Raw genomic sequence first — 144,179 nt, forward strand, 5'->3', positions numbered from 1 at the left:
TAAAACAAATGACTCGGGACATGGACACGTCATTCCTCATCCATCACATGAAAAGCAATTGACAAAATTCTGACTGCGCAAAATTGCCGACAATAAATGCAAATCCCGTTGAAGGACCTCCTCTTAGTGCGCCTTTTGGAGACTTAACTCCCGCGTCAAAGCCTCATTCCCGTTTTGCCAATGCCTTTTTTTGTGTCTGAAAATAAAACTGCACATTCCCTGGAGAATCCCACCCCAAAAAATAAAAAAGTAAAACGCCACCTTAAAACATTAAAAGGCTACTTTATGTGGCTTTAATTCTTCATTCTTCAACTAAACGGTTTTGCGAAATCTGCCTTTAAAAAGAAAAAGAAGAAGAAGAAGAAGAAGAAGAAGAAGAAGAAGAAGAAGAAGAAGAAGAAGAAGAAGAAGAAGAAGAAAAGAGCCGCATTATTGACCTAATCCTCTTAACCGCACTCATTTTAAGACAGGGGCTTTTCTCTTGGAAGAGGCTAAGCGGGGTGAGGTGGCGTCCCAAATCCTTCCCGGGCTCGGCACCTCTTACTCCCGCCTTCAGTGGTGTCTGTCTCTGAGCCGGAGCCAGCGGAGCCGAAGAGCCGAAGAGCAAACACGAAAAGCCCAACCTGACACCAGCAGAAGAAGCGGGGGAGAACTTGGCTGTTTGGAGAGCAATGGCAAGTCCAGATCTGTCAGCCAAGACTAAAAAGAAAGAATAGATTTGTATGAAAAAGGCTAAATTATTACAGCCAAATGATTTAAATGAGAAACATAAGCCTATATATGTATTATTTAATGACCTTTTGAAATGATGTATCATGTATTGCTCAGAAAAAGTCGCCTTGTCACATTGAAGTTGAACAATTCATTATTTTTGAACATTTGTGCATGTACAGTTACAGTACATGGCCAGTAAAAATCTGATAATAACCAAATAACCCTGACTTTCTGACAGAAGTCTGATCATTAAAAACAAAAGGTGTTCTGTAATCAATGGATTTATAATGAATTTAAAATAAAAAAGTACTATTCATTTTAAATTACCTTTTCAATAAAAATAAATAAAAAGGAAACGAAAAGCAAATGTATTGAAACTATAACAAAAATACTACAGTCCATATGTTTTTTTTATTTCTTTTTCCTCTTCTTCCTCTTTGGTGACACATACTTTTACCCATTTTACGCGCTCAAACTACAACACATCTCAAATCATTATTCTCTTTTACACAATACCTTCTTGCTTATGTATGAAATATCCATCCATCCCTCGTTAACCCTGTCGCGCCCCGTGATGCTGATACTGATGATGATTGACAGCTCGCTCGGCCAATCAGACTGCCCCGCGCTTCGTTTATATCGCCTGCCCGCGCGCTCGCACCTCAGACGCACTCGGGAGAGGGGACTACTACGGACTGGGACGCGGTCAAAATAAAGAAATAGAACACCCGCGGACGTACGTGTCAGCAGACGCAACGATCCGGAGCAGCGGAAGGAGAGAGGACGGACTGTAGTCGGATCTTGGTCGGATCTTGGTCGGCGCGCGCACGGCAGTTTTTCAGAATAACGAACCAAAAGGTAAATATCCCGTAACTTTTTGGAACAGCCTGAATTTATATTTTCTTTAACGTACTGACAAAATAGATTAATATCATTCGTAGCGTGCAGTTTATGTTGTGATTTGAGTTATTTATTGAATACGTATTTATTTTTCATTTTTTAACAGAGTTGCCGAATTCGTTATTAAAAAATAATTCAAATTGAAAAATGAAACCGGCTAGCTAAACGTGCATTACTTATTTATTTATTTATTTAATCTGGCCCACACAAAAAACGTGATTTATTGGATTAATATATGATTAAATTTGCACCAAGGAGATCGTACGTAAAAGTTTAAATTCTGGGTGGAAAGGAATTAGTTTATAACAAAAATCAATGAAAAAAATCAATCATTAAAAATCTAATTTTTAAAGACATTAATAAAGTATATTGTTTATCAGATTGTTTAAGATATTAAGGAATGAATAAAATACGTTTTATTTTGCCTAAAAAGTGCGAAAAATTGTGTTTTATTGATTTGATATTACAAGTAATGATTAAAAATAGCATTTAATCTGTGTTTGCTTATATCTTTAGGAACACATTTATGAAGTATAGGCCTATTAGCACTTTAATGATAACACGGGGCACCAGAGACCTTTAAAGCTGCTGTTATAATTGTAAACGATTATAATCTGCTCTTGGCCATGCCCCACAGGTTAAATTTGGCAGTGTATTTTCTTCTTCTGCCCTGATCATATATTCTGCCCTTAACATGGTTCAATAATTGACATAATATTGGCCCGTGATGTGTAGGGCCCCGGGCTGAGCTGCTGTTTAACACGGGGGCCATCGCTGCAGGCTGTCCAAGGAGGGGCCACATTAACAATATATTCAAGAGGAGAAAGGGGCAGAGATTGCATGACACGCACATTTAAATATATCTCTGAAGGTGATACAAAGACTAGCTTGAAAATATTCAAAATTTGTTTAGAGTCACAGCATTTATAGGCAAGAGAAAGGTAAAGTGTGGGAAATGATTGTAAAGACAAATGGAAAATGGCATGAGTGTTTTTAAAGCCAATGTTTTTATTTTATTTGATGTTTTTACATACATTGATTAGGCTATACTCCAAGCAAACAAAGATAAACAATTTCAAACACATAATACAATTTACAAACTGATTTTGCGTTAAACTAAAGGATAATAATAATAACAATAATTAAGTAGATAAAAATAAAAAAGGGTGGATGAAGATTTAGCAACGTGGGAATTTAGAAACCTTGCTAAATGTGCCTTGTGAATTGCATCAGGCCGTTCTTTTTCCTCATTTGGGTAGCTTCAGTTTTAAAAAAAAGCTCTTTGCCTGAATCAATTCCACATCTTTGGCCTCATATCTGGGCACATCGCACTCTACTCAGAGCTTCACTAAGTGTGGGGCGGGTTCGGTTGGAGGGGAGACATTTGGAGAAATGTGCGGGCTTTAGGCGTGACAACAACGGAAAAAATCCTTTTGGAATCAAATAATAAAGAAATGTGCATGTTATGTTCTAGTATTGTTATGCAACAACAATGTGCAAACACAAATGGAATGGTTTCTGTCTTGCAATTCAGCAGAAACACTCATGCAAAGTTTGAAATTAGAATAAAACTATGCACACAAAAACCCCGCTGTGGTAGTTTCCCAGTGCAGAGTCCATTTGCTAGAAACGCACGTGGCCCATAAAATAGTTGTAAAATTAGCCCTTTATTTATGACAATTCCGTTTTAAACCTGCAGCTCATCGTCCGTCCTGTGAATCTCTTCATGCTCCTGTACAATTATGCACGGTCCCCACGCGCGCACACGCACGCACGCGCCCGTCCGTCCATCCGTGTCAGCGGTGATGATAAATGGAGGGCCTCGCAGTCGAAGCCTATTTGCACTTCTATTAGACGCGGAGCCAAATGGGGATCAGCAGCGCGCATATTTTAGCCGCAGAGGAGCCATACATCTCCGCCACAGCAGCAGTATGGCCCTGGGCGCTGGGATACGGGCCCCGCCGCGGCACAGGGCATTGGAAGGAGGGGTACGAGCGGGGGCAGCGGGGCTAAAGAGCGCGGAGGGGGGTCTATTCAACTCAAATACTTATGGGACTAAAGTAAATGTTTAGTGAAGCACCGTCTGTCCCCGAGAATGGAAACTGCTCCCACTGCGCCTGCGCTACTTTTCCAGCTGCTGCAATGGGACATGTCAGGAGACGCGAGGAACCACAACAACAACAAATAAAACAACAATAACAACAACAACAAATACATAAAAATAACAAGCAATAATATTAATAATTATAACCTATGGATATTTGTAATCTACAAAATTGATTTGGTGTTGGAATATTAATCAACTCTTATTTTAGTATAAAGAATAATTCTGTATTGACAATGACAGTATCTAATATAATATATACATATATCTAATATATACAATTACCTTATTATTTAGCCATGTGCATGACCGGAAGGATTTTCTCTTTTAAAAAACCTTTTCCTGTAAAGCACCGCAATTACATGTACGAATTGTAATTAAATAAAGTTGCTGCTGGCCTAATTTGACTGCTTGATCTTTAACTACTTCTAAAAAAAATAAGAGAAAAATTGCCGGAAGAAAAATGCCCAAAGTTTCCTCTAAGTTTCCTACTATGGCCAAAAGTAAAGTATCAGAATCCGTGTTATTTAATTCTATTATTATTATTATTATTATTATTATTATTATTACTTATATATTATTACTAGTACTACTAAACTAATAACTCTTTCTATTCTGCCTTGTGCGTGCGTCCTCCGCGTAGGGCACGAGCTCGGCGCACCTGTGTCTCAGGGGCCTCGTGCGTGCCAGCTCCAATCAGGCCTCGAGCTCCTCCCGCGCGCGCGCCGCATCTCTAATACACGTCCAGCACGTCTCTGATGCTAGTGCTAGCCCGCAGCGCTAATGTGCGACCATGTCATTCGTGAAATTATCCTCTTCATAACTCGCCACAAAATGCATTTAATTGTAGTTTGGCCTGTTTGGTCACCACGATAATGATAACGCTTTGACCTGAGAGGTATTTTACCCTTCAAGGCCAGTCACACCGTCAGCCCAGCATGATCCTATCTGCAAAGAACCAATAAATAATCCTCAATCTTGTGTGGTTTATTTTGGCTTCTGTTCAGGGAGAAGTCACACGGAGCAGGAGTAAAAAGCAGGCGTCACGGTGCATTATGGACACGCGGGATAATGAGGCCAATTAAAAGGCTTTTGTATAATTAATGACATGAGCAGGGCGGTAATTGGATGTTAATGGATAACACTTTGTCGGCGCAGTCAAATCTATTGGCCCCCGAGCGCACGAGGCCCACGTCATTTAGAGCGCGTGCGTGCGTTAGGCTCGTGCGCGTGTCATTTTTCTAAAGACGTGTTTTGGTCTGTTTCATTTTATAGCTATACACCGTGTTTTGTTGTGGTTCTTTTCTGGGCTACTAGATTAGCAGAAAGTATATAATTAGTGTACATTTCAAATAGGCCTATTACTCTGACCTTTGACCCAAATGGATGTAGGATGCACGAACATGTATAGATCCGCGAAGGAAATAACAAATAGGCCTGCTCAGTACAAAAGTTGTTGAATGAGCGATATAAAAATTCTTTCAAATGTTTATTCTTGTTTACTGTTTATTTAAACGGACATAAATGTTGTATTATGTTTAGTTGCTTGCATCACCATGGCGTGAGTAATGACTCACTTTGGAACTTTACTCAAACTTCAAGCGTGATCGGACTTGCACTATATTTGGTACTTATTTACTGTCAGATATTTGGATAAACACGTGTTCAAAACAGATGGTGCTTCACCGTTCATCGTGCTGATGATGAGTGATGAGTGTTTGTGGCCGGAGTACATTATAGTACATTATAGGCTTGCTAACTATCATAATAAAATGAAAAGTCTTCAGACCTATCCTAGTTGTTATACATATTTTTAATAACCTTCAGTATACTTTTACACATGTGAGTGGCTAGGCTATATCATTAGTATACATTTCAAATATTACTCCAAACTTTGACCCAACTTCAGCTCTCTGCGACTACTCAGTTAGTCAATTAGTCTTTTGTAACTCTTTTTTTTACACAGAACATGTTGGTTATTGGTCACAAAATCTAGCCTATTCAAGCAAAAGTCATGGAAATACAAAATAACATTTCACAAGCAAATTCTGTATTATAACATTTTGGCACGAAAGGAAATGACTTAATATATTCAGTCTGACTTTATCAGTTACATAATTTACTCACGGATATCTAGGAGTAAATGTTGGCGTCATCATAAAATAGGAGAGACATTCTGAGCCATAATATTCTAAAGTAAAAGAGACTAAAGTGTAACGTGTCTGCTCCACAGGTGAGCACCAGAGAGCATGCAGCACTACGGGGTGAACGGCTACTCGCTCCACGCCATGAACTCCCTGAGTGCCATGTACAACCTGCACCAGCAGGCAGCGCAAGCCCAGCACAACGCCGACTACAGGCCCAGTGTACACGCGCTCACACTGGCAGAGAGGCTCGCTGGTAAGAGACACAACCACACACAGGCAAACACCAAATACACACTGGTTAGTTTTCATCTAGAGGATCTCACAGGCACTAAAGACTCATGCACTATAGGCTTAGTTTAACTAGTTTAATATGGTTCTATTCTCACAGTACTCAAAAGTACCCAATGCATTTGACAGTGTAAACAGCTTTAAATGTTCCATCCCAATTCCAAAAGTCTTCATTTCTAGCACATATGACCTCTGCCCTGTCTGGTGGGAGTGAAGTAACCGTGGTTGTGTGTGTTAAACGGCTGTGCATTCGCAGACATCATCCTGGAGGCCCGGTACGGCTCGCAGCACCGGAAGCAGCGGCGTAGTCGGACGGCCTTCACGGCGCAGCAGCTGGAGGCTCTGGAGAAGACCTTCCAGAAGACACACTACCCTGACGTGGTGATGAGGGAGAGGCTGGCCATGTGCACCAACCTGCCCGAGGCGCGTGTCCAGGTCTGTCACAGGACACAAGCACTAGCAACCAAAATGTACCTCCAATGTCTGTTCAGAGGCACTCAACTCAATTCTATGATTCATTTATGTCTGTAACAGTTTGTTTCACCGCACAGAGGTCACTGACACATGTGTCTGCCTCACTCTTCAGGTGTGGTTCAAAAACCGGAGGGCAAAGTTCCGCAAGAAGCAGCGCAGCTTGCAGAAGGAGCAGCTGCAGAAGCAGAAGGAGGCGTGTGGAGAGGGGGGAGACAAAGAGGAGGCTCCAGAGTCCCAGGCCCCTGCCTCCTCCTCTGCGTCCCCTCTGGAGGAAAGTCCAGCTGGACCCATCCCTCTGGACCCAGAGCTCAATGTCACCTCAGAGGAGCAGTCCGGCAGTGAGTCTGCTGCAGAGGACAACGGCACAGATAAAGAGGAGGAGAGACAGCACCCAGAGGACACCAAGTCAGACAGAGGCACCAGCCCCGCCCACCTGTCCTCACTTGTGTCCCCAGTACTGCCCTCACAACTGTCCACAGACTTGTCCACAGTACTGTCCTCAGGCTGCAAGGCTCTCAGCCCCAAACCAGGTCAGCAAACGTCAGTCGCTTGTGTAGTTACAGAGGCTCTTTCTGTTCAACTGATAATAATATAGTACAATGGTGATGCAAAAAATGAAAAGACAGTAGAAAATAATCTAAGGATAAGTGTTGAAATCAGGGCCTTGAGGCTTTAACAAAGAGGCCTGTGTATTTAAAATGGCAATAGAAGTTAGAAAAATAAGCAATGATAATATTACAAATGCAAATCCTTACACTGCACGTGTTTGTGTCTTCTCCACAGACTCTTCTCCTGTGTCTCCATCACTGACCCCCTCATCATCCAGCAGTCTGCCTAGCAGCGGGCCTCTGTCCCAGGGTCACTCGTACTCGTCCTCCCCTCTGAGTCTGTTCCGCCTGCAGGAGCAGTTCAGGCAGCACATGGCAGCGACCAACAACCTGGTGCCGTACCCAGCCTTTGAGCTGGCCCCCTCCTCGCTGCCCTACCTGGGCATGAACATGCCCCCTGCTCCCCTGGGCTCTCTGCCCTGCCAGTCCTACTACCAGTCTCTGTCCCAGCATGCCCAGCAGGTGTGGAGCAGCCCCCTGCTACAGGCCAGCAGCCACAGCAAGAGCAGCAGCATCGAGAGCCTGAGGCTCAGGGCCAAGCAGCACGCCGCCTCGCTGGGGCTGGACACTCTGTCTAACTGAAACAAGCCTCTACACTGGCAGTGACAGTGGTGCATGTGTGAATGACATTGTAGACGGTCCCTTCTCGATCGGGCCTAAAACTAAAGGCAGAGTCAAGTGTCCATGAGAAACAAGTGCACCCAGAATATGACGTTTAATGACAGCTCTCCTCACACAAGCACAGTATTATCAACTGACCTGATCATGGCGTCTCCATCTGCTGAAGCACAAACTGAAGGAGCACATGGACAACAGAGAGGAGGACTCAGCCTCTTAATGCACTTTCAGACTCCAAGAACCTAAACAAGCACATGATGGACAGTTCACTTTTTTCTATGGTTGTAATTCAGTTTTAGCAAATAATACACTGCAGTTTCTTTAATGGAAGGTGTAAAACGGGGCCCTCCGTGAACATGAACACTTGGGACTGCTGAGACGGATGGACCGGCAGCACACTTGTGATGGCAAAAGAAAGAACAGAACTACATGTTTACTGGAGCAATGTGAATGAACTAAATTGAAGCGCACTTTTGATGGAGCCACGGAGACCTTTTCTCAAACATTTGAGCAAGCGAGCAAAGCGACCACAGCCTGTTGTCGTCGTCAGCACAATTAAACATGACTAATTTAGCCGTTTAATGGCTGCTAATATGGCACTTTGCACAGAGGCTGGCTCCGTAATGAGAAAATGATTTCAGTGACTACATACTCGAGCTTTTAATTACATTTTGCCCTGGGCTGAGGGAAACAGGGCACATGCAATTATGAACACGCAGCATTTTACTATTCAAATACAGCCAATTAATGTCGCCCCATGTAGTCACACCGCGCCACATGTTCAGTTGATCAAGTTACACAATGAAAATGATTATAATGTTGATGAATAGGATGATATTCTCCTGAGAAAAAGGTTTAATAAAATCTTGTTAGCACTTGATGAGGAGAGGGGAGGTACACAGGTCTCAGATGTCTTCATACGGGGGAAAAAAGCACATTATTTTAATATGTAATATACAAAAATGTCTATCTATTCCTGTTTACGGTAAGGTATTTGTAAAATCTATTATGTTGTGGATGTAAAGTCATTACTGTAAGATTGTATGATTGTATTTGAGCTCAACAGGGCAGCTTTTTCAACCTTTCCCTTGTATCCACTTGACATTTTTGGTTTGTAAACGAAATGAATAATCGCCAGTGCAAATCCTAACTAAAAAGTTAAACGATTTTGAGATGTATAAAAATAATCTCCCATCTCCATTTGAGAGAGAAACAACAGCACATTCTAGAATCTGAAAAAAACTAATACTGCGTTTATATTGAGAAATATTATTATTGAAAACCAAAACTTCAGCCTTGAATTTCCTTTGTCCCATTCTCCATTCCGTCCCTCCTTGTGTCCATGCAGTGATAATTTAAGTAGAACCTTGTTGTCCCCCCAAAAGTGTAGACTTGAAAAGTGTTGCTGTAATATAACCACCAATAAAACACTGCTTGAAAGAGCTTTAGAAGAAACAACTGTCTCTGTGTTGTGTTTTTACTTATGGATATTAGCTGTCTCTGTAAGTTTGTGCAAAATCCGGAGAAGCTGAGAAACGTTGACTTTTGATTAGATGTATATGTCCAGCTGTAATTCTGATTACTATTATTCAGAAACGTATTGTTATTACCACATAAAATACTGACTTAATCTGGTTGTAATGTGGATCTTGATTTCCTCAAAAGTCTGACAACATTGAGATGAAACTGTTCTCGGCCCAGTGCAATCTCTTATTCTAGTCCTCTTATGTTTCCTTGGCAACCAACTACTTACGCTCAGTGGAAGAAAGTAAAAAGCATAAACAGTAAGTATAGTACTATTTCTCAAGTTTGTGTCCAGTTGAAATTGAACTGTCTGAATGACAAAATAAAGTAAATAGCCAGATAGGAAGCACTTTAGAACTATAGATTTAATTAAAACCACTTAATTTTGCTTATAAAATGTTGTTATTTTTTAGTTCTTACAATTATGTAATGACCTAAATAATTGTGATTATCAATTAACTGAATAATCTCGACATCCATAATGGACACAGAAGGTAAACTGGGGGAGTGTTTTGCCCATGGACACACAGTTTGCACTAGAACCACTGCTGCCCCACTATGGTCTCCCATCCCAGTAACCTGACCAAACCCTCCAATTATCCAAAATCTGTCATTTTCTGGGTGATATATTATAGTTTAGTATTTAAACACTATTAGTAGATTTTAATCATGATACTTTGACTTCAACAGAGTACTTCCACCACCTCTTCTGAAGCTTGATGGTTATGGAGAAGAAGGGGGCTTTCAACCCTGCTGCCAACACACCCCTCTGCAGTGGTGTCATCTGAGAACTATACTCAGTACTGTCGTATTCTCTGCAAGCGCGTCTCAGTTCTGTGATGAGTCTAGGGTACAAGTCACAACCTTGAGGGATGCCACTACTGAAGATCATCATATCATATCTGCATAATTGTATAAGAAAAAACCCTGCAACATTTCCCAATCTTTTATCATATTTTTATGCATCCTAGACAAATAATGTCACAGGCATAAGCAATGTAAATGAAGTGTCTTGCCCAAGAACAGGTCTTGTCATAAAATAGATTTGAACCGACGACTGAATGATAGGCAAACTCTCAATACTATACAGTACATTTATTTTTACGATTAGCCACTCCTACATAAAACTGCTGGGAACACTGCTCAAAGTTAACTCTAAGAAACAGCAATAAAATCAATGTAAAATTAAACATAAGGTCAGTATAAGCGGCATAAACAAGATCTATGACTAAATAGAAGAAACAAATGGGACGTAAAAGCCCCGTGTATGTTTGAAAGAGGGCGCGTGTGGAGACATAAGCCACCCCCCGATGAATAAGCAGCCCATTATCCTGAAGAATAGCGGCCCGCGGCGGTGATTATGCTCCTATTATATCTTTAACAGCATGGTTTGTCAAAATACACTCCCCCTCCCTTGGCTATCCCACCCCTTACGCACCCCTAAGCCCCGTACAAAATGTGTCCTTGCTCTTCCCGCGGCTAACCTCAACCACTTTGCTACGTGTGCTGTTAAAGCTGTTAATTGTAGCGGCCTTGAAAATCGGTGAGAATAAATAATTTTGACACTTTATGGATGACTTCTTTGGCAAAAATCGGATAAAAGGGGGATAATGATATGAGCAGATTAGCGAGCTTCATCAGGGAATATTAGCCTGACCTTGTGTTGTAGAAATGCACTGAACACACTAAATAACGCCATAATGATAAGATATTTAGTCACTAAACGAGAAAGGTGCAGGAAGCTGGACTAAAAAGTTGAGCTGTACGTTCAGGCATCAAGCTAAAAACCCTATCGTTCACATTTAAGCTATTTCTTTACTATAATGTTTCCATAAAAACATTGTCCCAGGAGCCTTGACCAGAACTCAATGCCCATGGTCAGGAGAAGCAAACTGCAGGAATAGCGTTTGTTGCACTTTTTAGGTTGATGAGGGACATGAAAAGTACATGGAAGAAATCCACAAAGACAGGCCAATGTGGTAATCAAACCCATTGTTATGTTTTGGTATCATAAAGAGTGGTGGGGTAAGGGCACAGCATGGACAAGAATGCGAGGGGAACTATTTCATCCAGGAAAGTACCGTATTTTCCAGACTATAAGTTGCATCTTTTTTCATAGTTTTGGCCGGGGTGCGACTTATACTTATATTTATACTTATACTCCGGAGCGACTTATATGTGATATTATTTGTTATTTGTCACACTTGCAACCGGATTGCATACTCCAGTGCAACTTACACATGTTTTTTTCTTCTTCTCAATTATGATTTTTTTTGGCTGGTGCGACTTATAGTCCGGAAAATACGGTATGTCAGACAAATAAGGGAAACACAAACGATGGAATTTTGAGTGTGTTTGATAGATTTGTAAGCAAGCTTTTTCTTAGGCCTGGACACTGGCATTGAAGAGGAGGATATACTGATATACTGCGGTGGCTAATGGTTGTGCTGCTGCAGAGAAATGAGAACAAATAGAGATGAACCGATCTTTATCTTTCTCAGATCCAATACCGCCAACAACACTTGGGTCTTAGCTATCTGCTGATACCAGAGATAAACTAATACCAGGTATACTTTCACTAAAACTACTTCATCATGCCAGAACTTACTAAAAGATTAAGAAATGTTAACAATATGCTCATAATATTGTTTTTACACCAATTTGTGTAACTGTACAACAGCAAAACACAATCAAATAAACTAAAATGATGTATCGCATGTCAATATTTACGTGGTTGAAGACATATCTATGTGTTCTCAAAATGGCTAATTGGAGTATCGGAAGCTATAGGCAATCAAATACCTTCTTTCTAGTATCGGCAGCGATATCAACATTGAAATTGAAAAACGTTGCATCCCTGGCTATGATTTCAAACACTTAAGAGAGCTACTGTACATCCAAACTCATTCCTTGTTGAAAATACTGTTTCATTTGTAAGATGTGGCAGCGGAAATGTCCAACACACACACACACACACACACACACACACACGCTTGTAACTCGTCCTCAGCCAAGGGCACCACGCTGCGCCCGATCACTGTGTCCTTGTTATCCAGGCTGCAGATCTGTCCACGTACCGCGCTGGCAAGCAGGAGGCTCCCCCGGGACCCCTGCCTCAAAAAACAACACAATAGTCGTGTTCTGAAGGTCCGCTCGCTCCTCGGCCCTCCTCGCTCAGCCAAAGGGGGGTAGTAGGAAAGGTAAGGGGGGTTTGAAGAGATGGAGGGAAAGCTTGTCGAGAGCATGTCTGACACCCTGGGCGCTACATATTCACTGCGTGTTTATTGTAAGGCTGAAGGGAGCTCCATCTCCTCTGCTTTGAGCCAAGTTTGACACATGTGCATTTAGATTGGATCAAATCTTTGCTGAAATGCTGTGCCTCGGCTGGTTAATATGTGATGATCTACACAGCGACTGGCCCAAGCACCCGAGGCAGATATGAGGGGAGCAGGTCAGAGGTGTAGGGACTGTTGTTACGTCTTAAAAATAAAAAAAAATGCACCGTATCAATAAAAGCAAGTCATTTTCCAGGGCACATTTTTGACACACTGAAAACACACACTTATATGTATATGTGTATATGTATATGTATATGTATATGTATTATGTATTATGTATTATGTATATGTATATGTATATGTATGTATATGTATCATGTATATGTATTATGTATATATAATTATCTTCAGCCTTAACTTTCAAATAGTAAGACAGTTCTTACATGACATGGGCTTTTTTTAACCCCAAGAAAGTGATTCGTGCACTCAAAGGATATCAAATCATACTCATTTTTAAAGGACATATGTTATACAAAATTCCCTTTCCTGAACTTTTAACCATGTCCTATCATAACATCAAACACAAACCTGGAGGTGTATTTAGCTTCATTCATGCTGTTTTCGAGGTCATCTTCTCTGCTTCTTCTCTGAGCCTCACAAAAACACTTTGTTTTCACATTTCCAGGCTGATGCAGACTGGGCAGTGGACAGTGAAAATATCAGGACTGTGGATGCAGATGTTGGCGCTCCAAAACCCCGCCCCTGTTTCAAATGGTTAAATCAACTAAAATGGAAGAAAGAAAAAATGCACTGTATAATACTGGACCATAACGTAATGTATAAGGTCATCATTGTTCAAGAAGTACTAATGTATTTTAACTCATGTACATGTTTGATGGGTAAATGATTAGTTAATGGTGAACTCATAATGAGGTAATAGTACATTGATTCATGATTAATTTATCATAACTTATGTTACCATAATGGGTACATTTGTGAATTAGTTAACTCTGGGATTCATCATGAACATGATTAGTTAATGATGGAGTAATGAAGAGTTCATGTTGACTGTGTAACTCAGGTTATTCATTAATGAGTTGTAGGATAGTGTTAATTCAGTAGTGTTCATTTATGTATTATTAATTTGATAGAAACAGATAGAACAAACAGGTTAACAATAGTCTGATGCAGGGATCACAGTTTTTGTAGCCGTGGCTAATAAACAACATCAGTCCAAAGAAGGGCTTTTAACTCATAACCTCATGTGACGAAATGATCATTTTCCAAATATGTGCACAATCTTGTGTCAATTTTATCTCACGAGGTCTCGTGCCGTGAGATTTTGTCCCATCCATACCACACGATATAAAAAAAGAAAGAAATTCAGACAATATGAGCAGAATTTGAATTACCAACCACAAATGTTACTTATGTTAAGTGGGAGGCATAGAGGCAATTACTGAAATTCACAAAAGTAATTAACATGCTGAAAACAGGTGGACGCTGAACTAAAGCGGTTGCTCGCCTCACGATTGACTTGGTAAATACAACACAGGAAGAATTAGAAACACTTTTGACTCATTACCAGAAGGTTTCACGTTTATCTCCCACATCTGTGTTTTGTATGTCTCAGTAGCAGATGTCCAGGTTCTCTCATTTCCTGATTAACTTGAAACATTTTCTCTCTCTCATTCACTCTCTGACTCCAGCTTTCCTCTGTGTGGAGGATCTGACAGCTCAGTGCTTGTGGTTTAGCCTCACATCCAGAGGTTTAGACTGCTGCCAGATTAAGAAGACAAAGAGAGGGTTTTCTCCATAAGAAGATTACCCAGAGCGGCTCCGGCTGCGCAGAGCTTACGGTAAAGGACAGTTCAGGAGTTCCTAAAATGTGGATAACTCACAAGTAAAAGGTCCGTTTTATTAATCAATGATCATGGGTCTGGATGTTGTCTTTTTTTCTCTTTTTTTGACACTTTGCTCAATGCTCTGAACAAGTTTGTCCAGCAGTGGCAACGAAGTAGGAACTAAGCTTCAAACATTTCTCAAAATTGAACAACAAGCACCTAAATATGTTTTATTATTTCATGTAATCAACTTCCATCCATAGATTTATTTAGGATTTTGTAAGTCAAAGGCCGTTTCCTAAAAACGCATTTTCCACAAAAAGACATACAAATTACCCCTTAAAGTAGCATCTATACAATATTGTACAGCGCAAGTATGCCAGGCTCCAAGTGCAGCATGTGGGTTTGATTCCCAAATCTGACAGTTTACTGCATGTCCTCCCTTCTCTCGTCCCCCATTTCACACCATACTTTCCTGTCTTATAAAGCCTGCAGGCAAAAAATAATAATCTTGGAAACAAAAATGATTTTTAACACAGGCTTTTAACACAAGCTGAACAGAACATGTTTACCGCGTTATTTTAGCTTGTTTTGGCATGTCTTGTATGTTTTACTGCATTTTTTGTATGAATTTTCAATAAGATCTAGTTAAATCAAATGCAAAATAAAACATCAAAAATCCCATCTGTACATGATTTTCTATGTGATACTTTGATACCACTTTTTCAAAATGATGAAAAGAAATTTAAACGAGGCTCTATACATTTTTATTTTAGAATAATATGTCCCAGATATGTACAATTTTGGCCATATAAGATAAGATAAGATATTCCTTTATTGTCTCACATGGGGAAATTTTATTGATGCAACGCAGGTAGATACAGAGGTAGATACAGAAGAAAAGAACAGATCACTTATAGGAAGTTTGAAAAACACTCTCAGTAGAAGATCTCTTATAAACAAAAACTCCTATAGACAAAAACGATCTCCGGGTAAGACGACGGTTCTCCGCAGTTTCATGAGGTACGGCGCCGGCCGGGGGGCCGGGGGGGCCGGGGTGCTCGGAGCCAGGGCACATCACGACGACACGACGAAAACACTCAATAATCCAGCCGAACAAAGTCAAAACAAGTTGAATTAAAGCGATTCCAGTGCTGTCCTGATCGTTCATGAAGTAACTTATATGTACACATATATATTATATGTACACATATATATAAAGTATTTTTTATGTACACATAGAAATTACTTTATACATGAAAACATTACATGATGAAAAACATTACATGATGAAAAACGTGTCATACATTTTCCTGGAATTACATACAACTTTAATGAGCTTTTAACCGTGTTATAACAGTGTTTCCTCATCATTCGTTTACTGAAAGTTGTATTTTGACTGATTTCTTCATGTTTGAGTTAAGCCTGTAATGTCCTGCAACTGAAGCATGAGTGCACAGAAAATGCCTGCTTTCACCTACCCCCTATCCCCGCCCACACCCCTGTACTTACTTGTAATTATCTGAAAAATGAAGACTATAAGTGATACATTGAGGAATTTCAAGGTCTATTATTGAGCCGTTTTTGATCGATATTACGTTTTACAATGAACAAAATGTAAAATGATGACGTACTTATGTTGTAGTTCAATACTAAGGACCTGAAATGAGCATAATAGCTCTCCTTTGATGTTTTACAGAACTCACTCATGGTGGTACGATTCAAACTTACCTTGCTAAAATGCTTCATTAATAGTCTATTTTCAGTTTATTTGTTCCGATTTTCTCTTTTCCCCTCGATTAATTCTTCATCATTCTGACATTTATACATGAAACGAGCCTTCCCTCTGCTAAGAATTTAAATTTTGCCTGATACACATTTGAATATTAGACTTTTTATCATTTCCTTGTCTCAACCTGTTCAAATACGTGCAAATATATTGATATATGCAGATATATCGAGCAAAACATGGATTCCAAATGGCCCCTTGGCTGCGCAGACAAATCCATAACGTTCATCTTCATAAACTCAGGCTTACGAATGGACTCGCGGTACACTGGGCGCTCCATTGCCTAATTCAATAATATACATTTATACGGAAAAAAACACCAAAGATAACTGCTTGCCGCCTTTGGACTGTTAAAACATGCAAATTTATGTAGGCGCCCGTAGCCGAAACATATTTACAATACGTTTAGGTAATCACAAGGCCATCCGACGCTCCCCCAACACAAATAGTTTTTATGTATCATTAATTCCCATTGCATTTCGCGGCTACATCCCCGTCTGGCCCCGCTAATGCAAGAATCGCTCGCAATCTCGTTTGAAATGATCCGCGCTCGTCTGCCTCGCCCGCAAACCCCAAACGGGAAGATGCGGCTGCCATTTTGGAGCGGCTCTTTACGTTCGTAAGAGAGTTCGGGCGCGATGCGAGGGGCTTAATGGTGGAGGGGGATCGACAGACACCTTTTTCACGCTCCATTGGCGGGACGGGACGGCGGTCAGGGTCATCGCTCCGGAGCCGGGATGATATTGTGCGGCGAAGAGGAGACATTTTGGAAGCGAGTATGAGGAGAGGAGATTGGGACAGAGCAGAAGGCATTACCTGTGTGATTATTACCACGACGCAAAGTGGAAATGTAAAATATGCGAGGGTGCGCTGATGGATACGCACGTTTTCAAAGTTAAAGGTCTTTTTCAATGGACTGAATTGAGTCTCGACTGGTCTCATTCCGATGCATTTGTAGGTGTGTGTCGATGGAAAGTTGAAACATAATCAGCACATGTTATTTTCATCAGTCAACTTTAGCTTTTTTCTGCTAATCGTGCTCCTCTTTGAAATGAGTTTGGCTCAACTCTGCAATTTAAGGTTGGGGATATAATAAACGAATGGTAACACTCACTACACCTGGTTAGTCTTATTAAAGCATTGAAAAAGACTTACTGCATGTTGAAAAATTGTTTATTAAGATTGATTCAGGCATAGTAACTACGCAATTAACTCCCTAAATTCTAAATCTAACTTAAGTGGACTAGGTGTGGTCTAAATGTGGACAATAGGTGGTCCTCACAGCAGGAGCTCAGTCTGCAGCTGGACCTCATTCACTTTGACAGTAAATGTAGCATTTGAGGAGAAATGTCCAGAGTATGAAACCCTGGTCTAAATCACTGACCGTTTTGAATAAAGACTATAATGTTACAATAGTGACATTTAGTGGAACAGTCCGTGTACTGCATGTGTTTTGTACGTTACCTGTGATTTAAAGATTCAGTTTTACAACGTATACATGAGTAAGTAGTACTTATACACGAGTGCTCCTGTGGATTTGACACGCACAGGAGTGAATAAGGATTATAGAATTAGGAATTTGTTTAATGTATTTATACAAAGCCTAAGCTTTGGGGCATTTTGATCATTACTGGAAAGCCACTATTTCAAAACGTGTTTGTTTCACACTGCCACTAATTAGGCAAAATCCACAGAAAATCCAGCCCTCCATGCTCCACCGTCAAAAGACTGCTGAGTTCCATCCTGCAACAGTGTGAACTTTCTCCTTCCTTATACAGGGCAGATGATGGGGTTCTTCATTACAAGTAGTGCAACATAGAGGTAGGATGAACAGACCGGCAATACGGCTCCAATGTGAGCAAAATAAATGTTGATGTTCAAGAGTGCTTCTATTGTAAAACTCCCAAGTTTGTTGTATTAGAGTAGTTTTAAAGTGAAAATCACAAATTTGCTATTTTAGAGTGGCTTCCTCAAAGCATCCTCAAAGTGTTGTTTGAGGATGCTTTTATTGTGAAAATCCAAATTAGTTGCTTTAGAGAATATAACATTTATGAGAAGAGATGCAGTGTGAGAGAAGCAATCCAAAATCAGAAAACGTTTTATTGTCAGTGAACAAAATTCACAAAGATATATCAAATAAGGCATGCATTAAACAAATTAAATCTACAAATAAAATAGACATAATGTACAGTTACAGTTTCAGACGTGGTGCAGAAAGTGCACAGTGCAGTGCTGCCCGGTGGTCGAGTGGTTAAGGCACAGCACACATATGCCAGGCTCCAAGTGCAGCCGGCCGCAGTGTCGTGATTTTCAATCCTGATTCGGACAATTTACTGCATGTCCTACCTTCTCTCTCATCCCCCATTTCACCCTGTCCTCTCCTGTCTGTTAAAGCCTACGGGCCACAAAACACTTCTTGAGGGGAGTGGCTCAAATAGTCTGTATCCAGGGAGAAGAAGGGTCAGCTTTGAGCGGACCTGCTCGTCCCAGAGCCCTGGAGACGTACAGCTCCTGCAGAGATGGAAGTCTGCAGCCGATCACCTTCTCAGCAGAGCGCACAATACGCTGTAGTCTCTGTTTGTCCCTGGCTGTGGCTCCAGCGTACCACACGGTGATGGGGGAGGGGAGGATGGACTCGATGATGGCCGTGTAGAACTGCACCATCATCTCCACTGTCAGCTTGGCTTTCCTCAGCAGCTGCAGGAAGTACATCCTCTGCTGGTTCTTCTTCATGAGGGAGCTGATGGTGGGCTCCCACGTGAGGTTCTTGGTGATGGTGGTGCCGAGAAAGCGGATGGAGTCCACAGTGAAGGAGGGGAGTCTGTGATTGTGAGGGGGGGCTGTGGGGCTGAGGCCTTCCTGAAGTCCACGATCATCTCCACCGACAGCTGAAAATCTGAATTCGAGACCCATTTTGTGTGGGACCAGTTTGTCATCACTCGCTCTGTTTGTCTCAGATTTAGCTGCTTTTCCAAAAGAAGAGAATAAAATTACAACTAAACTAAAAAAAATAGACTTCGTCCCTCCACAGAAGGAAAATATAGGCCAATCTTTAAATAAAAATACAAAAAATCTTTTATCAAATGTTTTTGATATTGATATTTTCTAGAAACACAAATGCATCAATAATACACACAACTAAAACGTAAAGTTATTTTATTGGCAGCCACAGCACATAGAATGAGTTTGAACCATGGTGGATGTTGCAGTACTAAAACGTTGCTCTGGTGTTTCAAACTGTGTTTGGAAGCTTTGAAACATTTGGCTCAAATGCTTCACTTTTTCATGAGGCTTCACATTGTCCGTCAGTGAGAGTGAGATCAGAGCTCAAAAGAAAGATTATCCAAGCCTGACGTTTTGTCTTTGTGCTTTTATTTAATTAATAATAATGTATTGTATCAAGATATTGTTTGGGGGTAAATTGACAGAGTTTTAAGCTCTAATATTGAACTTTTAATTTTAAAAATCGAATTTATATCTAACTTTTATCTAACCCTAATCAAGTCAATGATCGCTTGAGAAATAAACCCGTTTTGTGTTCAGTTTGGATCAGATCATTCCTTGGTTTATTTGATATCATTATTTAATAATTTGGTATGACTTTGAGCTGAGATCGTCTGATTCTGCAGTGAACCATGTATTTAGCGCACTCTAGTGGTGATATACAGAAGTGCCAACTGCTGTTTAATCTCACATCATGACTGATGAGACCTGCTGCTGGATACAGAGTTACTTATTACACATGTGCACATACAATTAAACATTAGATAAAAGTAAGTTTAAAACAATGTTGTTGGGTCATGATGTAAACATTTTTATTGTACATCTCGTCTCAACACAGACAGGAAAAAAGGCTTTCAACAACTTTTCTCCTGCGGAACAAAACATACTTTTAAATGTAATCATTTTATGCCTTTTAATGATTGTAAAGCACTGGTTAAGGACTACCTGCAGTGCTGATGCACTCGTTTTATATAATTTGATCTCATACTGTATGTTTAAATGTGTTTTTATGTATTGGTTAATTTGATCAGCAAATTAAACATATCCAACATTTTAGAATAAACAAAGAAAGCAAACCCTTTTTATGTACCTTTCAAACAGCACCAAAATCCACACTTAAACCAACCAAACCAGGACCAAAACATGATTAAATTTAGACCAACTAAAGAGAACTATAGCTGGACTAATGATATAATATAATGAGAACACATTTTCACAAACCGTTTCTTCCTTTCCGAGATGAAAGAGCATAATTTACAGTTTAAACTTTTGTACACAATGACACACACTTGGGTCGCGTTCACAATAGAATCAGGGACCAAAGTTGCAACATAATTGTCTCGTTCACATTACACTTTTATTAATCAATCAAAGACCCATAGGCGATGCATATTGTATGCATCGCCTGTCGAGGCGATGCATACAATATCAGCCAAAGGAATGACTGGAGCTCTGCCTGATCCGCGTCACAAACACTTAGAGCAGCTGGCCCTCAGAGGCAACTGTTGTTGTGATTTTGGGCCTTACAAAAATAAATTGATTTGATTTGATTTTAGCGTTTTAGTGTTTGGACCCATTCTTTGGCTTTTGGCTTTTTTTTCCTTCCTTGATTCAAATGGACCCAGACCAACCTTTCCAACTGGAGCAGAGCAGCTTCTTTGGCTCAAATCAGGGTTCGATTACACGTTCAATATTACCCAAACGATCCAGGTAACGGATCCTGATTAGAATTAAAATTGTACTGAGAAGGAAACCTTAGTTTTCATCGTTCTGAACTTTCCTCCAGGTTTCTTCAAAGCCGTCCGCATGTCATTTCATAGTTCTTCCACTCGTCCCAAACAGTGTCCGGCTCAGTCCCTGATGGAGAATCCGGTCTCTGCAGGTGCAGCTGCAGGTGCAGGTGCAGGTGCAGTCGCAAGTGCAGGTGCAGGTCTACATGAGCCTCCTGAGCTTGCACATGTAAATAGGTCCAAAGTTAGCGGATAAATGCGGCAGCACCAGTTCACCCACAGACGGCTCCGGAGCAAAGTGAAATGCGTTTGTGAAGCTGCGTGTCAGGGGCTTCAGATCCACCACCTGCAGTACAAACACACACAAATACTACAGCTTTACAACAAGCAACACAGCGGAACTACAAGCACTGGAACCACTGCTGTGAGCGGGCTCCAAATCCAAAGAACAACAGAGAGTAAACACAACTTGTACTGTACAAGGGCAAAAAAGGTGTTCGGGAAAACTACTCCACAAATAAGTGAATGTCTGGACCTAACATCTGATTTATTATTAAGACAAACTTAGAACAATTAAATCATATCTGAAAGAGTGGTGCAAGAAACACACATGATCGGATAATTTAATACTGCCAATATAAAGTATTTGTCACTTGTAGATTTACTCAGAGGGAAGAGGAAGCGACACGTATACTCAAGTATGACTGTTGTTACTTCATAATCATAATAATACTAATAACAACAACAATATGAATAAAGTACAAGTAAAGTACGATATAAAAACCATGGCCATACCAACTTGTAAATACCCGATCCCGTCTTGTGTTGTTACCATCGTAGTGTCCTCCAGTGTCCATGTGTGCTTGTTTATGAATGAGTGTGTATTTTTCAGAGTGAATGTGGACTAATTAACTAAAGACTCCTCCTAATGGATGCGCTTGACATGACGAGTCTTCTGGCCTGTTGCTAGACTGTGCTTGAACTTACACAAAGTTTTGGAGTAGGTTCTGAGTTGACAAAAGCAACCGATGCAAACTGACTAACTTTAGATTCTTGTGTTGCTTGAAGCTGGATTTAAACCTGAAGGTTGGTTATGCTTCTCCATCAAATGTAGGCAGACCGGACCGAAGCACGGCAGCCAACCAGAAAGCAGGCTACACGAAGAGCTGCAAGCTTTGTGATTGGCTGCCGTGTGCGTGGGTCAGGTCTGTGTAGTTTTGATGGAGAAGCATAAACCAGCCACAAACACCGACAGTGTCCAGTCTCTCTTACCTGGATCTGGATACCGTGCCGCTCCAGGGCCAGCTGCACAGCCTGCTCCACCACGGCCTGGTTCTGCTGCTGGGACAGTGTGCACGTGGAGTACAGCACCTCCCCCCCGGGACGGGCCGCCTCCAGCCCCGCCCTAAACACCCAGATACACCAAATTCAACTCATATAGACAACTTGCATTTGGAAGGTCTGAAGAAGGACTGAAGAAGGACTGAAGAAGGACTAAAGCAGGACTAAAGCAGGACTAAAAGCAGGGCTAAAGCAGGTCTAAAGCAGGTCTAAAGCAGGTCTAAAGCAGGACTAAAGCAGGCCTAAAGCAGGACTAAAGCAGGACTAAAGCAGGCCTAAAGCAGGCCTAAAGCAGGTCTAAAGCAGGTCTAAAGCAGGACTAAAGCAGGACTAAAGCAGGTCTAAAAGCAGGACTAAAGCAGGACTAAAAGCAGGACTAAAAGCAGGGCTAAAGCAGGGCTAAAGCAGGTCTAAAGCAGGTCTAAAGCAGGACTAAAGCAGGACTAAAGCAGGACTAAAGCAGGACTAAAGCAGGGCTAAAGCAGGGCTAAAGCAGGTCTAAAGCAGGTCTAAAGCAGGACTAAAGCAGGACTAAAGCAGGACTAAAGCAGGGCTAAAGCAGGTCAAAAGCAGGTCTAAAGCAGGACTAAAGCAGGACTAAAGCAGGACTAAAGCAGGTCTAAAGCAGGACTAAAGCAGGACTAAAGCAGGACTAAAGCAGGTCTAAAGCAGGACTAAAGCGGGACTAAAGCAGGTCTAAAGCAGGACTAAAGCAGGACTAAAGCAGGACTAAAGCAGGACTAAAGCAGGACTAAAGCAGGACTAAAGCAGGTCTAAAGCAGGTCTAAAGCAGGACTAAAGCAGGACTAAAGCAGGTCTAAAGCAGGACTAAAGCAGGTCTAAAGAGCAGGACTAAAGCAGGACTAAAGCAGGTCTAAAGCAGGACTAAAGCAGGTCTAAAGCAGGACTAAAGCAGGACTAAAGCAGGACTAAAGCAGGACTAAAGAGCAGGACTAAAGCAGGTCTAAAGCAGGTCTAAAGCAGGACTAAAGCAGGACTAAAGAGCAGGACTAAAGCAGGACTAAAGCAGGTCTAAAGCAGGACTAAAGCAGGACTAAAGCAGGACTAAAGCAGGACTAAAGAGCAGGACTAAAGCAGGACTAAAGCAGGACTAAAGCAGGTCTAAAGCAGGTCTAAAGCAGGACTAAAGCAGGACTAAAGCAGGACTAAAGAGCAGGACTAAAGCAGGACTAAAGCAGGACTAAAGCAGGACTAAAGCAGGACTAAAGCAGGTCTAAAGCAGGACTAAAGCAGGACTAAAGCAGGTCTAAAGCAGGACTAAAGAGCAGGACTAAAGCAGGTCTAAAGCAGGACTAAAGCAGGTCTAAAGCAGGACTAAAGCAGGTCTAAAGCAGGACTAAAGCAGGACTAAAGCAGGTCTAAAGCAGGACTAAAGAGCAGGTCTAAAGCAGGACTAAAGCAGGACTAAAGAGCAGGACTAAAGCAGGACTAAAGAGCAGGTCTAAAGCAGGACTAAAGCAGGACTAAAGAGCAGGTCTAAAACAGGTCTAAAGCAGGACTAAAGCAGGACTAAAGAGCAGGTCTAAAACCTGGGACTAAACTCTGGTCTATAGTAGGTCTAAATAACACTAAGGGCTTGTTAGGTAAGGTCCTGGTCGAGTCCTGTCCTGATTTAGAATGAGTTTGGTCTTGTTCTAGTCATGGTTTAGTCCTGATGGGATTTGAGAACAAGTATGAACATAACCTAAACACACGACTAAACCATCAGGTCCAAACAAGGACTAATCAAGGTCTAAACTAGGACTAAACCAGGACACATCCAGTTGTAAAGCCAGCCCAGGTCTAGGTGAGGTCTAAATGTGGACTACAGGGGTCCTCACAGCAGGAGCTCAGTCTGCAGCTGTGGAAGCCCCCTCCTCTCGACGCTGCGACTCCTGTTGAAGATGTTGTTATCGTCCTCTGTGACCGAGTGTCTGTCTGTGGTACACGGGACGTCCACGAGCACCTGAAACACCACACACAAACTCAACATTTACAATCAGCTTTTACTTTTAAAGTATGAAACTCCTGTGGATTTGACACACGCTACAGTGAATAAGTGAGTGTCGAGCCTGCCCTGGTCAAACATTCCGTTAGCAGGTTTATTGGAGCAGATTGGGTCACAACGCCCCCTGCTGACCAGTGCTATGCCGGACCTCAGGATGTATTCTTTGATGTGTGCACTGTCCTGTCTGCAGTGTGTGGCTCCAGACTCATTATGCCTCATTATGATGTTACACAAACACCAGCAGGTGGCGCCCTTCCACAAGCACTTTCTACAGCTGTACACTGCACAGTCCAGATAAACAGACATGCAGCGCACAGACGCGCAGAGACGCAGATCGCAGACACGCAGTGCACAGACGCGCAGACACGCAGAGCACAGACACGCAGAGCACAGACACGCAGAGCAGACACGCAGCGCACAGACACGCAGAGCACAGACACGCAGAGCACAGACACGCAGAGCACAGACACACCCAGCGCACAGACACGCAGAGCACAGACACGCAGCGCACAGACACGCAGAGCACAGACACGCAGCGCACAGACACGCAGCGCACAGACACCCAGCGCACAGACACACCCAGCGCACAGACACACCCAGAGCACAGACACACCCAGAGCACAGACACACCCAGAGCACAGACACACCCAGAGCACAGACACACCCAGAGCACAGACACACCCAGAGCACAGACACCCAGAGCACAGACACGCAGAGCACAGACACGCAGCGCACAGACACGCAGCGCACAGACACGCAGCGCAGACACGCAGCGCACAGACACGCAGCGCACAGACACGCAGCGCACAGACACGCAGCGCAGACACACAGCGCACAGACACGCAGAGCACAGACACACAGCGCAGACACGCAGCGCACAGACACGCAGAGCACAGACACACAGCGCACAGACACGCAGCGCAGACACGCAGCGCACAGACACGCAGCGCACAGACACGCAGCGCACAGACACGCAGAGCACAGACACACAGCGCAGACACACAGCGCACAGACACGCAGAGCACAGACACACAGCGCAGACACGCAGCGCACAGACACGCAGAGCACAGACACGCAGCGCAGACACGCAGCGCACAGACACACAGCGCACAGACACACAGCGCACAGACACACAGCGCACAGACACACAGCGCACAGACACGCAGCGCAGACACGCAGCGCACAGACACGCAGCGCACAGACACGCAGCGCAGACACGCAGCGCACAGACACGCAGAGCACAGACACACAGCGCACAGACACACAGCGCACAGACACACAGCGCACAGACACACAGCGCACAGACACGCAGAGCACAGACACACAGCGCAGACACGCAGCGCACAGACACGCAGAGCACAGACACACAGCGCACAGACACACAGCGCACAGACACACAGCGCACAGACACACATTCCAGCTCTCTGTCAAGTTCTTACTAAAATTCTACACAAATCACACAGAATCCAAACACAGCTCACACCAGACTGAACCTGTCTGATGGAAATAGACAAGTAACATTTATGAGTTAAAATCACTATCTTGAGCTCATCCACAGAGAACAGACCACTTTCCCTCTCTACGCTGGAGTCCGAGTCTGGGTTTACCGTTTGACTGGAGCCACTGCACTTTTTCCTACACTCAAATAACACCCGTTCTCAGTTTGGGCTCACCTTTGTGCCTTTGGGTAAAATTAACAGATTTCTGCTTCAATTTACAACGTTAACATTTTCCGTCCAATAAACATAATTCAAGTTATTATAAAAAAAAACAGACATTTAGAATCACACCACACCGTTTAAAGTGTATGGATCATCTTGGTGAACACTTCTTCCAACAATACTCTTCTGTTTTAATTGTATTTTACTTTAATAACCAACTGTTTATCTCTCTTTTAAAGTGTCTTTTAAAATATTTGCTTGTTCTTTTTTATTGTGGGAATTTATTTGAACATTGATTTGGTCATTTAAACAGAATTAGTGCTGTTAGACCACATTGTACAAGTATAACAGAATTATTCTAAACTTCTAAACAGCAAACTCTTTTTTAGGGGATTATAAACTTTGACCTAGACGGACAAGCAGATGCACAATGGAAATTAATTCTTGTAAGGAAAATTGTATATATCAATCAATCAATCAATCCCTCTCCCATATCCCACCCAGAACCTGTGCATGTGCATATATTAAATACAAGCAAATTTAATCTACAAAATGTCATCATCATAAAGTAAGTCTAAATATACGAACATGTGGGTAAAAGCTGAGTTAAGCCTCATATGAAGCGTCGGTTTAAGACTCACTCTGTCAAAGGTGTCCCTCTCGATCTCCCCCCACATGGAGCCGTTGAAGGAGCTGATACGCAGTGTGTGGTCTGAGAGTAGCGCTTTGGGGATGTAGCTGTGCAGGACCCTCCGGAGGCGTATCGTCCGGGAAACCGAAGCGTCGTTCAAACAAAGGAAACCTAACCAAATCCATAAAACAATGCATGCGTATGAGGAAAAGGTGATTCAAGCTTTCATTCAGCTGTTTGTATCACATCCTACACTCTCTGCAGCCAAAATATGGAATTCTGTTTAAAAGAAACTTGTTATACTTTTTATTGGTATCATTTAATACCTCAACACTGATTGAAAACTATAAAAATGGGATGATTGAAGATGGTTCAAGACTTCAAATGACTGACAATGTTGAACCCTACGTGCAATGACTTTTTTTTACCCTCACACATACCTAGTCTGTATGTCTGCATGATGGCCAGTGCCTTCCCTCCAGGAGCCGCACACAGGTCCAGAACAGTGTGCCCCTCCCGGACGTCCAGAGCCAGGCAGGGCAGGACCGAGGCTGCGTCCATCAGATAGTATCCCAGCAGCCCGTCTGGGTCAGGCCTGGGCACAGACAAACAAACACTGCTATTACGGACCAAACCTGGGCTAAAAGTAGAAATGTCAACACACATCATTTAAACATTTGCAATAAAAGAACATTTAAAAGCCCAAATCATGTTCATGGGATTCTTTTAATAAATAAAAAAGGCACAGAATGTAACCTTCTAGTCCCCAAAAATATTTTTTTTCATCTTAGATTGTTTTATAGCACTAGAAATGTATAAAAACATGTGTGCTTACAGTAACTGATCTTGCATCTCCACAAACCTGACTCGTACTGGCCTGAAGGAGCCTCTTGTTGCTCATTTCCACAGAATTGTTGTTCCTTTAAATATAATATTCCACAGTATGCATAACAATTATCTATCTGCATGGAGAATATACTGAAGTATCATGCTGCCGACCTTCCACCTTTACAAAAGTTACACACTGTGCCTTTAAAATCAAGCAAAAACGCCTCAAAGATAGTGTTCCAAGCTGTGGGAGCAGCATAATCGAATGATTGAGTACTCTAATAAATCAAAATAATAAATCTCAGAATAGACAACCACTCATGTCTGACACACTGATTCAGCAAAAATCCACACCATTGCACGTGTACCGACATGCGTTTCGGCTGATTGGTTAATCCACCTGTCAATCACGCCCATTTAGAATTGTGGAGACAGAATATGGTTGCAGAACATCTTTGTATTAAAGTAAGTCAAGTAAAGCGTGTGCTATTAATGGTGGCATACCATCAGAAATCTGCAAAAACATGAAAATAAATGAACTGTAAAATGAACTAAGTACAGATATATCAGTTAGTATTCTTAAATATAGAAGATTACAATTTCAAGTTTTCTTTTCTTTTTCCTCAACTTTGCATGCAGCTTTTAGAAAGTTGTAGCTATAACAATCATGCATATCTTCAAAACAAGTATTTTCAACACCACATTAACAATATATCGCCCGTCTATGAAAGCCAAACTTTACAGTGAACACAGTGGAAAGACTCCAGACTGACCGGGCGGGTTTGAACCTGCTGATGTCTCCTCGAGGAAACACAAAGCACTTGATGTTGGAGTTGAGCCCAGGAGAAACATCTGAGGTGGTCTTCAGGTCACCTTGAGATCCAAACTCTCCTCGCACAGGCACACAAGGATTTTGCTCCAACTCTGACTCTGTTGGTATACATAAAATACAACCACATTGTTATAGATCCGTAATAAAGCGATCACTGGTATAGTAATTGTGCACTTTGCGCCCTCACACTCACTATCTGGAGTGAGTCTTGCAGTAGCCGTGTCCTGTACGGCCACCGCAGCCGACTGGCCGGTTTGGGACTCCTTAAATGTAGAAGCATTTTGTTGCGGGGCAAGACTAGCGCTCCATGTTCCTAGACCTAACCCAGCCCTAATCCTAATTGTGGAATAACATATTGACAAAAATAAACTTTGGCTGAGAAAAGGCAATAAAATAAGAACACTAAAGCACCTCCACCCCCGGAACCAAACGTAGAACTTTTAGGAAGTCCCTGACCACAAACCACCTCATAATAAATACATCTAATCACTGCTCAATGTCATGATCAGTTTAGCTAAATTAAAACAAAAATGCAAATACCTTAATTTACACCAGAATTACAAATCACAGAGCCCAAAACTAAATTAGGCTAAATTAGGGCTGATACTGTCTGACTTTTTAGATTTCAAATCACATTGTGGAAAAAGTAAAGAACCTTGGTATTGGGATAAATAGTTTTTTCGTAAGATACATAGACAATTCAATTCAATTTATTTTTGTAACACCCAAAATCACAACAACAGTTGGCTCCGAGGGCGACAGTGAAAAATGGATTAAACAATGTCCGTGGGGACGAGGGACAATGACACTGTCCCTTAAATGCTCCTGGAACTTGGTGTTAACAATCTGATCTCAGCCCTAGTTTCTTGCTATCAATGTGCAGCTCTACTTTATAATATAATCTAAGTGCAGCTCATCTTTCCCAAACTATCCCACGTCTTCAGACTCCACACTCAGACACGTCTGATTACCTCCGAGTGCCGTGTCAGTGATGAAGTCTGCACAGCCCTGACGCTGCAGCTCAGAGATGACGTCGTGGTGCGAGTGCGTGTTGACCAGAGCGCCGTACTTCCTCTCGCACAGCAGAGCCACCCTGACTGAGGGCCACAGGGAGCCCAGCTGGGAGCCGTACACCGCGTCCATGTGCTGGAGCGCCAGCCTGGTGGCGGGGTACTTCGGACGCGTCGCAGCCTGGCAAAAGGATCGAGAGTAAGGTTTGTGTTGTGCAGAGCGAGATATGAGAAGGGACTGCGTGGTTGTGCTGTGCAATTAGAAACATTTTAATTAAAAAGACCCTAATGTTTGAAATTGTCTTCTTGGGACTTTTTTTTTATGCAAAAGACGGACAAACAAGGCAAAAAGTGGTCAGTTAATATACATTTACAGTACAAAGTCATAAACATGGCACGTAAACATAACAGTTGGTAGGCTGAACAGACAGAAACAAATGAGGAATAGGTGTTACCTACAATTGTGCGTCACAAGTGTGTGTGTGTGTGTGTGTGTGTGTGTGTGTGTGTGTAAAAATAATCATTTTAAACTTTATTCTATTTTGTCTGTGTTCAGATAAAAGGACGTCAGAGAAGAGAAGACATATTAATTTAAAAGATAATTTAAAAAATGTTAACGCAAATAAATAAACATGATAATAGTGACAGCCCAATTCTTTGTTTTTTTTAAATTATTTTTATTTATTATTTTTTATGAAGCCCCTTTCCTCTGTCAGTAAAAGTATGTGGTTTGAAGTAGAGCAGCAAGATCATTGTAATAGCATCACAAAGGCTGAATTTATTTTTACAAAACAATAAAAAAATCTTACTTATTCAGCATAAAAAAACTGTACCCTGTAGTTTAGATCCATTAAACAGCATACTATGCTGAAAGATATAGGATTATTGTATTAGTTTGTCGGTTTAAATGCCGATTTCAGTCTTTTTGGATGCATTCTAATGACAACTTTCCACAGAATCGTGGTATCAGAACATGAATCCCAGATCTAATCACAATAGCAGATTATTTTCCCCAAATTGCGCAACCCAGAGTTGTTGACCGTTTTTTGTGTCAAATGGAGCTAGTTAAAAGTTTATGCAGGTGTTTGAATTATATTGAAAGCTTATTAACGATTTCACGTTTTAACACTGGTATCAATGTTAAATATGTTTTCAAAATATCCCCATCTCACACACTAAACACAGGCAAATGTGTCCTGTTCTAACTTTCCTAGGACAGAAGTAAGCTAATAATTATATCATCATATGCAATATCTAATATCTATAGATTTCCAATTATTAGCATATTAAGTGAGAGGTCTAGCCAGTCTTCAGCAAAAGCATATAGTTTGGAACAGTGTTTATGTTATCATTCATTTTTAGTTAACATCAAGTCAAATTGCCCAGCTCTAATGCTATACTTCAGTTTAGTTGTTTAGTTTAGTAACATTTACTCCAACATAGCTATATTTACACAAAGTACAGTAATTGCAAAGACATTTTCTTGAGACGTATTAGCATCTACAAGTCTGTTATTGATTTCAAATTGCATTAATCCTTCATCCATCAATCACAAACCTAAATTTAAATTTTCTGAGCACAATAAAACATCTAATAACATTTATACTATATTTCAAGTTCATTGCTGTAATGCTGCAGTGTTTTCATGCAAGAAAAAGTCTCAAACAATAAAAATCAATGATGACATGATAAACCTTCTTTGGCACGTACCCATTTCGCTTTAACTCTGTTCCTTTTGATCATAAAACATCTTAAATCTTTGACTTTTCTTAAAATCAACCTTGTTTCCACGAGCAGAGCCATGTTGCCACAGCCTTTTACGTCCGACTACTTTATCTGTCCTCCCAAACACAAGTTCCGGCTCCTGCAGTAAAGGAGGCGGGACGTTTAGTCTGTTCAACTTTGCCATTGGACAAACTAAACAAGGATCGTTCCGTACAACCAATTAAAATCGTTATCCGGTCTTTCCTTGACACACTTCCTGCCTGTGACCGACCTCACGTCCTCAACGCTTGTGCCGCTGCCAAGTGGTGGTTTTTTGACCATTTCAGCTGCTTTTACGCACATTTTAACTTGACAAGATGGTTTGGGAAAATAAGATGATCACATACGATGATCCCGATGATGAGGTAAACCTTATGCGCTTTTGATGATATGTTGGCACGTTTTTGACGAATGCATTGCCCACAATATTAGGTAACCCGAATCCACCTAGGATATATCTGCACATTATTTTTGTTTAATCGATTATTATTCGTAGATGCTTAGCCCATCATAAACTATAGCCTGTATTTGTTGTTTTTACAAACGTTTGATTGGACGTAATGAGAGATCCCGGTTTGTCCTTGAATTCTGAAGTATTGTTGCCCAATAATTGTTTCACTATAAAATGATGAAAAAATAAATTAATGTTTCTGAAGGAGGAAGAGACAGCTGAAGAAGAAGGGGAGGAAGAGGAAGAAGAGGAAGAAGAGGAGGATTTGGTGGTAAGTTGATTTAGTTGTTGTTGATGTGATGATTCCAGTTTTGAAATTTTGTGTGTTCAAAAGAGAGTCTTCCAAAGGGGTGTTCTCTGCTTTGATTGGCAACCCTATTTAATTGATTAAGATTAATGTAATGTGTATAATCATACATTGTATTCAAGCATAGTTGTGAACATTGTTACTCATAAAAGTAAGCCTAAAATAACAATGGTGTATGAGTAAGTTTGATGCCATAAAGATGAGTGTGCAGGATCACAGAAACGGTCACAACTTGATTGGCTCCAAAGAGATATTTTATATTTATTCTCTCCTCACCACAGTGATGTTTAGGGCGCTGCCCTTCATCAGACAGAAAAATAACTAACACCCTGAGATTTTGTAAGTTCTCCCACTTAAAAATTGTGGAGGAATCTGAAATTTTCATTGTTGATGCTTTTCCACTGTGGGAGACAGAATCTAAATGAAAAAATGGAAATCACATCTAATGATTAAATTAAATCAATTTTAATATTTGGTACAGATATCCTTGTTCACAATTACAGAGGTCAAACGTTTCCTGTTGTTCTTGACCAGGTTTGCACACACTGCAGCAGGGATTTTAGTCCACTCCTCACAGATCTTCTCTAGATCTGTCAGGTTTTTGAGATTTTTCATTGGATTTATGTCTGGAGACTGGCTAGGCCACTCCACCTGATATGCTTCTTACAGAGCCACACCTTGGTTCTCCTGGTTGTGTGCTTCGGGTCATTGTCATGTTGGAGGACCCAGCAACGACCCATCTTCAATGCTCTGACTGAGGGAGGTTGTTACCCAAAATCTCGCAATTTTTCTCCTTAATACAGTGAAGCCATCATGTGCAGAAACCACATCCAAAGCCTGATGTTTTCACCCCCATGCTTCACAGTAGGGATGGTGTTCTTGGGATGGTACTCGTACTACTTCTCCAACACGCCGAGTGGAGTTTATACCAAAAACACATTTTTTGGGACTCATCTGACCACATGACTTTCATGTGTATAATTGCAATAGTTCAGGTATTTCCAATAATTAACAAAGTTTAATATTGTTTACAACAAATACTAAATCAAGGACTGAGAGTCCACAGTTCTCTGTGTGATCAAAGCACAAATGTCCAGAGGCAGTAATCCAAGCATTGCCTTGTAAATAAATGTGTACCAATGTCTTTGCCCCCTAGTGGCCAAATAAGGCCAGCCCACTCATGAGTACAAATCCCAGTGATGTGTCATGTCTCTAATAAGTAATGAACCTGAGAGAAGCATGAGAAACCATGTCCACCATCTGAAGGCATGAAGAGGAAACATCCATGTGCTTCAGATCTACTGCTTGATTTCTTTCTTGACTGAGCATAAACGGAGGAGTTCAGGCCTCGTCTGTTTCACCAGTGTCACTCACAAGAGCAGCTTTGGAGGAGACTCGATATTAGACTATGGAGAGCACACGCCCACCTCCACCAAGACCCCACCTTTTAGGACATGAGGGACACACTCTTGTGTTTGGTGAGACACAATCAGAGAACTAAGGAGAGGAATTATGAGTGAACAGGCAAACGTTTATACATTATCAATGATCAAATGATGTCTAGCAATTTTAGTTTAACTTAATGTAAAGAATAAAGATGGCAATATTGATAACGATCCCAGTCCCTTCTCCCGGACGCAGGAGGGTAAAGGACTCATTGAGTGTCGTGAGTCAGACTAAAGTCCTTGTGCCTTCTTCACCTCTCTGGGCACAGATCTGCTCCAGGCTCTGCTCCAGGCTCAGCTCCAGGCTCAGCAGACTCAAGCCTAAGCTTACAGCGCTCGTCACAGTTCTGCTCAGGAGTGGTTTTCCTGGGCCTCAGTGGCATTTGTTGCTAACCTAAACAAATCCCACTTTCAATAGAGGCTGAATGAAACCTTAAAACCCTTTTATGCAGCTCCATGCTTATAAAAAACTCCCTGTTTCAGTCGGCCTCTGAGTGAGCAACAGGTTTGATTTAAACTGATTCCAAGAAAATTGCGTTAATGTTTTGGCAGATCCCACTTCAATTTTTGACAATATGCTAAATTTGAATATTTTGTATTTCGTTTATAGTTAAAAAGAAAAAAAATCCAAGAGTTGTGTTGGAAACTTTCAAATAAGAGTTTACATTTTTATTATTTTAACATTTGTGATTCAGTTTACAGACATTTCACATTTGTCTGAAATGCAAACCTCAACTAATACATTTAAAGACATTTCTGTTGGTTTCCATACTGTAACATTGTCTGAATATCATATAATTAGTAATAAAAGTGTGTGTGTGTGTGTGTGTGTGTGTGTGTGTAATATATACATTTTCTATAAAATTATGATGTGGAAACATTTGCTGCTGTGCTATTGACACTCGTTCATGTGGGCGTGGCGAGGTCCTAGTGAGTTGTGCTGTCCCTCCTCAGGACCCTCTGGAAATGATAAGAACCAAGTGTGAGGAGACGGAGCACTGCGTCCACTACAGAGAGAAGCTGGAGGCGTGCGAGGGGCGGGTGGGCTCCAGGGCCTCCACCGAGGAGGAGTGTACAGAGGAGCTGTTCGACTTCCTACACGCACGAGACCACTGTGTAAGTCACATGAAGGATAAATAAGACTGCTCTATTCTCTAAAACATACAAATGTAGCAATATTGAGTTTTATTATAGCGTTTCAAATGTTCAAGGACACATATTTATTATAATTTACTTCTCTTGAGCTTTTAATCATGTTCACTCTGAGCCTCAACACTCTGTTCCAAATGCCCCTGATTTGTGACTTCAGATGTCTTTAAATAATCTCCAGACTCGTTCTGAGCATTTCTGCCGTCCAATCATATCCCTTACTACTGTGCTTATATTAGCATGTCGGGTCAAACTAGGTTAGACTAGATGCCACTCCACTCCATCTAGACACCACTAGATGGAGCTAACACACATCTTGGTGAGGGATAACCTTACATATGTGTGGTTTTCAGTCCATACATTGACTTCTTAAACACCAGAGGCCAAAGTAAAGGTACTTGTTTATAGGCCAATAACCAATACATAGTACAAATGATGTAGAATATGTGTCCATAAGGTTATCAAATAATTCCTAGACCTGCATAATCAGATTAATATAATGTATGTACATGTACATATACAGATAGATATATGTACATCTCATCAGAAGTCCTAAATCATTTTACCATTATCAGATAATGCATTCATTTGCTTAAACAATTGAAGAAATTGGAGCTAATCGATTGCTAAATGAATGCGTTTGGTGCACTGTACCTGCTGTTGACCACAGTTCACTGTGATGAGTTTAGAAGTGCTTTTCACAACTTTTCAAAGTGAGGTTTTTGTAACAAAACAATGACAATTAGCATGCTAACAGAAGTCGGTGTAATCCCTCATTCGTCCAGGCGTGTTCCATAGTAGAAAAAGCTTCAGTTGTAGTCATCTGGACTCAGTTTGACTCAAACTGAAGTCCAGATGACTACAACTGAAGCTTTTTCTACCATGCTAACAGAACACTTCCTGCTTCGGAGAGAGAGAGGAAAAAAAACTAAAATACTTAATTGCAGACGGCACACTGCGGTTTTATTTTTACCCCAAGAGCTGCTTTTGCAATATATCTGGGGCTAAACTGATTTTGAATTCAGGACATTTGGATATAATTATGTTTTAATCTTTGGGAGATTATAAAATTGATCTGAATCCAAATCTAAATGGACCATATTTCTGTTTCCTATTGTTTGTCTTTGCAGGTCGCACACAAGCTTTTCCACAAAGTCAAATGACCTTCTCCACGTCCACATTAATCTGTATGAATCATTAACTTATCACATGTGAGGTGTGCTCGTGCCTCCAGCCTGAACATGACCACCAGAGGCAGAAGCTGGAGCCCCCGCCTTCTGAACATGACCCCGCCTTCTGAACATGACCCCGCCTTCTGAACATGACCCCGCCCTCTTAACATGACCTCACTGTGCTGTGTGAACACATGTGCTGCTCCAGTCACCACTTCAGATGTTAATTCATTGTTCTAGATGAAATAAATGTTATCTTGGGTTTTCAGTCTGACAATGTCTTTTGTTTATTTGCACTACATGCCAGCCAATGTTCCATTTATTTACAGTAATGTTAGGTCAAATATTTTAGCTTTTCATAATGTATTCACGCGCTACAGTTTGAGTCACTTCTAAATTGGTGCTCCTAAGACAAGTTAGAGCTTTCATTATAAAAGGAAAAACAAGATGTGCATCAAAGTGTTGCAAGAATTCATCTTGTGAAATCAGAATTCCTGTGTTACGCAGTTTACTTTTATCCCCCTATTTAGACCCTTTTAACTTTGGTTTAGTCCAGTTACAGTTGGTACTCTGTATCAATACAACAATACCAAGTCTTATTTCTATCCTTATACTTATGAGCGAAGCTTTTTCAACAGTATGTACAAAACCGGAACAGTGATTAGTCCAAAATGCTGCTGTGACCAAGAGTCTAAAATTTATGACCAGCTTAGTTACTTATCAATATACTTTGCTGATACTTTCATCCAATTCTTTTATGCCAATTTAACTTTCATTACTGCTATTGACCATTAAAACAATTTTTTTTAAATACCGTCAGGTAAAATGGTAAACGGAACATTTAAAAGCTTTGGGAATATAAAGTTAACATTTGACATCCTTGGTATGTCATTTATTAAAAATTAAAAGTATATAGTAAAATTACAGATTTATACCCAATAAAGAATCACTATTGAGTTAGGGGGTACTCTAGCACGAGAAGCTAGTTTGGGGTTATTTGAGTTGTTGGGCCCCCGAGGAAGAGGGGCCAGAGTAAAGGCTGGAGCCACTGCAAACCTCAGTCATGTTATGTCATGTATAACCGATCAGGGAAATGCTTTTGGGAGTAAGCAAATCAATCAGTGTGCTCTGAATGCAAATACCTGGATGCAATTTCACACTCTAGTGGAAAGACTTATGCAAGAATAAATTCCAAGAAAACAAATCTGCATCTACTCTTAATTATGCAAGATAAGATAATTAGTGTATTCATGTGTGGACAGATTTATTCAAAAGTTTGAAGCAAAACCCAAAGACATTAACTACATTTATTTGCATATACGACATCATAAGTTACTGAAGATAAAAAAAAAAAAAAAAAAAACATGATTTAAATTAAAAAAGGTTACAGAATAAAACATAGCAGCAGGTGGCAGTGTTGCCTCGTGTGTCGGGGACAGTAATGTGCAAACAGTGCATTTGTTCAAAGTAGAAGAAGCTCCATCAAAAGCAGTTTTCTTTGTTCTGCTCCATGAAGTCTTCCATGGAGGCCTGGAGGAAACGGGGAAAGGATTAGAATTTCTCTTTGTTCATAATCGTAAAAGCAACATTCGCAATTATAGAAAAAAACTGTTAAAAATCTTGTACAATTTGAATGAATATCAGACCCTAATCATAACGTACACAAGGTTTTGCCTCTGAACTGTAGTTTTACAGACACACAAGGAACATTTCTAGTAGAGAGTATTTCACTACTGCTTTGCCTGGATTCTTCCACAGTATTGCATTAAAATAGCCCAACTCCATGGAGACGAGCAGGGCCAAGTCACAGGTCAGATCTGTGGAGAGGTGACCCCGCTCATGGGTTTCAGCTTTCCGTTTTATGCAACACTTTGTGGACTTTTCCTTCAAAAGATATTTAGTTTTAAATTGTTACGAGAGTACGGTTTTTATGATAGTTCTGACTTTATTTGGTGGGATAGGACCAGTCGCACGTATAAATTATAGTTTTAAGTCAAGTTTCAGTTTGTGAAGGAAAAACTATGTTGAAAATGACAGAAGTAGAGCAGAGTGCTAAAGATAATGACATCGTCACACAGGCAAATTTGGCACAATTTACAACACACTTAAGACCTTTTAGACATTCAGCAAAATATATGCGTTAATCATATTATATATAAAAATAATAATTTCTATAATAATTTCTAAAAAATAGGAGAGTAATGTGTAATGTCATAATACATTATTCAATTAATATCCTGATTGGTTTTGTTAAAAAATAAATAAAAAAGTAGTCCAACCAGTCATGGCACTTTAATCGCTATGGCAACAGTTTAACGTCATTCTGACAAGAGCGCCTGTAACTGGAGAACAGCCTCATCACTTACACTGCAGTGTTCGTTTCATTACATTTAAGATCCATTCTGGTTCATCTGATAGAGGTTCGTGTTCGCTTTCACTAATGAAAGTTGGTCTTAAAATCACGTTAGCTCACGCTCTAATCGATTCATTACCTGTAGAACAAGGCAAGAGGAGACAGAAGGCTTTCTGCACATGCCAGTACCAGAGGAGCCTCCCCGTCAGTCTTATTCACATGAGATTGGAACAGAGTCTAACTGGCTTCATCAGCAGCAGCTGGAGTGTAGCACCTTTAAAACAGCCTAACCCTACTTAGAGTTTACATTTCAATATTTGGCTAAAAAGTCTCCAAAGTGTAGCCCAAGTCATTGTACCTACTAGTATTGTGTTAGATACTTTATTCTAGTATCGTGACACTAGTTTCTCTCAACCTTTTCCATTCCTATTTTTCCGGTCTCCAGTTGCTGCGCATTTGCAGAAAAGGAAGTAGGAATCAGGGCAACACTTAAAAGTACCCGAGCAGGAGCTTGATCAATGGCTTTCAAAATAAAAGCGCAATGGCCATTTTGATAAAAGGGATGATAAGAAGAAGAGGCAGTCTAAATAAAATGGTGATGAACTGTTGAATTAGTTGAATGTTGTAAATGCGATCCACAATGAGCACATCACTATGTCAAGTAAACACATTTAAGCTCCTTAAGTCGGTCTCTGGAGGACTGGGTTTGTTTCTAGTGCAGCCTGCAAATTGCAGCATGAGTCAAGAGCGACCATCACACAAGAGGGAAGTGACGCTCGAGGAGCAGAGTGGAGCTCTAAGCAAATACATTCAAATAAATTATTTACCATGACAAATTCAGACCCCGCCATCATTTCTAAGCAAAATCGCAGGGTGTTCAAATACTCATTTTAGAGCTTTTTGTGCAGCACAGCTTCATGTGCAGGTTTACAGAGCTCTAAATGAGCCTGAGAGAGAACAGAGTGCACAGCCCTTCTGCTGTGTCCATACTGATCCTGACCTGCATGAGCAGCCTCTCCTTCCTCATCCTCCTGTAGAACTGGAGCACGTCCGGGTCGGCCTTCACCACGCGGGGGTCAAAGTCCATGACCCTGAGCCCCTCCAGGCTGCGAGCCCGCGACAGGGCCACGTACGCCTGGCCACTCTCGAACACTCGGGCCAGAGAGATCTCCACACAGTCCAGCGTCATGCCCTGAGACACAAGGTGCAAGTCATTTACCTTCAGAGAGAGGCACCAAGAAGAATGAGACACTGAGCCAAATAGACCAAAGTGGAGCCGATCATCATTTCTTTCACACACAAAGTAAAACTAGATCAAATCTGAATAGTACATGTCTGTGATATACTGTATCGTCTACAAGATATAAACATGCTTTTTGGGGGATACATTGTATTGAAACTCTAAAATCTATGGATTATGTCTATTATAGCCCACAACATTGATCCAAAATGACTTGGTAATAGAAATGGTCCAGTTATAGTTCTGCAGTTTAACTACTTTATTATTATTTTCTTAAATATAATGCAACACAAAATGGAGGACAAAAACTAAACAGAGGAATGAAAAAAAAGAAGAAAAAGAGATAATACATCTTCCCCATTGTCTGTTAAAAGTACAATTTTCCATTTTGTGTCTGAAGTTAATTCAGGCTGGTCCCATTGTTTATGTTTTAAAGTCTAATGGACTGTCATGTTGAAGTCTGCAGTGGCTCATTGAGTGCAGACTAGTATTTATGATAGATCAACACGGGATCAATTAATCTCAAGAGAGATTATTGTGAAAGGCCAACTCCAGAGTACTCGAGAGCTGTACACTTCCCAAAATGAGATCCTGAATACCACCAGACTACTGAAAACTATAAACACAAACAGACGTCCACCTTTAAACACATCCAAACCTAAAAAATGAGTTTCGATAATGAGAGAAGAGGAAAACGTTGTCTTGATGTGATCTGTAATTCGCATGTTCCTGGTGGAAAGGGATCGGGCCGTAACGCCGCCTGTGAGGAGACGATCTGCTGTAAACTCAATTACCCACAAGCCCCAGCTGAAGCAGTCCCAGGGCTCAGGATGCATGTGTGTAGCGGCTGGGGTTACTTTATATTAAAACGGTGCAGACGGATAAAGCTCGAAGGACCGCGCTCTCGGCTTTACTGTCGGTGTTTGATCAGTTTGCTCCTAAGGATTGGATTGGGTGAAAGTCTAGGCTCTTATAGAACTGAAAATACTCAACAGCCCAAGAATGAGAGCACTAACACGATTGTTTGTTCCAGCAATTATTTTTCTTCATTAGTCGACCCGTCAAATGACTTTTTAAATACATTAATCAGCAAAATAAAAAGGTTTCAATATTAGAATTATTATTAGAAAGAATCATAACAAATACAGTGCATTTTGTCTTTGTTGTCAGTGTGAAAACTCATGCCAAAAGACCCTTTATAACAATCAAAATGCAACTAGGATGATGTAACCAACAGTCTGCAGTGTGCGTATTGGGACAGGGCTGTGATTAACTGCTGCCTGAACTACCTGCGCAGTTATTCCAAAATCACAGCATTTCAATTCTCACCATGGTCTCATTTCTCATAGTCTAGTCAAACATTATTACAGACCAACAGTGGCTTGCAAAGGTATTTGTACCCCTAGAATTTCTCTCCCACTACACAACAGTCTGTAGTTTTGCATAGTACTTTCACAAAAAAGACCAATAAAAAAGTTATTGTTGTGTAGTTTGTGGTCGCGTTATGTCATATTTTATTTTGAGACCATTTACAGGTTAAGCAGTAACAACTCTGACACAAGCAGGTAGAGGATTTTCACAAGAGTCACATCGTCTACCGGAAAGTGACCGGAATCAGAGTAAAGTGCAGTCAGTCAATAAAATATATGAAGAGAACTGCATAAATCAAACTTAGTTTTGACGGAGCAGACGTGGCTCAGACAAACCAACTCTCAAGTGAAGACATTTGAGGGATGAGGCACTTGGGCTAATGCTGTTATGAAGAACATATCCAGACTCTGTTGTAGCTGGAGCGGGGACAAGTGGCCAGACTAGACATCCCAATCTCAAGGCTAAATAATGTACACGACAAAATGAGATGAACGTCGTATTAGTGGAATGAAATGATCTGAATTCGTCTGGTGAAGTTGCAGAGAGTTCAGTGCTTATAAAAAGGAACAGAACATGGCTTATGTGGTTAAACTCTATGATAATAACTATAGCAGGGAGGCAAAATCATATGGAATTTTATTTAAAAAGGCAAGGCATTATTTTTTTATTATTAGAAGATAGAACCTTTAGTTAGGCCAAAATATTTGTAAAATTGGCTTTGAGCTTTAAACCATGACTAACATTGTTCCCTCCTTAAAAACAAATCTGGAGTTGTATTCAGCATCACTCACTCATTTAATACCATTTAAAACGCATTCTGGATTTCCAACCTGTGAAATCATATTCTGCTCATGTCTTTGCTCAGAGATCATCTGTGCTGTTTAAGTCCATAAACCCTCACCACCAGACGCGCTCTGAGCATTTCTGCCTCGAATCACGATCGTTACAACTGTGTGGCTGCATTAGCGTGTCGGAGGAAAGCTAGCTTTTGTTCATCTGCCCTATGTATTTCCCTCTTACCAGTAGAGGGAGCCAAAAGTACATAGCATAATGTCGGTGTAATCCCTCATTCGTCCAGGCGTGTTCCATAGTAGAAAAAGCTTCAGTTGTAGTCATCTGGACTCAGTTTGAAAAAAATATTTATTCAAACTGAGTCCAGATGACTACAACTGAAGCTTTTTCTACTATACATAGCATAATGTTTGTCCTTTAAACCACAGGATTTCCATACTGGATACTGAAGTGTGTTTCATTAATATGGCTGACAAAAGAGAATGAAGCGGCCCAACACAGCTATAGAAGGGAACATTCTGAGCACACAGACCTGGCTCTTGTGGATGGAGATGGCCCAGGCCAGTTTGAGGGGCAGCTGCTGGCGGCTCAGGTGGACTCCTCCCCCAGACTTAAAGACCCAGCGCTCCGGCTTCATTACCTCCGTCACCCCACACAGGAAGCGCACCCGCGGGTAACCTAAGCAACCAGCACAACAATCAACATTCAAAATCAGATCATTAAGATTACCCCAATAATTGGCACAAAAGGGGTCCGAGGGTCGACGCTCAGAGGGGGGTCTCCTCTCCAGTGCCCTGCACCTGACCAGGGACGCTGAGGCGCGTGATCCTGGGGCTGAAACACACCCTTCTTGAACAGGGGGAGTTTACAGTACTTCTAAAATGAAATTCTGTGGCTCCATTTGAATTAATCAATATCTTTTTAAAACTACTTATGCAGGAGCCTATGCCGTGCTCATCTCCATGGAAACGTGAGCACTTCAGGTGCTGCCGTTCAGGTGTTGCCACCACGAGGTAAAGTTAAACGTCAGATCTGTGGAGTTTTTCAAGTGCAGCCATATATTACATCTGCAGTTTTCGTGTCCCGTCTCTTTGTGCTGAATTGAATGAGAATAGATTGTATACGACAGTTCAAGGATGACAGCTTTTGTAACCAAATAAAAACAAGTTTAATTTCTACCAAAGCAATGAGTCAACAGTTTGACATTTGGACAATCACTCACCACTCTACTGTACTGACAGATGTACTGAAACAGAAAGCAAGCCTATTTAAGGAGTGACAGTGAGCAGTCAGCGTTACTTTCCCCAAACGGTTTTAAATCTGTGAAATCGCAGTGACTCAGACTTGTCGTTTATTACAACTAAAGTACTGACCGTGTTTCTGTGTATCGAAGGACACGACCACTCCTCTGGCTCCGTTCACCAGACCCCGGGACACGTCCAGGTTCTTTGTCAGCATCACCTGCAATAACGAGAGAGGTTTCACACTGAGGCCCTCAAGCGACCTTCAGGAGTCGTCCATCCAGGGACTAATGTGATTCACGAGCAGTCCAGGTCCAACACTGGGAAGAACAAAATACAGACCCCACGGTGCTTTTCTACAACAAGGATTTGCAACTGGAGGAAACAATGTCAGTTCATTTCCAGCCTTTGTAATTGTAAAGCAAAAGTATAGATCTTCACTTAATATTGTATGCGCGCTTCAAACAGTGTAATTAGTGGTCAAGTATGTGCCATATCTGTAGATGGAAAGAAAAACTATGAAGGGCTCAACATTTCTGTCAGTTGTCCTGTAAAACCTAAAAAATAAGTACCGGTAGTCTATGATAAACGCGATTACAAATAATGTAAATGTGTTTAAAAGAAGTTCTGACATCACTCACATGTCGGAGTGCTTTTCATTTGGCTTGATTTTTCAGATTTTGTGAGTTTCGCCATTGACATCTTTATTTTATTTTTAAAAAAGAGGGTCTATATGGAACTTTGCAAATAAATACATTGTAAATTACAGAATGGAAGTGAAGTTGAACACATTCTGATTTCAATGAAGGAACTGGTTTTAACCTCTACCTAAAAATCTTTTGCGACAATGTTAGTTTTTGTATTTCATCTACAAATACAGTACATACTCTTCCCCAAATTACACTTTGAGAAGCTCCAATACAAATTTTAAAGTCTTACCTTTGTACTTTTTTGTTAAATATTGAAAATAAAATGACATTTAAAACTGATTAAAGTGAATACAAAATAAATTTAACTTCACTTTAGCTCCCAGTGGTCTCCCTTCAGGACTTTTAAAACATTCTGATGACATTTCATACTGTTGAGAAGCCTGCGGCTGTTTAAATCACAAAGCTAGAATATTGTACAACTTCTGAATAAATGGACTTTAAAACCCAAGAGCTTATTTATGCCGACCTTACTATTGCACATCTATTTCATTTGCGCTTGAAAGAAATTAAAAATGTACTACATGCAAACACATTTGAATTTGTTCCATAAATCCATGGATAACTTATGATGCATTACTGGCCCAAATATTTTAAAAAGAAACATTATGCGAACACTTTTAAATAGGGTATAGTAGCTTTTCCAGCATATGGCTTACTCTCACGGCTTGACTTTACTCCTTTATAAATTACACACAACACAAATGTTTAAAAATGATCAAATGTGAAGCTTGTTACCACATTTGAAGTTGAGAATTGTGAAGAAGCAATGTGTTTGAGCCGCTCCCAAACCCATACAAACTCTAGACGTCCCGACAGGAGGGTGGGCCTGTACCTGAGCTCCGGCTTTGAGCTGCAGCAGCCTGCTCACCGGGCTGTGGGCGTCGATGGTCTTCTCCAGAGCAGGGTCACTGTCCAGGGCCTCGAACGCACGCACGGCTCCTGAAGAGACGGGGAGAAGCGGTCAGTGAAGTGCTGGAGTTACAACTAGTCAAGGTTTTCTACTACATTTTAGAAGCACAAATGAGTCATTTAAATCTATATTCCAAAGTGTAAATGTAAATCAGACGTTTAGATTAGTTTGTAAATGAGCTTTTTATCAAATTTGACCAAAATTAAGCTTAAGAGATGGTCATAACACCTGTTCTCCCAGTTGGCATGTCTGTATAGTTTGGAAAACGATTATTCAATTACTAAAATTTGTGATTAATTGATTCACTCGTTTCAACCCTAATGTAAAGTACTTACTTTGGGGTCTAGTATACGACCAGCTTTCTGAAATCAAACTTCCACAGTTAGATTTTTCTAAGACTTCACAGTGGTTAAAGTCATGTTTATTCTCACAATAATTTGATGACAACACATCTTTACTTGGACCTAAAATGGCATCAATTCATATTTTACGCTCATCCATAAAGTTTGCTACAAAAGATCAACAGCAAACTGTATCAACTTCTTGCAAGCTCCTTTTGTGTTTATGCACATGATCGTCTGGAGGTGTGGGCACCGTTTTGTTGTTGGACCTTCAAAAATGTCAAAAGTCAAGTTGACTAGAAAAAAAAAAAAAAAAAGATTTGGTGAGATTTTACCAGCTCTGATTTTGTTCAAATGAGTGAGATTTGCTTTGGAAACATGCGTCAAGCTGTTTCCCCGGACCAATCTTCTGAACCTAATCGGCGGTATTAGGGTCAGGGCACAGTCTCCTCCAGTTACCGGGCAGCTGCTGGAGCTTGTTCTGGTTGGTCAACTCCACGTCATCCTTGTGGGTGCAAAGCCGTGTGGCCAGGATGCCGTCCCGCTCGATGCTGTGGTAGGCGCTGTGCAGCAGCCTGGAGGTCACTTCCTCTGTTACTCTGCGGGGGCGAGATCGAAACAGGTGTGAAGGCACTAATGAAGGCTGTGTGGATGGTGTACGCGAGGACCAGGGTGTGGATGGGACTGTGGTCTGTACAGAGAACATTGGAAATGATCGTTTGGAGTCAAAAAGGGACAAGATCGTTTATAAATTGTGTACTGCTCTTGAGTACTTTTACTTTGCATAACATGTCACATGAAAAAGGAATTATGGAGGATTTTTGGGCGCCAAATCTGAGTCTCATTTCCTCGTGGTGTGGACAGCCGAGTTGTTCATTCACATGTCAATCATAGGACGCACCTACTGCTCACCTGCAGCCTCGTTCCCAGGATAGCAGCACTTTTCCCTGGCTGAGCATGAGTGGTTGATATGCCGGTGTGTGTTTAGAGAGTTCCTTAAGTGTACAGTGCAAAAACGACGACAGAGAAAGACTGTTCGAGCTCAGAAGAGACGGAAATCTGCAGAGACTAGAGATGCGATCTGTCGCGCTAATAAACAAACACACGTGTAGGAGCGAGGCTGTTCCGGCGGCGAGTGTGTGCATGTGCACTTTTCAAAAAAGGGACTAACCGTCACTTGAGTTCTCAAATCGGCGAAAAATCCTCTATGATTTCCTTTAAGTTCTAAACCCCAAAATCAACTTTGATGAGCGTTTGACCTCGTTACACCAGTGTTTCCTCGTAATTAGTTTACTCAACGTTGTATTGTGATTGCATGTTCCCGTTTTCACTTACCACCCATCTCAAGACCCTGGGTGAGACATGTAGAGTTCTAAAATGTCACGTAGCCACTCAAACATAAAAAAAACATGTAAAAAACAATCTGCTGCTCGTTACAGTGCAAGGTCACTATGAAGGGGCTTATCAGTTCTGCAGTTTAGAACAGGAAGTCAATGGATCCGTTTCTATTACTAAACAGTTTTAGATCAATATCTAAAATGTTAAGCGATGTACTTGAAAAAAAGCGTGCGTCTCCTTTAAAATAATGGAGAACTTTATAAGTATACTTTAAAAGCACACATGACATTCTGGCAGTTAGGCGTTCCCTCATGAGGATCGATCTGGCAGCACATGGAATTACCATGGGGAAAACAAATGAAAGACAACTTGTCCCAACATGCAAACACAGTGTAATGAAAGGGATCAGAACAAATCTGGTGATGATTTGTGGACTAAGGGTTCCTGGTTTTTACAGTGCTTTTCACAACTCTCAGAGGGCACTAGGGAGTTTTGTGATCACAGGAAACCGAACAACAGCGGTTATATCATGCTAATAGCCACTGTTCCCTCAGAGCTGCGTGCGCACTGCTCCAAAAAAGGTCTCCAAAGGTTGCGCTGCGCACAAAATAAAAATCCAACCTGAATTGAAACTAAACACATACAAATGTATACAATGTGATTCAGTGAGTGACAGGCAAGGGTGGACTGGCATACGGGGATTTTCCAGGTGGGCTGATGGGTAAATGGGCTGGTTTAGTCAGAGGAGGCGTGCAGCGCCGCCGGGGCCCACTCGGCCCCTGCCTTAGCGGTGTGGTGGAAGGGATTTCCTGCGGTCAAACGCTGCCGGAACAGGCAGATTTGCATGGCCTCGAGTGGGCTTTTTGGTGTCATACATTTCTCCCTCTGGACAGTTTCAATGGAATTAGATTAGTTCAGTTTATTTATTTATTTAAAGACCGTCCCATGCGGGTCTCAAATTCAGAGCTGTCTAAACATGGGCCATTCACTGTCTCATTGCAGTAATATGATCGAACCGAGACATAGCCCTCAAATACTAGGCTGTACTCTGAAGCTGCACTCTGCATTGTGTTAAAGTTGGTTTAAAGTGGTGGTTCTCAAACAGAGTAGGCTACAGGCCACAGAACATAAGGCTCCTCGGGTGAAATGAGGCAGTTTGAGGTTAAAAGGTGCACTATGCCTTCACCTGATTCTCATAAAATGTTCTTGCTTTTCCTGGAAGGTTCCACAGTATGATATAAACTCATCTATCGTTCATTTATCTAGTTCAAAGGAGTTTTATTGCCTCAAAAGTACTTGGTTACATGCTGTACTAAAAAATATGGGTGCTGATCATAAAAGGAATACAAAAATCTAAACAAACCTATTGAATCAGCCTGACATTGCATAGTAGTATATACTTGCTTACGGAGTCTATAAAATAAAAATAAATAAAACATTTTTAAAATGAACCCATATTTTCTATATTTTTTCACCCAGTCCGCTCTTGCTACACAGGTCATGAAGATTTCAGTCTTTTTCATTGTAAATGGATTAAAGAATTTAAAAGTAATCTAGGAGAGATTACGGCTGTAATCTCTGGCACGCATAGGACACGCATGATGGCATCATGCATGTCCTATAAAGCGTCGTCAGCTGATAACGGTTTTAAAGCAGAAGAAGTGGAAACATAACACAGCCCCTTTACCTGCCCACTCGCACGGCCTGCAGCAGCGAGATGAAGCTCTGGTCCGTTTGGCGACGCACCTCGGTCAGCTCCATGTTCACGTGGATGACTTTACGCCAACTCCGGGACTGAGGGGGAAAAGCATTCACAAACCATTTGTATTAATGAGCCTGTGAAAGCAGAACTGTGAGACTCATGAAACCTCCATCATAAAGACTATGGACAGCGCAGTGGGGCGGACAATAGACAAACGCAGATTGTTTGGTATAAGCATATTGCCTATAAAATTGTCCCAGTTTTAGTATTGTACAGAATGAGCTGTAAATGCATATGTTTATTCATTATTTACTTTATACCCTCGTCTAAAAAGATGACACTACAAGGTTCTGATCTTGGTGATGTGATTTCAGTCTCAATGTCTAGATTCAAATTTTAATTAGTCCTTTAAAAAGGATTAATTTCAATTAATTTATTTAACATAAACAAGAATGCCATTTAATTGCTTTTACTGACAGGATTGACTTAACCTGATTGAAGATTAAATGTGACTGAATCTCGAGCTTGATGAGGAAATTCACACAGCCCTGTTCTGATCATTTTCAATCCAATTTACCCTTTTCACAGCCTTTAAAAAACTAACACATCCATATTGAATGAAAAACTAGTGTTGAGTTTTGATTAGTATAACTAACTTTATTGTCCACCATAGTGGAAAAGTGTCTTTGGTTCACATCACATGACACAATCAATCCATCAAGCGTTACAATAAATAAATTATAAAAAGGTTTGCTGCAGTTAAAATAAATATAATGATACATCAGTGCTTATTTAATAAATTAACTGTTTGGCACAAATGGGCCTTTGTACACCTTCTTGGTCGCCCTGATCAGCTTAAACTCATCACACACAGGATGTGATCGACCTGTTCATGAGGCCGTTCACAGCCAACTGATAAAGAAGCTCCATTTTGTTCTGTTCTTTTCCTTCCTGCAGTTTTCAATATTCTGTTTGTTCTTCACCACTGCCTGATCGAAAGTGTCCTCGTTTTTTTTACATCACTGACAAACTCTTTCCAAATATGTGAGCTCACATCAAAGCCGCAGAGTTTTCCGCCATAAGACCCAATCCTTCTTAAGTTCCGCTTGTTTTAGTTTTACAGAGAGTGGCCGACCTCCAGAGAAAAGAAGTTCTACACAGACTAAAAAGCCTTTTTCAGAGAATTGGTCCAGTGTTGACTTGGTCACATGAACATTTTCCACAAACCAATCAACTTCATAGCATGTTTTAGCTGTGAGACTTTTCCTTCTCCATTTAAACCAATGGAGTTACCGTTGGACTGGAAGTGCGAATAGGGTCAATAGAGGCTTTGGTTGCATTTCTCAAAATCCACATTTTGTGTGAAATTAAGCTCGTCATCAATGCAAGTTCCCTGAAGCTACCCACCACACCAATTAGGATCGTTTAGGACAAGCGTTTTGGTCTCATCGATATCATCAGGGAACGCCATCTACACCACTGTTCAACCATTTACCCCTGAGCCACATGTTACAGTTCACTTTATCAAAAAAGACCAACTAGGGACACAATCTGCACATTTAAAGAGTTTAACGTTACAGTCTATGAATTGCAGAGCATTAATCTACAGAGAGAACAGAACAGGTGATGACACACACCCCTGTGGTACTCCTGTAACGATGATCTCTTCAGAAACAGTCATGTCCCCTCTGAGGTCTGTCAGGGGAAAGTCTCTGAACCGGTGATCAAAGTGACCTTTGTTCATATCAGAGTTTAAATGTTTTTTGACACTGGTTCTGACCTGGAAACAGAAGCTGGCCTTTTCCTTTCCTTTAGAGACCGGAGGCAGCTGCAGGAAGTCTCCACACACGATCAGCTGGATCCCTCCGAACGGCTCCGTGGACCTTCGGACAGACCTACACATACACACACACACACACACATATATATATACATATACATAAAACGGTCGGTGTGGTTACAAAAAAACAATCCTAAAATATCATATGCTTGAATGCCAGACAAAAAAAAAAATACATAAAATAGGTGCCATTGTTGAGCTTAGTTGGCCTTCTTAAATAGGAGCTTTAGTCAGAGCGGCGTGCGTGAGGAACAGAAGCACCGCCACATGTTTGTCGTCCATTAGGGGTCAGTCTCCCCTAGACACAGGCAGTTTCAGCAGATGGAGAGACTCATAATGGCCCCGTGTCTGCTGAGGCCATTAACAGCTGTTTGTCTGCACTAAAGGAAATGACGGTTCAGCTGCAGCTGGCACACATTCCATTTGTTTTTTATATTAATATGGGGTAATATTATGTAAAGAAATAATTGTAGCCATGTTATAACAGTTTTCCCTCATAATTAACTGACTTAAAGTTGTATTTTGATTTATTCATGCATGTTTGAGTAATCTTGAGCCAGCAGTTCCACATACTGGTTCTGGAAGTACATTTAACTCATTTTGCCATAGAGTTTAATAAAACAAATTCAAATATTAAGAGCTTTTAAAAAAAAAAAAAAAAAAAAAAAAAAAAAAAAAAGGGCACTAGAGAGGCTAAGCAGCTCTGGTCATAATGTACCCAAAAGCAGTCGTTTTCACGCTTGATTTAATGATGCCAATCTTCTGTTTGTAACACAAATAGCTTCTGTAGTCGACTGTAGTTGCAGCACTAGATACATCAAGAATGATACAAGGCCAAGTGCATCTTCCAGAGTTGTGACGTTTTTGTTTTTGAACAAGTGCAAGTCAATTTCGCACAACTTATGCATCGTTTCTGCAGTTATTAAGATAAGATCATCCTTTATTGTCCACACATGGGGAAATTTCATTGTTGCAACGCAGGTAGATACAGAGGTAGATACAGAAGAACAGATCACTTATAGGAAGTCTGAAAAACACTCAATAGATGATCTCTTATAAACAAAAACTCCTATAGACAAAACCTCCCATTTCCCAACAAGGGATGGAGGGGAAAAATAAGATATAAAATAAATAAAATAAATAAAATAAATAAAATAAATAAAATAAATAAAATAAATAAAATAAAATAAATACCATTGCATGTGATCACGACGGTAATTGCACATGAATATGTGTCACGACAGTAATTGCACATGAATCACGACGGTAATTGCACATGAATATGTGTCACGACAGTAATTGCACATGAATCACGACGGTAATTGCACATGAATATGACAGTATTGCGAGTGTTCAGGACTAACAGTGTTTGTTATAAAGTCTGACAGCAGCAGGAAGGAAAGACCTGCGAAACCTCTTTCTTAAATCATTAATGTCACCACTAGATTCTGATGAAGGCGTCTGTACGTAGAGTATTGTTGCTTGGTACCTGGCCACAGACTCCAGCTTGTCGAAGTAGCGCGCCTCCACCATGGAGACCTCGTCGATGATGAGGTGCTTGCAGCTGGTCCAGTGCCGCAACACCCCGGGCCTCTGCGCCAGCTCGATGCACTGTTCCAGAGGAGCAGCGCCAGAGCCCATTCCTGGAAGACACGCGCACGGGTTGAGAGGGAGAAAATGACATCTCCATATACAGCGGCGCTTCTGAACGTGCATTATTGATTTGGAAATTAGAATGTGGAAAGAACCAGACGTCTTCTCCAATTCACTTTCACAATCAGTCACGGCATACATATAGGTCATGAATTTCAACCACACCAGAGTCAATCTGAAGAAGCTGGATAACGTTTAGTTTTGTCCCCATCATAGCCAGAAATTAAAAAGTTGCGCCTTGAAATAAACAAAAGACATTCAATCTTTAGGGCTGCACATTATCGCAACAACCGCTGACGCAATAAGAAATATTTCAACATTATTTTATAGGATATATAATAAATTAGGCTTTATTTAGTATTAGTTTTGTCCATGTTGCTTTTATACTGACAAATCACGATGTTGAAAAATCATGAAAGTTGAGTTATATTAAAATATTGGTGTTTTTTTTTTTTAAGTACTGTGCAGCCTTATAAATCTTTATTTTTTGTAGGAATGTAGTCTGGACTTAGTGTCAAAAAAAAAGGAAAATATTGTTAAAAAAAAAAAAATTAAATAAAATGAATCGTAATAAACTCTGGTGATTGAAATGCAAATAATTCATTTTAACGTTCTTAAAAACGTGGGGAAACTACTGGTAGATCATTTAAAACCATTTGCAGTTATTCCTCAATCACCTAATTGTGTGTCATTCATCATTCAGCTCTAATTTACAACAGATAAAAATATGCATTATTGATGAGAAGGTTGTGCATGGGGAAATAAACCAGGCTCCTCCCACCAATTGTCACTTGCTTCCATCCCAGTCTTCCAAGAAAACACACTGGGCCCAAATGAAACGAGGCGGCGATAATTGCCTTCGTTCTGAAAATACTGCCGAGCCAAGAGCTTGTTAACTGCTCATCAAAGTTTAAACAGGCTTAATTTGAGACGCCGTGTTCGGCCGTTACTCACAAGTGCTCCAGTACAAACGTGCGTGGTGGAGTTTGGAGATGTACCGAGTTGGTTAATGACATTGAATGATGAAAGGAGGCGGGACCGACCTGCGAAGCTGTGCAGAGTGGTGCCTCCGATGTGACAGGCGGCCACTCCGGTGCTGGCGGTGGCGTACGTGCTTTTGGGAGGCAGAGAGCCGACGATCCTCTTCAGCAGGAACGACTTGCCTGTGCCTGAAGTGGGCCGCATTGTGAGAGTCAGTAAATGCTGGACGTGCCATGTGCATACTCTTATACTTGCATACGATTTTTGGTCCAGAATATGTAAACTAAAGACGGGACATTTTACATTTTAAAAAGTACATAATGTAACTTCTGATGGAGGGGTGCCGCATGAATATTAGAATATTACGGGTTGTCAGGGGCAACTTGTTTGTCATTCCAAGATGGCTGCTGCACCAGAGATATATAAAATCCTTTCACAAATTAGGTTCTGTAAACACATTTTCTGTTCCAAATGTGTTAGTTTTGGTTAAACTAGCAGCCATTAAATGAACATTGATTTAATCATTTGAATAAGTTAACAGTTTCATGAGCAGGGCCACACCAAGCCTTCTTAAACCAGTCTATAACGCCTCAGTCACCACCCTCCCTCAGTACAATGTGCTTCTTTCAGTCTTCAGTGCTCTAGGAGGGGGGTCCTGAACCGACTGGGCAGATCACAGAGACTGATCCCCCACCCCGAGTCTCTCCATGAATCACTGGCGTCCATCGCATGTCAATAAATGGTGGGTTGCTAATGAAGGTCAAGGTTCACTTTATTAATCAATGCGCTCCGGAGGGAACAGGGGGCAGTTGCGAGGATAACTGTCATTTACCCCCTGAAACTTAACCATCTCCATGGACACAAGCAGGTGACGCCACCAGGGCAAGTTACGAGTCAGATCGGTGTAGAGGAGACCCCTGCTTACAGTGAGAATACATGTATAAATAGGTATTTGAGAAAAAACACCTGTATTTGAATCAATACTACATGAATAAGTTAAATGCCATACTGCGGAACATTTCAGGCAAAGTTATGACATTTTCCATGGAGACAAGCAAATGGCAAATATGTAACACCTTTTTTTTACCCAATTGTATGCCTCCATTTTGGTTGCTTTATCTCTACAGAAAGTCTCACATTTCACAACTACAAAACTCTTCCATCACCATCTGATGTTTCTGTCGTTCAGGAGTAAAAGTTGGAGTTTTCTAGAACAGTCTCACCTGCACTCCCAGTAAAGAAGACGTTCTTCCCACTAAGAACCGCACTGAGGACGGCGGCCTGCTCCTTGTTCAGCTTAGACGAAGGCAGTGAGAGGATGGGCTTCTTATGGGGGTTGGTCTTCACCTGGGAATCACATTTGGCCAATGAAATGCATAGATGAAAACTGTGAGCAACTCTTAACCTTTGGAGTCCAACCCGAATGTAAACAATGTCACAAGATCCTTTTCCTCATGTGTGCAGTGTCGTCCCGTCCCCAGCAGCAATAGAATATGACTTTTTTTTAGCGCATTGTGAATTGTTGCATGTGTGAAAGGTTGATCTTCAGTTTTGAGCTGCTGTTAGTGACGGGAGGATCACCATGTGTCCACTTCCACAAGACTGAAAATGACTTTGCAATAGGATTGAGCCGTGTCCAGGTTACGGCCTTTGAAACTTTGACTACTATTATCCAGGTCTAGACAAAAAATGTATTACACCTTACACCAACTTTTAGGGGATTTCTTTTTTATATTTTCCTTTCCCTTTATCCGTTTCTTCCCTCTTTCTATATTGAATGAGAGAAAAATAATAAATTAGACCAGACTTGACGTTAATTTGAAGTATTTTGGCACATTTGAATATTTGTTGTATTAATTTTGCATTCTAAATAAATTGGTTTATTTAAAATCCCTAATCTGTTGGGTATAATCCAAGTCTATTTCATAATGAATGCCTGTGTCGAATGTTTCAAGTAAAAGTCCATGACCAAGCAACGGGCGTGGTCATGTACATTTTGTGGGTCCCTTCATTGCTGCTTGCAGGTGTAACTGGCTCTTTTAATAAATGCGAGCTGTTCGTGTTTGTCTGGTGTTTACCAGTGTTCTGTGTTCGATGGAATAATTGGCCCATTTTATCCTTTTTAGCGCTCACCGCCCGCCTGGAGCACACCGTGTTCAACACGAGCTGATAATCATCAGCTGGCAAGTGAAGACTTAATGATTTTATGTGTAAATTTAATGATTACAGCTCTGCTCCTGTACCTTACCGTCCTCTCAGGTAAAGCTCCCCTTGTAATCTAAAAGAGCACTTTGATGCAGATTAATCACACAGTCTGTTTGGACCACTTTGTGATTAATGCACTCATTTTCTAGTCTACTAAAGAAATTCTTGGACAACTAAAAACATGCCCTGCCAAACAACTAGTTGACCGATTACTCAACTAAACGACTAAACACAGCCCTACAATGTTATCTTTGACACCCCAGTTTTAAGATTCTATGGAGCGCTTTAAACCCAATCACCCAATTAAATTCAATCACCTTTTAAATGTTATCTCTATTTTTTTAAAACTTTACTTATCCAGACATTTAGCATTCATTTTCTAGCGCTTGTTCTTTCTCAGACTATCCCAGCTTAACCAAACGATGCAGTTAGAACCGATACTCACTGGACTGAAGTTGCAGTCCGCCCTGGACCTCTTCACCTGCGGCCCCGTCCCGGCTCTGTTGGTCCGATCCGAGAGCCCCGCGCTGGGGTTTACCTGGGCCCTGAGCTCATTGACCTTCTGGATGTCCTTCTGTTGCAGGGGGCTGATGGCCTCGAAACTCCGGGGCAGGCCGGCGTGCAGCTTCTCGCGCTCGCTCATCGGCTTGGCCCCACGACCCGCCTGGTGCTTGATGGTCAGAGTCTTCAGGAAGACGCAGAGCTGGGCCGGGGGGCAGTTCGACATCAGGATCTGGGTGTTGGAAGGCAGGAGGCGGATCGTGCACTTGCCTTCCCGGGAGAACTTTGTGAACAGCTTGAATTCTTTGGCGCTGTAGCTCTGGGGGACTTTCCCGTCATCGATTCGGAGGATGAGCTCTTGGAACTCGTTGCGGCCCAAAAGGATGGAGGCCTTTCTCATGACCTGCAGATGAAATGAGAGGATTATTCACTTTTACAAAAGAATAGAGAAAGGAGAGGGGCCATTAATCAACTCAATTCTTTCTAATGAATGATCAGCATGGGTCTTTGTAATGCAGAGGTCTAGACATTACATTGATTAAAGTGCATGATATTGATTAAAGTGCATATGACAGGTTAGACTACACATTACAATTTGGTGGCGTGTTTCTTGTTACTTTCAGGTTGGACATGAACCAAAATCCAAAGAAATCACACAATAGTTATGATTGGTCAAATAATAGCTTTATATTTTGTTGAAGTAAATGTTTAAAATGTCAGAAAAATCATGTTTCAGTTGTGTGCGAATTCTCTCTGCATTTTTGGATGGAACATCTCTCATTGGTGACAAAGACAGAGGGATTCTGTTTTATGTTCAACTTTTCTCCACAAACTTCAACTTGACTGATGTAAAGCTGAAATTGCCACCACACAAACTATTACATAGAAGAAGAAAAAAGAGGAATGTCAATAACATTTGCAAAAAGAAAACATTTGCTTTGAACGGCTTTTTAAAATCTGAAATTCTGATCCATAAACACAATGGGGATAGTCCAGCCCCAAAATACAGAATACAACTGTCAATATAAACTTTTCCTGGACCTGTCTGCGTGTGGTCTGTCCAGAGGAGTCGAGCTGCTCCACAGTCATGCTGCACTGCACCTGGGCTCCATCCTCAGAGGACATCACGGCGGTTAATTCTGCAAAACAATCACACGGCCATGTATATTCTGCAGGGCTCTTACATTATCCATCTAAAAATTTAGTTAAGAAGGAACAAGATGCACGATACCGTTAATAAAAACATTTAGGTTTTAACACACCAACCACTCAATCATCTGCAATGTTTTAGTATTCAAGAATAAATCATTATTACAATTGTTATCAGAAGATACTATATTTGATTTGAACACATTTCCCTCAGGCCTGGGGACAGTTTATGTTTAGGTATATCAGTATCTTTTGGTAGCATCAGTAATATTAAATATCTACTGACACACAAAAGGTCATTCAAACAAGGCTCAGCTCAGTGTATGATTTCCCCATAAACCCAGCTAAAGTTTTTACTCCAGTGGTTTAGGCACCAGAAGGTTTGTAGAACAGTTACGCTTTTAGAGCCACTATTGTTATTTAAGTAAACGTGGTTAAACAAGTCACTGGGATAGGCTCCAGTCACCCGTGACCCCGAAAGGGAACAAGCGGTAGAAAATGGATGGATAGAAAAAATGGATGGTTAAACAATGGCAATTTTAAATGCAAGGTTTTTCATGAAGTCAGAAATAGCACATAGTACAATGGTCAGAAGCAGCAGCACGGAGCTTCAGTGCTTCTGTTCACGATCACATCTGCCAATCAATCTATAATGTTGAACACCTTTCACTGAAGAAAAGGGTTCGCAGTGAACACGTGCTAATTGTTCAAGTCTTTTGTGTGGCAATCATCGTCATGCAAAAAGTATTTATCAGTTTGTACCTGTTCTTACGCTTTACGTCACAAAAACGCAGGGTTTACCTTGAAAAAAGAGTTTAAACGCTGTTAAAGCCTCCGCTGCAGACACGTCCGATCACAGCTGCTCCTCTGAACAACGCGAAAAGTCTCATTTCAAACAGAACACACGCGCATCCAGCCAATCACAGAGCATCACTTCGGCCAATCACAGCAGGGCAGTTTAAATTTTCAGCCAATGGATAGTCAGGGACACGCCTCTACTCTCACTGACCAATCACTGCTGTCGCTAACACGGAAGCATGCGAACGGCAGCAACAGCTGTTCGGTTTTGTTTTACTTCTATAATTTAGTTATAAACTGGAAGTTTAGCTGAATAAAGACAAACAGACACGTGCACGGGCATCTGCGCTAGCTTACAGTTTCAGCTAAATGACAGGACAGGATGACCAAACAGACATTATATGACACAGGCCGACAAACAAAAAGAGAAGCAGTTCGTAGTTTACTTTGCTGTGATGGTTGGCAGTGGCGCATATTTCAGCCACTAGGTGGCGCCATTACGCGACAATAGACCATTTATGATTTGAGGTGGACTCACACAACTCTTCAATTTAATTTATTTTTAACTCCCAAAATCACAGCAGTGGTTGTCTCGGGGGGCGACAAAGGCTGAACATTGTCTGGTGTAAAAGGTCTGGTGTAACAGACTACGTGTGTGCAGGGTGCAAGATAGCATGCAAAGCTGTAGACTTGACCAAACTATGGCCTGGGGCCCAAAATTGGCCCTAATGATCATTTTATTGCCGATTCTTCCACTACTACGGCATAAACATCAGTGTGTTGTGATGCAGACCTACAGTAATGTTCTGAGCAGTGGCTCAGTCTTAAAGTCCATCTGAAGGACTCAGTGGCTCTCCATTTCCAGTATATTTCATTATATGCCCCTCTGTGAAAAAAACAAGTCTGACTCCATATATGGTCTTTTCTACGTTAAAACACTGATCTTATGGCGTGTATCAGACAGCCTCAAGGCAGATGTGGCCACAACAGAAATAGTCTATCACAGAGATTGGCGAGTGAATGAATAACACAAAGCTTTGAACCCAATAATGAATAAATCCTATATTTTTCAAAAGGCACTGCCCTTTGGCCTGTGTATCTTCTGCCATCACTGCCAGCGCACGTCTTCCACGAGGCCCTGGATCCTGCTGCTGTTAACTGTCCGTGCATGTGAGGCTCATTACACTTAACGGGATGGACGACCCCATGTTCTCGCTTTCACTGCCCTTTACCATCACGTCCTCATTATCTCCTCTGTCACACCTACCTGTCGTACGGTCACTCCAGGGTGTTTCCCAGAAGAGCACCAGCGTAGGGGATTCGCTCGGTTAAACAAGACCCATTAAAGTGTTCTGAGGGCAGAGAGCAGGTGCAGAGTTAAAGGTGTCACAGACTGCAGCAGGGCAATGTGCCGTGACCAATGCCTGTCTCCATATTGACTAATACTGTAATTATCCATTGCATAGAACTAATGAACGGGTAAAATATTCAAAAAACGGATCAAATTTCCCCAGTTAAAATATTTTGTAGAAAAGCTTTGTGGTGAGGGGACATTAAAAAGTTAAATCAAAAAGTATGTTTTTAGTAGGCGTGAGATACTGTTGAAAAATTTATAATATCACCATTGTTGTTTCAGAGATGTGTAAAATTAGAATATCAAATACATGAAAACGATTAAAAATGATCTCAATGATAGTCCTGCACTTTTGTGGTTCATTTTATGGTCCACTAACATTTTGTATGACACTTGAACCTTAAACCAAAACATTTGCATGCACATTTTCATACATTACTGATGCGTTTAAATAAAATTATCTGAATATTCTTATTAATGCAAAAAAAAAAAAAGAAACAAGTTTTGTTGTTGTTGTTGTTTGTATCGCCCACAATCGGTTTTGAGATAATTAGTAAAAATGTACAATAATATGTTTAAAGCTTAACACCTACACTAGGTCATTACTTGTAGGAGTAAACCTGAGTGTACAGTGTCCAGTTGTTGTTCAATTCAGGAAAGAAGGTTAAAACGTCTCAGTAAAATAATCAACTCACTGGAGGAGAAAGGCAGAAAAAAAACATGCATGACTTACAGGATCGACATTCAAGTTTAAGAAACACAGATCATAACCATCATTATTTTGAATATTCATTTATGTTTTTCTTGCCCAATTTAGAAAGTATGTTGCATTGCTGAATAAAAATATATCAAACATTTTTAAAAATCAAGCCGCAGACTGATCACATTTGTCATGCATTCTGAACATCCTAAATGTTCACTGCAAATAGTTTTTTATAAGGATTCACAACTCTCTGTGCTCACAGACACAAACAGAGTGCACTTTCTGCTTTGCAGGGAATAAAACTGTAATTAGATGCTGATGATGTGCTGTGGCAAAACAGATTTTACTTTATTATATGCAAAAAATTAGGTAGACGGAAGAATAGTTTATTCCTAAAGTAAAAGACAATTTTCTTAATCAATGTTTAACTTTAGCTTTAAAAAATAAGACAAATACATCATTACCTATTTATCTTAAAGGCGCAATGGACGATTTTTCGGCGATTTGAGAACGCAGGCGGAAGTGCGCATGCGCACTCCTGATACGACACACGTGCGTTTGTTTATCAGCGCGACGGATCGCATCTCTCGTCTCCCGTAGAGGGTGGCGTGTGTGGATTTGGAGTCAATAGAAGTGGAATTGAAGAACGTGACAGAGGATCATAGGACAAAGGAGGAGGATGAACAGGAGACAATATTTACAGTGTAAAGAACAATATTGAGTGATGGGTCCATGTGGATTTCTTAAATCAAATATCTGATATTTGACATTGCCTGTTTCGATAATTAAAATCCATAGCAAGGCCCACAAATCTATTTGAAGTTGAAGTAAAGATTGCAAATTAACTTCTCACTTATAAATAACAACAAAAATAAGAATGTAATGTATTTATCTGGTATCAAATCAAATCAAATCAAATCAATTTATTTTTGTAAGGCCCAAAATCACAACAACAGTTGCCTCTGAGGGCCACAGGGAGAAATGAATCAACAATGTCTGTGGTGGCGAGGGAGTCAGACAATGTCTGTGGTGGCGAGGGACGATGTCCCAGGGTCCTCTGTCCTTAGACTCTCCTTCTCGGCCAGGAAAAACTACAAAAAAAACCTCTTTGGGAAAAAAGCGTAGAAACCTGGAGGAGTTCCAGTGAAGGAGAGATCCGACTCTCACAGACGGACAGACGGACACGAGGGAGACTGGAGCTGGACCCACTCTTCAGGCAGATGAGGGACCGTCCACACAGGGCAGGGACCACTTCACCAGGAGAGGGGCATCTGGGTCCACAGGTCCTCAGGAGTGAGAGAAAGAAAAAGAAGGCGGTGAACAGTTTGCAAGTGGAATCAAAAAATAAATATTGTTTGATAGCATAAGTAGTCAGAAGAAGAGGATAGTGCTCAAGCTGTCATACTTCCCCCAGCATAGTTACTCCTAGGGCAGCATAGCTAAAGCTGTGAGTTTATATTTCTGTTCCTAACTAGTCTGACCATAAGCGATTTCAAAGAGGAACGTTTTAAGCCTGGACTTAAATGAAGAGACTGTGTCAGCATATTTAACATGGATCGGGAGCTGATTCCATAACACAGGAGCTTGGTAGCTAAACGCTCTACCTCCTACTGTGCTTTTAGAGACTCTTGGCACCACCAGAAGGCCGGCATTCTGAGAGCGAAGAGCTCGGTTTGGATGATATGGTTCTATAGCATCTTTGAGGTAGGATGGGGCCATGTCATTTATGGCTTTGTAGGTCAAGAGTAGAATTTTAAATTTGATTCTAGACTCGCCAGTGAAGAGACTCCAGCACCGGCGTAATGTGCTCTCTTCTTTTTGTTCCTGTCAGTAATCTTGCTGCTGCATTTTGAACCAGTTGAAAGCTTTTTATGGAGCTTTTAGGACACGCTGTGAGCAGGGAGTTACAGTAGTCTAGTCTAGACGTTATAAATGCATGGATACGTTTTTTGGCATCACTTTTAGGCAGGATTCTTCTGATTTGGGCTATGTTGCCAAATGGAAATAGGCTGTTTTAGAAGCTTGATTTATATGTGCTTTAAATGAGAGCTCCTGGTCAAATAAGACTCCAAGATTTCTTACAGTTGAACTAGAGGCTACACTAACATTGTCCAGTGTGACTATCTGCTCAGATAGAGCGTCTCATAGAGACGCTCTATCTGTATATACAAGCATTTGTTACATAATTGTGTAAACTTACTTTACTCATTGTTCTGTAAAATAAAAAGAAAGAAAGCACTATGAAAAAAATATTGGTGCAGTATTCTGGTACTGGACCTTTGAAGGGCTATTCAACTTCATTTTCCTGCCTGTGGGCCGAAGGTGCAGAATATGCCACTGTTTCAATTAATTAAGTTACGAGTTAGTGCAATAAAATAACTATTCATAATATTTTTGTGAGAAATAAATATAAACTGCTTTACCAACATTGATTTGCAAAATTGTACTGAAAAGTACTGAACCAGGTCTGAACCAGGACTGAACCAGGTCTGAACCAGGTCTGAACCAGGTCTAAATCAGGACTGAACCAGGTCCAAACCAGGTCTAAACCAGTTTTGAACCAGGTCTAAACCAGTTCTGAACCAGGTCTGAACCAGGACTAAACCAGGACTGAACCAGGTCTGAACCAGGTCTGAACCAGGACTAAACCAGGACTGAACCAGGTCTGAACCGGTTCTGAACCAAGACTGAACCAGGTCTGACCCAGGACTGAACCAGGACTGAACCAGGACTGAACCAGGTCTAAATCAGGACTGAACCAGGTCCAAACCAGGTCTAAACCAGTTTTGAACCAGGTCTAAATCAGTTCTGAACCAGGTCTGAACCAGGTCTGAACCAGGTCTGAACCAGGACTAAACCAGGACTGAACCAGGTCTGAACCGGTTCTGAACCAAGACTGAACCAGGTCTGACCCAGGACTGAACCAGGACTGAACCAGGTCTAAATCAGGACTGAACCAGGTCCAAACCAGGTCTAAACCAGTTTTGAACCAGGTCTAAACCAGTACTGAACCAGGTCTGAACCGGTTCTGAACCAAGACTGAACCAGGACTGAACCAGGACTGAACCAGGACTGAACCAGGACTGAACCAGGACTACCAGGTTGAAATCTGAATCAAAACAGGTTGAAAGAAGAAGTAATCAAGGACTAAACCAAGACCAAACGCAGTCTGAACTAGCGCTTGCCCAGAATGAAACTTTTTTCATATTTGGAAGATGGGTCGAGGGCCACATTCATCACTTGTAGGGCCTGATTTGGCCCCCAAGCCTTATGTTGAAAAGCCCTGGGAAAAGCCCCTTATTAAAAAACACATTTGTCTTACTGTGAGTGGCTCGTAGCTTCATAAACGTAACTCATACTTAGCCTTGAGTCTCCTCCTGCTTGTTTCTATGGAAATGTTGTTCCTGTAGCAATAATATTACACAGAAGAGCATAAAACGTATGTACTATATCTGCACGGAAAATGTTCAGAAGTATGGTTTAAACTTGTGATTTGTCATCTCCAAAAAGTTACATAATGTTACTTTAAGCATACAATGACAGGCCCTTGACTCAAGCGTCCCCTAGAGTACTTCACGATAATTACACTCACAGTCTGGTGCAGTTGAGCAGAAGCATTCACACTTTCCACCAAAAACATTGTTAAATGACAGTTACATTACTGTTGTTATGAAAATAAGTACGTCAGGGATGTCCTGTACGCTCACAAGTCTGTTCCCTCAGTCTTAAGCTTTGTATTCACAGTAAATATTGTCCTCTGACGCTGCCCAGGTCTGGTCACGTGGAAACACAACACTGTCCAAAGTCTGGAATACAACACCTTCTCTGCGCCAACAGAATAATACTGCATTGTGCAAAATACGTCACATTACTGATATTCGAGTTTACTTTATCTGCCATTTGTAGTTTGAAAGCAACATTGGAAAACCACATTGGAGTGCACAACAAAATGGAATAAAACGTACAAGACATCAAAAGTACCAAGAAACAGTTTCAATTCTATTTTTTCTTCACTAACAAAAACTTGGCAAATGTAAAACTATGTCCCGAGCGTCCCACGAAAAGTGATGATTGAAAAATAACATGTGTGTCTGCTTTTGTTTACGCCAGAGTTTCTCAGGGTTAGATCATTGAAATGTATAAAATAAATAAAAATAAATTGCGGTCAACAGCCAGTTCAGTCTGAGTGGAGAATGAAGTACTTCTACTCAGTGGGCGTGAGGGCGGTTCACCAGAGGCCGTCTCGCAGCCTCAGATGCTGATCATCACTCTGCCTCTGCTCGTGCTTAAAACAGGGTAAACAAAGTGCGGACATGCAGTGTATGTTATGTGTCCACAAGCCCAGAGCCCTGAAACAAAGAGCTTCACTGAGCTCTTGCCCTGAAGCTTTAGGGCCGCTCTCCGAGAAAAACATGGGCAAATAGTCAATCTTTTTTTTTTTTACAGTGAGAAAAAAAAGCATCGTATTCAGACTCTCACCAAACATTGACATGATCTTTTTTTGGATTCACGACTTGGACCGCTTGACACAGCCTCATGCCCTAGATACTTGCGACTTTACTTGGACTTGTGATGTGGGAACATTAAAAGTCATAAAGACTTCAGTATGCACTAAGATGGAAATAACCAGACCTTCTTAAACCCCACCCTGTCCCACTGGTGAGCTAATGAGAACCACCTCCTCATCATTGTGGAGACCAAGGAGATGGTGGTGGACTTCCGCAGACGCCACTCTGCTGCCCCCTCACCAGTGAACATCCAGGGAAGGGACATGGAGAGAATGGACTGATCCACCCTCGCTGTGTGAAGGAGAGCTTTCACTTTCCTTCTGCTGCTCTCAGACTCTACAACAAACACTGTTAGCCCAAAACATGTGTCATTCAGCTTCATAATCATGTGCAATACTGTTATACTCATGCGCAATACTGTGTCATAATGTCCTTATCCTGGTGCAATATTTTTTGTCTGTATAACAGCTGTAAATAAGAGTGTTATTTTTACTAAGAGTATAAGAGGTTTTTTATAAGAGTTTTTCTAAGAGTGTTTTTTTTTATTATTTACTTCTGTGCCTAATCTGTTTCTGTTCCTAATCTGTGTTGAAGCATAAAAGTCCCCCGCAATAAAAAAAAAAAGGTATAAATAAGTAAAAAAAGTAATTTAAAAAAAGTCCAATAGCTATATAAATGGAATTTTGTATGTTTAGTGACTAATAAAAGGTTAAAATAGTTTTAAAATATTATAAATCTTTGGTATGTATGTGTGGTTAGAAGTAGTAGCTATGCCAATCTTGTTTTTTAAAGTAGAAAGTAAGATGACTTTTTGGCTATTTAAAGTTGAGAAAACAATTCAAATGTACGAGTTCTATGAGGGTAATTAATGGTTTTACATATTACATTGTAGAAGAATAAGTTTTGCAGTCTTGAACAAAAGCTGTGAAGTATATTAGCATAAAGCAAAAACAAAAAAATGGAGTAGAGTGTGGGCTAAAGAGGGATAAAAGCGCGTTATATGATCAGGCCTGTGCTGCGTTACCTTTAATATGAGGCCCATTATCAGCCAATTGAGCTTGACCTTTCAGCTCGTCCTTAAGTGGAAAATGTCTGTGCCCGACGCGCTCTCATGGGAGTTTGGTTCACATTACACATCAAACTAGTTATTGTGTTTTTGTGGAAACCGAATGAATGTCCACAGAAGACGGATGTTATGATTTTGTGCATCCGTGTGATTGTGGGCATACGGAACAAATGTGCAAATGTGCAAATAATAATAATACTCATAATGGAAGGGCAATTTTCTGCTCATTTGAAATTCTAATTTAGTTTCTGAAGCATTGTGCCTTTTCATCAAACAAACAAGAAACCACGAGAAAGACGTTTGACTTGGTGGAAACATGTAGTTATTAATACCCTAAAGCAGGCATGTCCAAACTAAGGCCCGGGGGCCAAATGCGGCCCTCAGACCAATTTTTGTTGGCCCTCCAGCTTCCTGCTATGTTGGCCCAAACAACAAAAATTGGTAAGATTCAGGCATATTGATGTTATACCAACCTAATATTAATGTTCTAGGTCTAATTAAATGTGTGGAGGCTCATCGCAATTACATCAAATGCAAAATTTCAAATGATTCATTTTGTCATTCAACAAATTCAACATTGTCAAGTTGTTTGTGGCCCTCTGCCCCGTTTAAGTTTCAAAATAAGGTCCTTGGTGAAAAAGTTTGGACATCCCTGCCGTAAAGTAACTGTATGTAACTTTTACGAGGTGGCACGTCACTGGCATGATTCCACAGAAAGAGAAAGTTAAAATCATTCTTCAGAACATTTTCCATGGAGACAGCGCTTAATTACATTACAATTCAAAGGCCAATAGTACTGAGCCCATTATTTCATCAAAGCACATGTTAATAAAATGGTAAGATTTGATTTGGGTTGATAACTTTGACAACTATCTAGTTGTTTAAAAAGTCCCAGACCACAGACAGTCCTTTCCCCGTGTCTCACTTTACAGTCTGTGTCCATGGTAACCCAAGATCTAACATAAGGGACTGGATTAAATTTTGACAAGGGGGGATCTGACAATACTGAGAAAGATCAGCTCGGAAACAATGGAAGTGTTCAAAGAGGCTCGGTTTGTGCAGGAAATTAGCTTCATCTGAGAAAAACCTCTCTCCCATCCTGAACTTGATATAGAGATGGAGAGAAAAGAGGCGAGTGGTTCTTTCAGCTGTAAAACATCATGTCGAGAATGGGCAACAAATGCAAAGTGCAAGGAGACTGCAGGTTTGCTTTGTGCTGCCATCTCGGCTTGGATCTTCTGCTGCCAAATGTTTGTGGAGTGCTGGGTCTTTGTTCATGCTAAAACTCATCCATCTAGTGTCTAGTATGCGTCCGATTTTACACAGCAGCCTCCCTCGGGTCCATGCGTGCTTTGTTAGATGTATTGTATGGAGAATAAAGCTTGTCCATCAATATGAGTTTTTAGTGAGTAATGCTACCCGCGCCTGTAACACACTGTTCAGTGAATATATTGCTGTTTGTCCATCTCCGGAAGCTGTGGTCTGATTTATACTATTAGTGCGCTTTTCTTGGTTGAACTCGTTGCGTCATCCAACATGAGACTGAGTTTGGAGCTGAATGAATAATTTTATTGAAAAGCTTTTCTTTCAATTCCAAGGCAATGTGCTGGATGTTGAAACAGGCTATTTTGAATGTAGAATGGGCCCCATGTCCAAACCGTTAAATAGTTGTCATTATGTCGGTGTAATCCCTCATTCGTCCAGGCGTGTTCCATAGTAGAAAAAAGCTTCAGTTGTAGTCATCTGGACTCAGTTAGAAAAAATAGACGTTTCGACTCGCATCCAAGAGTCATTGTCAATAAAAGAATTTAGGTCGAGAACTCCGATATTTATGCTATTCAGTGGTAAGTCCAGCCCATTGGGAGGAGCCTTCCTGAAGAGGAAAGAGTTGTTTGTTACAACAGAAACTTACCCTCTTGGTATCTACCGAGCCTATTCAACCCTTTAATGGGCTATTAGTCTCTCCTTTGTCTTTGTGAGACCCTGGCTCACCCACCCTGAATACCTGATTAACATCTAAATGTCCTGGTACTGGTCCTCTACCTCTCCAGGGGTTCAGGATCCCATTGTACACTACAGGAAGATTGAACCTTAGACCTCCGTTTCTGTTTAAAGAAGGTTTTTCTTTTTTAACAAAAATAGCTTCCTTCACTCCTCTTTCAAACCATCTTTTCTCCCTGCTTAAAACCTTCACCTCACCGTCTTCAAACGAGTGATTAGAGGCTTCAAGATGGAGATGCACGGCGCTCTGCGGTCCTGAACTTGTATTTCTTCTGTGCTGATAGCACACCTTGAGCTCTGTGTTGTAAGGTTAACCTTACAACACAGAGCTCAAGGTGTGCCCACCAGCTCACAGGGCAAGAAGAAAGAGGAAAAACATGTCCGAAATGCCCTCTCAGCCTGTGGTTACCCCGCTTGGGCTCTCAACAGAGTGAAGAGAACCAAGAAGCAGGACAAAAGGGAAACTGAACAGAGAAGGAAGGGTGTTTCTATCCCTTATGTCTCTGGCCTGTCGGAAAAACTGCAGAGAATTTTTAGACAACACGAAGTCCCTGTTTATTTTAAACCAGGAAACACTTTAAGACAAAAACTGGTTCATCCTAAGGACAAGTTACCGACTCAAAAACAGAGCAATGTAGTTTATTCGATCCAATGCAGTGAAAAAAGTTGTAAAGAACGTTACATAGGTGAGACTAAACAGCCTCTACACAAGAGGCTCTATCAGCACAGAAGAAATACAAGTTCAGGACCTCAGAGCGCCGTGCATCTCCATCTTGAAGCCTCTAATCACTCGTTTGAAGACGGTGAGGTGAAGGTTTTAAGCAGGGAGAAAAGATGGTTTGAAAGAGGAGTCAAGGAAGCTATTTTTGTTAAAAAAGAAAAACCTTCTTTAAACAGAAACGGAGGTCTAAGGTTCAATCTTCCTGTAGTGTACAATGGGATCCTGAACTCCTGGAGAGGTAGAGGACCAGTACCAGGACATTTAGATGTTAATCAGGTACTCAGGGTGGGTGAGCCAGGGTCTCACAAAGACAAAGGGGAGACTAATAGCCCATTGAAGGGTTGAATAGGCTCGGTAGATACCAAGAGGGTAAGTTTCTGTTGTAACAAACAACTCTTTCCTCTTCAGGAAGGCTCCTCCCAATGGGCTGGACTTACCACAGAATAGTATAAATACCGGAGTTCTCGACTTAAATTCTTTTATTGACAATGACTCTTGGATGAGAGTCGAAACGTCTATTTTTTCTAACTGAGTCCAGATGACTACAACTGAAGCTTTTTTCTACTATAGTTGTCATTATATTTCATTTTCAAATACAAGCAGTCCGGGACCAATTTGTTGAGCCAGGTCTTTACTCTCGCGTTCCACCTCTGCGGAATCTCACGCTTTGGGCCAAAAAAAGAGGTAAATCTGCAGCAACTAAAACAACTGTGTCTAGAGCTGTAGGAGTGGTTCTACTGATGTTGACACACTGGCCTGAGATTCAAGGTCTGGATTGCAAAAGTTTTTCACCAGATTGTAAAAGATAATCACATGTTGAAACAATGTTTAGGCTTGGAGAAACAGGACTTAAGGGAGTAAGGAAAAAGAAGTTATTATAACCAGGAAATTTAACAAAGTTATTAACATCAATTTCTATATTAGTTACTAAATTAATATTTATCAAGATAAGGTAATCTTATTGTGACAGGAGGCAAAACACTATCACATTTTTAGACTGTCCTGTCGCTCAAAATATTGGACTGAATTTCCCAATGCACTGCAGTCTGTTTTTGATATTCCTTCTGAGTTTTAGAACTATGTATTTGGGCCTCAAAACTCCTGCCATGGACACAATGAATGGATACCTTTGGAATGTACTTTTGGCGGTAGGAAAAAAGACCATCACGAACAAATGATTGACGCAAACATCATCAACGATCAAGGACTGGATGGACATAGTAACGGTAGTAGTATAGTAAAACATCCAGATTTGAAAATAACTTTGGACTAGTTGCTGTTTTTGAATGTTAGTTGATATTTTATTTCTTATTTCTTTGCTCTCTGTTCGGTTTCTGTTGTGTTCTGTCCTTTTTATTTTTACTACTCATGTTTCTGTAAACTGAAACAAATAAAAAGAAGAAGCCCCAAATGCCCTGCGTAAATCACTGGGACCTGACTGGAATTATGTCTGGGACCACAGCTGTACGCACACACACTGGCACGCAGGTGTTGCCTTCATGTGAAAACAATGCCCTCACACATTGGTGATGGTCAACAGGGCACATGCCTAAGTAATATACTTGTTTAATACATTATACAGCATTATGGTACATAACATAACACAGAATCCCCGCGATGCACAGTGACTTCACCAGTTTACTCACACTCAGATAAAGCCAAGTTCCACTTTCATGAGATGAGGAAACATGGATTAACCAGTTTAATTCAAATTCTAATTAGAATTAAAATTTGAATCATTTAGTCTTAGACAGTATTTTGCTTATATCATCTCTGTTAGAATATATATAGTTTTGCTCAGGGCAAAACCAGCAATCAATGGGCCCGCTTGCAGTTCCCTAGTCGTCCAGAGTGCAATAGCACCCCCTGCATCTGTAGTTCTCACGGTTATACATAGCTCTGTAATTACAGGGCCTTCCCACTTGAAACAAAGCCCAGGTCAACAAATCTGCAATCTGACAATTAAACAGCAAATTAAGAAGATGCTTTGTTCACAATAGCCTCAGAAAATTGTGTCATTACTCAACTCAGAAGACAGGTTTGTGGAGCCACTCCATACATTCAGATTTAATTTGTTATTTTGCTGGTTCTACGTTCCCCTGGAGATGATAGAGGTTATGCATAATACATCCAATATACCAGGGTCTCATTCTGTGCCAACGGAGAGCGTTCCATCAGAACAGGCAACAGTTAGAACTGTTTCACTAACTTTTCCACAGATTTTATTATGCTATTTGAGGGATAATTAACTTAACAAAACAGACAGTCTTTCATTCATCTCCCACAAAGAATGTTTTTAGACTATATGATTATAATGGCTTTTTCTCAGTCATAGTTAATCCCCCCACCATTGTTGTCTCTTACTTCAATGTAAAGCTGTAGCCGTTATAATGGCAGATTGGTCATTTTAACCTGCTCCAGGGTTTTGAACGAAGCTGTTCTGAAATTAAATTTTCACAAAAAAATACTTAAAATAGTTACACCCACTGATATTATTTAGTGTGAAACAGTTTTTTTTAGTTTATGTAGTTTAGTATTTTCCCTTATATGGCCTTAATTAAAACAAGAGGATCAGACAAACTCCCCTGTTTAAGCTGAACTCCAAAATTGGGACCCATGATGTCACACTTAAAGGACTCATATTATACAAAATTGACTATTTTGACAATTGCATTTAGCTTCATTCCTGTGAAAGTCCTCGCGCTCCAAGCGTTAAAAAACATTCTGAATTTCCTGTCAATGACCTTCTGCACAGTTTTTAAGTCCACAAAGCATCACTAGACTCGTTCTAAGCATTTCTGCATCGAATCACGATCAATACAACTGCGAGCTTACATTAGCATGTTGGGGCAAGCTTGTGTTTGTTTATCTCCCCTATGTAATTCCCTCTGCAACTAATGTTCAAATCTATTTCAACAGCAGTTGCCTTGAAGGGCAATATAAACAGTTTAAACAACGTTCATAAGAAATTGGCATCCCCTGTCCTTAAACAAATGTCCAAAAGTCTCCTCTTCTTTGACCCTCCTTCTCGGCAAGGAAAAACTACCGAACCTCTTTGGGATGAAGTCCTTGAGGAGTTCCTCAGTGAAGGATAAATCCGACTTCAATTTGCATGTTGACTGTGGAGCTTGATCCACGGAGGAGGACAACCAGATCTTCCAGGAAGATGAAGAACAATTCGGCAGTTGAAGTAGAGACCATTTCTCCAGGCAGTCGAGGAGCATCTGTATCCACAAGTTTGAATGTGGCTGAAACAGAACCACTCCCTAAGGGAAGAAGGAGAAGGAGAAAAAGATGTGAACAGTAATGAACAGACTACAAGTGAAATAAAATGTAAAATCTTGTTGATAGGAAAAGTAGTTAGAAGCAGAGGATAGTGCTCAAGCTGCCAAAATTCCCCCAAAACTGGGAAACTGTAGCTTTTATTTCTGTTTTTCTGTTATTGTATATTTAATTAATTTGTTAATGTATATTTCATTTGTATCCAGACATTGGGCCAATCTTATCAAGAAAATACATCACTTGGTGTCTGGTATGGAAATTTCTGGATTGGTAAAAAACAAGACATCATCTGTCCCATAAATTGTAACACGGTGGATTGTTTCTGATGGTTGTATTTGGAACCAACCTCAATATTTTTTCTATTAACCCGGCTTTCCAAAGTCAGTGGATTTTCATGCTGAACTGTCGTGAAGCCCCAATATTTTTTTATTATTAAAACATCTATTTGAGGTTTGCTCATTGCTTTCAATAAATAAGGGCAGCTACCAGAGGTAAAAGCTTTCTCAGCGTCCAAACTTATTATTACAGCCTTGGCCCAAAGGTCAGTTCCAAGTATTCAACACAAAAATAACACAACAATTTACAACTGGCTTCTTTTGTACAGTATGACCAGTATTAGCCACCAAATCCATTACTTCAGGATATAGTTCCATTTGTTCCCTGCCCATGTAATTGTAGGGTAACATACTAGTACAAGTACTGTAAGGTTATGAATGTCCACCCACTTGTGAAGGAGGCGGGGCATTCAGGTTTAATATTGATTAAAGGATTGTTCAAGAATTCAAACATGACACACTGCCTAAGTGTGGGTAAGTTTGAATCGTATTTTTAAGAGAAGAATGGGGCACCAGCCGGATAATCGGCAATTTAACAAATCCGATATCTGGATTAATTAATTAATTAGAAATTAATTTGCTCGTTGATCTAAAGGTTTGAGAACGTAACCGTGACATTGACCCCTTTTCTGGAAATGAAGGAACACACACCATATGTGGGTTATGAAGATTTAATGACCAAAGAATTAAACAGATAAATATGAATTAGGAATATGCAAATGAGTCGATAACAGATGGAAAACACTAGACATGATGGTTCTAGATCTATCTAGGTGTGTGTTAGAGTTAAGTCTAAGATGAAATTCAGCCTGTGAAGTGCATTCATACGAACGCAACCAGAAGCTGTGATCCTGAGGAGACGGGCCTGCTTGGGGTCCAAGGGCCTGCTTGGGGTCCAAGGGCCTGCTTGGGGTCCAAGGGCCTGCGTGGAGTCCAAGGGCCTGCTTGGGGTCCAAGGGCCTGCGTGGAGTCCAAGGGCCTGCGTGGAGTCCAAGGGCCTGTGTGGGGTCCAAGGGCCTGCTGTGGAGTCCAAGGGCCTGCTTGGGGTCCAAGGGCCTGCGTGGAGTCCAAGGGCCTGCTCTGGAGCTCGGCCCTGACGTTGTCTGGCCAAAGAAGGACTGGATCGGTTTTGCTATCTGCGTTCTCCTTGGCTCTGAGGCGTTCTCCTTGGCTCTGAGGCGTTCTCCTTGGCTCTGAGGCGTTCCTGAATGAAAAGGCCGTCGTGCTGCTCCACCGATGTGGCTGATCTAAAAGGCTGTGGACTTGAAAAGTTGCAAAAGGTCCTTGCTTGATTTTGCGTGATGCAGCATCAATCACGTTTTAAAAAAAACGGGCACAGGTTTCTTAGTTCCGGGAGGGAACATTAGCTTCTCTTGGAAAAGTCTTTGTCCCGTAGCGTAGCATCGCTCAGCTAACTAGGCCCGAGGCCTGCTCCCAAGGCCTCATGGACCTTGCTGGTGGGACCCTGGATGGAGGGTCGAGCTTTGAAAGAAACTCGGATGGAACTCGCTCTGGAGCTCGGATGGTACTGGTCTGTAACTCCCTGCTCTTTCCTTTTGTCTCTTTCCCCGCGGGGGTTTTGGCGCCGTGGCTTCAGCCAATCAGCATGCACGCTCGGGTCAGAGCTGATAAGGGAACGAGATCTGGCTTTAGGCCACAAGAGTTACACAAAAAGGTAAAATTGTCCACAAAACAAGTTATGAAACAGTTAAAATGACATGTTAAACACGATGACACAATATGTACATGTAAAGTCATCTGGTGGACACATTTTTGCAATCTGATGATTGTCTGTTAAACCACTAAAGCCGCGTAGTCTTTCAGCGTTTTAGCGTTTGTCTTGGAGAGATCGTTACTCTCTGTAATCCAAAAGGAGTCATTTGATGAAGAGTTATTTTCAAAGTTCAGAGCGTCTCTGTTGTCGCTATCACGTCCTCTTTCTTCTGAGGGCAGTAAAACTCCACACGGGCAGTAGATAACACCTAGCCCGCATTCCTGTCACCATGGCAACAGGGGGAGGACATCTGCATATCCTACATCCCCCCCTTTTGTGGCAATCTTCGCACATGATACGAGGTTGGCACAACTTGGCGCTGATGAAGATGTTCATGGTCCGTTGTCACAGAGGTGGCTTGGTTCTACGCTAACTGTGTGGCAAGTTAGGCTAGGATGTGCCTCACTAAAGCTAAGGTGTACATAGACTAATGTTGGTTGAAGTCTTTAAATGCTAAAATAAATTTGCAAAATCAAAGTTTTGCTAATTTATTTGGAGAAATTTCAGCAAAACTACCTGTCTTTGGAGGTGGTAGCTAATGCTAAGCTATTAGCTGAAAGCTGATAAAGGCTGTGTTCTTAGCAGGGAGCTAAGTTCACTGCTATTAGCGATGGCAAATAGTAGAGAAGTTGTGGCTATGCACATGAATTTATCAAAATTTTGAGATTCATAAATTTTGAGATAGCTGTTGAGCGATTTACCGAAGCAGTCTTATCAAAACAAGCTAAGGTTTACATCAATACAAGAATATTTTGCAAAAATTGCAAAAAGAAAAAGATTTTTGAGCAAAATCTGAGAATTGTTTGTTTGCTGACTGTATTGAACTCTGTTGTTCAGAGTTTGGTTGCAGTCATATTGAAAACATTAACCTCAGTAAAAGAAAGGTGCATAAAGATTAGTTAGAGGGTTGGAAAAGAGGTTAGTAGAAGTTAGAACTGCTCCCCCCGTGGTTGAAGAAGGGATTGTTGTTTAAGCAGCTCAGCGTTGCTTGTGTAGACGCTGAAAGGTTTGTGGGTTTAGGTTCACAAGGACGGGCTTTACCCTATTTTGTGTCTATTTACAAAACAGAAACTGTACGTTTCATGTTTATGTACAAGAGCGCAGCTTGAGCTCTAAATAAAGTCTGTTGTTCTGGACTTTCGTTGGTCTGTTTCAGGTTTTGGGGCAGTTATGAACTAACCATTGTACCTGGCAAAATACTATGCTGTGCTGGTGTTGTTAAAGCAAGTATTTTGTTTTTCTGCGTCCGCAGGATTGGCTACAGGTGCACCTGTTTCTCGTGTCTTTTATCACATGCTCTTAAGCATGTAGACAGCAGGGTTCCTCCTAATGCCAATGTCTTTGTCTTGTTTGGGTGCCTTTGGGACTTGACAGAGGACTTTACTGACTGGTTAGCTACCCCCCTGTGGTTTTGACACATCACGAGGGCAGGCGAAGTGAATGTGTCTTGGAACACAAAGAGCAGACACTGTAGGGCCTGTGGGCGGGACCAAAGGCCGATGTGCATTAAGGAAATCTCACGAGCAGCGTTTGTATCAGTGATGACAAGAAAGGAAGATCAGGGCTGATGCAGGTGTGACATTGGCCGACAGGGAAGATAAGGAGTGGGTGGAGGAGGGGCCAGAGGTGGTCACAGAGGCTGCAGCAGAAGAAGGGGTGGGATGGGTGGGTCTGGGTTGAGCAGAACCATGAGTTGTGAGCTTAGGTTCTGAATCAGCCTAAAAAGAGAGTGTCATACTTGATAACTGCTGTGCTAAGACGATTCATTTTGAGATTAGTCTTGTTTGTCAGGTTAGTCTTGTCTAAGTCTGTCTGTGGGCGTTTCTGCTCCAGTGGAGTCGTGTCCCGGCACAAGACGTTGATTTGGGCTCTTAAAGACATGTTTTGTGTCAATTTGAGGCCTGTTTTTCTATCTTTCTGATCCCTGTGGTTTGGGAAAGATCTGTGTGCCGCTGAGGCGGTCTTATAAGTCTGACTTTTGTTCTTTCCGTTCACAAAAGGCAAAGGTTTTTGCACTTGTGCTGAAAGTGTCAGTTGTTTAAAATCGATTAGGGGTTCAAACCGATTAAGTAGATCTTGACCTACAAGGAGAGGAATTGAGTTGAGTGAAGACAAGAAGAAGGGATGGACTACAGTCACAGGTCCGATTGTTAAGCGGATTCGAGCCATTTTGGTGAGGACAATGTTAGTGTCCGCGTACGGCTGGACTTCAAGGGAGCATGAACTGCAGTTCAGTTTTCTTCCGTTCACATCAATTGCTCTCTGCAATTTGTTGAAAAGCATGTGTGACATCACACTGATGTCAGCAGCTGTGTCAAGTATTGCTTCTTGTTGGAGCTCGTTGTCAAGGATAGTGGGCAGATAAAGTTTTTGATCTGGGCCCTTTTTAAGAAGGTTGCATAAAAATCGTCTGAAAGGACGTTTGGTTTGGCCGTCAAGTGCATAATAGTTTTGAAGTTCGTTTTCTGAACTCACTATTTGTGATGCACTGTTTTGACTAAGAGCATGTTTTGGTTTGATGCTGGGTCCAATTTCTGCTATGTTAAGCTCAGATTGGTTAATTGGGCTTAGCATGGGCTCTGGGATGCCCGGGCAAAGTTTACCATCCTTTATCAGCTGTTCAGACTGCTGTAAGGAGGTTTCCACTTTGGTCTGATGGTTTAAAGTGGCTGTCGTGACTAGCTCAGTTTTACCATCACTGTAAGACAGGTCGGTGTCTTCACCTTCAGAATCACTGCTTTGTTGCTCGTGTACTTCTGGTGAGATTGTTTCAAAGTTTTTGTTATACTTTGATTTTCTGTTCTTATCATGGATGGTGAATTTCCCTTTTGGAAATTATGTTTAGTTTTGCAACTCTTTGCATAATTAGGGTCTCGTTCACGCTCATTGATATGAACTGTCTCAAGGTTGTACAGTGTGCTCACACGCTTTCTATGCTCTTGTTGACTAGGGACCTGATTTGGATAATTTCTTCGCTTCTTTGTTGGGCGAGAAGTTGTTTTTGAGCTGCAGGTGTCACAGTCTGGAGTCTTAAACTGTTTTTGGCAGTTTGACTCGAGATTAGAGTCCTCAGTCTGCTCTCTGTGGTTTAGCACTGATTGTTTGTGTTTAATAAACGCTCGGTTAGCTAATTTACGCAGCTGGCGACTTGTCTGTGTACGAGGACATGCAGCAATACCAAGGTGATAGTTGGTGGTGGGATGAAGATTTTCAATGAAGAGTGATTTGAAGATCAAATCTTCCTCCATTTCAAATTCATTTCTAGGACCAAAATATGTCTCACGTAGCCTGCAATAGAAAGCCAGAGGAGACTCCTGTCGAGATTGCTTTAAAGCTGCAAGGAGGAATGTGTTCTGCCCGTCTGAAAACTCTTCGGTGAGAGCTTTGGTCAGAAGACAATAGTCAACCTTGACATGGGAAGACTGTCAATGAATTTACCAACATTCCGACAGGAAGTTAATTTTATCAAAGCGATTTTGTCTTTTACTGTGGCATGGGGGAATATTTCCCAGAAAAATTGAACTTCCTTCAGATAGGAGTCAATTTCAGGAAGCGACCCGTCAAATTTGGGTTCAAAGCGTGAAATTCTCTCTGCCATGCGACAGAGATCTTTGAATGAGACGCTGTAAATAGTGTCATTTCTGCCACCATTTTCTGGAGTTGATGTTTCTGATTTAAAATGTCTCAGCTCTAAATTGGTTTGATCAAACTCCTTTGGAGCTGTCTTGTTTAGCTCAGCGCGTGCTTCGGCTAAATCCTGTTGTTGTTTGGAGATGATTTCTCCTGCTTTGTCAAGATCTGAATATGCAGAATTCAGTTCTTGTTTGACCTTTTCATGTTTTGATTTCATGATCTTCAGGTCATCTGAAAGAATGTTCTTTTCCTCTTTGAGAGATGCAACTTGTGTGGCAAGTTCATCCTTTTGTTTCTCTGCATAAATCAAAGCTTCTTCTTTCTCCTGAAGTTGCTTATTTGATTTTTGTAGTTGTAAGTTCCTTACAACTGCCATTTGTCCCAACGGCTGGGTTAGGTTATGGTCTTGTTGACTTTCTCTTACAGCCCCATTTACCAAAGGCGATGCTTGGTATTTTAATTCAGAGCGGTCAGGTGTTTGCAATTTACCCAAAAAGAGTTTTTCAGCTAAAATCTCTAAAACTCGGTCAAGGACGTCTCCCTGACCAATAATAGAGGGTGCTAGGACTTCCATTTTGTATGGAGACTCTAGTCTGCTGCTTTGTTAAAACTCATGTAGCAAGAACATTTGAAATCCGCTTAATTAGGACAAAGGTTGAAATTTAGCAGTTTATAACTGTCCAGCAGTCATGCAGCTAAAGGAAGTGGATGAAGTTTCACAAGTTGCCTAATCGTTAATGAGTTGGAATTAACTATTTAGGTTTTGTTTGTGAATTATCAAATTGGTTGGAATTGCTTGGATGGGAATTTATCACACTGAGGATTGAATAAGCTTGTAACGTGGAGTCGTAAACAAGCTGAAATAAATCAAATCAGATGAACTGATAAGATTAGAAAGGGTTAGAGAAAAGTCAGCTGGTGAAACACTGAGAAGAGAGGAGAGGTTTGTTTTCAATAAACCTTTAACCAAACTCACAGAACGTCTCCCCTTTTTCCTTGGTGGGAGGAGCACGCGGTGTTCACCAGAAGCGGCGCCGGTAGGCGGGCTCAGGGAAGTGACGTCATTGAGACGTCCCACTCTCCGAATTTGAATCTTAGACCCCCCTCTGGGTCTCTGGTTCTGCAGGAGGGTAATCTAGCTCAGAGCACAGACAAAGGGTCGTAAAATCAGCAGGAGTCTGTGACGTGTCACAGAGGAGAGGGATTTTGCAGTTAGTATTTTATAATTCCTGGATACTCGCAGACAAATTAGTAATCAATACTTTGCAAGAAATATCGGTAATATACTATAATACTGGAAACTCGCAGCTATTAACTATTCACCTAAAAGGCCTTAAAAAAAATTCTATTCAGCATAGAAAAATAATGTATGCCTGTGCAATACATTGGACTAGTCAATATAAAGAAAAATGTGGCACCTTTTTCGGTATCACAGCGATCGCATAAAAGGAAGCTAGTTAGGAAACTAGAAGCTAGAAGACTGCTCAGCAAATCATGGACTTTTGGCATTATTTCCGTCACAACAGCTTTTGTTTGCTTAGGTCAATAACTCATCATTAGTGATTCAACATTTCCAGAATAAGTTTACTCACGTCCTCGCACGGGGGCATCAATTATGTAGGGTAACATACTAGTACAAGTACTGTAAGGTTATGAATGTCCACCCACTTGTGAAGGAGGCGGGGCATTCAGGTTTAATATTGATTAAAGGATTGTTCAAGCATGACACACTGCCTAAGTGTGGGTAAGTTTGAATCGTATTTTTAAGAGAAGAATGGGGCACCAGCCGGATAATCGGCAATTTAACAACTCTAAAATCCGATATCTGGATTAATTAATTAATTAGAAATTAATTTGCTCGTTGATCTAAAGGTTTGAGAACGTAACCGTGACATTGATCCCTTTTCTGGAAATGAAGGAACACACACCATATGTGGGTTATGAAGATTTAATGACCAAAGAATTAAACAGATAAATATGAATTAGGAATATGCAAATGAGTCGATAACAGATGGAAAACACTAGACATGATGGTTCTAGATCTATCTAGGTGTGTGTTAGAGTTAAGTCTAAGATGAAATTCAGCCTGTGAAGTGCATTCATACGAACGGAACCAGAAGCTGTGATCCTGAGGAGACGGGCCTGCGTGGAGTCCAAGGGCCTGCTTGGGGTCCAAGGGCCTGCGTGGAGTCCAAGGGCCTGCTTGGGGTCCAAGGGCCTGCGTGGAGTCCAAGGGCCTGCGTGGAGTCCAAGGGCCTGTGTGGGGTCCAAGGGCCTGCTGTGGAGTCCAAGGGCCTGCTTGGGGTCCAAGGGCCTGCGTGGAGTCCAAGGGCCTGCTCTGGAGCTCGGCCCTGACGTTGTCTGGTCAAAGAAGGACTGGATCGGTTTTGCTATCTGCGTTCTCCTTGGCTCTGAGGCGTTCTCCTTGGCTCTGAGGCGTTCTCCTTGGCTCTGAGGCGTTCCTGAATGAAAAGGCCGTCGTTCTGCTCCACCGATGTGGCTGATCTAAAAGGCTGTGGACTTGAAAAGTTGCAAAAGGTCCTTGCTTGATTTTGCGTGATGCAGCATCAATCACGTTTTAAAAAAAACGGGCACAGGTTTCTTAGTTCCGGGAGGGAACATTAGCTTCTCTTGGAAAAGTCTTTGTCCCGTAGCGTAGCATCGCTCAGCTAACTAGGCCCGAGGCCTGCTCCCAAGGCCTCATGGACCTTGCTGGTGGGACCCTGGATGGAGGGTCGAGCTTTGTAAGAAACTCGGATGGAACTCGCTCTGGAGCTCGGATGGTACTGGTCTGTAACTCCCTGCTCTTTCCTTTTGTCTTTCCCCGCGGGGGTTTTGGCGCCGTGGCTTCAGCCAATCAGCATGCACGCTCGGGTCAGAGCTGATAAGGGAACGAGATCTGGCTTTAGGCCACAAGAGTTACACAAAAAGGTAAAATTGTCCACAAAACAAGTTATGAAACAGTTAAAATGACATGTTAAACACGATGACACAATATGTACATGTAAAATCATCTGGTGGACACATTTTTGCAATCTGATGATTGTCTGTTAAACCACTAAAGCCGCGTAGTCTTTCAGCGTTTTAGCGTTTGTCTTGGAGAGATCGTTACTCTCTGTAATCCAAAAGGAGTCATTTGATGAAGAGTTATTTTCAAAGTTCAGAGCGTCTCTGTTGTCGCTATCACGTCCTCTTTCTTCTGAGGGCAGTAAAACTCCACACGGGCAGTAGATAACACCTAGCCCGCATTCCTGTCACCATGGCAACAGGGGGAGGACATCTGCATATCCTACATAATTATACATTAACACAGAGGGTGCTGAAGGTGCACTGTGTGTCACAGTCCTTTCTAGTGTTTTGTACATGTTTTATTCATGAGGTTATTTATGAAGCAGTGGGATTAGTAATAACAAGGTGCAGGGAATGAACTGATTAATAACGCTTCTGTCTATTTCCAGGCTGTTTGTCTGTGGTTCACAGAAAAGCCTGCATTTTATAAACAGGACTGTTGTGTCATGCACACAATTGATAAAAAAAACTAAACTAAAAGTTTATAAAATGCACTAAAAATAATAAATACGACCTAGAGCCATAAATAAGAATATAATATACAGAGCGGGAAGCTATCTATCCAGGACTTATCTGAGGCATTTTGTTCACATTAAAGGTTGAATGGCCGATTTTTTTGACCCAAATCTGAGTCTTATTTCCTCGTGGCGTGGACTGCCGATTAGTCCTGCCACGTATGAATCACAAAACGCACCTACCGCCCACCTGCAGCCGCGCGCGGCTCGTCCTCACGAGCAGCACGTTTCCGCGTGCCTAAGCGCATTGATCTATCATAATATTGTTCCCTCAGTGTACGGGACAAAATTAAGACGAAGAAAGACAGTTCGAGCTGACTCAGAAGAAGACGGAAATCTACGGGAGACGAGAGATGCGATCCGTCGCGCTAATAAACAAACGCACGTGTGTGTTGTATCAGTCCGCACGGGGGAGTGCGCATGCACACTTCCGCCTGCGTTCTCAAATCGCCGAAAAATCGTCCATTGCGCCTTTAACACATATTCAGAAAAGTTTGATGCTGCGTTAGCGTATTTCAGTGTACTTTATTACATGATCAGGTGATGCCCCTTGAAGTTAGTCAAAACCCATTTCCAATAAGCAGAGTTTAAGAAATGCCATGGTGGATTTTTTTTACAATTTGCTTGGGAACATGCTCCCATATCATGCAAAATCGACTTTTCAGAGCTTTTAACCTTCTTACAGTGCTATTGGTGCCTCATATATGAGCTCAAAGTGTTTTTTTGATTGATTCCGGCAGTTTTTAGCGAGAGTACAGTCTATATCCTTTTCCTCGGATGAACAGATGGACGGGGCCTACCCCAGCAACGCGTCATCGGTGTTGAGTGCCGCGGCACACTTCCCTGTTTCAGCCCATCCTGCAGGAAGCACTCAGTACCTGGAACACGCCTGGAACATGGCTTCAGTGCATATAATGAGGGAATTAGTCAGAGTAATGTACAGCTAAAGGCAGTAAAGGCAGATGTTAATGTATGCTCTCTAAAGAAATTTCTAAAGAAACAATTTGAAAGAATTGTGATACCAGGCTGTCAAATCAAGAATGAAACACACTGGACTTTACTTTAGACACTTTTAGCTTTCCACTGGAGAGAAGATGATTCATATGACCACAGTGTTCTGTCTGTCCACAAAAGCATGCAGCCAACTCAATATGTGTCTCACCCACGGGGATACCCTTCAGACATATGTTTCAGAAGGCCAGAGCAGACTGATCTAAAGCATTGTGAAGCATTGTGAATTCAACTGTCTGAAATGGCACATTTGTCTGTACTAGGATTTAATAAGACATCTGATGGTGTATTCATGTGCAAGTGTGCAATCATTTAAATGGGAGATTTTAGAAAAATCTTGCCGCTATAATAGTATATGAAGTGGGTGGATTTGTGCACAATGTTCATTTGCACCAACAAGTTAACAATGCACCAATTCTCTTGGTGAGCTGAAAACGGTTTAGTGTCTGTGTAGAACGTATATGATGTTGAGATGCTCTATCTGGCGTCGCTATTTGAAACGTCTCAACTAAAACATTATTTATTTATTAAAAGATAAACGATAATTGACACACTCTAGAAGAAGACGTCAGTAGACAGTGGAAACACATATGTGACTGAACGTGGCCAATCCAGTTACATGTCTACCCGGAGACATTTTGAGTTATTCACAGATTCTGAAAGTGTGAATTCAAAGCTTCCCAATGATGTCTCACTCATGTAGATCTGATAATATTTGAGTAAGTTGTGGTCATTTGAATGTATACAACTCTCAAACCCATTCACTGAGAAAACGGCTTCCAAAGTTTCTCACCGGAGTGAGCCCAGAGTCACAGGGGGGCTCATTTGCATCTCATTGAGATAAGCCCTCCCCCCTGTCAAACTGACACCACCTTCCCCCTACAGCTGTCACTGAAGACTCAAGGAGTGTTGTTATTGATGGTAACTGGACTTGAATCAGAATTAGAAGTTACTGTATTAAAATGGAAATACTTGGATTACAAAAGGCCCTGAATAGAATCAAAGAATCAGAATGAGAATAGGGTTCATTGCATTTGTCGATAAACATAATTCACAGGTGATTCACCAACAATGGTGCACTGAATGATTCAACACAAACAACAAAAGATAAGATAAGAGCCTTTAATGTTACAACGCAGTAGATACAGGGGGAAAGGACAGTAACTTATAGGAAGTTTAAAAAACACTCTTAATAGAAGAACTCTTATAAACAGATGCCAGGGCCAGGTATACGAACTGCAACGGGTCCATGGCTTTGAATATATGAGATATGAGATATGATATGTACACCACCAGAGTCCAATTACATCAGAGATCACATCCTCATCCTCTTCTTCGTCTGTGCACTCTTCTGTGCTGTGACTCTCGGCTCTTGGCATCAAAGCTGTAAACAAATAACAGGACATTTAAGAAATGGCTAACTATTTCACATAAAACACTCATTAACTATTTATTTTTTTTAACACAATGTGAGAGTTTCAATCTAAATACCTGAAGTGCTGATAACTCTTGATCTTTGGAAGCCGTCTGAAGAAGGGACTCAGATGCTTCTGCCAGTCCAAGTTCTTGACAAACACTTTGCTATCCGCCGTTCCAACAAGCTGTGGGATATTGAGGTGAGACTCAGGAGAGCTGTTTTCCACTACCTGATGACAAGGGCGACACTGTAAAAAAATGAGAACAGAAGAAACATATCTTAAGCAGAGAGCAGCACTGAAGTTTTGCCAGGCTAATGTTTACACATTACAGTAGTCAAATAATATAAACTAACCTCAGCGATGTCTTCCAAAGTGTCAACCCTGGTCTTCATGTATGCTCGCTTGATAATCTGATGATCTGTGCGTGGCCTGCAGCTTCTGATGTGTGGGAGAAGCTGTTTCCACAGTGATCTGAAGCTTGATGTACAAACTGCAGGCTCACCTGAAAAACAGATGTTGCTTATGGTTAATTATACTCTAATCATTAAAACACGAAAATCACCAAAATAATGTTTTACACTTACCACGCTCCTTAGCAGACTTCACGTAGAGACAGGTCATGTCAGTCAGGGTGTCTTTGCCAATTCTGAAAAGGGGGATAAAAGGATTAGGGTTAACAGTAATATGGGAATAACACGCTTCACAGATAACAGTTCACATTGTGACGTTAACGGTGTATTTAAGATGCAAAACGCGGAGATATTGGGACATCTGCCATCGGCTAGCGATGCTAGCTAGCTCACTTGAGATAACACTGCTCGTAAAAGCAAAACACTTGCAGAACAGCACACCAAAACATAAACATACACTCGAGTTTAAAACCGGCGCACATTAAAGTGATTAAAAGCGGGTGTTTTAGTCGCAAAGCTTACCTGGTTCAGCTGTCCTGTTGTCTCTCCCAACACCGTGCACAGAGAGACACACAGGAAGCTGATAATGGCCAGGCAAGCGCGTGATTGGTTCGAGTGACGCAGTGCGTAAGCCACGTGACCAGAAGTGGTATCGGGAGTTGTAGTTTTTTTCTCTTCCCTCGCCGAAAAATAACCCATAACATAGCAAAGTTTAGCTTACAACTTAGCTCCGAATAGCTGCGTTTAGCTCCAGGCGTTGGCGCTAACAGCCGGTTTAGCACCATAGAACACACACAAAGCACGACCCACACAACCCACGGGCCAACCCACGCCGAAAAATAACCCGATAACATAGCAAAGTTTAGCTTACAACTTAGCTCCGAATAGCTGCGTTTAGCTCCGGGCCTAACAGCAGGTTTAGCACCATAAAACAGACACAAAGCACGACCCACGGGTCAAGAAATACTACATAAGTATATAATTTGTACAGACAAAACGCCGAAAAATAACCCGAAAACATTGCAAAGTTTAGCTTACAACTTAGCTCCGAATAGCTGCGTTTAGCTCCGGGCTGTGGAGGTAACAGCCGGTTTAGCACCATGAAACAGACACAAAGCATGATCCACACAACCCACGGGCCAACCCACGCCAAAAAATAACCCGATAACATGGTGATAACAGCAAGTAGTCACATTAAGCCCGTATTGCAGAGTGCACTGAAGCAACATGTTAGCTTAGCATTAGCTCCACCGGAGCAGACAAGTAAGATTCTAAAGTGATCACGAGACCGCCTTAAAACACAGCGTTAAAGCAATAATTTAGTAGTAAAGTAAAAGTGTACCTGAGTAAACAGTTCCGTTGCAATGTAGTCCAGGAAATGTAAGCTCTGAAGACTGTGCTCTGCAGACGGTCTGGAGTAATGAGAGAAGCACACAGGGCACGCAGAGCACGCAGCTGGCCATGCGGATCACAGCTGATTGGTGGAAAATGTAAACAACACGTTGGCTAGAAAAAGGTGACGCCCCCCAGGAGAGCAGGGAAAAGACCCGAAAACTCCACATTTTTAACAGCTTAATGTATACGTTTAAGACAACCAATAGTGTTATCTGAAGCACACAGGGGCTTATTCATAACTTCAACTAGCACATTCTGCAAAAAAATGAAAATCACAAATTTGGGGAAAAAAGTAAAATGCTGTTTTTCTCAGTTTCACCGAGGCCGACATGGTCCGACAATTGCGGTGGCGAGTCACATATTTTATGCTTCGAAACGCTGTGTGTCTTACTCACTCATATTCACAGAGAAATGAGTCTAATGAGGAAGTGAATCTAGACGTGGCAAAATGCAGAGACATGTGGAGCGTGGACATGTGTAGGGGAATGAATATGTTAAATTCCTCAACTGCAAGATAACAGGAAAACCTCTCTGAACAATGGGGGTTTTTCTCTTTCCTCATGTGATAACAGACATTCTCCCCTAACAAACATTTCTTACAGGAAGACTGCCGTCGATGAAAAATTATGTTTTATGTGATAATGTCATGAATGTTTGTTTGGATCTGCTCCCTACACCGCATGTTTTCTTGTGTTATGCATTTTCCACTGTTTAAGGTTTTATGTCTCGACGCTTCAAACCCGAGTATACCCGTGAAAAGGTGAAAGAAAATATAAAATGGATCTACCTCAAGAAATAACGTGCACAAACTGCTCAAAGTGTTTAACGTGTAAATGTTTAAACAGGGTTTAATGTTTTTGCCAAAACATTAAGTTACTCCAGTTTCATTTTCTCGGCCAGGAAAATGTTAAACAGGAAGTCGTCGCAGTAGCGCCCGCCCCTTTTTGCTCCCAGCATGCCCCACGCAGCTAGGTAACAAAACGACGCTCCGAGCTAGAGACGCTCTCTTTTGTCTTCTTTTTCTTTGTCTTTTTTTTTTTTGAAGCTGTCTCCACGGACGAGCTTTGACCCTTCCTTTGTCTCAACAAAGCGTCCGCCACGTGGGTCGACAACGCTAGGCCAGCCGCGTCGCCCTCTGAACTCTGAAAACACCTGGAAACACCTGGAACTAAGCTAAACGCAAAACGGACAGAGACTTTCTTTTTCTACCTCGTAGAAGAAAGAAAAGAGAGGAACTCTGGACCAGTTTTAAGCCACGCGCCGCCCGCGCCACGGACATTGCCGCCGCCCGCGTCACGGACATCGCGGCACGCCGCCACACCGCTCCACGCCACTGCCTTCGTCACGGACTTCCCTGCGGACACGAGACGGACCAGCTAACACGCCGCTGCCCGCCGCCGTTGCCCGTCGCCGCTGCCTTTGTCACGGACTTCCCTGCGGACACGCACACGAGAAGGACCAGATCCTCGCCGCGGATCCCGTCCGCGGACAAGGACCAGCCGGACCGAGTTCTACAGTGTGCGGTTCTTTTGTGGCGTGATTTGGGTAGAACTCAGCTGTTCCTCCTCCCTTAGCTTCTCACTTTCCCTCTTTTTGATATAGATTAGCATAGACACGTTTGATTATTCAAGGCAAAACCCTTGTTTAACATTACTTGCACAAATCTGCTGTTAAATCTGATATGAACATCACCTGTGATTTACCTGCATGAATTTCTGCTCCGGTGCCATTTTGATTGACTTTTTGATAAATAAACTACACAAAAGAGTTATTGACTATTGTTTGTTTGATTAGACTATGTGTAAGTCCCTGAATCGTGAAACACCCGTCAGACCTTTTAACGAGCGCGATTGAGGACCGTATTTTAGCTTTTGGATTTAGTCCTGGTGCCCCGAGATGTGTTGCTAAATTCCCTTTGATCATAAACTGAATATCTGTAGTTTGAGACCCTACACATGCAATATATGGCGGTCTGTAGTTTAAAACGTTCCTCTTTGAAATCGCTTATGGTCAGGCCAGTTAGGAACAGAAATATAAACCCACAGCTTCAGCCATGCTGCCCTAGGAGCAACTGTGCTGGGGGAAGTATGGCAGCTTGAGCACTATTCTCTTCTTGTGACTACTTATTCTATCAGACAATATTTAATTTTTAATTCCACTTGCAAACTGTTCACCGCCTTCTTTTTCTTTTTCTCACTCCTGAGGACGGTCCGACGGTCCCTCATCTGCCTGAAGAGTGGCTCCAGCTCGACTCAGTCGGTCCCTCATCTGCCTGAAGAGTGGGTCCAGCTCGACTCCGATGGTCCCTCATCTGCCTGAAGAGTGGGTCCAGCTCCAGTCTCCCTCGCGTCCGTCTGTCCGTCTGTGAGAGTCAGATCTCTCCTTCACTCTGGAACTGCTCCAGATTTCTACTTTTTCCCAAGGAGGCTTTTTGTAGTTTTTCCTGGCCGAGAAGGAGGGTCTAAGGACTGAGGACTCTGGGACATCGTACCTCGCCACCACAGACATTGTTTGATTAATTTTTCACTGTCGCCCTCAGAGGCAACTGTTGTTGTGATTTTGGGCGTTACAAAAACACATTGCCACATTGAAATGAGACTTTCTTGGCCCGATCTGCCCCACTAGTCAAAATACATCATGCGCATCACTACCGTGGAACATATTTCTGTGTAAATGTCTCATGTTACAATGCAACTCACACAGAGTAATCAAGTACAGAGGGGACAGTAGGGACAGCTCAGATGTGTTCTTTGTATGTTAAAGTTCAAAATGTCATGTGTTCTATTACAATCCAACACATATTCAGTGAGAAATTAGTCTAATTAGACCCGTGACACAACGGACCTCAAGTGCACCGCGAGACCCCTGTTTCAAAAGACAACCGGTGTACAAATGTTACAACGTGGGCACCTGTTGTTTATTGACAGGTGCAGCCCATATATCTACAGAAGCGCTGTATATTCAAAAAAAGTATGGGATATATATATATATATATAAATAAATAAATATATATATGTTCTTTTGGAATGATACTACACCAGTAATCCTAGTCAGAGGGGCTACATGCAAAGGATGTGGGACGCATGGATACTTTGAAAGCCACAATCAAAGCTCAATGTTTCAACATCCACAAACGGCAACTGCTATCACCGCTTGAGACGACAAGCTACAACACAAATGCTGTGGTAAGGGGGCGTCGGGCTGCCAGGTCTGGTTGGGGAGATACAATTATCTCCCCAACCAGATATTGGATATGAAGCCCAGATACTTGGATATGAAGAAGGTTGGATCTGAACAAGGTAGTGACTGACCTGAAAGATAAGATCATGGCGAGATTGAATGCAAGGCAACCCTGACACTCCTTACAGCTAAGTGAAATACCATCAGAAAGTATGATCCCTACCACAACCATCACTGAAACCAATAAGCTGATACACCTCAGCAGCAGTGATCCTAGAGATGCTTGGCTATAAGAGAAACCATGGGAGCCATGAGAAACAATACCAACCATGGAAACGAAGGTTAGAGGCTAAATTCAAGAAAGCACAGAGAGAAGTGAGCAAACTGACTGAGGCTGAGAAAAGTGCAATTAAAAAAACAAGTACCAAAGAGGCCCATACTTGAAGCACTCGAAACAAAGGCTCCAAGCCTTGGCCAGCCGCCTAAAGAGGTACACAAGAGACAATGTAGCCAGACGAATGAACCAGTAGGGTAATGGTGAGGCAGCAGAGCAGACTCACCAAGGCTGGAAACTGAAAGGAAAAGTATATGGGAAAAGAAGGCATAATTGTGATGCAGAGTGGCTGGTGGATCTAAGAGCGGACCAAAGCAACCTCCCTGAGCAGAATCCAGTAGCCATCAAAGTGGCAGACATCCCAGAAAGTGTTACGGATATGATTCACGCATACTGGCTAAAGAAACTCACAACACTCCATGAGCGCCTGGCAGCACAAATTAACCAGCTGCTAAAGGATGGGTCCCACAATGGCTAACCGAACGGCGTATAATCTGGATCCTGAAGGATCTCTACAAGGGTACAGTCGCATCTAACCATCGGCCAATAACCTGTCTCTCCACAACATGGAAGCTCATGTCAAGAATCTTTGCGGCTAAGATGAGTGGGCACATGGATCCATACATGAGTAAAGCACAGAAGGACATCAACAAAGACACCAGAGGAGCCGAACACCAACTCCTGGTTGACAGAACAGTGGCTCAAGACTGCAGAACCCGATACACCAACCTGTGTACTGCCTGGATTGATTACAAGAAAGCAAATGACTCAATCACTCACGACTCCGGAATGGGGCCACGGTCAGTCACCTCCTCTAAATGGATGACATCAAGCTGTATGCTAAGAGCAAGCAAAACATTTAATCACTGATTTACACGACCAGGATCTACAGCACTGACATTGGGATGTCATTCGGACTTGAGTAGTGTAGTCGGATGGTGTCAAAAAGAGGGAGGGTAGTCTCACTCCTGGAAGGAACAATAGCAGACATTGAGGACAGCTACAAGTATCTTGGAATACCACAGGCAAATGGCAAACTCAAAGACCTCTTTGGAAAGCGGCAACAGCCAAATACAAATTTGCTACTCAATGGCAAAAACATGTCCTGGAAAATAAACAGCTACGCCCTGCCAGTGATAAGATACTATGCAGGAATGATAAGTTGGCCAAAGGACGCGATACAGTGAAGTGCTCAGTGAATGTCTCAATGGGAAACATTGGAGGACAAGTCCCTACATGGGATGTACCTCCGGAACATAACTGAAGTTGCTGATATCAAGAAATCGTACCAATGGCTAGAGCGGGCCGAACTGACGGACAACACAGAGGCACTCATCATGGCAGCACAGGAATAGACCCTGAGCACCAGTGCAATAGAAGCCAAGATCTACCACACCAGACAAAACCCAAGGTTTAGACTGTGCAAAGGGGCCCCTGAGACAATCCAGGAGGAGTGGCTACAGCATATCCCTGGAAAAACATCAGACGTCTCAATCCAGAAAAGTGCAGAGGCTTTACGCTTTTACAGTTGGAATAAACTTTTCCATCAAACTGATTTTGGATTCAAATGAACACACAGAGCCATTTTATTTCCCAAGACAAATGCAAAAAGCTAAATTCATAAAGCTAAAATACTATGCAGTTTAAGTAAACTGTTATCCGATTGCAGACTTTGTCCACAAGATTAATTTACTGTATATAATGTTAATGTGTTCTGCATGTTTTATGACTTATCTTGTGAACAATTTTACCTTTGTAATTATGTGGCCTAATCTCCCCTAATCTCAGGGACTGCAATTGGAAATTAGCTATTTAGCTACAATCTGGTGCAGATCATCTTAAACTTTAAGGTCCCATATCATGCAAAATCGACTTTTCAGAGCTTTTAATCTTCTTAAAGTGCTATTGGTGCCTCATATATGTACCCAAAGTGTTTTTTGATTGATTCCTGCAGTCTTTAGCTATAGAACAACATATCTCCCATTCCTCAGATCTGCAGACCGACGGGGCCTACTCACTCCAACGCGTCATAATCACCGCATTTGTTATTTAAATGTGGATGCACTGACTTTGCCCGGAATGTTCCACAGTAGGGCATTAAACATATCAATCTTGCATCTATTCAATTAGGGGTGCTTATATTACTCAAAAACCTGCTCTTACTGAGAGTAGTGTTGTCTCTCCATGGATCTCCTAATTACGCCCTCCCTTTGATAACTTCCCCTAGAGAGCAAACGGGGCTTAGGAACGAGATTTGGTCGCTCTTGGTGTGGTGTTTAGTGTAATCATAACCTTATAACAAGGCAGTAACCAGAGGCTGGGCGATATGGCAAGTACAATAAATGCAGTTTTTCCTCATTTCGAAAGCAAGGACGTTTCCTTAGGTAAATTTCTGACATCTATGTATGACATTTTTAACATGCTCTCAGTGAACATGGAGAAAAATGTGGTCTTCTGCCTGTTTTTTAAATAAATATAAATATAAATATAAATATATATATGTAGATTTATTTTAGCCAGGGTTGGCTGATTCCCCATAGAGATATTTGGATTGACACAGAAATAGCGAGAATGATTATTCTCATCATGAAAGGTCCTTTAGGCTTCCATCGAACGTCTTACAATTGGGTAAATACTCTAACTTAAATGCTAGTGCTCAACTGATTTGTTCCAGGTCTCCAGTAGCAACTGTTGATGTCTGTAATTAATTGTGGTGAATGAATGTGAGCTCAACAGTGTGAAAAAGACCTCTCCTGGGGATGTAGTAGATGCTTTAGCCATTTAATAATTAACTCCACTGCAGGACATAGATGATTGCACTCGTCCTTAAACACTTTTAATTGGCTGCAAGTTTCCCAACAGCATCAGTCTCTTCAGTGAATCAATCAAACTTGATTTATAAAGTACTTTAAATACAACAACAAATAATGCAATACAAAATGCTTAAGAGGGCATTAAAAACAATACCTAAACAGTACAAAATAATAAGCCAAAAAATAAGTAAAATAATTAATAAGTAGATTAAACAAGGTTCATAGGAAAATAGCAAATGTCACAGCATAAGGGATGTTGTGACATTTGCTATTTTCCTCTTGCTATTGTCTTTAGACCCTCCTTCTCAGCAAGGAAAAACTACATGACGTGGGCAATATTGAAAATGTATGTAACAGTCCTAAATAAGACTTGGTACCCTTGCCCTTACTAGGAGCCCGCTGCTGGAGGAGCGCAGGGGCCACGAGGGATCTAAAAGATAACAAAGCCCAAGACAATTAAGAAATTTAAAATCCATCCTAAAACACACAGGGGGCCAGTGCAGTGACCCCTGGTCTTTGGCAGGACACGTTCTGCTTAAGTTGGTAGTAACTGTAAACCTGAAATAAGTCAGTGTAATCCCTCATTTGTCCTGAAATACCACAGTAGAAGTTGGTAATTTGTTCAAATATATTTTTTAAGTGTAGCGATCCGCCTGTGGATGGCACTAGATGCCCTACTGTGACAATTTTTGGTTGCATAAGTCAGTCAGGTGAAGAAAGGGAAAGAAACGTGACAGGTAGAAATCACATGCTGTGATCTAGGTGCTTTATTGTTAAGAAAATATATGTTAAACCTTTGTTTTCTTTGTTAAAACTGCAGGTCACAGGTAAACAGGTGTTTACATTCATCGTTGCAGTTACTGTTTTCTGCAGAGATTTTCTCCAATTTGGATGTTTTGTGTTGAGCTAATCTTGCTAAGCTCCAAAATCAAATGTTTCCTGTAGTTCCTGACCAGCAGAGACTTTGGCTCATCCCCATGTTTCCACACTCATGCTTCACAGTAGGAATGGTGTTCTTGGGATGGTGAGTGGATTTTATACCAAAAATAAAAATTGGTCTCATCTGACCTCATGAATGACTCCTCTGGATCATCCAGATAGTCATTTGCAAACTTTAGATGGGCCTGTACATGTGCTGGCTTAAGCAGAGGAACCTTCCGTGCAAGGCATGATTTTAAACCATGACGGCGTAGTGTATTACCAATAGTAACCTTTCAAACTGTGGTCCCGGCTCTTCAGATCATTGACCAGCTCCTCCTACTGTAATTTTCTGAATTAAAGCCGCTACTTTTTCCCTACACTTTTAACCCTATAAATTAGATGCACAACAGCGCATCTAGTTCATAGGCTAACAGTCACAGGGGGGCACTCTAGCAGCAAGCATTTGATACACTGTAGAAGAAGGTGTCGCCTGGACCACTGTCCAGGCGAGAAATGTGTCTAATGAGGAACTGAATCTAGGCGCGGCTAAACTAAATGACACACGTGGAGTGTGGACATGCGATATATGGTGGTCTGCAGTTTAGAACCAGATTGGTTCTCATCTGATGAGAAACGATATGGTTCTAAACTGATGCCGTATTGAAATGAGACTTTATTGGCCAGACCTGACCCTCGGGTCAAAAGACAACCCATGCATCACTATCGTTTACCATCTTTATGTGTAAATATCTCATGTTACAACGGCTTATTGAAAGGTGCGGCCCGTATATGTACAATGTATCTTTTCTTTTGTCTTTCTATCATTGGAGCAGCTTTTATTCAGGAGCCCTGTATAGCCTGAAAAATACGATAGTTCTGGGCTGATTTCTCGTGGGGTATCAATGATGATAAGCAAGGTGAGGTGAGAGCTTGCATGGAGCCCCAATCCGAGGGAGCTTGATAGTCTATATCTTTAGCCTCTTGCTCCATCAGTTGATCTTCTTTCATCAAGCTGCTTGCCGATTACCCTGCAGCCCTTTCCAGCCTTGTGGAGATCTACAATTTATTCTCTGGTGTCTTTTGACAGCTCTTTGATCTTTCCCATGGCAGTAGTTGGAGTCTGACTGATTTGGGGGGCGCAGCTAACGAGCTCAAACGTGTGCAACTAATTTAGATTAATATGTGGAGTAGAGGTGGACTTTTTAAAGACCGACTAACAGGCCTTTGAGAGCTAGAATTCTTTCTGCTTGGCAGGTTTTTAAATACTTATTTCAGAATCAGAATCAGAAAAAGGTTTATTGCCAATGTCATTGAACACAGTTCGCACGAAACAAGCATCCATTTGCCTGGTGACACCACCAAGAGGAGCATGTACAGGTTAAAACCCACAGAACCAGTTTGTGTAGTCACTGTCAAGAACCAGCAACCGGCTTTATGGTTTCAGAATAATAGACAGGAATTCAATCTGCGGAATATTCTTACAAACCAGTCACAGGGATCATGTAAGGCTATAGTTATTCACTTTATAACACAGGGTTAATAGGAATGGTTAGGTGCGCCGTTGTATTGTTACACTTCAATTGCTGATCTCCTGAACACGCTCAACTACCGGCTGCCATGGAGGGTGGCGACAACAACGAAAGAGACTTCAGGAGTCACAACTACAGTGGGTGGGGGTGGTGTAACACTATGGATGCCAGCCGCCATAAAACACCAAAGAAGAAGAAGACCTAAGACGGAATCTAAAGAATAAAGTCTAAAGATTAAAATCTAAGATGTAAAACTACAGTAGGTGGAGGTGATGTAACACTTGGATACCAACCGCCATAAAACACCAAAGAAAATTTTATCAAATCAAACACAACGAGTTTCTACACTTATAATAAATGTTCTGTCTGTGAGGTACTGGGGAGGTGAGAAACTTAGTGATGTGAAAGTATTCTGTATATAAGAAGTTTAATTAAACATATTCTCATCATGTTAACAGGATATCTCTAATGACATGTGAGACTGTGCCTAACCACGTACTCACCCTGAAAAATCACACTTGGTTAGAACGGTTGCATGGCTCAAAAGTATGCATGGAAAAACGCTACTCAAGTTACAATTTTTTTATTTTAGTATTTTAAGCAATTTAATTAACATTTTAGATCTGTCTTTAATAGAAAGCTTTTAAAAAAACATGTATTAATATGATTTTCATTTCAAACACACTCAGACATTTGCTCTATGTCTGTGTTGAGCCATTGATTATTCACTTTAAATAGAGGGCACAAAATTGATTTTGTTGTAACACCTGCACTTGTATTTGGCTCGATTCACGTTTGTTTCTTGAATCCTGTTTACAAGGTCATCTTGTCCGGAGTGTCAGAAAACAGTCTCAAATTTGTGACCTCAAAGGTAGAAGTTCAGATGTGTTGAGCATTTACCATCAAATCACATTCTTCACACCTGCCTGCTTACATTAGCATGTTGGGGAAAAGCTATATATATATTTCTGCTGCCAGAGGATTTAGTGTGAACACCATTTTAAGTTCTGAAACAAAAGCCTCACAAATGTATGAAGCATTATAATAACACGATTAGAGTGTAACATCAAAGGTTACTTAGCATTATAGTTACAAAGAGTTTAGTGCAAATGCCTGTATGGTTATTATTTTGTTGATTAAGGTTTCTTTTACTTTTACTTTTACTAACTATTTAACGAAGAAAATTCAATGCATAGAGGCAAATCTTGAAATACATTATGCAGTTGGGCAGCTGCGAGTCTGGGCCTGCCACAGTAGGATGAGTTGTAGTGGTCAAAATAGAAACTATAGTAGAGAAATAGGGGAAATTAGTTCATATTTGGGGCCCAAACTGAGTTGGTGAGGTCAATTGACGGGGTTAGAAGAGTTTGTACCAATATGCCAACGAGATAACTGAGAGACAAATTTGACCAGCATGATAAATTAGAGCGTAAAGAATATAGGCCCTGGTACAGAATAAGTGGTCAAAATGAAAAACTAAAATTGTGCTGCACACACACGAAAACTATTGGAGAAGAGTAAAGCTACGGAGGTATCAGGTACTCATACATTTGGGTTTTAAAATGGGCTGCAATTTCTCTGTTGTTGCTTCTCAGGGGTTTTTCTTCAAGCAAGAATTTCTGTGGGTTTGGAGCCATGATCTGGGACACTGGTTAGCAGGACTTTTTGGAGTTGTCTTTTACAAGCGTGTTTTTCTACTCAATAACAATAATGTGAGCATTTGATACTTTCCAGCCACAGAAATGAAAATCTGGCAAACAGCAATACAGCCAAAATTAATTTTATTTGTGAAATCATCAACTTCTACAGACTGAACGCAACTTATAAGGATTCAAAATGTTAGATGTCTGTGCAATCCAGTCATAGCTTTTTTTTTCTCCAAACATTGTTTCTGTCAAACCTGGCCAGGCTAACAATTCCCCGAAGCTGAAAATAAATTCTTAGAAAGACAATCACCGCCTGCAAAAAAGAACCACAAACTGTTCCGGCCCCACGGCGCCCCCTGGCTGCACTACTCACTATACAACGCAGGCACTGATTTCAGTATTATCTGGAGATTTTCCTCCTACACTGTGAAATATGAGGGTAGTCTACATAATCTGAAACGTAGACCTCAGGAAATTCTGCAGAAAATGTAATTATGTTTGGGAGTTTTATTGTTTCGAGGAAAAAGTGAAACCCAATTATTGCACAAGGGAGGATTGTCATATGTAATTTGTGAGCGATGAACGAAATATAGGAAGTATGCAATAAACGGGTATTAATAAATAAAGATTGACTCAGAGGACATTTAATGCAGTCGAGAGGATCTTTAATATGTTTTTCCAAGTGTCAGTTATAAAGAAACATGGGTTGATGACTGAGTTTAATAAAGGTGAAGTATGTAACTGGTGGAGGCTCTGTCACCATTTTTGTCCATTTCTGTATTCATAAAATCAAACAAAATAGGTTGGTTTTACCTTGACATGTTTTGGTGAGCTGTTATCTTTGTGTCACTTCTATGAAAAGTCTGCCAAACCCGCCGCTCCCTGGAATAACTCATACCAGACATGAGGGAGTACGAAAGCTCCTTCGTCTCTGTTCATAGGTGTTTTGCCTCGTTTCCTGATCTTGATTGCCAGTGTTTGTACTAATGTCCTTCTGTTCCAATTATTGTTAATATGTCCCAATCCATAACTTGATTCTCCTATTTGCATGGAGGTCCCAAGGTTGAGAACTACTGTTATAAACAGTGGTCCCCAAACTTTTTGACTCGAGGGCCACATTGGGTTCTAAAATTTGGCAGAGGGGCCGGGCCAGGAAAATATGGTGTGTTTGTGTGAACTAATTAATTACTATAAATTACACGCAAGATTTGACCTGTAACTTGTAACAAAGCAACAAATGCAAGGCTCAATGTACAAATTGTTTTCCAAATGCATTAAATAATGATTAATTATCTACTGTCTTCTACTGTCCACTAGAGTCTTCTTCAGTGTGTCAGACACTTGCGCTTCCTGCATGATTGGCCCCGGTGGCCGTTTGTAGTGAATTTTATTTTCTGCGCGCCATAGATTTTCTTGTGCGCGCACTAAGTGCGAGCAGTGCACTATATGCGAGCAGTGCACTATGTGCCAGCAGTGCACTATGTGCGAGCAGTACACAGCTGCGCAGGCGCGCAGCTTAGAGGGAACAGTGGCCATCTCTTGGGGAAATGTGGGCATTACAGGCGAAAGGTAAAATGAACGGCCAGCCACAGTATCGTGAGTTTGAATCCCGACTCCGACATTTGCTGCATGTCCTCCTTTCTCTCTCATCATCCCCCTTCCTTTCTTTCTCATTCCATCTACTGTCAAGAAAGCCTAAAACATTTTTTTTATTTTTATTTTATATATAACTTGGACAAGCTTGGCGGGCCGGATTGAAAGGCCCAACGGACCGGATGTGGCCCGCGGGCCGTAGTTTGGGGACCACTGGTTATAAACAAACCAAAAACATATTTTTAATTAATTCTATTAAGGTAAGATATGGACCTTCATTAATGTATGCTTTGTAAATAAATTAATGACCATACTGTGGAACATTCCATGCAACGTAAACACATGTCTGTGGAGCAAAGCACTCAAAAAGGTGTCTCCTGAATGTCTGCATCTTTTCAGGGGAGTCCTGACCCTAGAGGGGAGGAACCTATTGTACATGTTTTTAGTTTTTGAATGAATCTCCACAATTTGACAAATGTCTATTTTCTTGAACCTTGTATCACTTTTCCTGGGGCTGATGTAGAAGAATCCGCTGCAGTAAACATAAACACACTGTTGACAACGGCTTCTTCCTAGCATCACAGCAACATTGACTCCTACGAGGTGACGTCATTTCCGGTGAGTGTGTCGCGTTTTCAGAGCTGTTCGTTCTTAGAGCCTTTTACCGATTAATCCACGAATTATACACACTATTTACGCATCATATACACGAAAGTGAACGTTTGATTTCTCCGCAAACAATCCGGAGCCTCAAGCCGCTCGCTTTTCAGTATTTCGTGGATTAAAAAGCCCTCCTCACTCTCTAGCTCCAGCCTGAACTAGCCTAGCGTAGCCTAGCCGCTAGCGTCATGGCTGGATCTACCTTTACCTGTTTGAGCTGTCATATGTCGAGTCAGAACCCTGGCTCCTTCTCTGATGATAGGTGCGTGAAGTGCAGTGTAGTGGTAGTTTTGGAGGCCAGGGTTACGGAGTTAGAAGCGCGGATCCGCTGTTTAGAGGAGCTTAAGTCCAGTTATAGTTCGGTTTTAGCGCGAGGGCTACCGGACCGCGCTGCAGGGCGTAGCATTAGCATTAGCAGTAGCAGTAAGGCCGAGCTCAGCCCCTCAGCGTCTCCCGTGCAGCCGGGACTAGACCAGGAACAGAATAGGGACCAATTTGTGACAGTTCGGCGGGGACAAGGCGCTAAACGCCGAACCTCAGAGCGCCGTGAGCTTCACGTCTATAATAGGTTTTCTCCCCTCAGCGATCACACGCCCGCTGAACACACGAGAGAAACTCTTGTAATCGGGAGTCCTATTGTTAGAGACGTGAAGCTGCCAGCTGCTAGCGTTAGGTGTTACCCGGGGGCCAGAATGGGTGACATCGAAGGAAACCTTAGGATCTTAAAGAGGAGCAGGACCCGTTTCCGGCGAGTCGTGATTCACGCAGGCGGTAACGACGCCCGGCGGAGACAATCAGAGGTGCTCAAAGTTCAAGTAGCCGCGGTGTGTGACCTAGCGAAGTCGATGTCAGACACTGTAATATTTTCTGGTCCCCTGCCCAATCGGATCAATGCTGAATTGTACAGCCGTCTCTCAGCATTCAACAACTGGTTATCCAGATGGTGCCCTCAAAACAACGTTGTCTTTATTGATAACTGGAGTGCGTTTTGGGGAAAGCCCGGGCTCATACGCAGGGATGGCATCCATCCGACTTCGGAGGGTACACCCCTATTAGTTCGGAATTTGACCGATAGTCTTAGTCGTGTTAAGTGACCATCTAGGGATGAGCCCCGGGTGCAGAGCAGCAGTTCAAGACGCTCCTCTGTCGCTGAACTCTCGCCCGTTCTGTCACATGTGAAGTGTTCAGATTCAAGACAGATAGAGACTGTGTGTCCCTCGTGTTCCTCGTACAAATAATGCCAAAAAGTCACATCTCAGAAAAAATATTTCAGGCGTCAGACCAAATAACTTAAGGAAAATAACAATCACAAATGACACAAATACACAAATGAATAAACACGTAAAATGTGGACTGCTAAACATTAGAGCAATTTCCTCCAAATCGCTCTTAGTTAATGAATTAATTAGTGACTATAACATAGATCTTCTAGCTCTAACTGAAACGTGGCTTCAACAAGACGACTACGTCAGACTAAATGAGTCCACCACACCCACCCATGTTAACTTTCAGACTGCCAGGAGCACAGGCCGAGGTGGTGGTGTGGCAGTGATCTCCCACTCAAGCCTACTCATGAGCCCTAAAACTAACAATGCATTTCACTCATTTGAAAGCCTTATGCTGTCGATCACATGTCCAAATATGAAAAACCAAAAAGGAGTTTTGTTCATAGTTATCTACCAACCTCCTGGTCCCTATTCAGAGTTTTTAACAGAGTTTTCTGACTTTATATCAAACTTAGTGTTAGCCTGGGATAAAATAGTTATAGTTGGAGACTTTAATATCCACGTGAACATGAGTGATGACGCTCTCAGTAATGCCTTCAGCGCCTTGTTAGACAGCATTGGTTTCACTCAGAATGTAAATAAACTCACACTCACAAGAACACTCTGGATCTTGTCCTAACGTATGGAACAGAGATTAGTGACCTCATTGTCCTCCCTCAAAACCCTATATTGTCAGATCATTTCCTAATTACCTTTCAGTTTATTCTTAAAAATCATCCAGTCCCACAGAATAAAGTTATAATGAAAAGGACAATATCTGAAAAATCTATCTCAAAATTCAAAGAAATAATAGAGCCAATATTCAGTGACATGTCATGTGATCCTGCTGAGAACAGCTTTAGTCCCAGTTTAAGTGATCAATGTGTCGACTTGACCATGAATTCTCTGAAGTCTGCTCTTGACGTTGTCGCGCCGTTAAAACAGAGGTCATTAGGCCAAAGCGCGCCTCCCCATGGTACAACCAAGAACTGCGTTCACATAAACAAAGAGTTAGAAAGTTAGAGGGATTATTTCGTCGCTCTCACACCGAAGAATCCCTAAAAGCATGGAAAAGTTGCCTGCTGTCCTATAAGCAGGCTCTGCATAAGGCCCAAACCAGATATTATTCAAATCTAATAGAAGTCAACAAAAGTAACACTAAATTCCTTTTCAGCACTGTAGCTAGGCTAACAAACTGTCACAGTGCAGTAGAGCCCTCAATCCCAGCTACACTTAGCTCTGATGATTTCCTCCTAGACACTAAACTACCTGCTTCTTAACCCTGAAAAAACCGAGGTCATTGTGCTTGGCCCTAAGCATCTACGAGACTCTCTATCTGAGCAGATAGTCACACTGGACAATGTTAGTGTAGCCTCTAGTTCTACTGTAAGAAACCTTGGAGTCTTATTTGACCAGGAGCTCTCATTTAAAGCACATATAAATCAAGCTTCTAAAACAGCCTATTTCCATTTGCGCAACATAGCCAAAATCAGAAGAATCCTGCCTAAAAGTGATGCCGAAAAACTTATCCATGCATTTGTAACGACTAGATTAGACTACTGTAACTCCCTGCTTGCAGCGTGTCCTAAAAGCTCCATAAAAAGCTTTCAACTGGTTCAAAATGCAGCAGCAAGATTACTAACAGGAACAAAAAGAAGAGAGCACATTACGCCGGTGCTGAAGTCTCTTCACTGGCTCCCCGTCGAGTCTAGAATCAAATTCAAAATTCTACTCTTGACCTACAAAGCCATAAATGACATGGCCCCATCCTACCTCAAAGATGCTATAGAACCATATCATCCAAACAGAGCTCTTCGCTCTCAGAATGCCGGCTTTCTAGTGGTCCCAAGAGTCTCTAAAAGTACAGTAGGAGGTAGAGCGTTTAGCTATCAAGCTCCTGTGTTATGGAATCAGCTCCCGACCCATGTTAAATATGCTGACACAGTCTCTTCATTTAAGTCCAGGCTTAAAACGTTCCTCTTCGAAATCGCTTATGGTCAGACTAGTTAGGAACAGAAACATAAACCCACAGCTTTAGCTATGCTGCCCTAGGAGTAACTATGCTGGCAGCTTGAGCACTATCCTCTTCTTCTTCTGACTACTTATGCTATCAAACAATATTTATTTTTTGATTCCACTTGCAAACTGTTCACCGCCTTCTTTTCTTTCTCTCACTCCTGAGGACCTGTGGACCCAGATGCCCCTCCCCTGGTGAAGTGGTCCCTGCCCTGTGTGGACGGTCCCTCATCTGCCTGAGGAGTGGGTCCAGCTCGCCCCTGACGGTCCCTCATCTGCCTGAAGAGTGGGTCCAGCTCGACTCCGACGGTCCCTCATCTGCCTGAAGAGTGGGCCCAGCTCGCCTCCGACGGTCACTCATCTGCCTGAAGAGTGGGTCCAGTTCGCCTCAGACGGTCCCTCATCTGCCTGAAGAGTGGGTCCAGTTCGCCTCAGATGGTCCCTCATCTGCCTGAAGAGTGGGTCCAGCTCGCCTCCGACGGTCCCTCATCTGCCTGAAGAGTGGGTCCAGCTCGACTCAGACGGTCCCTCATCTGCCTGAAGAGTGGGTCCAGCTCGCCTCAGACGGTCCCTCTTCTGCCTGAAGAGTGGGTCAAGTTCGCCTCAGTCGGTCCCTCTTCTGCCTGAAGAGTGGGTCCAGCTCCAGTCTCCCTCGTGTCCGTCTGTCCGTCTGTGAGAGTCGGATCTCTCCTTCACTGGAACTCCTCCAGGTTTCTACGCTTTTTTCCCAAAGAGGTTTTTTTTGTAGTTTTTCCTGGCCGAGAAGGAGAGTCTAAGGACAGAGGACCCTGGGACATCGTCCCTCGCCACCACAGACATTGTCTGACTTCATCGCCACCACAGACATTGTTGATTCATTTCTCCCTGTGGCCCTCAGAGGCAACTGTTGTTGTGATTTTGGGCCTTACAAAAATAAATTGATTTGATGATAAAAGATCTAATATGTTACTAATGTCTTCTGTTTTTGTTAAAGCTGCTCCCAACAGACTCCTCCAGCAAAAGTCACAGCTGGGAAATCCTGAAGGAACTAAAAAACACACACTGTGTTTGCCAATAATGTGAGGACTAAACTAGTAAAGTATGCATATTTAATTTGTTTAAAAATAAGGTAAGTCAAATTGTGCTGCGTTTTTTTCAAAATGATGGAGAACTTCTCACACTCAATTGTCCCCTCAGGTTTGTAAACTGTAAGTTTATACGTGTGTTCAAATGTAGAAGACATCTTTAGCTACTATCATTAAATAATAAGACCAAACCTCATCCCCTGTCTTGTGATCACCTGTTTATTAAGATGAAGTCTGGCATTTTAAAGGTGCATTATGCTTTTTTTTCTGGTGGAGGGACTGCCACGTTCACACTTAATTGTTCTGCAGTATGGCATTAAACTTATCAAGCAAAAATCTGGTGTTTTATTGTAAAATAATGTCATACTGTTGAATAGCAATCTAGATTGCAACATTTCCATAGAGTAAAGCAGGTGATAGACCCTCCCCCAGAAAAGTTACATAAGCCATGTTTCCATGTTCAATCAAATCTAAAATTACTGCGTGTCAAACGCTTGTTAGATTGTTCTGAAATATATCAAAATAAGTCTGTTTTCCACTCACTTCCGCTGCTGAAGCTTGGCTGGAAGTCAGTGTTTTTTAGTGGCAACTACAGGCCACTGAGTGGGAGGCTTGGTTTCTTCTTCTCCCTCTCTCCTTTTCGTTAGTTACAAATACAGGCAGTCATTTAACAACATAGAGCGCTAAGTTGTGTAATGAATTGATCAGACTATTGTAGGGTATCTGTCTATTTGGGCAGCATTACCGTATATTTATCTTGTTTCCTTCTCACACAGTTGCATCAAGATGTAGGGTATTTCCTCTGGGACTAGCCATTTTATTGAGTACAACACGTATATGATTTTAGGTAGTTAATGTTCATATTTATAATATAAAAGGGCTGTTGTTCAGTAAAACAAGTATACTTACTTAGTCTCATTTTCCAAAAGGGAGAACTCGATTCATTGACTGACAATTACAACTATCAAAAGATCAATAAAACAGGGTCTATAAACCACCATTGTGTGTGGTTTAATAAACAAAAATAGCAAAAGCAATTTGGTTACACAAGCTATGCCTGGGCTCAACTTACTTAAAAGAAACGCTGGAATTGAAAAGTAAAGTTTGGGCAATTCTAGAATAACCTAAATCAGAAGAAATCAATTTTAACATTTCATAATGATTTTCTCATTTAATTATTTTAAATACTGATTTCAGTTGGAAATACAAGGTTAGAGATTAAACATTTTAATCTCATTTGGACCCATGCAGCACATTGCTGTCTGTCGGTGTCATCTGTAGCTGGTGTCTGAGGAGGGACAGATACCTCTGTCAGGAACAGTGATTTACTGTGCATGAACAGTTGTTTTTAAAGGTTTCTCCTCTGAAAGGTTTGCTTCAGCAATTTTTTTATATATAAATTTCTTTGATTTTCAGGATATTAACTGATAATGATTTATAACATTTTGTTGATAATGTGATTTATAATAAAACAGGGTTTTATGATCATCAGGAGAGGGGCATTGTAATGGAAAAATGTCACATCAATGTATCTTTGTTGTCATTGTCCACAATTAACATGGATCCCTGACCCATGGTCCGACACTTCTGTATCGTGCCAATCATGCCTCAGGACAGATCTCCCCCGATTGAGACAGCTCAAAACTTTAGTCTTAAGTTTCTTTAAAAATCTCTTTTTAGAGCTGATTTGATTGTGATTTGATGTGTGTACATGGCAGTTTAGGTCCCTGCCTTTAAAAGGATGTGCCATTGTTCTGGAGGGAGGGACAGATAACTTTGTTAGGGACAGTGATTTACTGTGCACGAGTAAATAAAGATCCACCTTTTGAGAAAGACTAAATCTTGTTATATTTCTTTATTTCTTGGTAATTGTTTGCAGAAATTCCACAACAGGAAAACACAACTCATGCAGTATTAAAATCCAGATAATAAAAGTGGGTCTTAAGGCGAGACTCAAAATACTCCACTGTGGGGGCCATTCAGACGTGAGGAGGCAGAGCATTCCAGAGTTTCGGGCCGATCACAGGGCCCTGTCCCCCCTGGTTTTAAATCTCACCTTAGGCACCACAAGCTGGATCTGGCCCTCGTACGTGCAGGGGTGTAAATTTGTATCTGGACTGAGATTTACTGTGGGGCAAGTCCATTCAACGCTTTAAAAACAAACAATAAAATCTTAAAATCTATTTGAAAATGAACAGAAAGCCAGTGTGGTGATTGATGTGCTTGTGTTTTTTATTTCCTGTAAAAAGCTGCACAGCAGCATTCTGGACTAACTCCAGATGATAAAGTACATATTGGTCAATTCCTACATACAGGGTATTGCAGTAAGATAAGATAATCCTTTATTGTCCCACATGGGGAAATTTCATTGTTGCAACGCAGGTAGATACAGAGGTAGATACAGAAGAAAAGAACAGATCACTTATAGGAAGTTTGAAAAACACTCTCAGTAGAAGATCTTTTATAAACAAAAACTCCCATAGACAAAACCTCCCATTTCCCAACAAGGGATGGAGGGGAAAAAATAATAAAGATAAAAATAAATAAATAAATAAAATAAATACCATTGCATGTGATCACGACAGTAATTGCACATGAATATGTGTCACGACGGCACATGGATTGCACATGAATTTCACAGTAATTGCACATGAATCACGACAGTAATTGCACATATGACGGAATAAAATCCAGAAATAAAAGCATGCAAGATGTACTCAAAATCTAAAAAGGATAAAATGGCAAGGCAAGTTTATTTGTAGAGCACAATTTGTACACAAGGGAATTCTATGTGCTTCACACAACAGGAAAGAAAAAAATCACAAAACCTAGATTTCTATTCATTCAATTTAACAATTTTGCTGGCATGAATCATACATTTTGTCCATGCTTAATGATCTTCCAGATGGAAAACCACATCTATTGGACCACCCTGGCAGACACTCTTTCCCATATTTATTTGACATAGCGTGACAGGTGTCTCCAGGATAGACACATCACTTTTAGATTGATTCTTTCCCATGTTTGACCGTCCCTAGACGTCAATGCGCTATCTACCTCTGCACACGTCTGTACTGAGCCCAAGTATCTTTTACGACGACTCTCTTGTCGTCGTCTCCACCTTTATGTGTGGCGCTATTGTATCTTTAACGACGGAGCCAGTCTCGTCTGCCCCCTCCCTAGATTTAGCTTCCGCTAAACTAATTGTCCAAGAAAAAACTCACCCAGGCACCTGCTAAGCGGCTGCGCTTGGAACCCAGCACAATTGGCTATTGTGTTGAGCGGAATTATTTACATGTTCAATTGTTCTTTACTATTCTAAGTTTTAGAATTGTAAAGAATTTCTCTAAAGAAAGACCTTTTAATTTAAAGAAATTTAAAGGTGCTATTTTCAGGCTCAGGCTAAGTCAAATCAAAAAGACATGATAGAAATCACAAATCACAAAACAGTTTAAGACATTAAAGAGAAGAGTGCAAAGAAAATCTTTTTAGTCATATGCACAACTAAACAAAACTGTTTTTAGCTTAGATTTGAACATTGTCAGAGTAGAAGCTGTCTCACAAATTCAGGAAGACTGTTCCCAATTGTAGCTTCATAAAACTCAAACGCAGATTCCCCATGTTTAGTCCTGACTCTGGCACCAGCAGGAGGCCGGTCCCTGAGGACCTCAGAGTCCGAGATGGTTCATATGGCACCAACATGTCTGAGATGTACTTTGGTCCTAGGCCATGGAGAGACTTGTACACAAGCAGAGCTGCTTTAAAGTCTATTCTCTGAGCCACAGGAGCCAGTGCAGAGACCTGAGAACAGGACTAGTGTGATCATACTTCCTGGTTCTAGTCAGGACCCGAGCAGCAGTGGGACACTGATCTGTTGGATGCAGTGATCCACTTGTCCATATTCACCCGCCGTCAGTGAAACACAGATCTGAGTGTCGTCTGCATAATTGTTATTCAATTTCGCTGCGTATCAACTGACCAACCTCTACATGCTGCCGCATGTAGAGGTTGAACAGTAGAGGTCCCAGAATTGACCCTTGGGGCACACCATAGGTCAGGAGCATGTGGTCTGACACAGAGTTACCAATTTCAACTACAAGTACGTCCTGTCTTCCAGATAGGACTTTAAACAGTTTAGGGCAGTGCCAGTGATGCCCACCCAGTCCACTAGTCTCACATGCCAGTGTCAAAAGCAGCACTCAGATTTAACAGAATTAAGACTGAGGCTTTGCCCGTGTCAGTGTTCAGGCGGATGTCAATTGTCACCTTAACAAGAGCAGTCTTAGTGCTGTGATGAGGTCTAAAACCTGACTGAAAAACTTCAAATGAGTTGTTTATTAAGAGGAAATCTGTGAGCTGTTGATAAACAATCTTTTCAAGGACTTTGCCCCAAAATGGCAGATTAGAGATGGGCCGGTAATGACTCAGTACTGCGGCATCAAGACTGCGCTTCTTTCGGTCATGAAGCCTCGCTGAAAGAAAAGCAGTCTTGATGCCGTAGTTTTCAAAGACATTGGAAATGTTCCAGATTGAAGCGACATGTTAACTATGTGAGTGAATTGTGCTAATAAACTGTTCAGCACAGACTAGAAATCTGGTGGGTAACACATCGAGGCAGCATGTAGATAAACTCAGACTGGTGATGATCTCATGGACAGTATTGTCAGTTACAGGTGCAAAGTGAGTTAGCTCTAAGTGTCTTGGTGGTTTTAGTGTTTTTGCATGGAGGAAATTATAGCATGAACCTTAAAGTCATTAAAGAATAATGCAAACTCATTACACTTGGATGTTGAATTGGTTCCAACGGCAGTTGAGCTGGAGGGTTTGTTAATTAGTTTACTGTGCCAAACAGGACACACGAGTTGTTACTGCAGCTTCCAATTATTTCAGAAAAATATCCTTACCTAGTTCTACATAAAATTAGGTTTTAAATTCGGCCCGTCAACACTCCCTTTTCAAAGGTTTCCAGGACAGCATAAAGTTCTTAAAGCATTTGTCACAAATGTGATCAACATGCACATTGAAATCACCTGTAATGACTAAACCATCAAAGTATGTGCATACAACAGAAAGCATCTCTGTAACATCATCAATAAAACTGGCAGTGCTGGAGAGTCTTTTATAAAACAATGAAGAAAATGGATGGAGACTGTTTTAGCTCCATTTTAAAGGATACATACTCAAATAATGAAAACACTCCAAAGGACAACCTTTGGGTAACTATTTCATTTCTAAAAACTGGGAAGAAGGCCCCTGGGTGAGAGTGGAGATAGGGAAGAGAGTGAGGAATCTGTAGTGGGAGTAGATGTTGTAAATGGGACCCAGGGCTGATCTGAGGGCAGGGGCGATGACAGGGATGCTATGAAAAGATTTATATCTTTAATGTAAAATGTCTAAAATGCTGTTTGTATTTAAAAATGTTTGTAGCTGAGCAAGAATGTTTTATGACATAAAGTGAACTTTATATATGCGACTACACAATAGTATTGTAACGATAAGACTCTGCATAAGCAATCAATATCATACATAGATTATTAAGTAGGAAAAGTTTGAAAAATAATTTAGCAGATGACTTTTTTTGTAATGCCAAGTTTTATTGATTTTTCGGGTCACCCAGTCAACAGGATCGTTGTAGTTCAAAAAAGACATTTATTCAGTTTCTTGTTTTCAGCGGGATAAGTTCAGTACAGATCATCATTTATCTTCTCTACTTCAAAAGCCTTCCAGACCTTTAACCTCTCTCTTCTACACACACAAAAAATTCAGTAACCCCAGACCTCTCTTTTAACATAGAAGGAGAACAATAATGGTCAAAACAGAAAGATCTAAACCAGGTAGGACTAAATAAGGTCTAAACATGTCCTAAATCAGATCTAAAGTATGTCAAAACCAGCTCTAAACTAGGTCTAAACATCAGAGTCTTCTCCATCTTCAATTCTGCTTGGTTCTGCTCCATTACATCCAGCTGTTCCAATTCTCACCTTGGCCATAGCCATAACATCTAGTAACCTCCTTCTTTTCAAGTTTCAGGTCATAATCAAAAACTTGTTTCTGTTTCTCAGTGTTCACTTTCTCCATCAACTCATAGCGCTCTGACGGCCAGAAGTTGCAGATTGAAGCGATGTATACATGTGTTTCCTGTCTCTCTTCCCACAGCACCTCATTTTCTCTCCGTTCATTGAGCAGGCGCTGAGTGACGCGCTCATAGCTGTCCTTTAACTCCTGGAAATCTTTCTCTAGCTCTTCCTTCTCGTTATTTAAACCCTCTTCAGCCACCTGCAGAGTTTCCTTTCTCTCTTCTCTTAGCGCCTCATTTATTCTCCGTTCTTCGAGCAGAAGCTGAGTAACGCGCTCATGGCTGTCCTTTAACTCCTGGAACTCTTTCTCTCGCTCTTCTCTCTTGTTATTTAAACACTCTTCAGTCACCGGCAGAGTTTCCTGTCTCTCTTCCCTGAGCGCCTCATTTTTTCTCCGTTCTTCGAGCAGAAGCTGAGTGATGTGCTCATAGCTGTTCTTTAAATCCTGGAAATCTCCCTGTATCACTTCTTTCTCCTTTTTAAACCCCTCTTCAGCCGCCTGTAGAGTAGCTTGAAGAAACGTTACCTTTTTAGTGAGTCGATCAGCCAGCTCTGTGTTCTCTTCCTTTCTCTTCAATTTCAACAACTCATTATTACGACGCTCTTGTTCCTGATTTCTTTTCAATTTCTTTGTGATTTTCTTTACCCATGTTTCTAATTTCTGTTTGTCTTTCCTCAGTGCCTCATTTTCTCTCTGTTCTTTGATCAGAAGCTGGGTATTTTGCTCATAACTGTTCTTTAACTCCTGGAAAGCTCTTTGTTTCACTTCTTTCCCTTTATTAAAGCCCTCTTCAGCCTCCTGTAGTTCAACTTGAAGTGACGCCACCTGTTGATCTGCTAGCTCCATGTTCTTGTCCTTTCTCTTCAGCTCCTCCATCAACTCTTTATTATTATGGCGTTCTACTTCCAGATTTTTCAGATTTAAGTTAAAATTCTCTGTGACTTTTTCTATGTCAGCTCTTCTTTTCTGTCTCTCTTCCTTCAGCACCTCGTTCTCTCTCTGTTCTTTGATCAGAAGCTGGGTTTTGTGCTCATAGCTGTTCTTTAACTCCTGGAAAGCTCTCTGTTTCACTTCTTTCTCTTTATTAAAACCCTCTTCAGCCTCCTGTAGTGCAGTTTGAAGTGACAACACCTGTTGATCTGCTAGCTCCAGGTTCTTGTCCTTTCTCTTCAGCTCCTCCATCAACTTTTTAATATTATGGCGTTCTACTTCCAGATTTTTCAGATTTAAGTTATTATTCTCTTTGGCATTCTCTACGTACGCTTTTATTTTCTGTCTCTCTTCCTTCAACACCTCATTCTTTCTCTGTTCTTTGATCAGAAGCTGGGTATTGTGCTCATAGCTGTTCTTTAACTCCTGGAAAGCTCTCTGTTTCACTTCTTTCTCTTTCTTAAAACCCTCTTCAGCCTCCTGTAGTTCAACTTGAAGTGATGCCACCTGTTGATCTGCTAGCTCCAGGTTCTTGTCCTTTCTCTTCAGCTCCTCCATCAACGCTTTATTATTATGGCACTCTACTTCCAGATTTTTCAGATTTAAGTTAAAATTCTCTGTGACTTTCTCTATGTCAGCTCTTCTATTCTGTCTCTCTTTCTTCAGCACCTTGTTGTCTCTCTGTTCTTTGATAAGAAGCTGGGTATTGTGCTCATAGCTGTTCTTTAACTCCTGGAAAGCTCTCTGTTTCACTTCTTTCTCTTTCTTAAAACCCTCTTCAGCCTCCTGTAGTGCAGTTTGAAGTGACGCCACCTGTTGATCTGCTAGCTCCATGTTCTTGTCCTTTCTCTTCAGCTCCTCCATCAACTCTTTATTATTATGGCGTTCTACTTCCAGATTTTTCAGATTTAAGTTAAAATTCTTTGTGACTTTTTCTATGTCAGCTCTTCTTTTCTGTCTTTCTTCCTTCAGCACCTCGTTCTGTCTTTGTTCTTTGATCAGAAGCTGGGTTTTGTGCTCATAACTGTTCTTTAACTCCTGGAAAGCTCTCTGTTTCACTTCTTTCTCTTTCTTAAAACCCTCTTCAGCCTCCTGTAGTGCAACTTGAAGTGACAACACCTGTTGATCTGCTAGCTCCAGGTTCTTGTCCTTTCTCTTCAGCTCCTCCCTCAACTGTTTAATATTATGGCGTTCTACTTCCAGATTTTTCAGATTCAAGTTATTGTTCTCTTTGACATTCTCTACGTATGCTTTTATTTTCTGTCTCTCTTCCTTCAGCACCTCGTTCTCTCTCTGTTCTTTGATCAGAAGCTGGGTATTGTGCTCATAGCTGTTCTTTAACTCCTGGAAAGCTCTCTGTTTCACTTCTTTCTCTTTCTTAAAACCCTCTTCGGCCTCCTGTAGTTCAACTTGAAGTGATGCCACCTGTTGATCTGCTAGCTCCAGGTTCTTGTCCTTTCTCTTCAGCTCCTCCATCAACGCTTTATTATTATGGCACTCTACTTCCAGATTTTTCAGATTTAAGTTATATTTCTCTGTGACGTTCTCTATGTAAGTTTCTCTTTCCTGTCTCTCTTTCCTCAGCACCTCGTTTTCTCTCTGTTCTTTGATCAGAAGCTGAGTGATGTGCTCACAGCTGTCCTTTAACTCCTGGAAATCTCTCTTTATCACTTTGTTCTCTTTCGTAATGCCCTCTTCAGCTGCTTGTAGTGAAATTTCAAGGGACGCCACCTTTTCAGTGAGTGACTGCTCCGCGTTCTCATCTTTTCTCTTCAGCTTCCCCATAAACTCTTTGAATGTTTGTCCCTCTTCCTTCAGCTTCTTGTTTTCTATCTGTTCTTTGAGCAGAAGCTGGGTGTTGTGCTCATAGCTGACCTTTAACTCCTGGAATTCTCTCTGCTTCTCTTCTTTCTCTTTCTTAAAAACCTCTTTATCCGCCTTTAGAGTAGCTTGAAGTGACATCACCTGTTTAGTGAGTTGACCAGCCAGCTCCGTGTTCTCATCTTTTCTCCTCAGCTTCTCCATCCACACTTTATTACCGATCTCTTCTTCCAGATGTTTCAGAGTGAAGGTATTATTCTTTGAGACTTTCTCTCTGTTTGTTTTTGTTTCCTGTCTCTCTTCCTTCAGCGCCTCATTTTCTCTCTGTTCTTTGAGCAGGCGCTGAGTGATACGCACATAGCTGTTAATTAAATCCTCAAAACCCTCTTTAGCAGCCTGTAGTTCAGCTTGTAGTGATGTCACCTGTTTTTTGAGTTGATCCTCCTTCTGGTCCTTTCTCTGTATAATTTCTTTCTCCTTATAATAACCCGCTTCAGCCCCATATAGTGCAACTTCAAGTGACTTTAGCTTTTGAATTGTAGGGTGGCTTTGATCCGTCAGTTCCATGTTCTCCTTTCTTGAAATGAAGATTCTTTGTGATTTAATTTCTTTTGTGATGTTCTGTCTCTCACTGTTCTCATTCCGCTCTCCAAATCTTTAAAATGTTTATGCTTTTTGCTTCTGATGCACGCCTTATAAATAGTTAACAATAAGCTGTTCAGTTAAGCTGTCATGCTGACTGCTGTGATGATTGTCTTGTTCCAGTCTTCTTCTTTGGTATTTTATGGCGGTTGGTATCCAATGAGTTACATTACCGCCATTCTTTAGACTTTATGCTTCAGACTTTATGCTTCAGACCCTAATCCTTCTTTTTCTTTGGTGTTCTATAGCGGTTGGTATCCAAATGTTACATTACCGCCACCTACTTTATTCTTTAGACTTTATTCCCTCAGACATGTTTTTTATTCTACTTCTTTAGTGGTATAAGGCGGTTGGTAATGTTTTTGTGGTTGCTTTTAATGGCAGTTGGCAGCCAACCAGACCCTACTCCTTCTTAGACTTTTTTTCTTCAGACTTTCTTTTTCAGACTTTATTACCCGCCCATCCCCAACCAACCCCCCACGGCTTAGACTTTAGACTTCCCTCCCCCCCAGACTACTTCTTCTACCGTCACCTACTGTAGTTGTACGTCTTATTCTTCAGACTTTATTCTTTAGTCTTCATTCCTTAGACCCTATTCTTTAGACTTTCTTCTTCTTCTGTGGTGTTTTATGGCGGCTGGTATCCAAGTGTTCTTTGAGACCCTGGTCTTTAGACTTATTCTTTAGACTTCTATTCTCTATTCTTTTTGTGGCGGATCCTGGTTTCAGTCTTCTTCTTCTTCATTGGTGTTTAATGGCGGTTGTTATCCAAGTGTTAAATTACCGCCACTAACTGTCATTTTACGTCTTAGACGGAGGACATCTCCTTTAGACTTTATTCTTTAGATTTTATTCTTTAGACTTCTCCCTCCCCCTTTGGTTTCTTCTTCTTTGGTGTTTTATGGCGGTTGGTATCCAAGTGTTACATTAGCGCCACCCACTGCAGTTCACTATCATAATTCAGATTGACAAAATGTCTTCTTTGATGGCATCATAAAAGACCACACGTTCCAGTGACATCATTCCAGTGTCTTAATCGCTCTGTGGAGAATCACATGACAGAAGAACATTCTTATATGGAGCTCAACAATAAAGAAGAAGCCAACCGGAAGTATAGGCGGTCTAATGAAGTCTAAAGAATGACTGTGGCGAGGGTCCACCAACAAAAACAGACTGAGTCAGCGATAAAGGGTTTCCAGTGTTTTAATCGTGCTCTCCAGTGGTGAAATCCAAGTGCAAAACAGTGCTCTAACAATATTTCCAGTGATCAAAAGACGTTGAGGCAAAACCCACATGTATATATAACTAAGACTTCTTCGTTAAGTCTCAGACGTTACCTGCACTGTAACTTTCCACAGACTTCAGCTCTGCCTTTAAACCCCCATTAGCCCCTCCCACATTATAAACAGACATATGAAAAATAATATTTACCCCACTTCTACAAATGAATGGCTATATTTTCCCAGTCTAACAAACACAAAACTATAATCTTTATCTTACAAAAATATCAAACTAAATGACTGACGCATTTAAACCCAAACGCGGATGTGCCCGGGTTGGCCAGAACGCACCATGGGAGGAGAGTGAGGAGACGTAGCGCGCAGGTACGTGTGTGAGTGATTTGGCGTAGTTTGCATTCGTAAACTGACGCTTCTAAGTGTGCACTCTTAGACGCGGCAAACGCGCTGCAGAAGTGTGGCAAACAGGTTCATAAATGTGTCTGACCGTGCCTAAACCAGTTACATGTCTACCCGGAGACATTTTGAGTTATGCAGATTCTGAAAGTGTGAATTCAAAGCTTTCCAATGATGTCTCACTCATGCACATCTGATAATATTTGAGTAAGTTGTGGTAATTTGAATGTATACAACTCTCAAACCCATTCACTGAGAAAATGGGGCTCAAAGTTTCTCACCTGAGAGAGCCCAGAGTCACAGGGGGGCTCATTTACATCTCATTGTGATAAGCCCTCCCCCTGTCACACTGACACCACCTTCCCCCTACAGCTGTCACTGAAGACTCAAGAGGAGTGTTGTTATTGATGGTAACTGGACTTGAATCAGAATTAGAAGTTACTATATTAAAATGGAAATACTTGGATTACAAAAGGCCCTGAATAGAATCAAAGGATCAGAATCAGAATCGGGTTCATTGCATTTGTCGATAAACATAATTCACAGGTGATTCAGTGCAACACAAACAAGATAAGATAAGATAAGATAGCCTTTAATGCTACAACGCAGTAGATACAGGGGGAAAGAACAGATAACTTATAGGAAGTTTAAAAAAAACACTCTTAATAGAAGAACTCTTATAAACAGATGCCAGGGCCAGGTATACGAACTGCAACGGGTCCATGGCTTTGAATATATGGAGATGATATGTACACCACCAGAGTCCAATTACATCAGAGATCACATCCTCATCCTCTTCTTCGTCTGTGCACTCTTCTGTGCTGTGACTCTCGGCGCTGGGCATGTGATGTCTTTTGCCTCGTCAGCACAGAAAGGCCTGATTGTTTCATGCAGATAGGTCTGCCTGTCAATGTTCAGTCCAGGTGGGACCAGGACATGGAGATTGTCAACTGGAGGCAGAACAGCTGAAAGTAGTAGTAGCTGAAATTCCACTGGTTCTGCTTCACAGTGACTTTTCGCAAGCACCACACCTGGTCTCTTGGCATCAAAGCTTTACGCAAATAACAGGACATTTGAGAAATGGCTAACTATTTCACATAACACTCAACATTTTTTTTTTTAACACAATGTGAGAGTTTCAATATAAATACCTGAAGTGCTGATAACTCTTGATCTTTGGAAGCCGTCTGAAGAAGGGACTGAAGAAGGGTTCTTGACAAACACTTTGCTATCCGCCGTTCCAACAAGCTGTGGGATATTGAGGTGAGACTCAGGAGAGCTGTTTTCCACTACCTGATGACAAGGGCGACAATGTAAAAAAAATGAGAACAGAAGAAACATATCTTAAGCAGAGAGCAGCACTGAAGTTTTGCCAGGCTAATGTTTACACATTACAGTAGTCAAATAATATAAACTAACTTCAGCGATGTCTTCCAAAGTGTCAACCCTGGTCTTCATGTATGCTCGCTTGATAAGTCCAAAGCCGCAATCAGGGGAGAATTTGGTGTGGCCAGCAATGAGGAAGTGGATGTCCATTGTGTAGTGAAGCTTGGCCCCGGCTGCAGAGGGTTGGACGGAAAGTGTATCTAGTAGACAGAGAGAGAGAGAAAGGAGATTAGATTAATACATATGACATTTGATTAAGACGTATATCTCTCTATAATTGCTATTCTGCATTTGCACTATTATTAGTACCTGCTGTGCAAAGTCAAAGCTGTAATGCATCCTGATGTCTTTGCTTGCTGGCGGTGAGGGTCCAAAGACAGCACATTAGATTCTGTTGTAGAGATCTGTGCGTGGCCTGCAGCTTCTGATGTGTTGGAGAAGCTGTTTCCACAGTGATCTGAAGCTTGATTTACAAACTGCAGGCTCACCTGAAAAACAGATGTTGCTTATGGTTAATTATACTCTAATCATTAAAACATGAAAATCACCAAAATAATGTTTTACACTTACCAAGCTCCTTAGCAGACTTCACGTAGAGACCTTAGTCACATGGGTTGGGAGCAACTTCACATGCCAGTCCTTATGGCCAGGATGTCGACCAGGTAGCATTATGGAATGGACTTCTGCATAGTTTTTGATAAACTCCACAATGGTGTGAATCACTTCATGGCTGATGAACCTGCGTGAATGTGGCTGTGCGCGCTTCTTCCTCAACCGTGGTGTTGCTCCATTTTTCGTCATAGTGTTTGATTATGTCAGTCAGGGTGCCAATTCTGAAAAGGGGAAAAAAAGGATTAGGGTTAACAGTAATATGGGAATAACACGCTTCACAGATAACAGTTCACATTGTGACGTTAACGGTGTATTTAAGATGCAAAACGCGGAGATATTGGGACATCTGCCCTCGGCTAGCGGGGCTAGCTAGCTCACTTGAGATAACACGGCTCGTAAAAGCAAAACACTTGCAGAACAGCACACCAAAACATAAACATACACTCGAGTTTAAAACCGGCGCACATTAAAGTGATTAAAAGCGGTTTGTGGACACAAGTGGATTGTGACGTCGGAGCCATGGGAACCCCAGGAGGAGAGGATGATGAGGAATGTCTTGCTTGAATGCGACGATCAATGCGGGACGCCAGCTCGATGATGCTGTCGAGAGTGGTGGGAAGTTAATAAGAAATTTGTTCATCCTCAACGTAGCCCCCACAGAAGTGCGTTGCACTAGGCAGCCTGGTTCCACTCACTGGAGCTAGCTAGCCTGGGTGCGGAAGTGGATGGAGTAATCAACCACTGAACAAGACCCTTGGTTCAGACCCAAAAGCCCTCTAGAAGCGTTCGGATCTCGTGAAGCTTCTCCGAATTCTTTGTGGAGCTCGGCAGCAAAGAAAGGAGAATTAATTACAGTAATTTCTCAGTGAATATGAGTTGGATTTTAATAAAACTCACAGTATATTTAAGCTTAACAAACACATCACAGCTATCCCCTCTGTCATTGAATACTCTGAGCTGATCTACTTTTGTTTGTGTCTTCATCGAGTGAGTGTTACGTTTTAACATGAGATAAGATAATCCTTTAATATCCACACAAGGGGAAATTCCGTTGTTACAACGCAATAGAAACAGGAGGAAAGTACAGATTATAGGAAGTTTCAAAAACACTCTTAAAAGAACTCTTATGAACAAAAACAAAAAACTCTAATTAACAAAAACTCTTCTCCTATCTTAATAGGGAATGGAGGGGGGGAATAAAATAAAATAGATAAAAATAAAAAGATAAAGATAAAAATAAGATAATAAAATAATGATAATAGAATAAAATAAAATTAAGTAAAAATAGCTAGCACAAGACTAGGTAATACTATTAGCAGGTAAGTAAACCGAATAAAAACAAAATAGAACACTCCTATTCACAGGTATTGCACATGGTTAATTCAGTATTGCACATGAATATGATGGTATTGCACATGGTTACATCAGTATTGCACATGTTCGGGGCTAGCAGTGTTTGTTGTAGAGTCTGACAGCAGCAGGAAGGAAAGACCTGCAAAACCTTTCCTTCACACAGCGAGGGTGGATCAGTCTGTCACTGAAGCTGCTCTTCAGAGTGGACAGAGTGTCCTGCAGGGGGCGACACTCATGGTCCAGCATAGATGTGAATCTAGCCAGGACCCTTCTGTCCCCCACCTCCTGCACCGAGTCCAGAGCACAGCCCAGGACGGAGCTGGACTTCTTTATGACTCTGTCCAGCCTCTTCCTCTCCCTCTCTGTGATGCTGCTGCTCCAGCAGACCACACCTACAGGAGCTGATGCCACCACAGAGTCGTAGAAGGTCTTCAGAAGTGGCCCTGTCACTCCAAAAGACCTGAGTCTCCTCAGGAGGTAGAGCCGACTCTGGCTCTTCCTGTACAGTGCGTCTGTGTTATGAGTCCAGTCCAGTTTGTGGTTCAGATGAACACCCAGGTACTTGTATGAGTCCACTCTCTCAATGTCCCGTCCCTGGATGTTCACTGGTGAGGGGGCAGCAGAGTGGCGTCTACGGAAGTCCACCACCATCTCCTTGGTCTTCCCTGCGTTGATGAGGAGGTGGTTCCGCTGACACCAGTCCACAAAGTCCTGCGCCAGTCCTCTGTACTCCGCATCATCGTCGTCCATGATGAGTCCGATGATGGCAGAGTCATCAGAGAACTTCTGCAGGACACAGCTGTCCGTGTCGTGTCTGAGGTCTGCAGTGAGACCTCAGACATGAGATATTTACACACAAATATGGTCCAGGGTAATAGTCTTTTGACTCATGAGTCAGGTGTGCTTTAACATGGTCAGTCTAGTAACCTTTGTCCTGTGCCCTGGTCAGTTGATACTTGCCTGGGTGAAGGACAGAGGCTCCTGCCACAAAGATACTATCTGTAGAGGCTAATCCTAGTTCTTTGTTCCTTCGTTTTAACCTCTTCGGAAAATAATGACTGCATGAGCCTGTTTTACGTGTAGGACCACTGGTGTAGTCGCAGCACGATAAAACGACCGTACAACAAAACTTCTTCACCTGTTTTACATGACAGGTAACAGTAGTGCGCCCCCAAGCGTCCAGGACATGCACACACATGCAAACTTCTTTTAAATAAAACACAAATGAGTTATTATGAATAACATAAAATTAAGAATGCAAAATATCAAACCATATAAATGGCACTTACACTATCAATGTATGTGGAGGATTAGGAGGGTGCCTTTGTAATGGGGCTTGTGGATATCTTTGAGTGAGCGGCCTGATAACCCAAGACCCGAGGACGAAACATAGGCCTCTACCAATTATTACATTCTGACATCATGTTCTGCCTTTTTAAGCTGGACTTTGTTTGAGAGTCATTCAGTTAGACCAGGGAGGGAAAGAAGACTCTGTTAGGGAAAGCATTTTTGCTAAAGTTTTTCCCTAAAATAAAGACCCACGTTTGAACAAGACAAATTGGTTCTATTCTGCTTTGTTTCTCTGTCACCGTTTATAGTATATTTTCCGCAACACAGGTTTGGCCAATAAAGTTTCATTTCAATGCAGCAGGTTCTAAACTGCAGACCGCAGTATATCGCATGTGCACGCTCTGTTTGTCTTTGCATTTAGCGGCGTTTAGATTCACTTCCCCATTAGACTAATTTCTCTGTGAATGTGAGTCTGATTGTAATAAAACACAGCGTTTTGAAGCTTAGAATATAGAAAACACGATGTCTCCCCTGGACAGTGTGTCAAACCCTTGCGCTTCCTGCTAAATTGCCCCCCGTGGCCGTTTGCGCACCATTATAATGACTGCAAGGTTCAAAGCATGGGAAAAATACATAGCTTTGAAGTCAAGTGGGATGAGGATGTCAAAAACTGATTGCATTACTTTATTGATTTCAGTCCAATATTAATTAAACATGACAGTCCCAAAACACATGTGATTTTGTTATCCACCATTTTCCAACCCTTTGTCTGTCAAAACAATGTCACCTTCTCTTTTCAATTTGTCTTAATATAGTTAGTAGAGTAGCAATTCAGAATGTGGATGCAGTCATACAATTAAAACATTATTCCCCTCCAAAATTATGATTTATAAGCCTTGATAAATATATCAATTATATAATCAGTGTTGGGTAGCGTTACTTTTAAAAGTAACTTGTTACGTTACCTCGTAACTGACCTGGAAAACGTATGTGTTACTGCGCTACTTTGTTAAAGTAAGTAGTAATGCATTACGAGTACTCTTACGGTAGGCAGAAAACACACCACAGAAAATGGAACAATGTTACCAGTGGAGTTAATAAACAGTCACTCTCTTATATTTTCTCAATTGTGGTTGTGGGCAAAAACATCACGTGCAAAAGCCAAAAATCCCGGAAGAAAACAATATCAGCGATCGCTCATATAACCTATATAGTTTGCCGACAATGCAAAGGGATTATCATTACTAGGTAACGTTATCATTACTAAATAAACAAGCTAAGTAAATATGTTTGACTTAGCTTTTATTATATATGTTTTATATTATATTTTGTTATATGTTGACAGATTACCACGACACAATGTCATACAATGAGCGTGTGTCCGCCTGTCCTCAAGCAATGAAAAACAAGCACGTAACACAAGGTGAAACATGCGGTGTAGGGAGTTGATTCAAACATTCATGGCATAATCACATAAAACAGTTTTCATCGGGGCGTCTTCCTGTAAGACTGTGGGGAGAAGAAGATCTGTTATCAAAAAGTCACAGCGGCTCCCCTGCGGTGAGGGAGACAGGGAGAACGAAAAACCCCCAATGTTCAAAGAGAGATTTTCTGTTATCTGGCCGTGGATTGTCCATCTCCATTCCCCTACAACCCCCCGATTGGCCGTTGGTTCTCCGATGAAGAAGCATCGGGCAAATGTCAAAGGGAATGTCCTTACCGAGTCAGCGAGCGGCACAGAGTGGCATGATTTGGGTAAACCTCTGAACCTGGACTGGTCGCTTTATCCTATTTGGGCTGAGGGGCAGGTGCTAGTGGGTGTTACCCTATCCCTAGGCTACTAACTCTCAGCACATCATCCTCAGAGGGAGTGGTAAACCATGCAAGAGCTCTTGACTCCTAGTGCAAGAATTTGGGCGTAGAAACAAGACTCTAAGACACCGAGGTAGCTTATCAAAGTGGATGTCTATGGTGGAAAAAAAAACAAAGTGGTTAACAAGGTTCTTGACATACGTTTCACCCTAGCGAAGGGGCAACTTCTAGGTTGGACCGCTTCTGTTCGAAACAGGTGACAGGATATTCTACTCTATGGTTTGCATGCAGGGGAGATTAACATACGAGGCTAGTGGTAGGGACTTTGCGGGCTTAGGACCAGCTGTAAGTCGGGGATTTGGCTAACATTTTCCAAGCTCCAGTAGGTGGCGCCTGTGTTAGGTGTCGTTGGGGCAGAACAACTCGTGCTGCTGTGTCATGCTTGTCATAGTGGAGGATCGCCTCTCGGAGGGAAGTGTTCACGAGTCAACGGCCCCCCAACTATTTTAGCCCAGGTCTCTGTGACCTGGTCTCGCACCGCCACGAAGGTTGGGCACGCGCTGCCTGCTGTCACAGGTTTTTAACAGCAAACGCCGCCGGTACTGTCATGTATTGCTATCACGATACGCAATAACGTCTGGGGTCTGTAAGTGTCACATGCCATCAGGAGGAGGCGTTGTGACCACATGCTTCTGTCAACATACATCTGGGGATGTTTTTAGAGACACTAACACGTAATTCTTTGATTAGGTTTTAGTGGTTAGGGTTAGTAGACTTTACAATCCGTGCAAAACAGTTGTTAGTACAGTCCCTAACGGGCGTGCGTTTGTCGGAGTTGTGTTCTAGTTGGAACTATCGGCATCCCTGACATGTCCCATGGGGTTTTGGTGCGCTTTGATTTGGTTGTGATGAACCCACTTCAGAGTAGGTTCTCTGCGTCCTTTGGTGATCTTCACGTGGTACACCACCGGAGATCGTTTGTTGACAATCTCGTAGGGTCCCGACCAACGTGGGAGGAGCTTTCGGGTTAGCTTGGTTAGCCAGTCTCTTGTCTGTCCGATCGGGTGCGCTAAGATGTAATACCATACCTTGTCGTTCGGGGCTTTCTGATCGTAGTAAGCCTTGCAATCCTTTGCACTTTTCTCAAGCTTCTTCTGAGCGAAAGAGAAGGTCGCTTTCAGGTGCTCCTGTAAGTCCGACATGTATTGGTGGTTGGTGTAAGCGGTTGCGATGCTAACCTCTCCCGGTTTGTACAACAGGTGTAGGGGGAGGGTCATCTGTCGGTCAGTCAAGAGTTTGTATGTGGCGTTGACCCCCCGGAGGCCAGCTGTTGGCGCGTCGTGTGCGTGCGTCAGCATAACCCCCCGGAGGCTCTGAGGTACCACAAATGCGGGTGCAGTGAGGATCTCAGAGGCAAACACCAGCAGTCCATGACGCAAGGTGAAGTTCTCTCTTGTGCGCCACAGCGCAGCGAGAGATGCGTCGGCAGCAAGTGCATCAGGAGGGATGGCACTGGCTCTTCCTGTACAGTGCGTCTGTGTTATGAGTCCAGTCCAGTTTGTGGTTCAGATGAACACCCAGGTACTTGTATGAGTCCACTCTCTCAATGTCCCGTCCCTGGATGTTCACTGGTGAGGGGGCAGCAGAGTGGCGTCTACGGAAGTCCACCACCATCTCCTTGGTCTTCCCTGCGTTGATGAGGAGGTGGTTCCGCTGACACCAGTCCACAAAGTCCTGCGCCAGTCCTCTGTACTCCGCATCATCGTCGTCCATGATGAGTCCGATGATGGCAGAGTCATCAGAGAACTTCTGCAGGACACAGCTGTCCGTGTCGTGTCTGAGGTCTGCAGTGAGACCTCAGACATGAGATATTTACACACAAATATGGTCCAGGGTAATAGTCTTTTGACTCATGAGTCAGGTGTGCTTTAACATGGTCAGTCTAGTAACCTTTGTCCTGTGCCCTGGTCAGTTGATACTTGCCTGGGTGAAGGACAGAGGCTCCTGCCACAAAGATACTATCTGTAGAGGCTAATCCTAGTTCTTTGTTCCTTCGTTTTAACCTCTTCGGAAAATAATGACTGCATGAGCCTGTTTTACGTGTAGGACCACTGGTGTAGTCGCAGCACGATAAAACGACCGTACAACAAAACTTCTTCACCTGTTTTACATGACAGGTAACAGTAGTGCGCCCCCAAGCGTCCAGGACATGCACACACATGCAAACTTCTTTTAAATAAAACACAAATGAGTTATTATGAATAACATAAAATTAAGAATGCAAAATATCAAACCATATAAATGGCACTTACACTATCAATGTATGTGGAGGATTAGGAGGGTGCCTTTGTAATGGGGCTTGTGGATATCTTTGAGTGAGCGGCCTGATAACCCAAGACCCGAGGACGAAACATAGGCCTCTACCAATTATTACATTCTGACATCATGTTCTGCCTTTTTAAGCTGGACTTTGTTTGAGAGTCATTCAGTTAGACCAGGGAGGGAAAGAAGACTCTGTTAGGGAAAGCATTTTTGCTAAAGTTTTTCCCTAAAATAAAGACCCACGTTTGAACAAGACAAATTGGTTCTATTCTGCTTTGTTTCTCTGTCACCGTTTATAGTATATTTTCCGCAACACAGGTTTGGCCAATAAAGTTTCATTTCAATGCAGCAGGTTCTAAACTGCAGACCGCAGTATATCGCATGTGCACGCTCTGTTTGTCTTTGCATTTAGCGGCGTTTAGATTCACTTCCCCATTAGACTAATTTCTCTGTGAATGTGAGTCTGATTGTAATAAAACACAGCGTTTTGAAGCTTAGAATATAGAAAACACGATGTCTCCCCTGGACAGTGTGTCAAACCCTTGCGCTTCCTGCTAAATTGCCCCCCGTGGCCGTTTGCGCACCATTATAATGACTGCAAGGTTCAAAGCATGGGAAAAATACATAGCTTTGAAGTCAAGTGGGATGAGGATGTCAAAAACTGATTGCATTACTTTATTGATTTCAGTCCAATATTAATTAAACATGACAGTCCCAAAACACATGTGATTTTGTTATCCACCATTTTCCAACCCTTTGTCTGTCAAAACAATGTCACCTTCTCTTTTCAATTTGTCTTAATATAGTTAGTAGAGTAGCAATTCAGAATGTGGATGCAGTCATACAATTAAAACATTATTCCCCTCCAAAATTATGATTTATAAGCCTTGATAAATATATCAATTATATAATCAGTGTTGGGTAGCGTTACTTTTAAAAGTAACTTGTTACGTTACCTCGTAACTGACCTGGAAAACGTATGTGTTACTGCGCTACTTTGTTAAAGTAAGTAGTAATGCATTACGAGTACTCTTACGGTAGGCAGAAAACACACCACAGAAAATGGAACAATGTTACCAGTGGAGTTAATAAACAGTCACTCTCTTATATTTTCTCAATTGTGGTTGTGGGCAAAAACATCACGTGCAAAAGCCAAAAATCCCGGAAGAAAACAATATCAGCGATCGCTCATATAACCTATATAGTTTGCCGACAATGCAAAGGGATTATCATTACTAGGTAACGTTATCATTACTAAATAAACAAGCTAAGTAAATATGTTTGACTTAGCTTTTATTATATATGTTTTATATTATATTTTGTTATATGTTGACAGATTACCACGACACAATGTCATACAATGAGCGTGTGTCCGCCTGTCCTCAAGCAATGAAAAACAAGCACAGCAAGGCACAACAACAAACCTTGCTTGTTTTAGCTCTGTAGTTTATTTAAATCAAACTTGCCACATTAGTATTACCCTGCATTTGTTCATCAGCTATTCCTCAGTGGTTATAGCGAAGGATAAGGAGTTTTTCAAAACGTGTGTAGGGTCTCAAACTACATGTATTCAGTTTATGATTAAGGAAGATTTCTTAGCAGAAACGAGACAAGACGGGGCACCAGGGTTAAACCCAAAGAGCTAAGATACGGTCCTTAATCGCGCTCGTTAAAAAGGTCTGAAGGGTGTTTCACGATTCAGGGACTTACACATAGTCTAATCAAACAAACAATAGTCAATAACTCTTTCGTGTAGTTTATTTATCAAAAGGGGTAATCAAAACACCGGAGCAGAAATGCGCACAGGTAAATCACAGGTGACGTTATATCAGATTTAACAGCAGATTTCATGCAGATAATGTTAAACCAGGGTTTTGCCTTTGATAACCAAACGTGTCTATGCTAATCTATATCAAAAGGAGGGAAAGTGAGAGGCTAAAGGGAGGAGGAACAGCTGAGCTCTACCCAAATCATGCCACAAAACGGACCGCACGCAATGGACTCGGCTTACGGTTCTGTAGAGTCGGTCCGACTGGTCCTTGTCCGCGGACGAGGTCCGTAGCGGGGCGTCGCGTGGAGCGGTGTGGCGGCGAAGGTTCGTGAAGCGAGCGGCGGCCGTGGAGCTGGTGGCGGTCGGGGAGCGATGCGTCGCGTGGAGCGGAGGAGGCTGCGACGTGCTGTAGGGTCCTTGGCGCCGGGGAGCGGAGGAGGCTGCGCCGGGGAGCGAGGGGTCGCGTGGAGCGGTGTGCTGCGACCTCCTTGAAGCGGCGGCGGCAACGGAGAGTTCCTTAGCGGTAGAACGCTTTAGCGGCGTGTTAGCTCCTTACGCGGCCTTTACTCAGATGAGGACGTAGCGCTGATCCACGTAAACGGCGTAGATTACTTCAAAAAGAAAAGAAACGAAGTAGCAAAGAAAGTCTCTGTCCGGTTGAGCGCTTAGACTTAGTTCCAGGTAGTTCCAGGTGGTTTCAGGTGGTTTCAGAGTCCGGGGCTGGCATGGCCTTGTCGACCACGTGACGGACGGATTTTGTTGAGACAAAGGAAAAGTGAAAGCTCGCCCGTGGAGACGGCTTCAAGAGAGAAGAACGAGAAGAGAACAAAAAGAAGAACAAAGAGATACCTGGCCCGCAGGGCATGCTGGGAGCGACAGGGGCGGGCGCTACTGCGAGAACTTCCTGTTTAACATTTTCCTGACCGAGAAAATAAAACTGGAGTAACGTAAATAATAATGGCAAAAACATTGAACCCTGTTTTAACATTTACACGTTAAACACTTTTGGCAGTTTGTGCACATTATTTCTTGAGGTAGACACATTTTACATCTTCTTTCACCTGTGATGGGCGCTCGAAAATCAAGCATTAGGAATATAAAACCTTAAACAGTGGAAAAATACGTAACACAAGGTGAAACATGCGGTGTAGGGAGTTGATTCAAACATTCATGGCATAATCACATAAAACAGTTTTCATCGGGGCGTCTTCCTGTAAGACTGTGGGGAGAAGAAGATCTGTTATCAAAAAGTCACAGCGGCTCCCCTGCGGTGAGGGAGACAGGGAGAACGAAAAACCCCCAATGTTCAAAGAGAGATTTTCTGTTATCTGGCCGTGGATTGTCCATCTCCATTCCCCTACAACCCCCCGATTGGCCGTTGGTTCTCCGATGAAGAAGCATCGGGCAAATGTCAAAGGGAATGTCCTTACCGAGTCAGCGAGCGGCACAGAGTGGCATGATTTGGGTAAACCTCTGAACCTGGACTGGTCGCTTTATCCTATTTGGGCTGAGGGGCAGGTGCTAGTGGGTGTTACCCTATCCCTAGGCTACTAACTCTCAGCACATCATCCTCAGAGGGAGTGGTAAACCATGCAAGAGCTCTTGACTCCTAGTGCAAGAATTTGGGCGTAGAAACAAGACTCTAAGACACCGAGGTAGCTTATCAAAGTGGATGTCTATGGTGGAAAAAAAAACAAAGTGGTTAACAAGGTTCTTGACATACGTTTCACCCTAGCGAAGGGGCAACTTCTAGGTTGGACCGCTTCTGTTCGAAACAGGTGACAGGATATTCTACTCTATGGTTTGCATGCAGGGGAGATTAACATACGAGGCTAGTGGTAGGGACTTTGCGGGCTTAGGACCAGCTGTAAGTCGGGGATTTGGCTAACATTTTCCAAGCTCCAGTAGGTGGCGCCTGTGTTAGGTGTCGTTGGGGCAGAACAACTCGTGCTGCTGTGTCATGCTTGTCATAGTGGAGGATCGCCTCTCGGAGGGAAGTGTTCACGAGTCAACGGCCCCCCAACTATTTTAGCCCAGGTCTCTGTGACCTGGTCTCGCACCGCCACGAAGGTTGGGCACGCGCTGCCTGCTGTCACAGGTTTTTAACAGCAAACGCCGCCGGTACTGTCATGTATTGCTATCACGATACGCAATAACGTCTGGGGTCTGTAAGTGTCACATGCCATCAGGAGGAGGCGTTGTGACCACATGCTTCTGTCAACATACATCTGGGGATGTTTTTAGAGACACTAACACGTAATTCTTTGATTAGGTTTTAGTGGTTAGGGTTAGTAGACTTTACAATCCGTGCAAAACAGTTGTTAGTACAGTCCCTAACGGGCGTGCGTTTGTCGGAGTTGTGTTCTAGTTGGAACTATCGGCATCCCTGACATGTCCCATGGGGTTTTGGTGCGCTTTGATTTGGTTGTGATGAACCCACTTCAGAGTAGGTTCTCTGCGTCCTTTGGTGATCTTCACGTGGTACACCACCGGAGATCGTTTGTTGACAATCTCGTAGGGTCCCGACCAACGTGGGAGGAGCTTTCGGGTTAGCTTGGTTAGCCAGTCTCTTGTCTGTCCGATCGGGTGCGCTAAGATGTAATACCATACCTTGTCGTTCGGGGCTTTCTGATCGTAGTAAGCCTTGCAATCCTTTGCACTTTTCTCAAGCTTCTTCTGAGCGAAAGAGAAGGTCGCTTTCAGGTGCTCCTGTAAGTCCGACATGTATTGGTGGTTGGTGTAAGCGGTTGCGATGCTAACCTCTCCCGGTTTGTACAACAGGTGTAGGGGGAGGGTCATCTGTCGGTCAGTCAAGAGTTTGTATGTGGCGTTGACCCCCCGGAGGCCAGCTGTTGGCGCGTCGTGTGCGTGCGTCAGCATAACCCCCCGGAGGCTCTGAGGTACCACAAATGCGGGTGCAGTGAGGATCTCAGAGGCAAACACCAGCAGTCCATGACGCAAGGTGAAGTTCTCTCTTGTGCGCCACAGCGCAGCGAGAGATGCGTCGGCAGCAAGTGCATCAGGAGGGATGGCACTTGGCGCAGGGTCAGGAAGGAAACCGATGATGCGGCTTATGACCCCATCGGCTGCTTGTAGAGACACAAGGTCAGAGGAAGCGAAGGTCGGAGACGCTTCGAGAAGGGCGCGATCGGGTTGGGGCCGTCCGGTGACAGCACGGGGCCGTGTGATCGCGGCCACCGAAAGGGTGGGCTGGGTGGGCATCAACTCACTGTCCAGTGAGTCAGCCTGTAAGTTACAGGGAGCCCCTTCAAGGGCCCCTTGTTTTGCCAGGGAGTCGGCTAGGTCGTTGAGGTCTTTGTCTGGCGGCACGTCGACCTTGGGAGGGGTCACGATGGCACAGCACTGAACTGACGGAGTTGATTGGGGCGTGGGCAGAGGTCGACGGACTTGTGCCCAGATTTTGAGTCGTTTAAAATCAACCAGTGGCTCGAAGCGACTGAGCAGCTCTTGACCTAAAAGAAGGGGAATAGAATTAAAAGGTGAAACGTAAACAGGATGCATCAGTTTCATGGGGCCGATCGTTATCTGGATCAGGGCCACCTCGTCAAGGGTGGTGTTGACCTGAGAGTAAGGTCGGATTTCCACGCAGCAGGGCTGTGACTTCAGTTCTCGTTGAGAGTGCTGGGCCACCTTTTGTAAGGTTCTGAAAAGATCGCGAGAGATCAAGCTGATGTCGGCGGCTGTATCAAGGAGTGCGTCATGCACGAAGTTGTCCTCCAAGAGGACTGAAAGATAAAGCTTGCGTGCGGCTCCCTTTTCGGAAAGGTTACCAAGAAACTGGGTAAAGGGGGGCTCGCATTGGGTGATCGACGGGTCGTTATGCTGTGGGCTGGAGATAGAACTTACCTGGACCACAAAGACGTCGTTGGCCTCCGGTGGCATTTGATCGTCGCTGTCAAGTTCCTGGTCTTCAGGGGGTTGGTCCCCAGTGACAGGTGTTTCCGACAGAGGGTCCAGGTCCACAGGGCTCCGATAGAAGTCTTCTAACTCGTCTTCCGATTGGTTGAGCGCTGAGTTATCACTCGTCTCAGGTCCGAGGGAGGTTACGGCGAGGACCTCCGCTTTACTTTTCTGGTTCCATTTCATGTCTTGGATCATTTTCAGCACCATACTCAGCTGTTCTTTACTGAGGTTCAAAGCGTCGAGACTCAGTTTAGAGGAAGACTTACCTGCGGAGTCTCCTTGGGTTTCTTCCTTCGTTGAGCCGTTAGGCCGGGAGTCCCTTCTGAACGGTCTGGTATCCCTTCGGTTGTTATACCTACCTGAGGCGTTCTCCCTGTCCCTAAACGGTCTTTGCGGTCCTCGGGTGTCTCCCGAGCGATGGTTTTCCAAGGTGCCCTCTAGCTCGAGAGGTCTTTCGACGCTCAGGACGGAAGAGTGGCCTTGGGTTCTGATTGTTGTTCCTGCCTGTTTGGTGTAGCTCCTTACCGCTAAATCTCGCAGCTGGCGGCTGCTTTGAGTTATTGGGCAGGCTGCCACGCCCAGGTGGTAGCTGGTTGCGGGGAGGAGGTTCTGTAGGAACAAAGATTTGAAATGTTTGTCCTCCTCCATCCCTGCTTCGTTTTGTGCTCCAAAATACGCTTTCCTCAATCGGTCGTAGTAGGCTTGAGGAGCCTCGTGTCTGTCTTGCTTGCACATCAGGGCAGCAGGCAACCCTATTGAGGTGCCTGTATCTGAGTACTCTTCGAGGAGAGCATGACACAAGAGCTCATAGTCCTTCAGGACGTAAGGAGGTTGGCGTTCCATGAAGCTGCTAACGTCTCGGCTGGACGTTAGTTTGATCAAGAAGATCTTGTCTTTGATTGACGGATCCGACAGGCGTCCAGCATAGAAGTCGATGTCTCTCAGGTACGCGCTGGTGTCGTTAGCGACGCCTGGCTTGGGCTCAAACCGAGAGATATGCCTGGCTATTTTGTCGAAGTCATGGTCGGTCGGGCCTCGGTGGCGTCTATCGGGGTCTCTGCCCGCGCGATAGTCTTCACGAGTATCCCTGAAGTCGTCGGGGTACCTACGAGTGTCCCTGAAGTCGTCGGGGTACCTACGAGTGTCCCCACGGTCATCTCGTCGCGCGTCCCTGTGGTCATCGTAGTGCCTGCGGGGGCTACCGTGGTCGTCTCGTCGCGCGTCCTGTAGTTCGGCGTGATGTCTACGGGGGCTGTCACGTCTGTCGCGTCGCCTGTCCCGTAGGTCATAGTCCGAATAACGTCGGGCGGAGCTGGTAGAGTCTGGTCCGGGGTGGTGTCTCGGTCACGGGCGTCCCCCAGTCGTCTACCGTCAGTGTAGGTCCGGCTTGGGCTCCTCCCCCCGTAGGTTCGTCCATGCATGTCAGAGTCGGAGGTTCGATCGTCTCTGGGTCGGTCATGGTCAGCGTACGGGGTGGGGCTCTTACGTCTGTCGTAGTCGTGGTCCCGTGGTGGCCAGCTACAGTCTGTCCTGTCTCCCCTTTCTTCCTTCCTCTGTGGGTCCAGGCGGGCCACGGGGGTTGGACTGGGTTGAGTCCCCCGCCCGTGGTCCTCCCGGTTGTCTGTACTCGGTCGGTCGTAGGACGGTTTCGCACGGCTTTGCCTGTCAGTCAGGTCTCTTATCTGGAGTCTAAGGGCATGCAGCTCAGTCTCTGCCTTTTCAGTCGCCTGAATGGATCGATGGAGCGCGTGCTTGGCATCTTCCAGATCAGCTTCCTGGTCAGCAAATTTCTGCTCCGCCCGTTGAAGCTCCTGTCGGAGGTAGGAGGTTTCGTCCTCCTTTGCTCTCTCAGATCTTGACCTGGCGTCAACGCTCTGTGTTAGCAGCGCAACGTCTGCGTTGGCTCGGTCAAGCTCCATTCTGAGGTCGGCGGTCTCAGTTCTCTGTGCCTCCAGGTCTGTCTTCCTGGCTTCCGATTTGTGATGCTCAAGTTCAAGGAGTTCCCAGGTCCTTTCCAGGATGAGATACAAATCGATAGCAACGTGGCTGGCCCATTCGGCCATGTCCTTAGCCTTTGGCGCCTGTTGGAGTCCAATCCACAGCGCGAGGTCCTTGTGAAGGTTCCTGTTGGACAGGAGCCTGTTCCTTCCCAGGACACCAGGGGCTACTTCACTGGTATAGTCTACCATGGACTTGTGTAGGTTGTCTACAGGCCAGTGAATGACATCACTATCAGAGTCCGCCATGTTTACCTTAGGCAGGGTCGGGACGAGAGGGTCCCAAGTCGCCAGGTCTGTGAGTTGCCTAGATCAATTCAGTCAAGTGGGACCGATATGTCGGGACGCCGATAGTTTCTGAATTAAAATCGCTCGCTTAGGAGAATTTAAAAGAAACGTTTTAGAGTGTTCGTGTTAAGTTACTGTGGCTAGGCTAAACCTTTGTGCGTGTAGCTGCGTGGAGCTTGCTAGTTCGTGCGTGAGCGGGGCACGCAGTCGTGCGGGTGTTGATGTTTGGATGAAACAACAGTTAACAAGGCATGTTAAATGGCATTGCAATTAGACATCAACCATGGACGCATGCAGTGTCCACGGCACTTCACTAGGTTACACGGCAAGGCTTAGCGGGGTCAGGGCCATGCAGTTACGTAACAAGAGGTCTGATCGGGGCGACACTCGCTGTTCTTGACCGGCGTTCAGTAGGCAATCAAACAGGTAAACAGCTGTTATTCTGATAGCGTGCAGCATTCAGTGAAGTGTTAGCGCCGGGGTACACCTGCGGAGATTGGTTGAAAATCATGCAGTGTATAGAAAGGAAAAATTTTGTTTAATCAAAGCGTTAAACAGCAGCGTCAGCTGTGCGGAACGAGCGTTAAACAAGGTGTTGTTCTGGGGCGTGCGCACACTTGCAGCAGAACAGGTACAAAGCGGTTAGTTAAAACAGGCCATGCACTTCTAAAAGAAAAATATTGATTAACGCGTTAAAACAGCGTCGGCTGTGCAGAACGAGCTTTAAACAAGGTGTGAGCTTAGGAGCATGCAAGCACTTGCAAAACAGATACACAGCGGTTAATTAAAACAGGCCATGCATTTCAAGAGAAAAATATTGATTAACGCGTTAAACCAGCGTCAGCTGTGCAGAACGAGCGTTAACCAAGGTGTTGTTCTGGGGGCGTGTACACACTTGCAGCAGAACAGGTACAAAGCGGTTAGTTAAAACAGGCCATGCACTTCCAAAAGGAAAAAAATATTGATTAAAGCGTTAAAACAGCAGTGGGGAAACCGTGCAAGAGCATTTAAACAATCTGTGTTAGCAGCGAGGAGCATGCAGTGTGAAAGTAAACACTAATCTTGTTAGTGTCTAGGTGAGACTTGATTGTCACCCCCCGGTGTGTGTTGACAGGGGAACAGGGTCAGCCTAAGGGTAAAGTGTAGTACAATTTACCCACCACCAGATGGAGACAAAGCTCCGCTAAGCGTGTGATTCAATTTAATGACCACTAGATGGAGACAAAGCTCCGCTAAGAGTGTGATTCAATTTAATGACCACTAGATGGAGACAAGGCTCCGCTAAGAGTGTGATTCAATTTAATGACCACTAGGTGGAGACAAGGCTCCGCTAAGAGTGTGATTCAATTTAATGACCACTAGGTGGAGACAAGGCTCCGCTAAGAGTGTGATTCAATTTAATGACCACAAGGTGGAGACAAAGCTCCTGGGCTGGACAGTTTTCCTCCGGAGGAATTCCAGCTGGGCGCAGGGCGCCTGGGACCGCCTCTATGGGGGGTCAGAGTTAGTGCCGAGTCGTCACTCAGCACGCTCTACACGGCTTTGTTAGCATTTAGCTCATGTGTTAGCATTAGCATCCACGCTCGGCCGCGTGGTTTGTAAAGACAAAATGGCGGTTAGCACAACAACATGGCATTTAGCGTACTAGCTCGGCTCGTGTTTGTGCTAGCTCAGGGCCGTAGCCTATGTACTAGCTTCTGCTCGTGTCATTTGGTAGCGAGCCAAAAATATTCACGAGCGTGGCAGTTGTTCGGGGACGGGAAACTCGCCGTACTGCCCCTGCCGTCTTGGGGTGGATGTGCTTATGCGGCGTTACAGCCCTAATAAGCTTCCCCAGGTTCGATAATTATCTTGTGCACGTGTTCGTGAAATAACTAGGCGGTTTGCGTACAGTAACAGCAGCGTACGGTTTATCCAAGCATCGTTACAGCGCAGGCAAGTTCACAAAGCAGTCTCAAATTCCAGCATCGACACAGCAGCATACAGTTTGAGTTCAAACATCCACAAAAGTTTATATGAGTACTAATCTGATTCATAGACGATGAAAAGTTTTAATTGTCTCACACGGGGCACCAAATATGTAGGGTCTCAAACTACATGTATTCAGTTTATGATTAAGGAAGATTTCTTAGCAGAAACGAGACAAGACGGGGCACCAGGGTTAAACCCAAAGAGCTAAGATACGGTCCTTAATCGCGCTCGTTAAAAAGGTCTGAAGGGTGTTTCACGATTCAGGGACTTACACATAGTCTAATCAAACAAACAATAGTCAATAACTCTTTCGTGTAGTTTATTTATCAAAAGGGGTAATCAAAACACCGGAGCAGAAATGCGCACAGGTAAATCACAGGTGACGTTATATCAGATTTAACAGCAGATTTCATGCAGATAATGTTAAACCAGGGTTTTGCCTTTGATAACCAAACGTGTCTATGCTAATCTATATCAAAAGGAGGGAAAGTGAGAGGCTAAAGGGAGGAGGAACAGCTGAGCTCTACCCAAATCATGCCACAAAACGGACCGCACGCAATGGACTCGGCTTACGGTTCTGTAGAGTCGGTCCGACTGGTCCTTGTCCGCGGACGAGGTCCGTAGCGGGGCGTCGCGTGGAGCGGTGTGGCGGCGAAGGTTCGTGAAGCGAGCGGCGGCCGTGGAGCTGGTGGCGGTCGGGGAGCGATGCGTCGCGTGGAGCGGAGGAGGCTGCGACGTGCTGTAGGGTCCTTGGCGCCGGGGAGCGGAGGAGGCTGCGCCGGGGAGCGAGGGGTCGCGTGGAGCGGTGTGCTGCGACCTCCTTGAAGCGGCGGAGGCAACGGAGAGTTCCTTAGCGGTAGAACGCTTTAGCGGCGTGTTAGCTCCTTACGCGGCCTTTACTCAGATGAGGACGTAGCGCTGATCCACGTAAACGGCGTAGATTACTTCAAAAAGAAAAGAAACGAAGTAGCAAAGAAAGTCTCTGTCCGGTTGAGCGCTTAGACTTAGTTCCAGGTAGTTCCAGGTGGTTTCAGGTGGTTTCAGAGTCCGGGGCTGGCATGGCCTTGTCGACCACGTGACGGACGGATTTTGTTGAGACAAAGGAAAAGTGAAAGCTCGCCCGTGGAGACGGCTTCAAGAGAGAAGAACGAGAAGAGAACAAAAAGAAGAACAAAGAGATACCTGGCCCGCAGGGCATGCTGGGAGCGACAGGGGCGGGCGCTACTGCGAGAACTTCCTGTTTAACATTTTCCTGACCGAGAAAATAAAACTGGAGTAACGTAAATAATAATGGCAAAAACATTGAACCCTGTTTTAACATTTACACGTTAAACACTTTTGGCAGTTTGTGCACATTATTTCTTGAGGTAGACACATTTTACATCTTCTTTCACCTGTGATGGGCGCTCGAAAATCAAGCATTAGGAATATAAAACCTTAAACAGTGGAAAAATACGTAACACAAGGTGAAACATGCGGTGTAGGGAGTTGATTCAAACATTCATGGCATAATCACATAAAACAGTTTTCATCGGGGCGTCTTCCTGTAAGACTGTGGGGAGAAGAAGATCTGTTATCAAAAAGTCACAGCGGCTCCCCTGCGGTGAGGGAGACAGGGAGAACGAAAAACCCCCAATGTTCAAAGAGAGATTTTCTGTTATCTGGCCGTGGAATGTCCATCTCCATTCCCCTACACGTGCATCTGAATATTTCATTCTCTTTGGCGTGAGGACAAGTCGCCCAGTCACTAGTTGCGCAGTGCGCATGCTCATAACACGCCGAGCTCTGGGATTGTGGTGAGGAGATGAGATCTTACCAAAATTAATGCATTACTGATTGAACACGTAACTTGGGCAGTGCTAGATTACGTGGGTGCACAAAATTAACATTCCTTGTTACTCTAAAAAGTAATCTGACTACTCTAACAAGTTACGCCCAACTCTGGTTATAATGGTCATTGCTTTGTATAATTTGTATTGTAAATACCTATAAGAGACCTGTTTCTCCAAAGGATTCTTTCAACATATCAAAGCTTTTCATTCATGTGATTATATTTTAAAGTCTGGTGAAAAAACGTTATACCTTTGTTATCCAGATTTTATATCTCAAATATGTGCTGTTAGGTGCAACATTTTGATCATAAGATAAGATAAGATATTCCTTTATTGTCCCACATGGGGAAATTTCATTGGTGCAACGCAGGTAGACACGCCACCCAGTTTAAGGTTTTAAAATCTGGATAACTTAACTTCTGGATAAAATCTGGATAACTTAACTTAAATTTGAAAACAGTTTATATGTTGATTGGCGCATTCCAGCCCAGATTTTACCCAGGGAATGTGGTCCATCAGCTTTGATTGTTTTTGATTGTCCGCACAGCAGCTGGTTTTAGAGGTCTGCACATGTGCTCTGAGGTCAACACGGCCTCAAACCACACTGAATAAATCTCTGTGCCTAACTGAGCATGTGTAGAGTAGAAGTGCAGCAACAACAATGCCAGGTTTCAACAAACTGACTTAAACATTATCTTTTAAAGACACGTCTTTGTTTGTAGCTAAGGTTCTCGAGGCTGAAGCTAGAGTAAGCGGGAGAGTACTTCTTTTTTATTTTCCTCTTTTCCTGTATAATGGTGTATTCAGACCAAGGTGTTGAGTTTATATTCAAAGTCTTTGTGGACACGTCCAGCGTTTTTGCTTCACATCCTGAGAATCAGAGACGGTGGAAATCCTGCATTTTGGCCATTTAAATATCGGGGCATCTGACGCAAAAGTTGAACAAAGCTTAATGTTTTTGGTGCGTGAGAGATTATACTCGTAACATACCTTTTATCATCTGGAAGAAGGACCAAAATAAAACCCTGCAGCGGTAAAAAAAAAATCCAGATGCAGCTCTTAGAACAAATGATGATATTCACCAAACTTCACCCAAAGGATCTGGTGGACCCAGACAACGCGCCGAGCTGATCGCCTCCATTGGTGGGCTTTGTAAAGCAAATACACCAAAGCCACTCTCTGAGCCTGGTCCGCCATCTCACCAAGAGAACAGCCATGCCTGGAAATACAACAACTCCTCAATCGTGCCAGTGCAGTGGCTGCCTTGGACACATGCTGGTGAGTTTTCAGACGCAAACACTGTTGTGTTGGGCTTTACACAAATAAATGTAATTGAAAAATGTAACTGAACTGGGTTGAACAGAACAGCCTTAACGTTTACAGTAAGACTGCTTTCAACCACAACTTTTATCACTATGAATTACACTTATGAACTACTTTTATATTTCCTTATATTCACTAACAAAATAACTGATATTCACCCTTTCACCATGTTATTTATCTGTTTATCAAACTTAAATGTATGACAACCATACTCTCCTGTCTTAGCTGAACCAGATTAGCTTTAGCACATGTGTACACATGCAAACCTAAACTTGGGACCCGACCCCTCCATCACATGTCACAAACACTACATAAACATAAACTTCTCATAAACATATGTTCATGTTTTACTCTTGTGAACAAAACAAACACCAATCTGCTTTAGCTGATCTGAACGCAGACTGCACTTATCACAGACCTGAATCCGCTATTTAGCTACAAACATGATGGCTGAATGATGTCAAACTCAAACTTGACAAATCACATCTTTAGCTTAACGAAAGTTACCCTCAAAGGCACTAAACAAACTTCACTATTGTTAGATATCTTCTGTGTTTTCAAACCAGCTTACCTGCAAAAGATATAACAAACACTTAACACAGGCCATCGCTTGACGCATGTTGTGCCTACTGACTGTACTTCTTCTGCCCAGGCATCAGCACCTACTAGCGAAAGCATCAAGTACCCTCTGCTGGTGACATCGAGTATTAAGATAAGATAAGCCTTTATTTGTCTCACAATGGGGAAATTCCAGTGTTGCAACAAAACATAGGTACAGAAGTATATAATAAAAAACATATAACTTATAAAACACACATTAAAAACACTCTTATAGAAAAGCTCTTATTACACTTTAAAACAGTAGATCCAAACAGTAGTTGTAGTTCTTGTTCCTAGTTAAACAAAAATATATAGGGGCAACCCTTTTTCTGTCTGATTAAATAACATAGTGCCACATAAAAATAGAACAATTTGTATGGAGCACACCCAAGAGCTTCTCCGCTGGGAGATATATATTGGGCAATACCAATGATTTCAGTTTCTATCCCATACTGAGTAATACTATAGCAAGATGTGATATCGACACCAAATTAATCTTGTGTTAAAATGCATTGAACGCTGCTATAGAAATTGTTACCTTGGTGTTTAGAGGTATTTCCGCTCAACCACTGCTTGAACTGATCTTAAAATTTAATATATGTGCTGATAAATTAATAGAATTTTTTGTCAAAATTCACTTGAAAATATGACTTGAAGAACTGCTTTTCAATGCCATAGCCAATTAGCCAATAATTTCCCTTTATAGTCTGTGTAAGCCTCCACCAGCGCATTATGTTGTCGGTCCACTGCAGAAGCATGCAGTGGTTGTTCATTCAGCGCTCGGCGAGCTCCTGTGCTCTTTGTTTCCCATCTGTAAACAAGCTTGATTATACGGGCTCTGGGTTTGGCATGAGGGGAGGGAGTGCTGACCAGACTGTGAAATCTTCTGTTTTAGAAAATACAGAGAGAGAGAGACATATTGTTTTTTTCTCTGTAATTTCTTTCATTTATCAACCTTACAATGCTTCTCGTGTCATGTGGAAATGGTTTGTGGTGATGCTCACTTATGCTGCCATCCCTAGAACCCTTTCAGATCTGTTCCTGTACAGCATTTCTTCCACAATCTGGTCACTCCTCACTGTGCCTCCAGGTTCTCCACTTACAATCCCTTTTTAAATATTGTTTCCAAGTAAATATTTTTCTATTCATTTTAGCCGTAGTCTATTTGTGTTTGACCTTGACTGACCACAATAAAGTGAAGCTTAACCTTAAACTTAGTTTAAGGTTAAGCTTCATGCCTTGACCATAACCAAACCGGATTTTCTATTTCAAAATGCTTTTTTTCCCCATACTAATAAAAAGTAGAAACAATTATGAAGTGCTGTGCATTAACTGTACTATATATTATGAATATTGGGGATTCACATGAGAATGATCTTGTGCATTTAAATTCCCACATACGTAGATGCATCATTTGACAGCGACATTAGCGGGGAATGTGCATGTTTGACCTGCTTTGCTCAGATGTGTAGAAGCAATAGAGTGTCGCAGAGTTTTCCTCTGCTTTGGTATATGGGAGAAGATTCTGCAGCCTTTAGTGTCTCATGTAGATCTCAGCAGTGGTATCAATTTCAATTAAATTTCTTTTTTCATTTTCAGTGTGGCAAAGTGGATTTCTTTCTGTTTCTGATGTTGCTGATGTTGCCTCTGGAGGTTTTTGATTAAAAACAAACAATGTATGGGAACTTGCCCAGTGCTATTGTTACAGTATGGAGGCAACACCTAATTAAAATGTACTGATTTGGAGAAGAGCCCTGAAGGACTACATAAAGGCAACTTGGGAAAGGTAGTTGAGACGTTGGTCTAGCCTTGTACATGTGGGTTATTGAGTTTCATTAACATCAGTTGCTTTTGCTTTCAGTTAAGCAGTTATTTTTGTAAATATGTATTTCCCACAAGTACCACTGTGAACTGTAAACTACATTTGGTTGAAACTTTGAAACTTTTGAGTCTGCCTCCTATCTCTGACCACATTGGCCAGCTTTCCCACAATCAGACATGAACCGAGGCTTCGGGTTTAGACTTTCAAAGATGTGGAAATGTTCTTTGTGTTGTGTTGACAATAAATCGGACCTAAACGGCCATCCCAGTATTGGGATGGTAGAGTTGCAGTTGCTCAGTGGCAGGATTCACAGGTTTTATGACACTTGTACAGTGCACACTGTGTTGTTGTGTCTTTGTGCAAGACACTTCACCCAACTTCCTGTGTTGAAATATCCTGGTGTAGTGTTTGTGAGGTAACAAATGTGGGACATTGGATTCACTACAATCCAACATGTTTACGGCATTGTTTTAAAGGAATAATGGAGGATTTTTGGCACGCAATCTGAGTCTCATTTCCTCGTGGTGTGGATAGCCGAGTAGTTCTCCCACATGTCAATCATTCCCGGCGTGCTACTGCACACCTGCAGCTTCGTTCCCAGGATTACAGCACGTTTCCCTGGCTGCGCATGCCTGGTTGATATGCCAGTGAGTGTTTAGCGGCTTCCTTCAGTGTACAGGAAGCCGACAGAGAAAGACTGAGTTCGAGCTCAGAAGAGACGGAAATCTGTGGAGACGTGAGATGCGATGCAATCCGTCGCGCTAATAAACAAACGCACGTGTAACAGTGGGGCTGTTTTGTGCTTCCGCACAAGGTTTGATGGTAAGTGGCGTCTTGGAAACAACAGGAGGGTGGGGGGTGAGTGTGCGCATGTGCATTTAAAAAAAAAAAAAAAGGGACTAACAGTTGCTTGAGTTCTCAACTTGGCAAAAAATCCTGTTTTATTCCTTGAAATATGCACTGTCCCTACCAAATAACCAATAACTTTGGTCATGTCTCTTTTGAAAAAAGCGTATATATTTTTTATGTTTTTAGATAATATAGTAAAACCTGTAGACATTTGAAAGTATGCCATCCGGTTATTTATAGGTTTCAGCTAGTGATTGGCAATACCACAGATTTTTTTAAAGCTCAGCTTGAAGTAATATGAAAAGTGAATATATGGGCAGAAAAATTTAATATAAACAATGTTTTAAAAAACGTAAATAAAATGTATTAAAACACTTTTTTTGAGAGAGAATCAATACTTTTCAATACTTCTCTCTCTTTCTCTTTCTCTCACTTTCTCCCTTATTTTTTCCCTCTCTTTTATGGTATGGAGTAAAACACGTACTTTGAAGACGTACAACTATAGTAGGTGGCAGTAAATGCACATTTAACAACATTTGGTATCGATGAGCCTATAACTAGTTTCAGCTTGCTGTTACTATATGGAACACATTGAGGAATTTTCCTATTTCAAAGATATATTGTTATTTGCTATGACAGCAGCCCTAATTTCTCCTCACTCTGAAAACCCAGGGATATTTATTTGTGTGTCTGAGAACTTAAAATTCCAAGGAACACAGGATGACAGCAGCTATTTCCAACAAAATCAAAACCACAATTCAGAAAATACATTATTCATGATTTGTAATAAATACATGCATAGTAGATATCCCAACAGCAATAGCTGTGAAGTGAATACCTTTTTTTTTCAGGCAGTAAATTTACAACCAGATCTTTTGACTGGTTGATTTCTGAACAGGCTTTTAAGCACCACCACGAGCCGCACGCACCACGAGCGAGCGGCGCCGCTTCTCCTCCGCTGCACCGGCGTTTCCGTGTCCGATCACCGGCTCCACCACGAGCGGCACGCACCACCACGAGCCGCACGCACCACGAGCGAGCGGCGCCGCTTCTCCTCCGCTGCACCGGGGTTTCCACGCCCGAACACCGGCTCCGCGCTCCCGCACCCGCCGCCCCGGAGGTCTGTACCTGGGCGAAGGTGTGGCCCCAGCCCGCCACAGGAGCAGACACGGAGAGCGCACCCGGAGAAAAGCAGCCCCATACAACCAAGGTACAGCCCCGTTTCTCTGCTTTCCCCGCTCCACAGACGGGGGCGATCTGGTCACAAAACTGGACTCAAATGCGTCTTGATTGGGCTAGAGCAACGCCGTCTGGTATGTGGACTGCCGCTTCTGTCCCAACGTCTTTGTTTTGTTAGTCGTTTCCATTGTTTTGTTTTGTTCCCGCGTCTCTGTGTTGTCTTCTGTCTACATCCCTGTTCCTTAACTTCATCGGACATTACTGCACCGTCCATCGCTCATCTCCTCCCTCACTCCTGGACTATCTACTGCCCTAGCCGCCAGCTAACAGCTGGCTTAACACCTGCGGAGGTCCGTCATGGTATCGCGGGGCCTCCCTGCCGTGCAGACAAGGTCTGGGGCAACCAACGCCACTCACTCCACCAGCTTCAACACCCGGTCCACTGCTGCTTTTTCACAACTCTCTGCCCACCAGCTTCTAGTTAACCAGCCTCTAGCCACCGCCAACATACTAACTGGATTACTCTCATCTGCTGCTACGTTCCATCTCCTCCTCGGACTATCACTCCCACGCCTCCAGGCCACCGCTCCACCAACTTCTCGCCTACTCACCTACACCGCTGCTGACCTTCACCTCCTCAACCATAACCACCGTCTCCCAGCTGCTGCTGCCTCTGCAGCTAGCTCAGCTGGGATCCTTCGCCGGCCCCGCTACATCCACAGGGGCTCTGGTCTCTCCCATAACCAACACTCCAACGACGGCTCACCTATCCCCTCACTCTGGACTAGTTTTCGCCCCCCTGTCACCCCCACCTGCCGCACTGCCAACCTCAGCAACCTCCGCCCCCCCACCCCTGCGCCCCCATCCATCTCCGCGCCCCCATCCATCTCCCTTGCACTGCTGAACTGCCGCTCCCTCGCCAACAAATCACCTGTTATATCTGAACTGCTACTGGACAATAACATTGATCTGCTTCTCCTCTGTGAAACATGGCAACAGCCCCTGGACTTCTATGCTCTCAACCAAGCCACTCCCTCCAACTACACTTACACTGCCAAACCCCGCCTCTCTGGGCGTGGGGGAGGTCTTGCTGTTATTCATAAAAAATCTACATCAATCACTGAACTAAACCTCAACCTTCCATCCATCTCATCATTTGAATACCTCGCCTTCTCCCTCCCCAACTCTATCACCACTATCCTGATCTATCGTCCCCCAAAGCCCCACCCCTCTTTCCTCACTGAATTGTCTGAACTCCTCACCATCGCATCCTCTCTCTCTGCCCGCCTCCTACTCACTGGTGACTTCAACATCCACATTGACTGCCCCAACGCCCCACTGACATCCGACTTCCTCTCTCTCCTGGACTGCTTCCATCTCACCCAACATATTGACTTCCCCACCCATACCAAAGGCCACACTCTGGACTTAGTCTGTTCCTCTCTCCTACCCATATCTAAGCCCCACCCCCGCCCCTTCCCACTCTCTGATCATCTCTGCATCCTTTTCTCCGCCCCCCTACCCTCGCCCCACAACCCCAAAAAACGCACCATCACCTACCGCAATATCAAGTCAGTCAACCCCCTCACGCTCTCCCAGCTCATATCCTCTGCTTTCCCCCCTGACTCCCCCCCCTCTTCCCCCGACGACTATGCTGTCATGCTCAACACCACCCTCTCCGACTCCCTAGCCCCCTGGAAAACCTCCTCCGTCTCATACATCAACCCCGCCCCCTGGTACACCCCTGAACTCCGCACCATGAAGCAGACTGGCCGCCAACTCGAACGACTCCTCAAAAGAACCCGCCTCACCGTCCACGCCGAAGCTTTCAAATTACACATCTCCTCCTACCGTGATGCTCTCCAAGCCGCCAAATCTGCCCACCTCTCCACCCTCATCAACAGCTCCCACCGGAGCCCTCGCACCCTGTTCTCCACCGTCAACAAGCTGCTCCAGCCACCGGACATCACTCCACCCTCCTCCCCTGACCTCTGCAACTCTTTCCTCATTGCCTTCAATGACAAAATTTCCAAAATCAACAGCTCCATGACTGCCGTCTCCATTAACTCCATCACCACCCCCACCCCTGCCCCCCCTCCTCTCCCTGACCACCCACCATTCCCTGCCCTCACCACCTTCTCCTCTGTTAACTCCTCTCATATCATAGACCTCATCACCGCTTCCAAAACCACCACCTGCTCTCTCGACCCCCTCCCAACGACTCTAACCAAGGCCTGCCTCCCTGCTCTCATCCCCCATCTCACCACCCTCTTCAACCAGTCTTTATCCCTCGGCCATGTTCCTTCCATCTACAAACTGGCCTCCATCACCCCCATCCTCAAAAAAACCACCCTAGACTCCGCCAACCTCTCCAACTACCGCCCCATCTCCAACCTGCCGTTCCTCTCAAAAACGCTGGAACGCATCGTCGCCGCCCAACTTCACACCCACCTCCAGTCAAACAACCTCTATGAACCCCTCCAATCTGGCTTCCGCCCACTTCACAGCACTGAAACAGCCCTGGTCAAAGTACTCAACGATCTCCTCACCTCTGCAGACTCCGGGGCCCTCAACATCCTGTTACTACTAGACCTCAGCGCAGCCTTTGACACTATAAACCATTCCATCCTCCTACAAAGGCTGCGCCAACTGGGTGTTGAGGGCTCTGCACTTGACTGGCTCACATCCTACCTCACCAACAGGCAAGAGTTCATTTCCCTCTCCGGTCACTCATCCACCCTCTCCCCAGTAACGCAGGGGTCCCCCAGGGCTCAGTCCTCGGCCCCCTCCTCTTCATCTGCTACATCTTCCCCCTTGGTCACATCCTCCGCCAACTCAACCTGGACTTTCACTGCTACGCTGACGACACCCAGATATACCTCACCACCAAATCCACCCAAAACCCTCCCCTCAGCCACATTGAAACCTGCATCTCTACAATAAAATCATGGCTCACTCTCAACTTCCTCAAACTGAACAGTGACAAAACAGAGCTCCTCCTCATTGGCACCAAATCCACTCTCAATAAAACTGGTCCCTTTTCACTCAGCATCGACACCTCGACCATCACCCCCTCTACCCTGGTACGCAATCTCGGTGTCATCATGGACCCCACCCTCTCCTTCACTCCCCATGTCAGCCACATTGTCAAGACCTCATACTTCCACCTCCGCCGCATCGCCAAAATCCGACACTGCCTCACCCTCCCCGCTGCTGAATCCCTCATCCATGCCTTCATCTCCTCCCGCCTTGACTACTGCAACTCCCTCCTCACTGGCATCTCCTCCCATTCCCTCCATAGACTCCAAATGGTCCAAAACTCCGCTGCCCGCCTCCTCACCCACACCCGGTCCCGTGATCACATCACTCCCGTTCTCCGCTCTCTCCACTGGCTCCCCATCAAGCAGCGCATAAACTTTAAAATACTCCTCCTCACCTTCAAAGCTCTTCACCACCTTGCCCCCCCCTACCTGTCTGACCTCCTCATCCCCCACCGCCCCACCCGAGCTCTCCGATCCTCCTCCTCTCTCACCCTGACTGCACCAACATCCCGACTCAAAACTTTTGGCGACAGAGCATTCTCCCGAACAGCACCCCGACTCTGGAACTCCCTCCCCCAACCTGTCCGCCACTCTCCCTCACTCACAACATTCAAATCCCGCCTAAAAACATACCTCTTCACCCAAGCCTATGACCTCCCCTACCCCTAGCCTCCTCTACCCCATTGCCTACTCTTCTACCCCCTGTTACATCCCCATCTTTTTCTCTCTACTTCTTCTGTCTTGTTCATTTTATCTGTATATTAATGTGTTCTGTACGTGTTGTCCCCCCTGTCTGTAAATACCCCCCCCTTTTTTATTATGTTCAGCGTCTTTGGGTCACTGAAAAGCGCTATATAAATAAAAGTTATTATTATTATTATTATTATTATTATTATTATTATTATTAGAACTTATTTGGGTGTGTAAGTAATTACATTACATTATCTCATCCTATGAACTTTGCAGGTTTTGCATCTACAGGCCTTAGTCTTTGGAACTATAAATTGTGTATTAAATGTAATGTATAACTAAGTAACTTTTCTTGAGGTGTGTTTTTCCCCGTGTGAATGACATTTAACTTATCGAGCTTACATTTATTAAATTGCAGCTGTTTAGATTGCTCCAAAATACCTTGAAAACTCGCCCTCTTGAGGACTCGCCTCTACCACCGATCTGACCTGTAATTTGGCCTCGTGGCATCACCTGGTTGTCTCCAAGGAGATATAATTAATGTTCTATATTGTGAAACATTCTAGACAAAGCATTAACAGTTGACAGACAGCAGCAGAAAGGTTAGTGCACCTTTAAAGGCTTTACGTAAAAATAAAAAACAAGTTAAAAATCATTATACATTTGTTTTTCATCAAAAACATAAAATCAAATTGAGCATCAAGATTGGTCAGTAAGAGGACAATTGTTTTCATTGCGCAAGAACTGCAAATACAATCATGAACAAGAACAAACATTATGGTTAGTCGTGTAATAACTAAAGGCAACCCAACGACCCTTGACGAAGTGTTCTAATATCCACAGCAGCAGCAGCAGGAGGCGTGTTGTGATTGGTCGGTGCAGCAGGGAATTACCGGAGGAGAGGAGCCTGCCTGCGTGCCCGGTGGCGTAAATGTGACGATAAAAGGCATCCACCACCACGCATCCCACACCAAATCACATCAGATCTCAGGTTTGTGTGAGGCTGGAGTCATCGGGGGCAACGCCAAACCAACCAGTCTCCCAAACGTAATTATATGACTCATCTGTGATACTATGGAGCTTGGGAACTGTCCAGATGCGTTTACGCTGAGAGAGTGAGAACTGAGGAACTACATTAAAGGAACTGTAGGCAATAAAGTCAAATCTCTTATGCTCTAGCAGTATGTTGTAAAAATATCTATTCAGGGGAAATGTATACCTCAGTGCGCTGGCTGCTTCTAGTTACAGAGTGCCTTATTCTCAGTGAAGTAGCAAGTGAGCTGTTAGCATGCTAATGTTTGTCAGTAAGTTGGCAAAAGTCTGAAAGTTGTGAAAAGCACTTGATCGTGGTGAATAATTAGAATGGTCTGAATACATTAGGTAAGTGAGCAATATGTTTGGATCACCGCAAACAGAGAATTTACAATGAATTAATTTGTTTTTTCATATTTCTAAGATGGTAAAAATCACATACAACTGCTTTCTTTAAGTCAATTTTAGTCCTGATGTGAACTTGGTTTTTGTTTAGTCTGGATTTGGATTTAGGTCAGGCTTAGTTTCGGGGTTTAGTTGCAATGTTTTTTTGGTGTCTGTTATAATGTGAACGCTCAATCAGATTGAAAATTACTTTAAGTTGGAAATCCAAACGTCTTGATTTGTAAAACAGTGTCCAGATGACTACCACTAGAATTGTTTTATACCATTGACCTGGACAAATGAGGGATTACCAACAACAAACTACCGGAAGTGAGCCTGCGGCGGTATTCTTCAGATCAAGCAAGTGAAGCAGGAGCTGGAGCGAGGTGAGTGCCCAACTGATAAATAACCTGTTTATGGATGCTAACTCATGGGCGATAAAGACATGTTGTTTCAGTCGGATGCACGTTTGAGTTCATGCTGTTGTTTTACCAGTTCCAGCGTGAAGTGCGTTTGGTCCCTTTAAATCTCCACCTGCTGCTCATCACGCAACTATTATAGGCTTAGGTTAAAAGGCTAGATATTTGTATGATTGAAAGCCATCTTTCTGTCACCTACACTTTATCTTTGAAACTG

At 42.6% G+C, this 144,179-nt stretch overlaps 5 protein-coding genes and 1 long non-coding RNA gene across 8 annotated transcripts; 2 read left to right on the forward strand and 4 right to left on the reverse strand.

Annotated features, from left to right (window-relative positions):
- Window positions 1–5,955: 5,955 nt before the first annotated feature.
- LOC140356686 (diencephalon/mesencephalon homeobox protein 1-A-like) lies at window positions 5,956–8,962 on the forward strand. Its single transcript, XM_072441832.1, has 4 exons — window positions 5,956–6,118; window positions 6,410–6,588; window positions 6,740–7,157; window positions 7,411–8,962. The coding sequence occupies exons 1-4, from the start codon at window positions 5,968–5,970 to the stop codon at window positions 7,815–7,817; spliced, it is 1,155 nt and encodes a 384-aa protein (XP_072297933.1). The 5' UTR covers window positions 5,956–5,967; the 3' UTR covers window positions 7,818–8,962.
- Window positions 8,963–21,038: 12,076 nt separating this feature from the next.
- nsun4 (NOP2/Sun RNA methyltransferase 4) lies at window positions 21,039–31,175 on the reverse strand. Of its 2 annotated transcripts, XM_072441834.1 has the most exons (9): window positions 31,043–31,175; window positions 29,294–29,513; window positions 28,264–28,420; window positions 27,103–27,257; window positions 26,673–26,833; window positions 24,204–24,328; window positions 22,294–22,426; window positions 21,222–21,367; window positions 21,039–21,185 (listed from the first exon to the last, which is right to left on the reverse strand). In XM_072441834.1, the coding sequence occupies exons 1-8, from the start codon at window positions 31,133–31,135 to the stop codon at window positions 21,224–21,226; spliced, it is 1,188 nt and encodes a 395-aa protein (XP_072297935.1). In that variant the 5' UTR covers window positions 31,136–31,175; the 3' UTR covers window positions 21,039–21,185; window positions 21,222–21,223. The 2 variants fall into 2 exon arrangements, with proteins under 2 accessions (XP_072297935.1, XP_072297934.1); XM_072441833.1 differs by lacking the exon at window positions 21,039–21,185 and having other exon boundaries at window positions 21,200–21,367.
- Window positions 31,176–31,302: 127 nt separating this feature from the next.
- On the forward strand, window positions 31,303–35,884 carry LOC140356691 (cytochrome b-c1 complex subunit 6, mitochondrial-like). 2 transcript variants are annotated; one of them, XM_072441843.1, is made up of 4 exons: window positions 31,303–31,461; window positions 31,753–31,818; window positions 34,254–34,415; window positions 35,579–35,884. In XM_072441843.1, exons 1-4 carry the CDS (start codon window positions 31,414–31,416, stop codon window positions 35,609–35,611), a joined length of 309 nt encoding a protein of 102 aa, XP_072297944.1. In that variant the 5' UTR covers window positions 31,303–31,413; the 3' UTR covers window positions 35,612–35,884. The 2 variants fall into 2 exon arrangements, with proteins under 2 accessions (XP_072297944.1, XP_072297945.1); XM_072441844.1 differs by lacking the exon at window positions 31,303–31,461 and having other exon boundaries at window positions 31,741–31,818.
- On the reverse strand, window positions 32,541–32,752 carry LOC140355779 (uncharacterized). Its single transcript, XR_011926023.1, has 2 exons — window positions 32,718–32,752; window positions 32,541–32,608 (listed from the first exon to the last, which is right to left on the reverse strand). It is a non-coding gene; the product is annotated as an uncharacterized lncRNA (long non-coding RNA).
- An 888-nt stretch (window positions 35,885–36,772) lies between the features above and the next one.
- Window positions 36,773–56,839, reverse strand: pif1 (PIF1 5'-to-3' DNA helicase homolog (S. cerevisiae)). The gene is made up of 14 exons (XM_072441835.1): window positions 56,749–56,839; window positions 55,840–55,937; window positions 54,743–55,201; window positions 53,316–53,439; window positions 52,155–52,280; window positions 50,948–51,101; window positions 49,399–49,513; window positions 47,604–47,710; window positions 45,038–45,177; window positions 44,160–44,266; window positions 42,750–42,837; window positions 41,909–42,054; window positions 38,974–39,165; window positions 36,773–37,150 (listed from the first exon to the last, which is right to left on the reverse strand). Exons 2-14 carry the CDS (start codon window positions 55,921–55,923, stop codon window positions 37,103–37,105), a joined length of 1,890 nt encoding a protein of 629 aa, XP_072297936.1. The 5' UTR covers window positions 55,924–55,937; window positions 56,749–56,839; the 3' UTR covers window positions 36,773–37,102.
- Window positions 56,840–74,119: 17,280 nt separating this feature from the next.
- LOC140355860 (uncharacterized) lies at window positions 74,120–110,357 on the reverse strand. Its single transcript, XM_072440500.1, has 9 exons — window positions 109,845–110,357; window positions 106,943–109,610; window positions 90,645–90,697; window positions 88,744–88,841; window positions 88,354–88,422; window positions 88,235–88,294; window positions 87,681–87,692; window positions 87,546–87,602; window positions 74,120–74,207 (listed from the first exon to the last, which is right to left on the reverse strand). Exons 1-9 carry the CDS (start codon window positions 110,355–110,357, stop codon window positions 74,120–74,122), a joined length of 3,618 nt encoding a protein of 1,205 aa, XP_072296601.1.
- Between the last annotated feature and the right edge of the window lie 33,822 nt (window positions 110,358–144,179).

The sequence above is a fragment of the Eucyclogobius newberryi genome, unplaced genomic scaffold, assembly GCF_026437365.1.
Source record: "Eucyclogobius newberryi isolate DKJ021-1_F unplaced genomic scaffold, fEucNew1.0.hap1 SCAF_12, whole genome shotgun sequence".
In the NCBI taxonomy this organism is placed as follows: Eukaryota; Metazoa; Chordata; class Actinopteri; order Gobiiformes; family Gobiidae; genus Eucyclogobius; species Eucyclogobius newberryi.

Coding starts and splice junctions, on each gene's coding strand:
- LOC140356686 (XM_072441832.1), top strand. CDS start 5,968: ATGCAGCACTACGGGGTGAACGGCTACTCGCTCCACGCCATGAACTCC. Junction 6,589..6,739: donor TGCCCGAGGCGCGTGTCCAG/GTCTGTCACAGG, acceptor CTCACTCTTCAG/GTGTGGTTCAAAAACCGGAG. Junction 7,158..7,410: donor GGCTCTCAGCCCCAAACCAG/GTCAGCAAACGT, acceptor TCTTCTCCACAG/ACTCTTCTCCTGTGTCTCCA.
- nsun4 (XM_072441834.1), bottom strand. CDS start 31,135: ATGGCTCTGCTCGTGGAAACAAGGTTGATTTTAAGAAAAGTCAAAGAT. Junction 29,514..31,042: donor ACAGAGTTAAAGCGAAATGG/GTACGTGCCAAA, acceptor TCCTTTTGCCAG/GCTGCGACGCGTCCGAAGTA. Junction 24,329..26,672: donor AGAGGGACACCTTTGACAGA/GTGAGTCTTAAA, acceptor GTGGTGTTTCAG/GTGCTCGTGGACGTCCCGTG.
- LOC140356691 (XM_072441843.1), top strand. CDS start 31,414: ATGGTTTGGGAAAATAAGATGATCACATACGATGATCCCGATGATGAG. Junction 31,819..34,253: donor AAGAAGAGGAGGATTTGGTG/GTAAGTTGATTT, acceptor GTCCCTCCTCAG/GACCCTCTGGAAATGATAAG. Junction 34,416..35,578: donor TACACGCACGAGACCACTGT/GTAAGTCACATG, acceptor TTGTCTTTGCAG/GTCGCACACAAGCTTTTCCA.
- pif1 (XM_072441835.1), bottom strand. CDS start 55,923: ATGTCCTCTGAGGATGGAGCCCAGGTGCAGTGCAGCATGACTGTGGAG. Junction 55,202..55,839: donor GACAGACCACACGCAGACAG/GTCCAGGAAAAG, acceptor TTTCATCTGCAG/GTCATGAGAAAGGCCTCCAT. Junction 53,440..54,742: donor CGGACTGCAACTTCAGTCCA/GTGAGTATCGGT, acceptor TGTGATTCCCAG/GTGAAGACCAACCCCCATAA.
- LOC140355860 (XM_072440500.1), bottom strand. CDS start 110,357: ATGGAACTGACGGATCAAAGCCACCCTACAATTCAAAAGCTAAAGTCA. Junction 90,698..106,942: donor ATGTTATGGCTATGGCCAAG/GTGAGAATTGGA, acceptor GTTATCTTTTAG/ATCCCTCGTGGCCCCTGCGC. Junction 74,208..87,545: donor TTCAAGTATGGGCCTCTTTG/GTACTTGTTTTT, acceptor CTCTCTTTTTAG/GCTGATTCAGAACCTAAGCT.